Source organism: Anoplopoma fimbria, chromosome 20, assembly GCF_027596085.1.
Source record: "Anoplopoma fimbria isolate UVic2021 breed Golden Eagle Sablefish chromosome 20, Afim_UVic_2022, whole genome shotgun sequence".
Classification (NCBI taxonomy): domain Eukaryota; kingdom Metazoa; phylum Chordata; class Actinopteri; order Perciformes; family Anoplopomatidae; genus Anoplopoma; species Anoplopoma fimbria.
Window position 1 is genome coordinate 22,834,653 of NC_072468.1, and position 144,179 is coordinate 22,978,831.

At 39.7% G+C, this 144,179-nt stretch overlaps 4 protein-coding genes across 6 annotated transcripts in view; 1 reads left to right on the forward strand and 3 right to left on the reverse strand.

Moving 5' to 3' along the window:
- Positions 1-7,887: 7,887 nt before the first annotated feature.
- On the forward strand, positions 7,888-52,756 carry ntrk1 (neurotrophic tyrosine kinase, receptor, type 1). 2 transcript variants are annotated; one of them, XM_054621150.1, is made up of 18 exons: positions 7,888-8,036; positions 20,495-21,043; positions 26,428-26,502; positions 27,507-27,578; positions 30,904-30,972; positions 32,740-32,894; positions 33,567-33,712; positions 34,055-34,193; positions 36,492-36,824; positions 38,613-38,630; positions 38,743-38,801; positions 38,875-38,998; positions 40,923-41,078; positions 41,685-41,815; positions 43,062-43,234; positions 47,021-47,261; positions 48,084-48,242; positions 51,415-52,756. In XM_054621150.1, exons 2-18 carry the CDS (start codon positions 20,847-20,849, stop codon positions 51,598-51,600), a joined length of 2,433 nt encoding a protein of 810 aa, XP_054477125.1. In that variant the 5' UTR covers positions 7,888-8,036; positions 20,495-20,846; the 3' UTR covers positions 51,601-52,756. The 2 variants fall into 2 exon arrangements, with proteins under 2 accessions (XP_054477125.1, XP_054477126.1); XM_054621151.1 differs by having other exon boundaries at positions 38,896-38,998.
- Positions 52,757-55,024: 2,268 nt separating this feature from the next.
- paqr6 (progestin and adipoQ receptor family member VI) lies at positions 55,025-78,995 on the reverse strand. 2 transcript variants are annotated; one of them, XM_054621153.1, is made up of 8 exons: positions 78,835-78,995; positions 68,874-69,145; positions 66,674-66,801; positions 65,795-65,883; positions 62,404-62,530; positions 61,149-61,245; positions 60,524-60,668; positions 55,025-58,626 (listed from the first exon to the last, which is right to left on the reverse strand). In XM_054621153.1, exons 1-8 carry the CDS (start codon positions 78,848-78,850, stop codon positions 58,361-58,363), a joined length of 1,140 nt encoding a protein of 379 aa, XP_054477128.1. In that variant the 5' UTR covers positions 78,851-78,995; the 3' UTR covers positions 55,025-58,360. The 2 variants fall into 2 exon arrangements, with proteins under 2 accessions (XP_054477128.1, XP_054477127.1); XM_054621152.1 differs by having other exon boundaries at positions 65,795-66,000.
- Positions 78,996-83,265: 4,270 nt separating this feature from the next.
- Positions 83,266-102,825, reverse strand: smg5 (SMG5 nonsense mediated mRNA decay factor). The gene is given in 23 exon segments (XM_054622087.1): positions 83,266-84,693; positions 85,822-85,960; positions 86,051-86,125; positions 86,275-86,365; positions 86,593-86,752; positions 87,224-87,283; positions 87,541-87,699; positions 88,593-88,768; positions 89,449-89,524; positions 89,607-89,776; positions 89,891-89,968; positions 89,971-90,813; positions 91,143-91,280; positions 92,284-92,519; positions 92,998-93,066; positions 94,251-94,376; positions 94,467-94,545; positions 95,807-95,896; positions 96,237-96,326; positions 97,693-97,849; positions 99,304-99,427; positions 102,218-102,316; positions 102,447-102,825. Coding segments are annotated over 23 exon segments (3,384 nt in total). The 5' UTR covers positions 102,512-102,825; the 3' UTR covers positions 83,266-84,609.
- A 9,354-nt stretch (positions 102,826-112,179) lies between these two features.
- The window catches only part of syngap1b (synaptic Ras GTPase activating protein 1b), a gene marked incomplete at its 5' end in the record, with an annotated part of 129,281 nt that continues 97,281 nt past the window's right edge, over positions 112,180-144,179 (reverse strand). The window contains 17 exon segments of the mRNA XM_054621394.1: positions 112,180-112,539; positions 124,261-124,333; positions 130,839-131,050; positions 131,420-131,593; positions 131,887-132,330; positions 133,302-133,895; positions 134,272-134,473; positions 134,709-134,911; positions 135,430-135,631; positions 136,479-136,715; positions 136,872-137,016; positions 137,981-138,125; positions 138,256-138,466; positions 138,468-138,589; positions 140,029-140,268; positions 143,577-143,675; positions 144,048-144,179. The exon segment at positions 144,048-144,179 is cut by the window's right edge and continues 22 nt beyond it. Coding sequence (XP_054477369.1) covers positions 112,180-112,539; positions 124,261-124,333; positions 130,839-131,050; positions 131,420-131,593; positions 131,887-132,330; positions 133,302-133,895; positions 134,272-134,473; positions 134,709-134,911; positions 135,430-135,631; positions 136,479-136,715; positions 136,872-137,016; positions 137,981-138,125; positions 138,256-138,466; positions 138,468-138,589; positions 140,029-140,268; positions 143,577-143,675; positions 144,048-144,179 — 3,795 coding nt within the window.

The following is a 144,179-nucleotide window of genomic DNA, read 5'->3' on the forward strand; positions in this document are numbered from 1 at the left end:
AGGATGAACAAAAAACAAAGTTAACACAATGCAGAGATGCAGTCTAAAAAGGTTGAGAAAAAGCGTGGCATTCACTAGCTGATTTCTGGTAATTACATATTGGCAGATATTACACCCCTGAAGGCCATTTATAATTATAGATTGAACCTTTTGGCTAATATTTGGCACAGCAGGGGTTCTGTACAAATGTCTTCGAACCTTTTAAAATAAAGTGAGAGGCTTGCCATTTGGAAAAGACTTGTTGAAAGGAATCATAGTGGTGCAACAGCTGACAGAAGTGCTGTGTGGAGCTCAATCAGATGTGATGATGCAATCATGTTCATGAAAAAGCAATTGATTAAGTGTTAGTTAAAGTTAATTACAGACAGAAAAAAAAAAGACTCTCAGCCATTAAAACATTTCTCTAGAGGCATTGTTGTATATTACAGATGTAGTCTATGGATATAATGGCCAGTAAACCAATTGTGTCCACATAAGCCAATGGCTGACCAGTGCAACATGCAGCATCACCAGCAGCATTAAGTCATCGTCATGAAACAAAAGAGCCGCGGGGTTGCAAGTGGGATCATCGCTACTACAAAATATTGATGCCCCGGCTGCCTCGTATCATTTTTTATTTTTTTTTCTCCTGAGTGGAGTCCAGGCGCTGAAATGTAAATAAATCTATCAGGGCAAGGAGCTGGGGGCTCCAGTTACCACTCCTAACAATCAAGAGGCTTTTCATGCTGCCCTGGAGGGCCATTCCTGTAACGCTAGCACACTGGAGAGAGCCACAAATCATCATCTCTCCCTCCCTCTGCTGCTCTCTCCTCCTCCTCTTCTTGGACTTCTTTCTCTCCTGATTTTTCTTTCACTCACACAAACACACCACTGTCCTCATTTTCCCCTCTTCAACGTTCCCTTTCCCCCCCCCCAGCACCTCTCTTTTATTCCTAATGCTCTTCATCACAATCCCCTCATGCTTTCTGCTCTCCCACAGCTCCGTCTTTTATATTCTCACTCCTACTCTTTGGTTCTTCACAGCTCCCAAACGCTCTTCAGTGAAGCCCGTGCTGCAGTAAAATGAAAGACTAGAGTGATTCTTACAACCACATTTATCAAGACCTCAAACATCATGTCAGTTTTTTTTAGAAAACCATCCATCGTGTTGCTTATCTGTATATTTCACCTTCTTACTTTCATATTTTGCTCTCTGCAGTTGTTGATTTTTGTACAATCAAGACAACTTTCGTTATCTTAATGACAAGAATATCCCAAATGTCCACCAAATTAAAAAGGACAAAAATCTATTGTATTTTAACCATCCTTTAGAAAATAAACCAAGAAGTTTCTACGTTTCTAAGGTTTGACTGTAGGTTTAGACAAAAATCTAAATGATTTGGTAAGAGTAAGGGAAACGTGGTTTTATTAAGGTTAGGGGATCTCTGTTGTCATGGTTACAGTTATAATCACATGGTTATGGTAAGGGAATGATTTTGGTCATGGTTACAAGAAACCAGTGTTAACCGTCCGAGGGAAACAGGAAGTGAACATTTGACTCCCATAACAGAGTACATTTTGTAGTAACCATTCAGAGGACATTGTGAATTGAACATGAACATAAACATATTCAATATTCATATTAAATTTAAATATCACTGGCCGGTTGTTGTATATACCAGAAGTCATGAAGTCTAATGTTTAGACTGTAGCAGAGACTGTAAATAAGAAGTAGACATATTCACTGTCCTGTCACACGCAGGGTTTGTTACTACAGTTTTGAAGAATTGAATATGGCATTTAGGCAGTCGCCATCTTGTTTTTTGCAACAGACATTTAGACAAAAGCATACCCCTCTTTATGGTCCATTTTACTCTAAATGGGACAGTAATTTACTAAATGAACATAATTCTGTATTGGAGAAGACTTGAAACAATAAACTCATGTCTACAATGTAAATAAACTGAAAAGTATATATATATATATATATATTATATATATATATTTTTTTTTTTTTTTTTTCCTCATTTACAAAGACTTCTTTTTGCAACCAGAGGTGTCATCCCCTGCTGGCCATTAGGAAGAATGCAAGTTTAAACATTTCCCCATTGGCTTCCCTTTTCAGAATTCTGAATAAATGCAGCTCAAGTAGATTTATCTTGCAGATGTAGAGACCGCCACACATTTCCAGTGGGAAATGTAAAAAGAAAAACAACCTCACACTGTATTAAAATGAATAAAGACAAAGGTAAAATGGAAAGTTGCTTGCCAGTGTTCTGAAAACAACTGGAAGTTAGTTTTTGTAGCTTGGCCCACTTATCGAAACGGTCAGCATCACAATCTCAGGAATGTAGGTTTGGACCAAACACAGAAAAAATGATGGGGAGGCGGCAGGCAGAGTTCAATGATGAAAAATAACTTACAGCCGAGAGTCCATGAACAAGCCAGAAATAAGAAGACAATCCACATTCACTTGGAACCATAGCTGAACGACAGACACAAGGAACCAAGACGACCTGTCAACTGTAACAAGGATAACACACACAGCTTCAATACTCAAGGAGAGGAGGTTGAAAACGAGGGACAGGTGAGATTAGGGCTGATTAGGAACAGGTGAAAACAATCAGGGAGGAGCAGACAATCACAAGGGCTGGAATACACACAAAAGCAGGAAGTGAAGTAGTCTGCAACGAATGAGAAAGTGAGTTTCAAAATAAAACAGTTAAAAACTAAAAATAAATTAAAAACATGAAACAAAAAAAAAAGGAAAACATAATATCCAGAAAAGGAAATCCTCTTGATATCTGACAGTCAAGTGTCCAGTTCAGTGTCACACTTTGGAAAGTAAATGATTTGGAGTTAAGAAACCCAAACTAGCAAAATCACGAGTCAAGTTACATCAATATAGCCCAATGTAATAAATCACAAATTTGCCTCAAGGATCTGTAAAATCTGTACGGTACACAACATCCTTTGTCCTTAGTTGAATTGGAAAAAGGACAATGCCCCCCCGAAAAAACGTGAACAGGTAGGTTTCAGGAAAAGCCACAGAGTAAACATGCAATAGATCGTGTGTAGAATAGACCAAACAGCAATATTACAATTTGATCATTTGGATTGTAAACATACCATAAAAATATATGAAGAATATGAGCAACGTACAGCTGCCACCAAACATGATCACCAGACACAACATGACCAAATGTGCCAAAGTTGCAAGAAAACCAAAAATCTGTTAGAAAGAAAAAAAGGCTTTGCGCATGCAAGATGCAAGCAATTACTAAAAAAGCAAAGCTGTTGTTACATAGACATGAGGACAAAGATTATTGCTCTTCATATCAGAATGATCATGTGTCAGTTGCAGGAATCCAGCAGATATAAAGTAGCGATTTGACTTGAAATAATGCAGAAATACACAAAATGTCCACATTCTGGATACAGGATGAGTTGCACAAACATAGAGGGCAGATTTATTTGCTCATCCATCAGCTCAACCCTCACACCACGATAGTTTAGTGCCAGCTGTCTGCTTTGTGCTGTTTACCCTACACGACTCTTTTGTGGGACAGAAATGGATTTGCTTTTAAAGACAGCAAGCTCTTTTGAGGAAATTTGAGGGAGATGTAGGTGAGGGTGAGGAGGTTTTTGTTCGGAGGTGAGAAAGGAGTTTTTTTTCGCAGCCATTGAGTCGTATTGATCGGAAAAAAACTTTACAAACCTCCTTGCACACATCTTGTCATCAATTAGGACACTAAAAGTCTTACTCGCTACACATTTAAGCATTATGAAGACATAGGTGTTAGACGTGGATGCCATCTCTCACAAATAACGTGTAGCTGCTCCTTGTTGAGTGGTGATGCTATCTTCGTCTCCTTGATCAATGATGGCCTGAGCTTGTCATTGATCCGTCTGGTTGAGGCTCTCGGACTCTGTTCTGTTCTGACCCACAGAGGCAGGCCGGGTCACACAGGTCACCACCAGAGTTTGGACTGACAGCGCCAGAGGTTAATATGTAGTCGGGTAAACATGAAAATGTGACACCCAGGAGAGATAAGGCATGGCGCTGCTCGATGATTTTTTTCTGAAAAGCTATTCTGACTGTCATTAGACACGATATTAATTATATTTCAAAGCATTCATTATATGATGTTATTTAGATTTGTATGCTTTTTAAGCTGATCAACAGAGTGATTTTGTCTTTTAGAGCCGTAAAACAGAGAATATGTTAACAGAAGTGAGTCTCATGCCCATGGTTATGATTTCATCCTTATGTAGAGTGTAAATTCTCACTTTTCCCCTTCGAGGGTGAGTAACTAAATCCCCTTTCAGATGTTTACGTTATTCCCAAATGGCCAACTATGGTTCGTGGTGATTTGTTTCAAACAAACTAGAACATTGCTTAAACATATTTCTAATAAATGCCCCTGTATGTAAGTTGCACATCATAGTTTACACTCTAGATGTCATCTTTATATACTGAAATGAGCCCGGTCTTAACCTCTTGCTACAGGAACCAAAACTTTTCCATTTCTCTCTGCTCTTTAAATTACATCTTAATATCAACATGAACAATATTTGGCAATTTCTGCCTGTTTTAACTTGACTTTTTTACAGATTTACAAATAACATCATAATATATAAGTGGGCACTTGGGCCACTGTATTAGAGTTTAAAATGTATTCAAATTGAGTACAAGGAGATTAAGACTTTTTTTTATGTGGGCACACCAAGAAACAACAGTAATGTCTATTTAGTAGTGTCATTTTGATTGAAAATGCATTTTCTATGGCACATGTGGGTTTTTTTTTAAAACGTTGATTTTCTGGCACTGTATTTGGATGAAAACTGTGCTTTAGCTATTGTGCGACCTGTTACTCCTTATATTTCACTGTAAATGGACCACAATCAACAAGCAATTCAACATGTTGGTCTCATGTCTGAATAAGCACTTTGGTCACTTTAACATTAAAGTCACTAGCAAGTACCGGAACGTATAATGAAGAGGGAGCTGAGACGGAAGGCAAAGCTATTGATTAACCAGTCCATCTACGTTCTGACCCTCACCTATGGTCGTAAGCTTTGGGTAGAGACCAACACAATGAGATGGTGAATACAAGTGGCCAAAATGAGCTTCCTTTGTAGGCCGGCTGCGCTCAGCCTTAGAGGTAGGGTGAGGAGCTCAGACATCCGGATGGAGGTTGGAGTAGAGCGGTTGCTCCTTCGTGTCGAAAGGGTCCAGCAGAGGTGGTTTGGACATTTAAACACGGGAGGCCTCATGGAAGTCTCCCTTTAGAGGTTTTCCGGGCACGTCCAACTGATTAAGAGGCATGAGGTAGACCCAGAACATGCTGGAGGTTATATATATATATATACACACACACCTCGGTGTTCCCCAGGAAGAGGTGTTAAACGTTGGTGTGGAGAGGGATGTCTGTAACACCCTGCTCAGCAACCCAGTCCCAGATAAGAGGAAGATAATGGATGGATGTATGAAAACATACATGACACAAAATACACGAGATGGGCTAAAGAAAGCCGAGAGTTGATAAATTACATGTGACAGACAGGGGACAGAGACTCTCCAGGTTGAGGCCAGGATCTTGTGGTGATTGGCTTCTGTCCAAACCACTTGACAGCACCTTGCACCACTTTGCGGATCAATGTCCAACTGAGTTTATACCTGTGTCACATGAAACAGCCTTACATCCACTAATCCTTAGATTTGGCCAAACGTTATGTGCCAAGTTTGTGAACATGGGATTTAATAGTTTTATGATTCCATGAGTGTTCCTGATCCTTTGACACAGAAACCATCCACCGTCAATTTACTGTAATTACTGGCAGACCTCTGTTGGGCCACCTCTCCCATCTTGGTGACCGATCCCCATCCATCCTGCCAAAATGGCAGCTTTACAGCCTCCTTCCAGGACTGTCCTCTATCATCCAATGGGATGGGGCAAGACCCTGCCTGAACAGGGGGCAAACAAAAGGATTCATCTGGTTGATGAATTAAGATGTTGCCCAAGGGTTGTTGGTAGTGTTCTTGGTCAGTACACTCACTTATTAAATCATTATCCAGCAGTCATTCATGCTCCTCAGGGTCTGTCTCTCTCCAATCACGCTAGTCAGGATATTACTAATTACTGTGCTGATAAGGCTGTTTAAAAGCTGTAGTTGGAAATACAGTTCTTACCGCTTACAAGTCTTACTACGGTGATGATACTTAACATTCTGTCAGTTTGGTATGGAGAAACTATGACTAAGAGATTATGAGCTGACTGAAATTTGTAAAATCAAATTATACTCTCACTGTGGCAGGCCGCAGTAATTTGTTTTCTTGCAATTTTCGTATTGACTGTAAGGATGGCAATGCTTCTGATCCATGGACTGCCAATATGCACAGATTTTCATGGTCCCAAGAGGATGAATTCTACTGACTTTGCTATAGGCGTATATGTGTGGTGCCGAGGGTGCTGCAGCACCCCTTGCTCCAGTGCGGATGATAGAAGTATTAGATTGTTTTGTTTAAACCTCTCAATTCTTGACGTTTTTATCATGCTAAATACATCCCAAAACAACAACATTTCTGTTCTGAACAACAATTTAATTAACGTAATCAAAATGAAAAATTTCAGACAAATATCACATGGGACCAACGGCTGAAGTTGGTGTTACTGTGTAGCCTTACCGTCTTCCACCTACAAAGAAAATGTTTTGATGATGTTCTGATTGAGATTGCCACCTCTGTAAAATCTTTTCACATGCAAATCAAAAGTGGAACCTTCTGTTGCCTTGTACATGTTAATGGACCACTGCTCCTGCAAGAGTCAAAACGGCTGACAAAAATGCTATGAAATTGCAAGTCACATTTTCATTAATTGAATAAAAAGCAGTTTATATGACACTAACTGCCTTGTTTCCTTTATCATTATCCTCATCACACACACACTCGCATAGGAGAGTGAAGCTGTGCAAACATCCAAGAACATGTGCTATATATATATTCACCCTGAATGATGCACACATGCAGATATGCACACACTCTCAGGTATGGTTGGTCCCTGGTGCTTCACTCTGCAGGGATCTGTGTGACTTGGAAAGAGCTCCACTGACTTGACAAGGTGTCGCTAACAGCTGATCTGACATTCAGATCACAGAGCAGCAGTCGATCCTGCCAAGTCGACACTCAGCGGTCTCCCGGCAGCTTTTTGTTCCCACGGCAGCTCAACCGTCAAGTGACAGAATGAAAATGAGCAAGCTGTGTACTGCTGTGTACTGACTGTTACTGTTGTTAAAGTGATACATTGCACAAAAACACTTCTTAAATATATATTCAAGGGATAGCATAGAATTTTATAGCACACATTAACAGTAACTTTAGTAGTAGCTGCAAACCTAGACGTGCTTTTAAAAGCTTTAAACTAAATCACAAAACTTTACTTTGATGAAACACATCCATGCTGGTGTAACTATTGGCATTTATTAACAATTAAGTAACTGTTTATGTAGTTTACTTACTCAAAACAAGAGGATTAAGTACTAAATAAGTCTTTAAAAATGTGATAATAATAACTGCAAACTACCCAATTCCTGTTTATATTCCACAGTAACTGCTGCAGCTCATATATGCTGACTGTGAAAGCCCATCTGCACATTTGCTCATAGAACCGGGGTTACAGTGGTACAATTATATTTGTGGGTTCCTATTATACAGGAAGTGGTATATAAGGGTGCAGTAAAAACTGGAAAAGGGATTGGCCTCAAGAGGATGATAGTACAATACCATGTAAAGATATGTTTACATAGTCCAAATAAAGCAAGGTCCAAGGTCCAGCAGGCAGGGAGCGGGCAAACAGGCAACACGCAGCAGAACGGCTTACAGCAAAGACGACAAAAAGACGAGGGGGGCAAAGTGACCAAGTACACAAGAGAGAGAGGGTGATAACGAGGGACAGGTGACAGCAGGGCTGATAAGGAACAGGTGAAACTTATCAGGGTGGTTTTGAAAATGTGGGAATCACGGGGCAGGACGTCAAGCTGACTGAAACAAGAGAAAGGTCAGTATTTCAAAGTAAAACAGGAAACTGAATACATAGCAAGAAACCAAGAAACATAACGTTATTGTTTGAAAAATGACGATATCAGTACCAATATCAGCACCCTTAAAGTGATACTGATACCAATAGAGTGCTTCATTTGTTACCCATTATGTGTGTGTGTTCCACAGGCTAGATAATCTCTGCGGTGCAGCGCTCAAACAGCGCTCAAACAGCGTCTACGCTAATAACGCTGACCCCGTCCCACAGCAGCAGGACATTCGTTGGTGTGGAAGCGTAACGTCCAACCTCTGTTTTCCCCTTCATGTAAACAGTGTTAGCTCTGTCAGCACTGATGCCATTGATAGTGGTGTTCACACTGTTCTCACTGTTAGCACTGTTAGCTGCTAGCAACCGGCCTGGTCTTTTTTTCCCTTCTAGATTGTGGTACTAAACAGATCGATTGCAGCTGTGGTTTGACTGGAGGAGTTCCAATACTACTTGGTATTGTTTTGTTATTCTGGTCGATACCCGATTCCCAGTAAACAGTGAGTCCAAGTACAGGTGCATATAGTGTCCTAGAAAAACACGTTGTTATTACTGTACACATCAATACATGTCACGGATTGTGTGCTTTTTTCTTGTTAAATCTATATACAGTAACTCCGGAGTGCTGGTACCACCTCAGAGGGATGTTGTTTTTCTCCATCACTTGTACCGTTGTGCTCGATGTTATGTCGTATTTGTACTCTATTTTCCACTAATAACTCGCGGCATAACAGAATGAGAGCAGTACACGTTTATAATGTTTCCGCTGTGTGTTTCACTAGATTATTGACTATTCCTAGAGCTGCAGAAAGCGTATGCCATAAAACTCTTTATCATGAGTGGACCTAGATGTAGAACATGTATGAGTCACAAAATGACTCCAATGTTAATGGTACAAACAATTCTGTCCATTCTGGGAAGTTTTTCTTAGTGTGTGTGATTGAGTGATGATTTTTATCAGATGAATCATCTTGAATTCACTTGCCTAAATGTGTGTTTGAGTGTGTGTTGTTGTCCTGCATGTGTTTTCTGGGAGGTTTTGCATGAGTGTGTTGTCTGATTTTGTCTCACTAATTTAATAAAACTGCTAAAAACATGAAAATAGATTGCAATCTATTTAATATAGACTTTTCAGTTTACTTTGTCATCTCTTAGCAGCAATACTGAAGTGATGTATTTGCTGCCTCGGGTGAACTGTAGTGCATGAGATGAATAGAAGGGGGTTATGGCTGTGTATTGTGAATAAAGTGGCACTTTACTCTCATTTTTCAATTAGGATAATGGAGAGCGGCTTTTTATAAACATGGATATGAGCTGGAGACATGGCTGCTTGGAGGGAGGGAGGGAGGGAGGGGGAGACAGAGTGAGAAAGGGACAAACAAAGAGAGAAACTTCTACAATCTGTAATCTTTTTATTTTTATTCTTACATTCTTTGTTTTTATTCATGTGTTAAACTTGCATTTTGTTTGAGATTAGAGGAAAATCCCTCATCTATTTTATTTAGAAAAATTGTTGACTTGGCCTGTCACATGGTCACTAATGGCTAATCTTATTTTCTTATAAACAATAAAAATCCAATGAGAACATTCAGTCAATCATTCAATCCTTTAGTTTAAGCTTATATATATATATATATATATATATATATATATATATATATATATATATATATATATAGAGAGAGAGAGAGAGAGAGAGAGAGAGAGAGAGAGACCTTTATATATTTATATACTTTTTTGCTTTTATTTTGAATATTAAGCAGATAAAAAATTGATATAAACTTAAGACATTAAAAAAAAGTGTAATTCACATTTTTAGCAAACGTTTTGTGTGTAATTTAACAATATCTTGTTTTTTTCTTACCTAAAAGGGAGTTTCTTTGCTTATTTGTGCTTTCTCCCATTTTTTCTTACCAAGAGCTGATTTTGATTTAAGTTTAATAAATCAAGTTGTTGTCAGGGCCAGGGGGAATAGGTTAAGACAGAAACAGCTGTACCTGTTATATCAGCATCACAGAGTGTGCCATGTGCATTTTGCTGACATGATATTACAGGATGTTTCTGGGGGTTTGTTTTTTTATTCAGAAAGCACATGCTGTACTCATAAAAAAATCTCTTTTACTATCTGTAAATGTTTTGTATCTGGTATCATTGCCTGCCAGGTCTACTGCACTCTTGACCTGATACGGAGACTACTTCTTTACACCGTGGTGAGAATAAAACGATTGACATTGAGACTGCTGTAGAGTCACATCCAACATGAACTTTAACCAAGCCCACAAAGGTCTTTGTTGACATGCTTTTCAACAAGGCAACATAAGTTTCCTTTATTTCGTGTGTAGCGGCTAACTTGAATTTTGATAATGATGTAATTAGAGCAACAGTCAAACCTCTAAACGAATGAAAAAAATGTAGAAAACGTGATGGAAATATGGCATTTATTTGGTTTCATGTATTCAATTGAGGTACGTTACAGATCTGTTTGGTTCTGCCGCCATTCTTCGTCTCTCCGTTGAACGGTTAAGTCGCATGCATGGTGTTCTCCATTAATTATTCACCAAGTCTGTTACAAAGTTTGTCATATTTTGTTTTTATCAATACAGCAACTTTTCCATCTCAGCCAATCAATAAACACTTTTTTTTTATTATTATCTGCTAAGGTTATTTATGTACAAACTAAGAATATGTAATAGACAGGTAGATGGAAACACAATTATTATGAACTGTAGTTCTGTGCGAGAAGAAAGAGTTTGACTGGAAAGGCTAACAACAACAATTAAATGGGTGAGGCCTAGCGAATGGGCTTTGGGTAAAGCACCGAAAAAAAAAAGAAAAAAAGGGTCACCATGAGGCATTTATTGAGAAGAGAAAAAAGGAGGGAGAGAGAACAAAGGACACCAAATAAAAGACGGTCTGTAGCAACGGGGACAGAATGACAGAAGAGGACAGAGAGACAGAGAGGAGAGACGTTGTTGTCGTTCATTAGCTCCTGAGCTAACTGCTGCTGTCTCGCCCAGCGGCTCCCACCACAGCTCCTCGGGTTTCTGCTCATCTGCATGAGCCTCTCGGAGGCCTCTGGTGTCCACAGCCCGGCTGCTAATGAGGGGCTGAGACGGGCCGATCCGGTTACCCACACGCACACACACACTCACAGAAAACTTCTTCAACCCATTGATTCTGCGTTTACCCCAGTGATCTGCACACACACACACACACACACACACACAGCACATTTCCACATTTCCAAGCAAAGATCACTCACACACACACACACACACACACACACACACACACACACACACACACACACACACACACACACACACACACACACACACACACACAAACACACACAAGCTGGACAATAAGGGCTGAAATAAGCTTTCATACAGTAGTTTAGAAAATATTAAGGCACACATCAGTGCATGCACACACACACACACACACACACACACACACACACACACACACACACACACACACACACACACACACACACACACACAGGGCTGAATGTGAGCATGCTCTCCCCCCCAAAAAATCCACAATCACACACACACAAACATACACACACTGGTCTGGGCTTTACTGGCCGCGTGTTGATGATCCAGCCACAGATGCAAATGGAAAATGAGATAAGGGGGAAGGGTTGGGTGATATAAAAAAAAAGAAAAAGGAAAAAGGAGAGGAATAGTGATGAAGAATTTGAGACGGCTACACCCAACACCGTTGTTTTGCTTGGTGGTGTATCGATCAGGGAGGAGAGGATTTTGTCTGACGAGGGGTTTGGGGCTGTGATGTCCAGATCTGCAGATAAAGACACTGTAGTATGTGCTGGCTTACACACAGTCCCCTCTCTGTATCTTGTTCCATCAGCTTGTCCTGAACGGCACCTCATCTGATATGAGACGGAGGACATGTGCCTCCGTAGAGCTCCGTGGATAAACGTATGGCCTTAACATGACCGGGGGCTCAGTCTCTGATTCCGGTTTTCTTAGGTTTGAGAAATTTGAAATCTCACTGCGCTTGTCTGATGGTTGACGGTTCACTCAGTTATGCTCAAACTAAAAGAAAATTAACAAATGCATCTATTTTACGAGTTCATTGTGGGTTTTTTTTTTTTTTTTTTTTTTACTGCTTTGGCGTTCCCTTGACCCTAGTCTTTGGCTCTGCGGTCTTTCAAACTCTCTGTGTGGCTTGAATCAACAAAAAGACCAAAGACTTAGAAAAAAGTTTTGTTGTCAACAACTTTTTTTTTCACAAGCTTGTCGATGTTCACATCATTGCAAGTTCTCTTGTTTGTTCATCTTTTCAGGAGATAAATGGACCCCAAGTGGCTTGTTTATTACATGTACCATTACTTTCCTGCATTTGTGGAACATTCCTAATGAAAGAAAATACATGGTTTTAAAGCCTGTGGATGCTAAAAATCCCTGTGACAGGAACTGGTCAGGTTGAAGTGGGATGGCTGCTACTTATAGTAATGCTATGTTTAAACTGTGAACAACAAAACCAACAAAAAGGCCACACTACATTATCGGTAAATAGCATTGCAAACTCACTAACAGCATTTTTTGGGGAAGGAAAGGAACAGGGTGATACAAAAAAACATATCATTGGTTGACACTTAAAAACCTCTAATGGTCAAATCAACTTACAGTAAAATCAGGTTCTGTGAGTGATTAGTTTCACCAGAAAAACAAGTAATTGACTTATCATTAAATTGGCTCATTGTAGAACTGAAAAAAGTTGAAAACAGCTCAACTTTTAAGGTAATTAAGTTTAGAAACATTATGATTATTGTATTCTTATGGTTATGTTTAGGCAACTCAAAGCACTAAAGTCAAGGTTATGGAGAAAATCACCGTGGTTGGTTAACTCCAAAAACACAGAAAAGTTTGGCCTGCAGCGAGCTGCCATGCAATGTCTATAGAGAGCTTTGGCAAAACTAAAACTTGATGATAGTTTTACTTTTTGCGGTCAGAGAAAACCTGCAACCAATCAGTAACAGAGTTCTGTGACATGTTGACCTATTTTACCAAGGATGTCTTCCCGCCTGAAACACTTGAACACAAATCCAGGATAGGCACAAAATGTATTTTTGTGTTTCCAGAGTAAAAGTGCAGTGTGAGGTTTTCTTGTAAGCAAGCAAAAGTTATGTTAACATTCAGTGTTACTCACCAAAAGTGCATTGCGTGTATCCTTGAGGCCAAGTAAAAATGTCCTATATCTTAAAACATTCGCAGAATGGATTTTTTAAAAACATTTTAAACCTGCATTGTTTACACAGTTTTTTTCTTCTTCTCTGCATTTGCTGCCGCGTTTCATTTGACATTAGCTCCACCTGTAGGTCAGTGGATTAAGGTACGAAACACAATGTGTTTATTTTAATATTTAGACGAAACCACAATCATATGCGAACACAATTGTAAAAAAAACAAAACTCTTTTGGTTCTAAAGCAATTAATGCATACAGAGGTAGCAGAATTACAATATGGTGAAACAAAATGTCCCTACATTATTAATTACATGAAGAGTAAAGTATAATATAAAGTGCACATGTGGAATAATTGAAAGAGTTTCAGGCACAATTAACTTCCTTACCTATTCAGAGTAATATTTAAAGGAGCTGTATTCAACATTTTAAACATTAATTTAGTATTATGTAAATAGATAATGGAGTAATGACTACCTGAGCTGAGAATGAAGTAACACTCCCTCTGTGTGTGTTGTTATCCGAGCTACTCCTTGCTTTGTTGACACAGCCGGTCTGGCCATGCGTGCTCATGCCTGCTTTTAGCGCTCCTTAATTCAGAGCCGTTCTGTGCTGCGCTGCTCTGCGCTGCGCTGTTATACTTTGGTTACAGCTGATAACACCTTCCGGAATGACACTTTCATTGGCAAAATGGAGGGGTACCACCCACACTCCAGTTCCCACTTTAAGCTCCCTCAGCATTTCTCGCCATAGTTTGCACTGTTAGCGCTGATAGCACTGTTAGCTATGAGCCGCAGTTTCTTGTTTCTTGCACCTTTTATTGCTGAAAGTGTTTACAATAAAAGCTCAGCTCCTTAATTCAACATACAAATGTAATATTTTTCCCCCCTTTGCATTTCATACGAATTTGTTGCAAATTTCCCCGCTGCGTGACTAATAAAGAATTATCTTATCTTATCTTTCATAGGAAGGAGTTTGAAAAGAGGATTTCTGTATTTCACTAAAGTAAATCATATTAATTTGGAATGAGATGTACTTCAGCCCTGGTGAAATGAGGAGGTTATAGACAGAAACACTTGAGTACTCTTCTACAAAGAAATGTTCTACAAAAGAAGACTGAGGACAAACGATCCTTTTCAAGATATAAGTAGACATTATTTATCAGGGCTACAGGCTTTTTCAATGCAGCTACAATTGAAAAAATAAATAATAAAGACCACCTAAAACAGGGTCATTACTTCGAATAATGTACTCATGAGAGTTTAGAAATTGCGAACTCAACATCCTGTCGATCCAACCAAGGCTTCCACTTCCCTGAAGATAACAGAGAGGACAAGCTTTTAAAACAAGGGAATTGTGAAATGATTTTATATATAGAGGTACTCCAGTGATTTAGTTTTACACTTCCATCAAGTTGGGGGACTCAAAAGAGGTCGATTCAAATTACAGGATTGTCAAAAGCAGCATCAGAGGTTGAAATATGCTGTGTTCTTGTCCAAAGTATGGTTTTAACCCCCAAAAAAACAACACAGGAGCCTTGACACAGGGTCAGGGTAATTTATTCAAACCTTTAATTAGATCACATGACCTTCATCAGCCGATGATGTTGCCCAATTATCACAGCATTCTAAATGTTCAAATTTGCATTTTTTTTCACGAGTAATGTATTCTTTTGAAAGGCCCTTGAAGTGCTCAGAAAATGTACATTTGAACCTCTGTAATTCCATAACAACTGGGGAAAACTCCACCTGCTGACGAAGGTCATGTGATATAATCAAAAGCTCCAGAACAGCTGCTAAATGGACGTTAAGATGAGATAGGGAAATTTGCAAATATGCATGAAAGTTTACACTGTGAATGATCCACTTGAAAGTTTTTTTTGTATTTCTAAATCTGTTGTTTTTCTTTGATAGCTGAAAATACCAACATACCAATACGTAACATAAGCCACCATACCAGAGTTCTGTACGCGAGTCGATGTACAGCGAGTAAATGGCAGCCAGAGGCAACACAACCGACATACAAACATGGCAGCTACGTGCATTTACCACTTAAAGTGTAAAAGCCTTTCCTTGTACTTCGTCCAAAAGAGCTTTTACTCACCCGCTCATTCTCTTGTTACTCTCTCTCTCTCTTTCTGTGTCCCCCGCTCTCTCTCTCTCTCTCTCTCTCTCTCTCTCTCTCTCTCTCTGTCTGATGCTGGACGTAAATATGAAATTGATTGATTATTGTTTAAGGGTCTAACAGAAGTGCAGCCTCTCTCTATCCCCCCTGGTTTTCACAGACATCACTCTAACGGGAGAAAATCGCAGGGACTATTTTCAGTAGCGGATTAATACACATTTGGTGTTTAGTGAGTATTTACAGCTGCAGGACAGTGTAAATTGGGATTGACTGAAAAAGCTACAGTGCCCATGTTCATGATATTGAGGGAACATGTCACCCAGTGCAATGATGTGGCTCACTGAGGGGTTCAAATCATTTTTGGACAAAAATGTAGCTCTATGGTACAGAGGAAAAAGATATACACGACTTTGTTTTCATGGGATTTGTTGCCTTATCATTTCATCTCATTGTATGGATTGATTGATTTCATGCACTGTGCACATGCATGTGGTTGTGTGTGTGTGTGTGTGTGTGTGTTCCAGAGAGATATAGAGAGGAAGTTATGGACACATGGTGGAGATACGGCTGGTAACATGGTCAAGTCTATAACACAGGATGCAACAGTGACTGTGTCTGTTCCCTGTGAGTCCTAACCAGTGCATTTATCTTTGGCGAGATTGGTTCAAAAGCCAAGTGTCGCAATTAACCCCTTCTATGACCATCAATCACCATAAGGCATTAAAACGGTAATCTAATTAAATATCCACAGAGAAATTATGCCATTATTATCCGTCAAAAGGCCAACCATACTATATGATGGGGGGGCTCAAAATTGTGGTATGGCTCGGGGGAAATTAGATTGTCTGTCAATTAATTGTGCGGATTGAAATATGGAAAGCGAAAGGCAGAAATGAGCATGATTTTGGAATAATAGTCATGTTTGAATAGTCTGCCTTTCTTGGAAATCAGGAGAAAAAAAGACACCCAACAATAAAACATAAAAGTTTGGAGAAATATCCACCATAGAATGAAAAGACAAAACATTTTAGTTTACTGTTATTCATCATCATTTCAGAACAGGCTGATGGATATCTCATAAATAAAACTCTTCATATCATCTCGTCTCATATTCATTTATTGTTTAGAACAGATGTATTTTAATGGATGTTTCATTCTCGTCCACAACTTTGTAAAGTTAAGAAGGACCTCTAGAGGAACGCTGTTTAGATGATGTGTCTGTTAGGTATATGCAAATCTCCTGATTGGTTATTGTTTTATCAGGACGTGTTGTGTGTCCCATCTAACTGGAGATGTATGATGGAGAGACTCCTTATAGCAAATTATCGTGCTGCAGGTTAGAAAGTTTTCTAGAATACAAATATAAATTGATTTAATTGAGAAAAAAACATTTATCTCTAATCTTTCATTCATATGCAAGGCAGGCGACAACACTTTGGGAAAATAAGATTTACAATAGAGCAAATACAATGATTTTAGCAGGTATTCACATTCTACAAGATATACTGAGAGGGTGTGTGAAATGTCTGCTGTTGACTCTCCACATTAAGTATATATATCACATGTGTGCAACTCTCATTGTTGACATAGAAACTCATGGACATAAACTGTTATATGCAATATGTACAGTAAAGCTGGACAGTTAAAGGAAGCAGTTGTAGGAACATGAATACGGTTCAGATTCAGATCTTACATGATCTTAATTTACCTCCCAGCTAATGCTTCCCATTGACTTTTACATCTTTTAACTGGTCTGCCTGAGCTCTTAAACACTGTCCCTGCAAAATAGGCATCTTGTCCCTTCACAGTATTTGCTGAGCTAAGACCGAGAAAAAAGGGGGCGTAAAAGGAAGAAGTAATTAGGCCACCAGATAATCCTGACGACGGCAGCAAAAAATGGGCTATTCAGCTTCTGGTCAGTAATTGTGGTCGGGACACTATGACCTTACTCATGTGCAGAGTGACTGGGAGGAATGGAGGAGGGGCACATATATGTCCCATGGGAAGAAACCGGCTCCACTCATGTAAATAACATATAGCAACATAATGTCAGCAGGTAGAGGATTAGAGGCACTGTCAGTGATGCTATGTAGAGTTTACTTATGGTTTCACTTTGCTTAGGAGCTTGCAAAGTTCTCTAATGTGGAAGGTGGTTAGGAAGTATTGTTTCAATTTACATTTAGTCACACTGACATCCAGATATTATTTTATTTCTAAAGCCTTTCCCATTAGCCGTTGTTAACTTTTGTGTGAAAACACAAAAGTTAACAACGGCTAGCTCCTTAATTGCAACAGTTGTAACGTATAGTTTTACATCAGACTTCGTCAAAAATATGCATGCTCATGCAACTGAAGTGGTATTTTGCCCCAGCCATCCATTCAAGTTATCAAGCTTTAAACATTGAATTAAAACAGTTAACAGCATCAAAATGTCTGGTTCTTGCATGTTCAGTCAGAATCGATATTCAACAGCGGACTCAAGTCCTACAGAACACCGACCGGATCACGACTGTATTAGAGCAACAGGTGTTTCAGTTTAACGAGTGACCGTGTTAATTGGTGACTCAGCCGAATGCGTCCAGGGTTGCTCAAAGTAACTTACATAAATGGTTGGTGCAGATAATAAACGCAGATGAGTATGAATTCAAAATTGAGTGAAGGCTTTCAGGAGGACACCCACATGTTCTGTTCATGTTTTCAACAGCCGCCGTCACTATGAGCAACCATGACGCATTCGGCCGAGAATCACCAGTTAACACAGTAACTCAGATTATAATGAATATGAAGAAGCTCTTAGAAGATATGGGAACTGTATGTAGAAGCGGCAGTAAATCAGGAATATTAATCCAATGTTCTACAAATTCAATTGAACAAGGCTTGAAGTGAGAATGCAAAAATGACCAACCATCACTGAATGCACACCTTATTCTAGGCCTGATTTTACAAAAGTTTCTAGGAGGAATTTTTTAATCAGACAATTTTCAAGTTTTGTTTTCACCTTCTCAAAAGCGAGGATTTTATGTGCCCTTGAGTTTATGACTGTATGGCAGACAAAAAAAGCAATTTGAATTGATAAAACTGTAATCCAGAATTTTATTTTAAAATCAAATCTGATCTACAAGAATTTCTGTTTTTGTTCATTTTCATGAAGGTGTAATGGTGAACTGGATGGCAAGTGACCTGCTGCTAGTCTCGATTGATTACATTGATTGATTGCATTAGACGGTGTTTAAGTACTGCTTTGTCAAAAGTAATAGAGGTGAAAGAATACAGAAAGAGCAGATTGATTAACAAGCTTCACTGAATGTTTCCCTAAATTTTCCCAACAGTAACAAACACTAGCCTACCGCGTCTTTGACTCTCTTCATTTGTCAATTGACAGGTCCTAGCGGTCCCTCAAAGCTCTTCCAGGTGTTGAAATTGGTGACATCTCTGCCTCATACACATTTTAAACTGCCTGAACCTTGACTCTGCAACTGCTTTGCAAATTTCTCATCAACTCAAACTTCCCTTTAACAAGCCGTGTTTCCCTTTACTTGTTAAGCAAACTTTTTTGCAAAAAAAAAAATGCCAAAAATGCGTGTTCCCATCACCTGGGTTGGGCGGCTGTGGCACATGAGGTAGAGCACTTGTCCCGTAACCACAAGGTTGGTGGTTCAAACCCCTCTACCGGCAACATGCCGAGGTGTCCTTGAGCAAGACACCTAACCCCAAGTTGCTCCCCGGGCGCTTCATTGCAGCCCACTGCTCCTCCGGGATGGGTTAAATGCAAAGAAATAATTTCCCCATTGTGGGACTAATAAAGGCTTAATTATTATTATTAAATAAACTAGACTACAGAGTAGTGTTGGCAAAACGCGCTAAAGGCTACATATGGCTGTAATCCACCAGTAAACAGAGTAGAAGAAGCCAAAGTAGAGAACTGGACCCAAAACAAAATCGCTTGGCCATCTAACCCATGTAGAGTAGAAAAATGGAGAAATGTTTTTCGGGAATTGTTTCATTGGGCAAGTTTTAATTGTTCTCTAATGTCATTAGCCATGTTTCATGCTGTGTGGAGACAAAGACGAGCATTGTCATGTTACGGGAAAAAACATCCAGGAAGACGCAGACGGCAAAAAACCAATCACGTGAGTTAAATGTTACCTTCGTCAGAACTTTTTCGGCAACGGCATTTCCACACCTTAATTAGCGCATTGACTCTAAAAAAAACACCTCAACCGATCGCAAAAACTTTTTTGCACAAGTGAGTAAGTTTTATAAAATGTCGCCAATTCAATACAGCTTTTCTAATGTGATACTTCAAAATGCAAGTAAAAATATGTGAGTGGAAACACGAATACCGTGACTTTAAAAGAGCTGTTCCACCGATTTAGCATCAAACTTCTATAACATTGTTGACATTGATTCGTAATAAAGAGCTTTAAATCTAAAGTGTATAAAATATGTAATAATGTCTTTTAATCTTCACATTTTTCTTCCTTGTCAAAACCTAGTGCCTGCATTACCCAGAATGCAACTTGATGCATCGTGTCAACTCAAATTCACTCTGAGGCAGTTCTGAGTGGAATTTTTAGTTCTGAAATCTATAAAATATATTTTAGCTTGAAAGTCCTTTATTTGAGCGGAATGCATATTGTGTGAAAGCCTTCCCGAGGCTTCTAACTCTTTATGTTCCAGTGATGTAAAGCAACATACCGAGAGAGTTATTTACTTTCATTTCCTATTATGAAATCCTGCTGGGAGTTGAAAAAACGCCTCCCCACCCCTCCCCACGGCCATTAAATTCTCTCTGACCTCCTAAGTCTCAACAATCACGAACCTTCACAATCAATTCTCCAAGAACAGAGAGCTCCATCCATCCGTACGGCAGGATGTTGCTACAGTGTTAGTGCCAGAGTGCTGCTGCAACCATCCAGGCACCCAAGAGCCCTGACTTCTTGGCTCTGCTTGGACCTCGAAGCTGCTGGCAGGACGGCAAGGGGTGGAGCAGATGAGATCTCCATCACCATATCCCATCTCTTCCTCTTGTCATCATCAACCCACACCCTTCACCCCCCCCCCCCTCTTCCCCCGCTCTCGCTTTTCGAAGGTGTCTGGTGACTCTGGGCCCTTGTTTTCTCGCCCCTCCCTTCATCGTGGAGGAGAGGAAGAGAGAGGGAGAAAGAGAGAGGCTGCAGCCCACTACCACCGTGTCCCCAGAGGCCCCTTGCCTGCCTGCCTGCCTGCCTGCCCCTCCTGCTGCTCAGTACAGCTGTGGCTCAGCACCAGACCCCTGACCAGCTGGAGATCTCAACCCCTGCAAAGAGGAGCCACGCGAAGAGCCTCAGTGTGTGAAAGCTCCTCACCTCTTCATTAAGGGTGAAGCACACACAAACACTGAGTCCCAACTACAGCTGCCAAGCCTCTCCGCTGAGTGCTGAGAAGATCCCCCCTTTTGGAGCATGGCTGTGGCACCGCGGGCCCTGGCGCTCGGCTTGCCCCTGGTGCTCGCCCTGCTCAGCGTGGCGCCGGCGCCCACCTTGGGAGGCTGCCCGGCGGCTTGCCGGTGCTCTTTCGCCATGCTTCAGTGCCTGGAGCCCAATGGCATCGCCAGCATCCCGGCACTGGCCCCGCAAGAGAGCGAGAACGTGACAGAGATGTGAGTATGATGTGTCACCTGCTCTGCATGCGTCCTCTGAATCAGCATGTGTTTATCAGATGCCTCGATGTTGGTGGTTATCCAAGTTTGATTTTTTTTGCTTGTGTTCATGTTATCACTCTTTGGTTGGCTTTGAATTTGTTTGTGAGTGTCTCAATGGCAGAGTTTTGGTTTCAATGGGACCCTTTGCCAATGGTTTCATATCAGATATGCAGTTTAGGGTGATAATTGCTTATCTTTCTTGGTCCTTGTCCAATTGAGTTTGTTTATCTAGTCCAGGTGTAGTGATCGTAAACATCACCCTGCAATCTTTGGTAAGGTTTTCTGATTGAGTGATACAGAAGCAGATGTTTCATTCAAGGTTGTGCAACAAAGTTGTTTTCCTTTGCTTTGACTCGGAACAAGTGCTTTTCTGCATGCTAATGGGTGTTAGGATTAGAATTTGTGCGGATATGCATTTGTTTATTTATTATTCGCAGTAATTTGTTGCATCAATTGGTGTTTTCATACCACGAGTAGAGTTCGTTCTCAGCGTTGTGTTTATCCAGTTGTGTTTAGCAAGAGATAATGATGATGCCCCACCAAAGTACAACAGCAAAGTATTGGAGAGCATCTGTCAAGTGTCCCTCAAGACCACAGTGAGCGAAAAATGCTAATTGTCTGCCAGGCTCGCAATGCTTCATTTGTTTCTTATTAAGTCAGATTTCTGCTCTGTTGAGAGTAGAAATAAGTTGTTCTTTGCGTTAGCCAAGTCCAGAGGCTGCTTGATGGAGAGTAAATTTACTGCTTCTTGAGATGCATTAGCATGGCAGTAATTTTGTCACTCTGTTTATGGGAAATCAATTATGGATTGCTACTGACAATAACTGGCATAGAGTGACGGGAACTGATGTCCTATTATCCATTGTGCCTCAACATGTGGCCTCGGGGTCTTTAAAGGATCTCAGCACTTGAGTAATGTGGAAAAACTCATCAACCAAACTCCAGTTTTGCTGTGTTTTTTCATGTTATGATAAAAACACAGCAAAGTTTAGGAGATGGAAAATCTGTCCTAAATGTGTGGAAATATAAACTTTTGGTATGAAAACGTTATCAGAGTTCATAAATTCTGCGACTTTAGCCGTCTGCAGTGGTGCTGTTTTTTGTGTTTTAACTTGATTTCAAAATCATACTTTTCTTCAAAACATTAAGTATTCATAACTTATAACGGTTAAGTTAAAAAAAAAAGCATCTTTATATGTCCTTTAATACGTTTTTAACACTCAAAAGATCAGCTTCATCAAGAATGTGTGGTTTGAACAGGCTTAAGTACTGAAACTTTGGGAAAATCCAATTTTTCAAAGTTATCTTATGATACGCTATTATGGAGAGGTCAAGCAACACTTATAGAAGAACTTTATTGTTTAGGTCAACACGTTTCGGCTTGTGGTCTTCATCAGAGTCATCCAAATACAGCAAATACATGTACGGATACAAAGTTGTAATCAAAGCAGAGTTCCATAAACTCTGACTTCAAATTCTACTAAAGGACAAGATACATGTGGAATAGTTCTGAAGGATAACAAATAATTATTTAATGTACAAATACCATGATGTTATTCATGGTGGTGACCCGCATGCTGTTAATCTAAGATACACGCGGCTGGACTGGAGAAATTATTTTTCATTTTTTGAGGCGCTAATGTAAATTCCACCTGTGTTTACCACCAAGGTCGTTCTGACCCAATTCATGTCCTGTGGTTCAAATTATGCTCGATAGCAGAAGTACATTTTCACTTGTTGCTGAGGTCTGGAGGCTGGTTTGATGAAAGTCTTTACAGGCATACATGCCACACGTTTGATTGTCACATATTTATGGAAAGGCAGTCACTGTGGGGAATGTCTTTGAATAAAACTCCTCCAAGTTATTGCTCGGAAGAACTGCGACTTCTCACTCAGCTGTGGCACGTTTACAGCAGATGACTGTCATTTAACATTGGCTTTTGAAAACTTTGTATGAGAAAGGAAGCAAAAACTGACCACCTGTGATTTAAAAGACGGCTGCTGTATTATTATGCAACCCACCATCAGCTCCGGCGTGGAAAACTAAATGTCACTCACTGCACCACCACGCTGTTCTCTCTTTGTTCCTGTCCACAGTTCTGAGCAATTAGCACTTGCTAAGAAGGGACTGCATTTGTGAAAAGCTATTTCGGGGGAGCTAGTCAATTTTCTGCTGCTTTATGCCTCTATTCACCTATACCCCTCTCTCCTTTCCCCCCTCTCTCTCTTATCTCAGAGGTATTTCCTTGTACCTGCAGCTAAACATGTTTCGTAGAGCTCAGGGTGAGGCTTGACATTCTCTCTGAACCAGTTCGATCAATAAGTGAGCGGACCCTTTCTCCGGCTCCTGTTTACCGCGGTGCTCTACATGCCAGCAAACAACAACACTTCGCCGTATTGGCAGTGCGAGGGGAATACAGCCGATACGCGGAACAAACGAGGGGCCATTAACCGTGGAACCGGGGCCAAGATTCATCATACGCCGAGTTATAAATTCAATTTTGCGAATTGCCAGTCAATGCCTCCACCCAGGAACAATAGATGATATACAACCCACTTGGCTCAATCCAATAAGTAAGGGCGATGGGTGATCCTGGGGCCCACCTGCCCTGTAATCACATTATTGCTGTGCGGGTCAATCAGACATGAATAAAAAAGGTTTGTGTGCTGCAGCTGACAAACAGAGAACTGGAGGGTTGAAACAATGCCACATGCTGAAAGTGGCTGTCATCAACTGGAAATTACTGCAGATATTATTATTTCTTTTTTTGGCATATTCACTAAACACTAGAATACCAATGAGGAAAAAATCTATATTCAGTTAACTGCATGACAAAGAGCTGTCCCCATGGATTATTTAAGTACTGTATCTATCTATATATCTATCTATCATCCATGCATCTTTATTCTTCTACTTCACTTCATTTCAGACGACATTTTTTTTTACTTCTTTTTCACAGCATTCAAGTAACTTGTCATTTTGCACAAAAAAAACATTCAAGAAAATATGTATTCATATAATCATTAATCAATTCCCTGTAACCAGAAACGGCAGCTACAGTACCAGGAGCAACAGCTGATGCGTTTTCCAGAGCCCAGCGACCACAGAAACCATTAAAAGTGCTGTATAGTCTTGATAGGTCACATGACCCGCTAGAAACCAGTCTGCCGTCATCGGCACTGTCTCAACAAAATGTACTTTAAAAGCCCTTTTTCCATTTTATTTAACCCCCAAAAACTTCCAATATTTGGCTATAAATATTCATGACTAAACCAGCAATAATCAAAGTTTTTCTAAAAACATGCTTAGACATCATTTATTGAAAATGAAATACTCTGAATCTCAGCTAGTCTGCTTCATTAGGACTGTTTGGGTGTGGTTTAAACGCAAACAAAACCACATGAAGCACAGAAACAAGGCTGGTCATTACCCGTTGACCATGCTAACGTTGACCATGCTAACCTAACAGCAGAGCGCTGTGTTTCTGAGACCCTAAACTAAAGTGTCCCAGAGAGCTCAACACGTTGGGGCTGTTGTTAAGCAGCACAGGCATGAAGGACCCAGATGCAGACTTGCTAACATAATGAAGATACTTAAAAATACATTAAAAATAATGCAAAACCTAATGAGGGACAGGTGAAACTAATCAGGGCGGAGCAAACAATCAAAGCTGAATAAGATGTTGCCCTGAGGTTAGATTCCAACAAACTAACCTTAAAAGGTTCTCTATAAAGTATTCAGAGCATTAATATAACAGCAAGCAACTATTTGCAAAGGGAAGATATATTGGTGTAATGTCTAAATGTGCAGAGAATGAAGTTGCTCTCCCTCATTTAGTGCATGTGAGCGTGCCCTACTGGCTAGCTCATGGTCGCCATTCTGCACTTCTTTCATACATCCCAACAGTCGGCGTCACCTCTGAAGCGTAGCACCCATCCTCCTACTGTTAGCTCTGTCCGTACTGCTGCTGTTGTTTGTACTGTTAGTGCTGTTAGCAACGTTAGCTATAAGCCAGTGGCTCAGCTGTAGCCATGTTGAGAACTGTTAAGAGACAACAGATATGCTTTTTATTTTGCTTAATGCACCTTTAAGTACTTCCTGCTTAGTTCATTTGCCTTACAGATATGGTAATCATCAATTGTTAATATTTAAAGTTGATTATTTTTCCAATCGTCCTCCCTTGGGGGTCGTCTCAAAATAACGTTATTTTTTGTCATTTTCTTTTTATTACACTTTCCCAAGGATGTGTGTTCAAGAGAGGGCTGAAGACATTCACATATCCTTCATCATTCATTTGAAACGACTAAATAAAGAGTCCTCCTGGGCTAAATGGACAACGTACACATAAGAGGGTGGAGTGAGGAGGCGGAGGAGAATGGGGCGGACAGTTTGACAGTTTTAGCTGGCGAGATCCTTGGTGGGTCCGATCAAACCGTCTATTCAAACTTCCCATGAAAAGAGCTGTCTGTCCTTGCGTTGAGTGCTGAATTGATCCACAGCTCAGTAGTTATTCTGAGGTATAGGAGCTGTGTCTGGAAAAGTGGAAAATGACTAACAGAGAAGAATTTCCCATCAGCCCCGTCTACCCGGCGTCTCTTAAGGCATTATGCTTCTTTTTTTTCCACATGAACAGTAGATTAAGTTCTGATTTGAGCTTTGCGGTTTGCGGGCCTCTGGACATCTCGGTTGGTTTTATTATCCGTTTGTTTGTTGGATGTCATGTAGGTCAGACAGATGTCAGTGGGGGTTAAATTTGGATTCTGCCCTCCTTCTTTGATTCATTTCTTTTTTGCTCTCAATCAACTCACATGAGCATTGTTTCAAATCCCCACTCACTCCCAGTCTTTTCCTGTTCTTTCTCCCAACTCTCAATAATAATACCTTTTAACAGAGGTTAATGGTTTAAAGTAATTGGCCGCTGCATATTGACACAAAGGTTACACAGGTGACTCAATTCAGACTCTTTTGTTGCATTCAGTGTTTTTTGGATTACTCACTAGATTTTTTTGGTTTACTCTCCTGGGTACAAAATTGCCTATTTAAAAAAAAAAAATGGCAAATCAGTATTGTTGTTGTCATCTGCCTGTTTGGAACACCCTAAATGATGAACATGAATGATGATAAGCTCATCTTCTTCATTCTTTTGTGTGTCCCTAAAGAAGGAACTCATTCACTTGTCTTTGTAGTTTTGTGTCTTTTATTTTCATTCAGCGTGGGCTTAATTGATTATCTACACAACCAAAGGCTGAAGGTCACAGCAAAATGTATGTATTTACCATGGAACTCTCTCTCTCTCTCTCTCTCTCTCTCTCTCTCTCTCTCTCTCTCCCTTGTTAACCAGTTACATAGAAAACCAAGCAGCCCTGGAGAATATAACAGAAATTGATCTTGTCTACTACAGAGAGCTGAAGAACCTGTAAGTAACGCTTTTCTCACAATGTGGACAACTTACCTAAAGATGAAGACAAATGTTTAACACTATGCTTTTACATGTTGTAATACTGCACTGTTCTGAGAACTGTTTGTTGGGTCCGTGCAATTCTCAGTACAATATGTAACTCCATACAATTGACCACTCAATAACCCCCCCCCCCCCCCCCCCTTACTTGTTGTTGCTATGCCGATCAAGCTTTCTGCTCTGTCACAGCACATACAGTATGTGTCAAAGCTCTTATTCATTTTTTAAACGATGGGTCCTTTTAATTTCAGGCGGAAGGTAGAGAAAAGTTGAAACCATTCATCACCCTTTTACTTGTAATTTCCTTTTATATTCATTCCAAACTCTCTGGCTTATTGGGTAGCTAAGCTTGGATTGAACTAACAGTTTGCTGAAAGGGTTCCATTAAAGTTGTAGCAAACTAGAAAAAACAGCCCAGCACAAAAGGTCCACAAAAGTATGAGTATAGGTCATAGACATATCTGAAAAAGAATCTGAAGGTAGTTCAATAAAAAAAAAAATTCTAATGACCTCAGTCAAAAAAATTTGTTTGTCTGAGAAAGATAGAAGTCAGTTAGATAGAGCTGAAGAATATATTTTATTGATCTACCAGTTGAATCGACAAAAAATGTATAGGCAAATTCTTTAATGATGAATTAATAATTTAACAAGTTTTTCAAAGAAAAAGAGCTTTAAATCTTTCAAGTATCTCTACAAAAAGCTCATTGTAGATCACAAAACAAGCATTGCAAAAAACTTTCCATTTTGGGTTTGGGCATTTTCAGTGTTTTCTGACACTTCACAGAGCGAACAATTAATTTGAGTATTTGAAAAAGAAACCAGGATTAATGAATAATGACAATAATGCAACTCCTGCATTTATTTATCTCACACTCTCTATTTGATAACCTGAGTAGTAGTTCTTTATTCCAGTCTAAACAAGCCGTGTTCCTGTGTTTACTGTGCTTTCTCCTTCTCTCCAGCACGGTCACATCGTGTAAGCTGAGGCTCATCTCTGCCACTGCCTTCAAGCACAACCTCAAGCTCCAGTATGTGTAAGTGTCCTTGTCAATACAAAAGGATTGTCATCCCCGTGTCATGTTTTGACCTGTATGTGGGTCAGCCTATTTGTCACTGTCAGTCAGTGCTTTAATACTGAACGTCACATGAAGTGATGAGCTGCATTTCTCAAAATCACTGTGACTCAGTCGCTCGGTCGAATGTTTGTTAATCATCCACAGATCTGGTAAATGTGTGAGCTCATTTTAAACCACAAATTGCATTTATAAGAAGTAGTCTTTCTCGATGGAAATCATGTAAAACATAACATCCAGCTGTTTGTAACAAACACAAGAAAGACTAATTAGTATACATCAGTATTGGTTCCAGTTACTCTTATATGAGTATTTGGTAATTTAATATTTTTCATATGTAAGACATTACAATGGAGTCTGGGAAATAGTGATTTGTATTTTTCACTATTTTCAGTTTTTTTGTGGACTTAACGGTCATTGATTAATCAATAAACTAACCTGAAGATTAAAGCAGATTAATCAATAATGAAAGTAATCATTAGTTGCAGGTGAAACATCAATTAATTTAGCTGTTACTGACAAAGAAAACTGATTTGTTTCCTTATTTGCTAAAAATATGCCAGTTACTGTAACATAGAAACATATCTTATTGTGTAATAGTAAATATATTTGCATTAATAACCACTTCAATCAGTTTGGCTTCTCAATCCAGGCCCAACAATAAATAATAAAATGAAGTCTTATCGAGTTAAACCATCATATCTGTCTATTCAGCAGCAGCTGACCCTTATCTCCTCCATCTTGTCCTCATCGTTTTGCTGAGCGTGTGCGACATGTCCCGCATTGCTTATCTGAAATACAGGCGGGTTTTGGAGGAGGGGGGGATGGTGGTGGTGGAGGAGGCAGGCGGGGTGGGCTCGAGAAATTGGAGAAGAGATCCACCAGTCACCCTTTACTCGCTCACTTTGCCGGATTATCGACAACTGATGCATAATAAATACACTCCACTAAGGGTCCATTATCACTTAATCAATATTTCACTGTGGAGGGAGAGGGTGGGCTGGGGTTGGGTGGAGTAAAGGGGCTTCTGTGTGACAGATGTGTTTCTGAGATTAAGATGGACAGACTATGACCAAACCTAGCAGGGGACATGGAGACTTGGACCACCCGTCCTTTCCTTCATTCTGCTCACGTCTTCACCCACAACCCTCCTGGACCTCCATCGTCTTTTATAAAAGTCAGTACTTGAGAATGGCCAAAAGAAAACGAGCTGCTATTCCCGGCTCTGCCCTCCCCCTGTGGGCCCGGGGAGGAATCGAGCTGGTAATGGATAAGCCCCAATGGCTAACCCATCTGACATGAACTTTTGGGAGCAAGGAAAACAAATAATTGAACCCTTGGCCCTGCCAGAGTGAATATGTATTGGCTTCCATGTGGGCGCTCCCCAGTGTGGCTTTTTGTCATCTTCTGGGGGAGCTTTATTTACAGCCTGGTTCTTCGGCTGTCTGAGGATCATTTGAGGGCCACTGTGATGATATTTTAGAGCCCTGTGAGGATTGAGAAAGAGATACGTAGCATTCATTCCATGACAGGATCACAATGATGTTTTATAATGACAAATTATACACAGCTATTTTAGTGTAGCCAAACACAATGGGGCTTCAAGCTAAATGCTAACACCTGCATGCTAACATGCTCGTACTGACAATGCTAACATGTCTATGTAGTATTTACAATGGGCCAATAAGCATGAACACATAGTAGAACTGAGGATGATGGGATTGGCATCAGTTTTGCCAACTAGTCAAATGCCAACGGTTGGTCAGTGTCCAACGGCGTTTCAATGAACTCCAATGTAAACCAACCTGCGTCATAATTATACAGTCTGAGCAGCAGACATAGTGAAAAGGAGGTGGTGGAAGTGGAGGTGGATGGGTCAAACAAACACCAAACTTTTGTCCAGGAGAACGCTGTTTGTTTCCCACGTAAAACTAAAAGTAAACGTTGACACGTTAGTAAGTCATGTTAGCGTCAAGCACGCTCTTTTCATAAATCTAACAAAAGGGTTTTTGTAACCTAAACCTTATTTCCTATTAAGATGGACGTTTATTTTGAAAAGACGCCATGCAGGTGGAACTGACACGCTGTCCCAGACACGTCCAAAACTGAGGCTTGAGGAGTACCTATAGAGCACCATAGCACTTTCTTAAGAGCACGGACAAATCGTCAGTATTTGACAAATTGTAGTAAGAATGTAATAATGTGTTGGTTTTGGATGTATTTCGTTGCAAACCAAACTAGAAGTAATGGCGCTAGATGAAAACACAGGGGATCACCAAAGTGATAACAATCTATCCTGAGGGGGGCATGACTATGTGTACCAAGTTTTGCATTCCTACCATCATTTTTTTTTCAACCTCATAGTGGCGCTAGAGAAAATGTCAGGGATCACCAAAGTCATGAGGATTCATCCTCTGGGGACCTTGAATGTTCATAAAAGAAATCCATGTCAAACCATCTATTAGTTGTCAAGATATTTAAGTCTGGACCAAAGTGATGGACGGACCGACTGACATTGCCACCCTTAGAGCCAAGAAGCTAACATGGCTAAAATCTACTTTACTACTACACTGTATAAAAAAAGTACAATTTTCTAGAAAAATGGGAAACTTTTTCCCCCCTAAATGCAGGTATATGGTTTGTCAGTCTGTGTAGCCGAGCTGCGTCCTTCCTCCGAGAAGTGTTTGTGACTCCGAACTAATCACCTAATGTACTGGACACTGAGCAAACACAGAGAGAGGTGTGCTGGATGTGTTTGTGAATGTGGCCCCCGAGCTGGTGTGAAATACTTGCCAAAGGTAATTGATCAGAACCCATTTGGGTGCATTAACGTTTTCCACTGAGAGTAATTCAAGGCAGGTAAGCTTCGCTCTGAGAGTGAGCAATCAAATCACAGTGTGACTCAACTGCAGAGCAATCAAAATAGCATTTTTACTATTTTCTTTTTCTTTTATTTAGCCAGAGAAAAGTTCAATTTATTTTTCAAAAGATGTATTCATGTTCTCGATGCGACACTTGAGCAGATTGCGTGATTACAAAACCAATTTCAAATACACTGTCAAGGTATTGTTAACTTATTGATTATGTCCAGACTTCTTTATCTGGTCATGAGGTTCTTTCCTCTCATGCTAACTAATTAGCACAATATGTTTTGTTCAGCTTTCCTGAACAAGGTACATCCATAGATTGTATAAAATAGTGTACACCATAGGTTGACTACTGTATAGAGACAGAACAGCAAAACAAATGTTGGTAATATCATGTGTCTTCTCTCACTGTTTCATAGGAACCTGGCATCAAACTCTCTGGAACACATCTCCTGGAAGGTGTTTCATTTTCTGCCACAGCTCAACCTGTGAGTCCCTTTAAACTCTCTCATTCATTCAAATGAGTGTCATTTTCCAGGGGGTCAAGTTTGCTGCGAAGGAGGAATTGATCTTACTGATTGGGCTGCACATAAACAGTAAGAGAGACAATAAAAAACAAATCCAAAACAATCCAAGACCAACATGAACGGTCTCTGCCCAGTTCTCTCATTTCAGTACCCAGATGTTAGCAACACACTTGTTCCCTCGACAAACAGCCAATGGGATTATTTTTCCATTGGATTAATATGGGAAATAAACTCTGTTTCAAACAAAAGTTTATTATACTTCGACATATTTTGTTCAGCAAGATAATCTTCAAAAATGAACACTATTTTTATGATTTTCACAACAACAGGTAAAAATCTCTTTGAGCTTGTGTTAACCACAGACCTTATTTCAGGCATTTTATAAAAAAACACATTCAAAATAACCCATTGACTTTGACACAAGTGAGCCTGATTAGCAAAAATGCTAACTAATCTACAGGTTTTAGGACTCTTTCCTGCAGCACTCTGGTCTCGGAGGCCGATTATTTTCATACAGTCCATAAGTCAAAAGCTAGCTAAGTGACAAACTTAAACAACTAGCTCTGCAGCTTGAAGACGGCCATCAGTGCCAGACATGCCTACACACAGCGGCTCAGGACAAAGCACTTTACACATACATTTGATTAGGATTAAGGTGAGACACTAAAAGCAAAAACATTTGCATGCACTGGTCAATTTTGAGAGTGTGTGCTATTTTTCTTCCAAATGTCTTCTCTTAAACTAATGGAAAGAAAACATCCAAAAAATGTATTTAAGTGTTTATTTTACTACTTTGTTTATTTGTACCTGTAGATCTCTTCTAAATTCACTAAAGTAAGCTTTAGATGATGCCTCATTTGCATGCTTTAACATAACATTTAGGAGTTCCATGATGATTGATTTTTTAACCCTGTTCAGCTGTAGAGCCTCCTCTTAACTTTTCTCTGTTACAAGCTGCAGATAGATTCTTCTCACCTTTAATGGCAGAGCAACAAGCTACCACACCTGTACAGCCATAGGGGAGTGTGACTGACTTGAACTTGAAAGGTCAGGTCTAATATCAAACCTGCATCTCCGTCTGACTGAAGTTACTGAACACAGTTTGGTAATCAACAAATCCTGCTGCGGTTTTTCAATTCGCCAAGGCCAACCCTGTTTTTTTAGTTCTTAAACAAGACAAACAGTGAGAACGAGGCTTTTGTTTCTCTCAGTTGAGTTGATTATGATGTGCACATATTTTTAAAGTACAAGATACTTAGGTATTGTAAAAGAAACAACTGCTGCCTTTTACAAAGTGTTTGACTTTTTTCAACAGTTACTGCTAACTCGCAGGGTTTTTGAAAGCTGAAGAAAAATTATAATCATAATGAAGAATTTAAAATAAGAGGGAACGAAAGGTTATTTTCTATCTACAGGTTAAATACTTCAAGGATTCATCAAAATTGCATATGTTTCATATAATATCAATTGTTAGTGGTTTTAAAAGGAGTCCGTATATGCTCGGTATCTATTAATACAATATAGTAAGCCAATACTGTTATGGTTATACATAAAGAGAGCATGTCTGGGATAAATAAATAAAGTCATTCACCTCTTGATCTTTTTCATGTTTTACGGTTGAAGTTCTTGTCTTCATTGTGCGATTTTGACAGGAAAATCGAATCAGAATTAAATAGGAATAGAATTTCTAGCCAGCAGAGATGATTTTCCCTCTGTTTTTTTCCTCAGGGTTCTGAGGGACAACCCTCTCGTCTGCTCCTGTGACCTCCACTGGCTCCAGCAGTGGCAGCAGAATGACCGCGGTGACGTGGACAACCAAATGTTGTCTTGTTTCTCCGATGATCAAGAAGAACCGCTCAACTCTTTGGTACTAGATAACTGCAGTGAGTGATACCTGTGCTTCATTTTTGCACTGTATTGTGATGTTATATAATGTTATCATTAATAATGCATGTTAACAGTAAGTATGCAAAATGTTAAAACCAGAAATCAAGTCTCAAAAATATTTGGATGTTCATATATTCTGGATTTTTTATGAGATTTCAATTTCAATGATTTTAAGAATTTTTTATTATCAAAATTGTGTTGTTCTTTTTGTAGAAAAACATATCAGACACAGTTTTATTCTGTATTTTTATACATCCTAAAACATATCTGATGGGGATTTTTAGCTATATTTCATTGTAAAGTTCATGAAAGTTATTAATCTTCATAAGTCTCCCTCTCATGTGTTGTCATGTGGAATATTTGAAAACAATGCAGCTTCATACAAATTGGCTTTAAAAGATAAAAAACAATAACCATGTATGGCTCCACTTCTGCATATCAATGCCTTCAACAAGCAGGTGCAGTGAAATGCAGGAAAGAAATTGGTTTCACCAGCATTGTCGTTTTAATAGAGCGGGAACATCTTGTTGCCAGGAAACATATGAGAGAGTTTTTGGCCCTGCAGTGTCGTTTCTCTGAACTGCTAAAAGAAAGAATAAATAAAATAAAAAGAAGCTTGGCTGTCGTTAGCGACCCGTGCTCATTGCTGTCTCCTCTGCTGCTCTCAGGTCTGCCTCAGGTGACCATTGTCTCCTTCAAAGATCCAAAGATTCAAGAAGGAGGCAACCTGACATTTGCTTGTCAAGTGACAGGAAGTCCGACTCCCACTGTGAGATGGCGAACTGATGAGCTCCAATCCAACTTCTTAACCCAGGTAGTAAAGTATTTTCAGTACACGTACACAGATATTAACAAAGTATAATTTGCTTGCTGTATTTGTCTGAGGCCACGTGTCTTCGTGTAGATTTTCTAAAAGTTATTATTTTATTTAATTTCACACTTTTCTCACTGTGCTGTAAAGCACTTTAGACAAATTGTAGATAACAGCCGTTTAAATAAAGTTCCGTTGGGTTCTTTCATCTATTGATCTACAGTATAGTAAATTGGATCCCATTTCAGCCCTCTAACCTGCATCCCTCTAAGTGATCTATATGTAGTTGTGACCGGGCTGCATTAACCTCCTCTGCTCTTTGTCTGCACTGTTGACTGCTGACAGGACAGAATCTGGGGCTCCACATTAGAGCTGGTCCTTTTCCTCACCAACGTCTCATCCAGCGACAACCTGCACAACCTAACCTGTGAGGCCGAGAACCAAGCTGGGCCCAGGGAGGAGGTGGTGCAATTGGACATCGAGTGTAAGTGCCTGCAAAATAATAAAAAAAACACACTCCTGAGAGCTCACAGGCTCAAGGCAAGTCGTCGGGGCTTAATGGAGGTGAGGGCGAGAGCACACTGGGGCCGTTTTTCTAGTGCAGGCAGGGTGGACCGCCGGAGAAAAGAAAAATGCACTGTACTGATTTCTTCTAAATGCCCCACTCCACAAATACGAGCATGCACCCGCCACGCTTCTAATGGAGCTCTTTGTCATCTGCCACTCACTCTGACGACTGGCGAAAAGTGTTAAAATAATATGAGTGAAGTGTTGCAGGTATGGCTAGTCATTTAATGCAAGGATACAATGAGAGGACAAAAAGAGAGAGTGAGCTTACCTCTCCTTGCTCTTGAAAGAACTCCTCCACCTCTCACACAGTGCACTTCTAAACTACAGTTGCAGCTTGACCCAGGAGGTTTACTGTTGTTTTTGTCTTTCGGATGCATTAGCGCATCCGCGAGTCGAGGAACACTGAGGAATGACAGCACCCAGCGGTCCCACAGAAAACACAGTCGGATGCATTAGCGATACATTACTGAGAAGAAATACTGCCCAAACAATATCGTATATCACCAACTCTGTGACACTCATTAGAAAATAAAGCCAAAAAGAGCGGGGGCGCCAATCAGCTGAGGCCAAATGCACGAGCATCGAGGGACAGATAATGAACGTCAGGAAAATGGGGCTGATAACCTGGCGCTGAGATCTGATTTGAGCCTGTGCTAATGGACTTTTCCCCTCCTACTCCGGAAAACCGCTTCATCCGCAGTGATTGGCAGTCTGTAAATGCGTTAGTGCGGCTAATCTATCAACATCAGCCCCCCTGGTGGACGGACACTCGTTAACCGCCAGCCCTTTAATTACTCTTAATTACCTCCCTGAACAGTGGGTGTTTACTGCTGAGTGGCTCTCTGTGCCATTGATTCATGGCGCTCGTGTGGCTTTCCTTTCATAAAAGAGCATGTGTTGTTGTTTTTTTTGCAATGTCATTTAAAGCTAAAAGGTGGATTCAAAGCACAAGTTTTATTAATATTCACCATCAAGAAAAAGTTGATATTTTGTATGCAAAAGGTTCAGGTTAACTGTGAATCATTTTGTGTATTTATTGAAAATGTTCATTGTCTAATATTCTTCTGTGAGAGCTGGCAAACATAATTCTAGCACTTCTTTTATCCCCTGCAGTTAAATATCTCATTATATCTATGATAAGTTAAATGTAAATCACGCTGCTAATTTCCACCCAGTGCAACGGACTTCTACGAGCTCTGGAGAAAAGACCTCAGTATCCCCTTAGCACAGCACTTTCTGAGGCTGGGTCATGGGTTAAGAGCAGCAGACTTGTAAGCGCACTATGAGGGGGGTCTCTGCACTTGAGAGTCGTGTTTCGATCCAGACGAGGCCATTTCCTGTAACCTCACGTCCTGCAGAGCTTCCAGGTAGCTTTTGTGGTCGGGGGGTGGGGGGCGGGGGGTCATGACGACGACCAGGATCCATTATTCATAGCAGGTCAGCACAGGTTTGATGTTCAGATGGAGAACATTGATTCATGGAAACTCAGAGAGGAACCTATAGGACGCTTCGCCAACCGTCGACCCTTTATGTTGCACATGATGAAGGTGCACATTCTACATTATGCATTTAAATGAGCATCTCCGTGATCATTATATGATTTATGAGCAATGACCCATGCAAAGTACTTTATTATGATTATTACTATTATTATTATTATTCGTGGCAGTAGTAGTAGTAGTACTATTCATCCATGATTTGCTACTTTGTACCTCCATTTAACTACATTTCAGAGGCAAACATGGTACTTTTTACTTAAATTATCAATTAATCTGCAGATTATTTTCTCAATAAATTGATCAATCATTTGGTTTTTGAAATCTCAATATATAGTGGGAGAAATAATTCTCATGACAATTTCCTCAAGCCCAACGTGACTTCATTAAGACTGTAGACTAAATCTACAGTGATATAAAAGCAGCAAACCGACACACATTATGCTAAACTACGCTAAACTGGCTGCTGGCTGTATAGCTTCATATTCCCCATACAGACATGAGTGTGGTATTAAGTATCATCTAACTCCAGGTAAGAAAGCTAATAACCGTATTTCCCAACACGTCCAACCATTCCTTTAAGTCTTCACTTTCCTAGTTGACATTCCAAATAAGAAACACAAAGTCAGGAGCAAAGGAAACACTTTCTCTTTCCAAATCTCCTACTTCTCTTCTCTCGCTGCCCCTGAACTCTCAAATCCGTCATCTCCCAACAGTTCCAGTCAGAATCATCTACCTGAAGGACGCCGTGCAGCAGCACCACTGGTGTTTCCCCTTCGTTGTGGACGGCAACCCTGAACCAACCATCACCTGGCGCTACAATGGCAAAGAGCTCAACGAGAGCGCCTACAGATACACCCAGCTCATCCCCGACTCGGGTGACGGATCGGTGAAACACGGATGTCTCTTCCTCAACAAGCCCACCCACATCAACAACGGCCGCTACACTCTGATCGTGCAGAACAAACTGGGAAGAGATGAGGCCACGGCCAACGGGATGTTTATGGACAACCCGTTCGACCCACAGGATCCAGAGGGGATATTTCCAGGTGAGTTTCCTGAAACTGTTTTTGGAGCTGCAGAAGGTTTTTTATTATTCCGAGCAGCATCCCATAATGAGCCATTAGGGAGGCTAAAAGAGGGATCTATCTGAATATCTTATTCAACACGGCTTGCTCCAGTATTGAAACACTCATTAATCTGCAACATCTTTCAACAAGGTCCTCAAAATAGTCTTTACAAAGCAATGAATGAGAAATAAATCAGAAACATTCCTGAAAAAGTCTGCATTGAGGACTATAAAGTAGATATTTATAAGTTTATGAAACATTATTTAAGTATTAGCTCTTAGTGGTCTGGGAATAAACATACTTATTTCACGAGTCATTCCTGATTAACATTAGTTTTTCTATTTACCCCTAAAGTAAAGTATATAAATAAAAATAAATGAATATTCATCACACCAAATGTCATATTCTGCCTTAAAGATCAATTGTATAGATAAGTGTATGGGCTAGTTATTTAGTAGAATAGATTTATTTAAATACCTCTGTACATTTCTAGATGTAACTATGGAGTTATGGTACCGCAATAAAACCAAACACAAACAGCCATAGATACTAATTAACTGGAACCAAAAAGGTCCCAAAAGCTAATCAACTCCCAGTGCCTCCTCTATAAGTAACGCACAGACATATTGATCCTCTCATCCAACGCTCTGCAATGAAGCAAACAAGTATTTCTAAATATGTCACCTCATCTTGCATTGACTCTTAAAAGCATTTAAATTATTGTACATTTGCACAGAGTCACTATTAATCCTTCCCCTGTTTGAAAGTTTCCCCTGTGGCATCAAAGTTTCTTTGAGAGACATTAGCATAATGTTTTACAGATAAATGGGGACCTGAAAGGTTGATGTACTGACCATAGTTACAGCAGCCAAGTCACATAAATCAAAAGAACAATGAGGCGGATAGAAAGAAACACAATTATAAAGCCAAATGAATACATTGTGCCTTATATAAACTGAAATAAACACAGAGCTACTAGTAGAATTGAGTTAAGGAGAGTCACTCCAGGGGATTAGGGTAAAAAAAAAAAAAAAAAGGTTTCTGTAATGTATGTTTAAATATGCAAATGAGGAATTATTTTATCATGTATCATTTTGTTGACGAATTAGAGTCAAAGGTTTTTACTGCGGTAATATATGATATCTAGTTACTGTATATCGCTCCTTGAAACATAAAATACTGTGAACAGCCATTCAAAATAAAAATTTAATAATTGACATGTTTTAAAAAAATAAAATGTTGTATAAATCAGGCTATCAATTTTATATGAACAAACCCCTTTGTTTGAACATTCAAAATAAACATAGGAATGAAACTGGAAAGTTTGGTGTATATTAGTGCTACTGAAGTGTAGATTTCTGTCTCAGAGTCTGAGAAAAAACCAAGAAAATGGCCTTTAAAGATATGTTTTGTTAAATTACATACATTTTGAACACATTAAAGGGGAATAGCGTAAACAAAACTAAAGATATCACCATTAAACTTCCCCAGTTGATTATTTACATTAATTAATTAATTAATGATTATTCTTGTTTTTTTCCAAAATGTTATCTTTAAACATGCAAATGAGGTAATATCTTTTGCTAACTTTTGGTGAATTTTGGAGAATTCTACAGAAGAAAATAAATGCCCAACTAAATTTCTGATACTTTGTTTGATAAGTCCCTAAGTTTTTTTTGTGCACCCTTTAATATCACTGTTTGTTTCTTTGGTTCTCTTTAATGTGTGTCCATAACTGTGTTTGTGTTCTTGCTTCCCTCATGCCAGTCCCTGATCCGAACCCAAGTAAGTCTTGGATTTACATTTTTACTTTTCCTAAAAATCCCAGCATGTCTCCTCAACGCTGCATAGACCTGATGAGAAGTCTGTCTAAACAAATCTTCTTCCTGCCCCTCAGCTCCTACAAACAAATCAATCATGAACATCACAGAGAACCCGGAGAGTCGAATGTTTGTGGTACGTCTGTGTGTCGACATTCACAATACAAATATGTCACAATGATCAGTTATTAGACTATCAGTGATGTTAGAATCTGTCTTTGTTTGAACAGGTGTCTGTGGCTGTGGGTCTTGCTCTGTTTGCCTGCACTTTCCTCCTCATCATGGTTCTGGTTATAAACAAGTGTGGCCAGAATTCCAAGTTTGGTATTCACCGTAAGTTGAAACACATTATTTAATTCAAGGCACTCATAATTTAGCCGCTAGTTGATGAAAGGAATAGTTTGGCATAATTAAAATGCTTATTCTCATCTCATTCAAGGAAGCAAATGTTTCCCAAAATGTTTAACTATTCCTTTAAGAAATTGTGTGGACAGGTGGACTTTAACATCGTTATCGGATTATTTTACCATAGATAACTATGGAGCTGTAGACGGTAAAACATCCGCCCACCAGCACCCCAAATGCTCACTAATAAACAAGTTACATCAGAAATATTTAGTTAAGAGTTACTTGCTGTAACTATATTTAAAATGTTCTTTTGTTTTTTTTAACTTTGTATGGAGCCAGGCTAGAAGTTTCCCCCTACTTCAAGTTTTTGTGCTAAGCTAAGCAAATCAACCCCCCAGTTCTAGCTCCTCCCATCATTAACGCACAGACATTAGAGTGCAATGCTAAATCGAGGACTCTTTTTTTATGATGGAACAAATCCTTAGCAAGTCAAACTGCATCGGGAACCACGGAGAGTTCCACCAGTGGCATCAAGACTTCTTTCCAACAACCGGTTTGGAGTAAAGATATCATTGCAGTAGATATCCCTTATGTAGCTCCCTGTTACTTTGCCACGCTGTACTACCGTAATAAAGGGAATCAAGACGAGTAGTAAGTCTGGACCCAAATATTGAACTATTTGTTTGTTGGGTTATTTGCTTTTTAATTTTGGGATTCAGATATCAACCCTTTGGGAATACAAACATGCATAAAACGAACCACACCTTTTGGAAAATGCGTTTCTTTTCATAACAAAGACGAATACAAATAACAATACTGTAGAATAACAGATTCCTTAAAATGTAATGACTTTAATTAAACCGAAAGACAGGTGTTGCGAGATTGTGCCGTTCATCTCAGCCGAGAACATAGAAATGTCTGGCTGAGTCCTTCCCCAGTGATGTCATTGCTTGTTTCTGAGCGTTCTCAGATGCGATCGTATTCTGGAGGGCCTTACCGAGTAGGTGGTATTGTCTCAGCCCAGAACCCCGAACTGAAATGAGGCCATAATCAAAACGTTCTGCCAAATTATTGTTTCAAATCGCAGATGGTTCTGTCAGGCTCTCAGAAGGTAATGCGCAGCAGAGACTGACATAGGATTTCCACTGAGCTGTAACTTTGCCCACAGGCAGCCGCTGTGTCGGCCGGGCTAAAGTGCCTTAATTACTGCATGAGAATGGCGGCAGAAACCTCCCTTGGCCACTGCCACGTGGTGAGGGCCATTAAAGAAGATGGATGGACGGATGGATGGATGGATGGATGGATGGATGGATGGAGGAACAGCTAGACGTGATATAGCTCCACTCGGACCCCACCATCCCCCCAACACACACACACAAACGTACACACATACGTACACACATCCACCCTTCTCACTCTCAAAGTGCCTAAGTGGGCCTGATTGCCTAAGTGGACCCTGCTCCCTCTTTCCTTTCCTCCATCGCTTCTGTGCTCTCTCTTTGTTGTTCCATTTTCTACCGTGTTGGACTCTAGGGGTTCTGTGGTTTGCCTTTCTGAGTGGGGTTTTACAATTTGGGCCCCACTTGTTTGGCTTTTAATACACACTGTAGTCGGGGGTTGCTAGCCATTCAGGCTTCCTTCCCCCTTTTTTCTTTTTTGTTCAATGTCTCCTGATTGCTGCATGGTTGATGATGGTGATTATTAGAGCTTGTCATCATCTGTCACCATGGCACCAACAAACGCGCAAACGGCCGAGCTGGTGGCGGAAATTGGTGATTCGTCGATTGGGGGAAAAAATGAGTTCTGAATTCTCTTCTGATGGTCGATGCAATCACAAGTAGTTGAAAGCTGATTAGGTGTTACGCATCGCTCAATTCCGCTTGTTTGCATCCTTTCCCCGTGTCATTAGGGTCATCAGTTTTGGGAACTGAGGATGAACTGGCTGTTTCGCTTCGTTTCATGAACTTCGGAACCAGCCCGCCTTCCTCAGATGAAGACTCTGGTTTATCCAGCTTCGTAGAGAATCCTCAATACTTCTGCGGCATCATCAAGGAGAAAGACATGTGTGAGTGTTTCTGCTGAACTTCTTTCCACTCTGATGATGTTTGATGGTTTGTTACTAAATCCATACCAATGCTTATTCCCCAAATACGATGACATTTCAGTGTTGTTGTTATTTATGACACTTACTGACATCTGCTGGATAATTACTTACAGCTACACGCCCTTGCAAAACTATTCTCTTTAAATATTCGCATGACACTTTAATAACATAAGTGTTTGAACATACTCTCAATTTGTTTGTTCATTTATCCCATTTTATTTCAAATGTTCCGTTTTTTTAATTATGTCTTTTATTATTAAACTGTGTTTATCATAACGCCCCAATCATCAAGCCAAATTCCTTGTATGTGTAACGTACCTTGCCATGAACCATTTCGGATTCTGATTCAAACACTTTTAAACATCGTTTTTTTGGTCATTGTCCATCAAATTTTTTTTTTATGTCTGTAATAGTTGTTGTTTTTGTCCACTAATTAAAATAAACTCAAGAGGGGGTTGATAAGGGACAACAAAGTAAACTAAAGGGGTGAAATCTTTAGCCAGTTTGTTGCAAACAGAAAGTCATTCCACCCACATTTTTAAAACTTTTCCATATTTTAATGTTTAGGTGTCCAGCATATTAAACGGCAGGACATTGTGTTGAAGTGGGAGCTGGGTGAAGGAGCGTTTGGAAAAGTCTACCTGGCAGATTGTGCCAACCTCAGCCCCGACAGCGACAAGATGCTGGTCGCCATCAAGGTGAGTGAATGTACATCATTCTTCACTATGTCAACAGAACTTTAACTATTACAGCTGAGGACCCAAACATTGGAGAAACACTCTTTACAATGAAAGAAGCCAGAAGCACTAGATAAAAAAAAGTAGCTAAATAGCAAAGAAAGTCTGCAACACAGACAGTTTGTCCCTTCAGGCCTCCTTCCAAGGCCACTCCCCACAAAAGATTATCATTATGAACGTAAACAAGGAACATGGTGTTCTTAGTTGCCACAGCTGTCAAGCTAGCAGCATGTGGAAGACCCTGGTGACGTGAAATAAGGATGACCCTTATTACAGCCCTGTGATGGCCAAAGATACTGGATTTTTTCCTTTTTTGTCAAAGAATTAGATTTACTAATGTATTTACTACTAAAGCAGTCCATAGGTTCCCCAGCAATACACCCACCAAGTAAGAAGTAGATTGGATGAGCACTTCTTGAGATATGCAAAGAACACACAGACAGAGATTTGTGCTTTAAAGTTAGATTGATTGCTAACAGGCTTTAAACAAAAGCGGACTCTAAAATAAATTACCTACCCTAGCTTTAAACTGGTTTTATTCCCTCTTTTTTATAAAAAAAAATGCTATATTTAAGCAGCAACCAGTTATTTTTTGATCTATATGAACTGCAACACTCTCAGTACTTAAAACAAGTACAATTTTGGAGAGTCCAGTTGCGACCTTTGTTACATACCCCCATCTTTCTCCACTCTTTCCACTTAGATCTCCGATGTCCACTATCTAATAAAGGCAAAAATGAATTCTCAAAAAAACTTAAAGTACTCAGAAAATGCTTCTCGATACCACACCAACAATAAAGTTAAAGTAAATACCCTGCACTTACTCTTAAATCCTCAGTGCACTGAAATAACATCCTGCGGTTTCAGAGTGAGACGTCTTTGTGGAGGACAGTCAGGTGGTTTTATACACAGCTCATGTTACAACAGGTTAATGAAAACCACAGCGAATAAAAAAACAAGACGGTCAATCTTACTCTGCTCAAATGTATCTCCCCATTAATCTATGCTTTTATGGCAACACATCATCACTCATAAGGAGGGGCGTAGCAAGGAATTCTGGGCCCTGTGCTACACACCGATCCCCCAGCAGCTCTGTTAGCACTGTTGATAGCTTTTAATGCAGTCGATTTAAGATGCTTACTTTTTTATTTATAAGCCCAGTAACCAGCAACTTCATGTAAATGCAACCCCCCTTGTGTGGTCACAGACTCTAAAAGATGCCAACGAGTCCACCCGGCAGGACTTCCAGAGGGAGGCGGAGCTGCTGACGGTGCTCCAACACCAGCACATTGTGCGTTTCTACGGCGTCTGTACGGACGGAGAGCCTCTGGCCATGGTGTTTGAATACATGAGGCACGGAGACCTCAACAGATTTCTCAGGTAAGCAGACCGGCTCATGATGGCGAGGTCAAGTTCAGTTCAATTATATTTCTTTGAACCAATCACAATCGTGTTGGGCGGCGCTGAGCACAGGATGCAGCGACGGTGTCATGCAGGCTTGTGCATCCTGTGAGTCAAAACTACAAACTGTATTGCATGCTGAATGTGAGCCAGCAGCTCCATCATTAAGTTTATTCTTTCCACTAGTCCAGAAACAATTAATTGATCAATGAAGAAAGAATCCTTAACTTTTTATAAATTGCCAAAATGGGTATCTATGAGAACTTACAAGTCCTCTCTGATATTACACAAAATATCTTTGGATTTTAAACTATTGGTCTTGCAAAAAAAACAATACAAATATGTTTACTTGGGCTTCAGGATATGGACATTTCTTGCTATTTCATAACATGATTCATATACCTACCAATTCATCAGTTATTAAGGAATGAATCAGCATATTAGGCAAGGCAAGCTCATTTATATAGCACTTTTCAACAACAAGGTCATTTAAAGTATATTACTTAAGACATTAGGACACGATATTAAAGAAACAAGAAAATACTAAAAGACAACAAACTAAAAAAGAAAGATAAGAGTAATAATAATGATCCCAAATTTAACTGGAGGGATAATAAAGATAGCCGACAGTGGCAGCCCCTAAAAAGGCCAGTTAACTCATTGTCCTTTTGGGACCATGGATTTACATCTTTCTCCCTTCCTTCAACAACAGCTCTTAGTGTCTTTGAGCAAGGCGTTTAACCCCCAAATGTTAAAAGTCTGAATCTGTTCTCTGACACACCGATAAGTGACTCTGGTTATTTAAAGACACTGTGAGCTCCAGCGATACTTCACTATCAATCAATCCTGACGTGTGCTTAAAGGATAAACCCACTGAGATGACCTCGGTGGAGTGTGTGGGTCCAGTGGTCACTCAGCGTATCTGTGTATTCTGTGTGTTCAAGTACATATGTACATGGAAGTGGTTACTAATAGTTTGATGCTGCTGCTTTTCCTCCATCTCTTTAGGTCTCTAAAGTCCTATTTACTAGAGCTTTAGATGATATGTGGACCTCAAGATAGTCATTAGTTTAAATATCTTGTAAATTTGACATGTCTTTGTTGATACATTTCCCACTTTCTTTTGCTAAAGTGACTCAAACACATCTTAACATCAGATATGATTTACTTTTCCACCATAATTCCTCCTCCTTTTTTTCTTCACTTACAGTTTAAATCACCTGTCTGTCACAGAAAACGGAGGCTGCAGTGAATTGTATAGAAAGAAATGAGAATAATCTTGTCGCATCCCATGCACATCTCTCGTTTGGTGCAAATGTGATTCACAACATGTCAAGGCGCTTGTGGCAAATATACAATTTACAAGATGTCCTCCCTTGATAGTGGCAGATAGTGAATTGCAGGATTTCATTTGAATGCTGATGGACGCAGTAAATAATCAGATCCGGCACTTATAGAAATAGACTAGGCGTGATGACAAGTAGAGCTTCATAGCAACACTTGAGTTGTTTTGTAACGTGGTGACGGACAGGTTTTGAAACGTTTCAATCTCATCGACACACTAAGTTTAGGAACCTCTGGAGGGAGCTGAAGGAGTCTGAGGACTGAGAACATATTGACCTATTAGAGCTCTCTTGGCACCTGGGAAACCATCTGACAAAACTGTTAGAGCAGACGCAGTTGATGCTGTCTGCCAGGTGTCCTCCACAGGAGACAGATTGGGAATGAAACACACACACACACACACAAGCATGCACACAGACTTTGCCTGAGATATATGTTCACCAATGGATGGAAATCGCATTTCCAGCAGACAGAATGGGTGAAACGACTGAGGGCCCCCACAATGCAGCTGCTTTCCCACCCTGCCACCTGCCTTTTAAACTAATAGTGATTGTATAGACAACTTCCTTTGTAAGGAGGGGACAAAGTGGAGAGGAGAGATATTAGGATGGATGGAGACACATCATCTGTGATTTGCTCATTTAGGCTGGAGTTGGACGTGAGAGTGGGTGTTTATGATCCACGAGAACAACCCAGAGTCAATGTGCTCCACATCTCCGAATTGCATTATTGCAAATCGATTGTAGGCGTATTACAAGCCTTATGTTTTCTATTAAGCGCCACTGTTAAACGGCTTTATTATGGCGTGGTCAAGCCGGCCGCGTCTGTAAGGCTCTCATGAGCTCGTGTATGTCAGAAATGTTTCAATCTGCAGATTGAACGCTGGGGTCATTGTCCTTCAGGTCACTCCATGTTGATGCCATAGTTACCAACATACTGGGAGCCCAATCCCAGCATTTGATTAATGTGAACAGCCAATAGAGGCAGAGAGAAGAATAGCAGAGGCCAGCATGTCCTGTTCTTTACAAATGGAAATATGTGTGTTCGTAACGTCCCCTTTACAGTGTGCAGCAGACGGGAGTTCAGCTCCAGTGCAGGAAGGAACACCAATAAGGGAAATATTTTGGCATCTACCAATCAAACATTTATAACATTTCTTGAAATTGGCATAAAAATCGAACCACTATAAAAACATATCTTACCTCCAAAATGTTTTTTTTAAAAAGCAAAGAAACTCCAAAAATTACTAATAGTACATTATATACAAGCTGAGTCCTCATTACAAAGGGCACACTCAATTGGTTTCGAGAATTTTCAAGATTTTAGAATCTTTTTTCGACTGTTTCATTAGGTACAATTAGGTTTAACATGTAATTAAAAAGACGACACTGCTAAGATATATAGTTGGGGTTTTTTCAGTGACAAATATGCCTTTAGCCAATTCAGCTATAGAAAAAAGACCAAAAAAAAGATATTGGTAATGTTATATTTGTAGTCTCGCTGAAAAATTGAGTGATTAACTTTTATAATCTAATGCTATTGGTGTTTGACAAGATAATTCTTATGGCAGTTAAGTGGTGGGAATAAAACTGTCAGGATGCAACTGGTGGAAATTAAGTACATTTACTCAAGTGCTGTACAATTTTGAGGTTCTTTGAGGTACTTTACTTTGAGTATTTCAATTCCAGGCTACTTTATACTACTCCACTAAATTTCAGAGCAAGATATTGTACTTTATACCTTATCATTTTTACCTGACAACTGATACATTTGAGATTATGATTCCACATTAAAAACATAACAAAGGAAAACTTAAAAAATAATATTATATTGTTATAGATTAAACTAGTGGTTTGTAAGATCCTTATCAGTTGCAATAAAAAAACGTCTAATTTGAGCCTCTTGTCATGTTTCAAATATCTGAGTTGTTATCAGTTCCAACAAAGAGACTTCTCAGATTTTTTCATTTACATAACAAAGAGGTCAAATTACCCATCATTTTACAAAAAGTCAAGATTGTAAAATAATAACATGATGGGGCCCGACCCCGAGGTCTGAATACTTCAAACATGCTCCATATCTACCAGCTTCAAAGTAAAACGCTGCTTATATATTCATCTTTCAGAGATTATCTAATAATGTCATAATCATTTATGACTCAATGGGGCCCTTTTTCTGCAGATTATGTACTTTACTTTGTGACTTTAAGGACATTTTGCTGATAATGCTTGTGTACGTTTACGTCGGTAGGATTGTGAATACAGGACTCTTAATTTGTAGATTTTGACATTGTCGTATTTACTTTCACTTAAGTAAAGGATCTAAATAAACCTCCATTTAAATATCTGGAATAAAATCAGATGCAGAATCAAGCAGCTTTGATCCACAATCACTCACATGTTCCTGGTGTGTTTCCTGTAGAGCTCACGGCCCCGACGCTCGTATCCTGGAGGAGACGAAGATGCCCCCGCTGGGTCAGCTGACTCTGCCTCAGATGCTGCACATCGCCGCCCAGATCGCCTCAGGCATGGTCTACCTGGCATCGCTGCACTTTGTGCACCGCGACCTGGCAACCCGCAACTGTCTGGTGGGGGAGGGCCTGGTGGTCAAAATCGGAGACTTTGGCATGTCCCGAGACATCTACAGCACGGATTACTATCGGGTAAGTGGCTAAGAAAAAGATAAAAGACAAGACTGTTATGTTTTATGCTGTTTATCTTTAAGTGTTGGTTCAGCCAAAGTATAAAAAAAGTTCCCCTGAGCTATTGCAGATGTTAAAGAACTGGATGTCCAGATTGTCTGCTTTATTTATATATAGTTTAAGGCTGAATAAGAATATATGGAAGCCCATTTACGGCACTGTGGTGAAAAAAAAACCTGTGAGTCATTGTAATTAGAAACTATCCCAAAACACTGAGTTAACATCTCAAAATAATGACTGACTAACTCAAAATTATGCAAAAACTTTTTCAAAATTTTACAAAGCATCTTAAAATAATGACGCATCGCAAATAAATGCTTAGTAGGAGATACTCAGTCAAAATATCTAAAAAGTATCTCAAAATTTAGACACAATTTCTCAATATTATGAGATACTACTATTATATTGTTCGAGATACTAAGCCATAATATTGAGAGTTTCTCATTATTTTGAGATGCTAACTTATTATTTTGAGATGCAAAATCATTTTCTTGGAATTCTGAGTCAACATTTTTGCGATACGTACTAATTATTTTAAAACATTAAATCATTATTTTAGACATACAAAGTTCTTTTGTGAGATATGAACTCATTACTTTGAGATAGTTTCTCATTATAATGACTTAAAAGAAACTTTTTTTCTCATCACAGTGGCGTCAATGGGCTTCCATAGAAATAAGAAATTGCTTAATTTAATCAACAAAGTAAAGTGGTTAAATGTTGAGACTTCCATGATGCAATAACAATGAAACATCACATACATCGCCTCGTCTTCCTCCTCAGGTGGGCGGACGTACGATGCTGCCGATCCGCTGGATGCCCCCGGAGAGCATCATGTACAGGAAGTTCACCACGGAGAGCGACATCTGGAGCTTCGGCGTGGTCCTCTGGGAGATCTTCACCTACGGCAAACAGCCCTGGTACCAGCTGTCCAACAGTGAGGTGGGTTGGAACGGAACGTTTATCACCAACTTTGATCTGCTTTCTTGTTGCCAGGAAACATTTTAATAGATCTTTTTATCACTAAAGGACAAACATGTCTCATTTAAAGGGTCAATTAAACAACTTACTATAAAAATACATACTTCTTACTTACCTTTTGGGGTATCTAGATAAGGAATAAGTGTTTTATTTGCTAAGTTTTTGAGATATTTGACATCTGAAACTGTCCCAGTCACCTGCGCCGTGGCTGGAGGTTTATGTTTATGGGTTTTCCGTCTCTCCGTACCATTCTTGTGAACCCAATATCTCAGTAACCCCTTGAGGGAAATTCTTCAAACTGTCTACCTGGACTCAAGGATAAACTGATTGAAATGTTGTGGTCAAAAGTCACTGTGATCTCGCAAAACACGTGTTTGGCCATAACTCAAGAATACATATCCTAATTAGCACACATTCACACAAATGTCTAATAGGATGACATTTTGGACAGACATGGATGAAAGCAGCAACTGACTGGAGGCAAACAACCTTGAGGCAGTTTTTTTTTCATTAATCGTCCTGATCTAGACCTATTTGTTTGGAGACTCTGTTCTAAGGATGGATTTTTTAGTAATTAGCAGAGTTGCATAGGTCAATGGTAGCCTACTTTTAAACCCAAAAGACATCAATAAACTACATTTCTTATTCTGTGTGCCCAATGGGATTGTTGCTCCATCCAGTGAAAGTCTGCTCCGGATAGTGTTTTCTCTCTGCTGTTTAGTATTTCACTTCTAGGACTTAACTTGGCACCGTGTGCTCAGATTTCCGATCAGACATCAGAATTTATTTTGGCATGGAGTAATTTAATTTCATCTCCAAACCTCAACAAATGAAACTGGAACTATCATAACATTTTTGTGTGATGTCGGTGAACTGTCCTTTTAAAGTGGACGGATGAAACTAAAAGGGAATATCTCATGTGATTGTTTCTCTTTTAGCACTATTACTAATTCACCTGCAGAATTTGTAACTGTTTTTCCAATCACTGTCCAACTGCTGTTGACCTTCTACAGCGATAGACAAGCCAGCAAAGTTAAACTAGAAAACAGATTAAACTGATGGATACAAGTTGTTTATTAAGTGAACTTTAGCTGCATTGGTAGGCAAACATTTCTACTTCGGTTTATTGGTTAAATTAACTAAGCTCATCGTTTCACTGCGACAGCTACATATTGAACTTACTGATATAAGGGTGGTATCTATGTTGTCATCTATCTCTCTACAATAAACTGAATAACTGTATTTCCCAAAATGTCAAAATATTCCTTTGAATTGTTTTGTGTTCCCCTGTGTTTCAGGGGGTGTTTTCTTTCTAGTTTTAGTTTACACAGCAACGTTAACATTTAAATAAGTTTGGAAAGTGTAGAGAGCTTTTCACTGAAAACAGCTGCCAAACGCTGTGAGATTTAGTCAAAACTGTGCAGCTGTAGGTCCAACAGCTAAACAATGAGCCAAAATATAGCTATAAAGCCGAGGGTAGCTGCAGATTGATAATTGTATGTAGGTTCATCACTATGAGTGAGCCCTTCCACATTGTCACATTGTTAAAACATTGTCATTTGATACATAATTGGTATAAAAAAATATTGATTATAGCCACTTTAAATCTACTAAAATATGTTAAATTAACTATATGAATCTTTTAAACCATACTTGTGCAGTCACATTTGTAAACGGCATCCTTAAATGTTTTAGTGCTTCCACAAAATTCAGATCTACAGAACAAAACATTTTCAGTAAAGTCGTGGATACTTCAGAGTATATGTTCGCTGCAGTTCTTTACGACTCCACGCTCTTAAACCAATCAATAAATTCATAGTAATTAAGGGCGGTCCAGTCTAGCCTTTTCAGCGCGAGCACCAAGAAGTGGGACTCCATTGCGACCACAGCGGTGCTATTACAGGCCCAAACCCTCTCTCCTTTCCAGAGAAGGGTAGATCACTTTCCCCCGGCACTCAATTCTAATCTCATTGGCTCTCATTTTTGCCCAGGGCCAATGAGCTTTAACCTTGTTACCTTAATCTGTCTCGCCAAATGAGGGACAGGTGAAATTATCATGTTGCCTAAACACGCAGTGGCGGAGATAAATCATCCCTAAAATACTGACTCCTAAGTGGCGTCAGCGGCCATTTTGGGGCGTCCGTCGTGAGTCTTTGTTTTGAGCTGCGCGGCTGAGAGACGGGGCCATTTGGGTGTGAATTGTCTGAGCGCTGACAGGCCTCTTCTGTTCATTGGATCGGGCCAAGGTTAACAACGGGGAAGAGATTGAGTCGGTAACCCTTCAAATGGAGAGTGCAGTGAAATGCTCTCTCTCAACCTCGACAGTGATTTATTCACCGAGCGGCGGGAGCGTGTGAACTCGGCCATCAAAGCCATTAGTGACTGAGCGGGAGGTTATTCAGATTTTGGCTGCTCTCTTTTGTCCCCAAGGTCTCCGCTAATGGACACCTATCTGTGAATCTGTAAAGGTTATCGGGCCAAAAAGTACGTTTGTTAGAAACAAATTCATCCTTGATGATCCTTTGTCTCTCTGAATTCATTTTAGCAAACGGAGAATTTGCCAACATGTGGCTGACATTTTTGTTTTTTATTTTTTACGTACAACTACTTCATTGATTGCTATGAAATTTGGCCCCGACGTTCATGGTCCCCAGAGGATAAATATTAAAACATGAATCCCCTGATATTTAATCTAGCGCCATCATCAGGTCTACATTTTTGTTTGTCCAATTATTTCATTAATGACTAAATACCCGCAAAACAAATGACATTTCCATCAGCCTCAACTGTACTTGATGCTAAGCGCTAATGTTTGCATACCGACACGCTAAACATTATATACTTACTGTAGTTTACCATATTAGCATTATCGTTGTGAGCATCTTAACACGCTGAGAGTTCAATGATCATATAAATATAAAGTAACACGTCACTTGGCTGATGGTTTGTCTGTAGACTCTTGGTCTTGTTTAAAAGCTCAAATATCTATATTGTTTATAAGTTAATTGCCGGAGAGCTGAGATATATAAGGTTTAACTGACGCAATGTCTCTTGTTTGTCCTGGACAGCTACACAATACTGTACATTCTGTCAATTTAACGTTATTTTTATGAATTCCCCCCCTCCCCAACAGGCCATCGAATGCATCACGCAGGGAAGGGAACTGGAAAGGCCACGCACCTGCCCGAAGGAGGTGCACCTGCTGATGCAGGGCTGCTGGCAGAGGGAGCCCCAGCAGAGGATGGTCATCAAGGACATCCACAGCCGCCTGCTGGCCCTGGTCAAGAACCCGCCCGTCTACCTGGATATCCTGGGCTAAGGAGGCCTTGAACCATCTGGGGAGCGGAGGCTGGGGAATGCGTTCCTTTAATTCCTTTTTCTCTTTTAAACAGTTGCTGCTTTTCCAGCCTCGATGCCTGATGGATGCACAATCCGCTTTACGTTTTTTCCTCATCCCCGTTCGACCCAGACCCCTGTTTACGGCCCCGTCCTGCTCTGGAAACCCTGTCAAATGTTTACCAAAGTGTTTAATGTTTATCTGAAGTGGGATCAGCCAGATGGAGGGACATGCATGGATAAGTGTTGAAGTAACTGTATATGGGCTTTACGTTGCTGGGAGCGCGATGATGGGCTTGTCGGGGGATTTTTGGCTCTGAGCTGTGGTACATTTTATACGACTCTACAGCCGACACTTGTGATGAAAGGCAATTAGAAAATGAAACGGATGATTACAAGAGAGGGCACTTCACATCGTTGGAGTCGGAAGTGGAAACCAATTTTTTCAGATTTGGGCGCTTGTAGTATAGTCACTGATTTTGGGTAAGTTTTGATATGGGAGGTTAATTAAAGGCTTTCAGTAAATGTATATAAGAAATCAAAGTTGTACAATCAAAACCTTAAGCTTGTTTGTTTTTCTGAAATACAGTGTATCATATGAGTATTTTTCAAGAACACGAACAAAATGTCATATAAGTGTGTGTTTACATTTAACGCTGTCAGTTTCGCTGTCGAATATGAACAGAGAGATACTTCCAGTTTGACCCGCGGCCGGCCGTCGACACTCAGGAGTGGGCTTTTGTACAAATTAGCGATGTTCAACATGCTACTGTTACGACCTTCAAAAAAATCAAAGCACTGCAGTGAAATTCGGTAAGGGGGCAAGATGGTGGGGAGGTGACATACTGAGATGTTTTTTAGAGGTAACAGATGGATTAAAGTGAGTGAAACTCCAGGAGGAGAGGGACAGATGGCGGTGAAACAGACACTGGAGGTGAGGCCACCTCCATGGGAAAAAAAAAAAAAAAACAGACGTTTAAAAATTCAACCAAATTAAGAGAGTCCTTTAACAGAGTGTACAAACCGGTGTGATGCCTTTAAGTGTAGATACTAAATGTACATACTCTGTATTAATGTCTAAAAAATATATATCTTCATGTATTGTTACTCCAGCACTTTGTATATTGTCTGCCCTTAAAAATAAACAAACTTGAGTAAAAAAAAATGTAAAAAATGGCTGCAGCCTGCATCCCTCTGCATCAGTCAATCCATCATTATGTTCTGCTTCAGAGCGAACAATGATTTGGGGGGAGGGGGGCGGGGCGCTGTCTGTTCTTAAAGTTAGACATCTTTACAAGGCCATTCAAAAGCCTTTCTATTATTTTTGACGAACTAATCAGCATCCTGCGACGTCTCAGCGGGATCCTCAGCAGATGGTTATTGAAAAGGAATAATCAAGTTTTTCATATTGCCTTACCGCCGAGGCCTCCAGCAAACAAACACCAACCAAACCCTTCTCTCTACCTCACACTACCAACCCCACCTCCTCCTCCTCATCGTCACCCTCCCTCCATCACTCTGTATGCAGAGCGTCTCCTGGGAGTGGTAATGGATTGTGAGTAATGCTATCATCCCTTTCTCTGTCTCTTTCTTTCCCTCCACCTCCTCTGGTGTACCGGGCGGATGAAAACACTTGGAGGACTCGTGTCTGGCTTATTGTTTCTTCTAGTGTCTACAAGCAGATTCTGGGCCCAGATAGGATTAGTACACTCTGTAGTGTTTGTCCCCGTTATCCTTAAGGGGCTCCATTTGTGTCTTCAGAATGAACCCTTTTTTTTAATAAGCACTCGAGTCTCCGGCCTGGTTAGATATATGGGATATGACTATAATAAGAGCTGGAAATGAGGCCATTTTTTAAAAATGGAATCCCTTTTAGAGCTTTGCAGGGGGAAACTTTCCTTTTTAATCTTCCACCTCCCATGCTTGTATGGAGGATATTGATTTTTTTTTTATGGTAATTATTCCTTCTATGATAATGCCAGTGCACATTCATTATGTGACTGCTCAACTGCTAATAATAGACCACTCTGTATGCTCTACTATAAACCATGGAAGGCATTAAAGACGGTTACTGAGTAGGAAGAGAATTCCAGCGTAAAATGCTGAAAGTATTTTATTAAAATCATAGCGTACCAATCAATACAACCTGATTAGACAAAACAGGTGCAACAATGGATCAATTTTAAAGGGACGGTTAACACCAAAATCAAAAATACATATTCTTTTATCTTATCTGTGGTGTTATTTTTAAAAGCGAGATTGTTTTTGGTGTGAGTCGCCTAGTTTTCGGGATATCAGCCGTAGAAATTGAAGCCTTCTCTTGAATATGATAGGACTGTAAGGCACAAAAAACTTTGAAAAACTCAAAAGCAATGTCTCTTTCCAGAAACCATGACCCAGTTAATCAGAATGATCCTCAGTCTTGAGGAGTTTCATATCGGAACTATGGTTGAAAGAAAATAGATCCTGCTAATAAAAATGGAAATGCATTGAAAAGAAATCCAGATTTTAAAAAGTGCTTTAATCCACAGGTTTTCCTGCATCCTAAAGTTTTAAGGGCGGAGTAAGAGATTATTTCACATCAGTTTGTCAAACGTTATAGATTGAAATGGAGTTTTTTTTCTGCAGTTTCTTATTTTTTGTTTTAAACTGAGGATATTCATTCTCTGCCTCAAATAAAAAAGCCTTTTCACTGGTGACACATGGAAGTATTTCACACGGTTTAAGAAAAATCTGGTTTGAAGGCTGAATAGGTCTAAAGTTCTTGTTACACTGACCATTTCTGTAACGTGATTTTTTTCATCTGCAGATAAATCTTTGGGGATTCAAACACCCTTGCAACACTGCAGCTCGTTTTTTAATAAAGGCTTTTCTTAGGGGCAATGGGCTGCTCAACCTGAAGGACACACTCTTATTGTTGTGTTCTGCCCTCTGCTGGTCACTCACACACACTGCTCCGACTCAGACTGGTGTTACAACGAAGGATCTGCATTTAATGTTGTTTTTTTTTTTTTTTCATTAATCAGAGTATAATTAAGCATTTGGTATGGTTGTAGATATCGACATGAGGACAAGTTTAATATCTGTATGTATACAAAAGTAAAGCCGAACCGATTAATCAACGGTAAGAAAATCTGATATTTTATGATTTTATTTTGATAATGGAATGATTTGTTTTGGTAGTTTTTAAAAAGGTTTAAATGAAGCATTTTCTTCGTCATACTTGACAGTTAATTTAATATATTTGTGTTCTGGAAATGAAACTGGAATTTCTCACATTTTAATATTTGTGAGTGATTAGTAAAACCTTTAGAACACATGGTACAAGTGTAGAAAAACATCCAGTCTGTTTTAAGACACTTAAAATGATTCCAGGTACAATCGTTACACTTATAAAAGGCTTAATTTATTACACGTGTCTAGTAGAACAAAGTAGCAAATTACAAATTATACACAGCAAAGGACAAATATGTATTTATACATTTTAAGAGTGGTTTTTAAATCACACAAGGAACAAAGAGCATTATATAAAAAGAAAGGTTGTATAAAACATTATTTTCTTTTTCTTTTAAAAAGGCACCAATGACTCTTTCAAACCCAGATTTGAATTCTTGTTGCACCAAATGTTTCATCCTACACTCATCTTTTTTCTCTCTATTTCACATTTTCAAACATCCTTCAATAAGCTGTGTTCTGTTTACCAGGTTTCCTGATAATTTAAACCTGAATCTGCTTGAGGAGTAAACCAAGAAAAGGTTTACATGACAAGTAGCCCTCAAAGTAACAGTGATCTGGTCTGAAGAAATGTCTGGGCTTTGAATCGATAATTTGGTCAACAATAAACGTAAATATGCAACTCAGTAATCGACCACATTTGATGTAGAAGCCTTCATAACCGTCAAACTGCTGAGACACAGTGCAGGCACCGAACGGCTGAGGATGAGTGAGATGACGGCAACATAAAAAAACAACAACAACAACAACAACTCAGAAATAAATGAGTTCCAACTAGTTTGGGTCGATACCAAAGAACCACAAGAGAAGCCAGTAATGATGCAATTCCAAGAATCAACAGGGTCAAACAGAGGAACGCTGTAAGATAATGACTGGAGAGAAAATAAAAAAATAAGAAAATCGATCAATGCTCGGCCAGGATGGAAATAAAAACAGAGACAGGGTCGTTGGAAACCACATTGAAGGCAAATACTACTCCATATTGTCTGATACTTTTATACTCTGCACACTAACCTTGAAAACATCTTAAACAACTCCCCTGTTGTGATATAAAAGTGTGTGTGTGCTCTTTGTGAATCTACACATTCACCATGCGTCCGACCTTCCTACGTCAGCGTCCAACATGGACCTGTGACACCCCACATTCCCATAATAACAACGTACATTTTCCCCCCTTATCAAACTGTCTAACAACAGCCCTTTTGTGTGTGAGTATGTGTGTGTGTGTGTGTGTGTGTGTGTGTTAGCATGCTTCCTGTGCGTTGTGTGTTCAAACTACTGGTGTTAACGGTGGATAAAGTGTACATTTGTGCAAAACATGCTTTAAAACCTATTTTATACAAATGAGCCTTCCGAACAGTTTGTCAAGTACAATGAGCATTAATGAACTCTGTACCTGCAGTGTGTTAGAGCTACAACAGAGATGTCCCGTCTCCCATTAGAAACCTATTAAACAATACTTCTTCACCAGTCTCTGAAGCATAGGCTGTATATACAGTACTGATATGGCTGCTTTGATGAGGTTATTAACAAATATGCAGTTTATGCATCTTATCAGGTTATTTTTGTCCATTATTAAGTCCTTAGAATTTAGATTTTCTTAAAACAAGTTAAAAAAAATCGGAGATAATTTGAACCAGTTTTTCATTTAATAATCAACTATTTATTTCTCGATCAAATGTTTTGTCTATAAAACATCTAAAAAAAAATAATAATAATAATAAAAGGAAAAACTGGCAAATTGCAGATCACAATTTCCATATTTTTGTCCAAAAAAGGCAAAACCCCAAAAGTATTCAATTTATAATGAAGTAGAATAAGAAGCTGGAACATACGGAGCAAATGTTTGGCATTTTGGGCTGAAAAGTGATTAAATTGATTTATATCAAAAATAGTTCTGTCAGTCTAATAATATATTTATTACTTAACTAAACAAAAAATTTCAGCTCTTCTACAGAGCTGAAATTATTCAGCTTCAATCTGCCTGAACTCTTTTCTCGTGTTTTAAGGAAACAAAGCTCAATAACAGTCACAGATTACAGCCTATGAATCTTTAATTTATTAAGAACTATAGTTACTTAATCTATCTATTCCCAAAAAGAGAAAAACATACCTTATCCCCCTTTATGCAACTGAATAAAATGATAAATATAATACAATTCTATAAATATATAATTATTATTTCAGTGCTAAATGAAGCTTATACAAACAGTCTCATGGCACAAGATAACCACAGTATTGAAGGAGGGGGACTGGTTTGTAATAAAGTGTATGCACCACAATACAGCAACACCACAATACTTCCATGTTATTAATACAAACCATACTATGACTAAATTTACTTTTTTCTCACTCATCACTTTATTCTTAATTTTTCTTAGTAATAAACCAAACGTGTTGGAAAATTGACGGGACTGGAAACATTCAAAAGCTTATAAATTAGGAAAATACAACCACTGAGTTGAAGTTTTTTTGTAATTGATAAATGTTCAGAACAGATTTTATGATATGTGATGGAAGAACAAGAGAGAATGGTGCCGTTTGCTAAGAACATTAAAAAAAAAGGAGAAATGTTCCAAGACCTTCAGGGGGCATGAGGGCACTGTAGGGTTGTCATGGAAACATACGGTTATAAAAAAAAAAAAAAAAAGAAGAAAAATGGTACCTGTATTTTAATCACCAATGCATGCGCTGTAATTTTCCCCCTTCTGCTGAGGGCCGATTGGGGGGTTCATCACAAGGCAGGCAATCAGGAAAAATGAACCACATGACCTGCAAATCAATTCCAGTCCCTGTTGAGTGGAATCAATATGTGGATGTATACTGTATAAGAGCTGCATTATATTATGTAGAACTGAATGAGGTTCGTCTACGCTGAAGACTGTTTAGACATACAACAACCACACTAACCAAGTCGTCCAGTTACATGGAACATGTTCAATAAATCCTTAATAAAGTAGAGGAGTTTCTGGCCTAGCTTATGCAAAAAAACACACATCCGTAATTGCAAATGTAATCCCTGCAAACTGCGACATTAGACGTTTCCAGTTTTAGATTTTAATTTGTAGTGGTCCACTGTAAACATCGTAAATGCAGTGTGGGTCTACAATAAGGCACTTGTGTTGCAACAGCATGCGTCCTTCAACCCAGAGCCTTTTTCAAAAATGCACATTGAGAAACCTTAAAAATAAATTAAACAGACATTTTGTACACAGTAGACAAACAAGCTCAATGTGACATCAGATAGAAAGAAAGAAAGAAAGAAAGAAAGGCTTCAATGAAAGCGACTGGGTCCTCAGCTGCTGAGTGAACACACGAACAGATGTATCAGGTGTGTTAGAGAAATGCTTTAGCACGGAACAGGATGCATGACAATCTTTCTCTCTAAACGATAAAACTATTGGCATTAATAGGCATCTTACTTACACACACACACACACACACACACTTACACACTTACACACTTACACACACACACACTTTAGTGGCCGTTGGTGGGACGTTCGCCCTCACTGCTCCTTGCACTCGCACGCTGACGTGTGCGGCTGCTTGGAGCTGCAGCAGGGCTTCCACAGCAGCGGGGCGCTGAAGATGCCGATGATGCCCAGGTTGAGGACCAGGCTGGCCACCAGCATGCCGATGGTCCCCAGGAAGGAGGGCGTCGCCCCGTGGGCCAGCAGCCACGCCCGCCGCGACGTCATGTCGGCCATCACGCCCTCCATCTGGAAGTGGGTCCCCACCACGGCGCAGACGTGGAAGAGCTGGTGGCTGTGGCCTGTGTGAGGAGAGAGGGCGAGATTCAGTGGAGGAAACGAGGAGTTAAGGGATCAGAAACTGTGAAAACGTGCACAACCGAGTCTCACCTTTGCATTATGTGCAAACTCTGTTTTCAGTTATAGCTGAAATGATTTCAAATGTGCAAATCTACAGAAATGAAAGCTGGGGTAGGAAACTTTGGAGACACCAGTAAAAAAAAGATTTTCAAAGCATCCAACTGAAAAAAACAGCCCCTCCCTCCAGACCTCCTTCAAAAGCCACATCTACAAAACACGAGTGTTCACATCTGGACTTCTGCTGTGTGACAAGTCCATGAGAGAGCTTTGGGGAGAGAATGCATCATTGTTGTCACCCCAATACGTGTACGGGAAGAGTGAGCGTTTTACGCGGGCCAAATGATATGATTGGACGGGTTTATTTACTGTCCTGCAACAGCCGCAGACACTTTACTTTCTTGCTTTTCTTTTGTTAGAGCGTTTGATTTAAGGATTGCTGTTAGTAAGTAGAGTTTCAACAAATACAACAAAAAATGCTTCCAAAACAAACTGCCTGCCCTTGAATTAATCAGCAACAATGTTAACCGATGAATCTTTTAAATTATTATTATAGTTCCCATTTGCGGCTTTATCTCTGTTTTATAACATTGTAAACTTTAAAGTCTTCAGGCCTGTTTGGACAATACAAGACTTAAAGACACATTGTACACATTGTCACAATCATTTTTCACCATTTCCTGACATTCATAGCCTTAATGATAAACCTTAGGCTGTAAAAATAAAAGGGTTGGATAAATTAATTAAAATAAATGTGTCCATTATCTACCTCGTATTGCAGCTAGAGCTGCAGCAATTAGTCAAAAAATCCAAAAGTCAATCGACAATCAATAACTTTGATAATTCATCCTTTTTGTAATTCTTCAAGTAAAAATGCACAACATTACTTAAATTATTAGAGGATTTGATGCTTTTCTTTGTTAATTAAATTAGACTGAATCTCTTTTGGTTTTAGACTGTTGTTCAAATCAAACAAGCTATTTGAAAATATCACATAATGAGATCATTATGACGACAGATTATTAGAGCTTTAATTATGAAACAGAATGCACATACTGTAGAGTAGTCCGATCACTTACAGATCAAACCATTAATAATTCATACATTTGTTGATTTAATTATTAATGTCAGGTTTTGTTAATCAATGCAGTATATTAAAGAGCAACTTATTATTGAGGTTCACAAACACTGATGCTTCTCAAAAAACCACAGAGACAGAATCCTGTGAGACTGAGATGGCCGTTTATGAAAAGAGACTTTAAGTAAATAACAATTAAGTGCCTTATTTTGTGTTACATTTTTTTGTGTTTCCATTTCTACCAGCATTAGCAAACCATCTCCTCTTTCTCTTCTTTTCATTATCAGTAACAAACACAGCAGCTCTTCCTTTGCACTTGAAGTGTGTCAACCACAAGTTCAGCACATTATAAGACAAAAAAAAACAACCTGTTTGTAACCTAACCAGTGCAGACGACTACATAAAGCAAAGAAACAAGCAGAAAGGTTTGTTTGTGTCAGACGTGTCCAGTAATCAGAAGGTAAAAACAGTAAAGAACAAACAAAAGACAGCAAATATAAAAGATAGAGCCTAATATGGAGAGTAAAGCCGCTCTAACTTTAATGCTGGGAGCACATTTTTAACAGCAAATGGTGCTCAGTATATTATTTGGACATTTTATACCTTTATATGCCTGATCTTTTACAAACTTCAAAAAAAGCACCTTACATAAGTTCTTACACGTACTTGCCTTTATTTCCTCAGTAAAGGCATCAAGATGTAAAGTACTTATCAGTATGTGCCAGTTACAACAACCTCTAACAAAAATCCACAAAAGGACATACCAAAGTAGTCGAAGCGTCCGGGGGCCAACCTCTCCGGGAGGTGGGAGGTGAACAGGAAACAGGTGAGGAAGGCGAAGAGGAGGTGGTAACAGTGACTGGACATGGCGTCGCTCGGGCTGCAGCTCCCGCCGCAGCAGAGAAGGATCTACACGCAGAAGCAAACAGATTTTTATAGACAAATACATTCAGAAAAAATCTATTTATCTCAAAGAAAATGAATAATTTAAGATATCTTTATTCATGTGGACATTACTGTTATCAACACTGAGGTCTGCAGCATTGTTAACAGCATTTCTGACCTAGTTAGAGACAAAGAAGTACTCCAACAGATGACTTGTGTTTTGCACAAACTAATCATCGCAGTGATTAGAGGGATTAGTTGATGGCAGCGATACATTTGTATTGAGGTTATGAGCCAAAGTCCTGCGTGTTGCACAAACAGCTCTGCGCGCTTACATAATGAGACAAACACAAAACAATGTGTGTGTGTGTGTGTGTGTGTGTGTGTGTGTGTGTGTGTGTGTGTGTGTGTGTGTGTGTGTGTGTGTGTGTGTGTGTGTGTGTAATATGCACATTGTTTAAATATGTAACTGAAAGCAGACCTTGAGATAACACAGACACTCACCCTGTAAACTAGAGGAACCGTGTCAAATATAAAAGGAAGGACGAACGCTCCCGTCCTCAGAGCTTTACTTCTCTGAGGGAACTGCAGCTCCAGGAACCTGAGGAGACAGACTGGTGTTATTAGCAAAAAGGACAAATATACATACAGAAACAAAAATATACAACACTTAGAATTATCCCTGTGGTGACCTCCCTCACCACCACAACAAACCAAACCCCATAAAGGATCTCATTGATTGATAACATAATAATAAAAGAGCAGTTCAGCACTATGTATAAACTAAAATAAGAAAGGTGTTGATTTATTTAGGATAATACTAGCTTATTGCACATATTTTGGTATTAGTACCATACTCAACTTTACACAGTTTGTATATTGGTCATAATTAAAGAGTAAAAGTAAAACTCCCAAACAAGGTTATTATTGTAAACTACAAAAGGGACTATGACATTTTATTTCACGGCTTTTTAAAATATAAACTGAAACAAAAAAAAAAAACGATATCCTTTCAGAAAAACTAAGATGAAAGTTTAAGTTAAAATATGAATTAAAATAAAAATGAACATAACTTCATTTGAGTTTCCTCAGCTATAATATATCTCACAAGGATGAATATCCCTAAGAAATTGAACAGACTGGACACTCCAGGAGGTGGCGCTATACTACAATTTCTTCACAATTAACCCCTGTGATTTTTTTACATGCCTTCTAGTCTTGTAGTATTAAATAACAAGAGCATTATCTGATTTTTTTTGTTATGAAATGCCATCAAACCAAGCTATTCAGCTCAGGCCTAATGTAAACTGACTAGGGTCAGAATGAAATGCAGTTTTCATCACAGTATTCATCAATGTCACATTAGTTTTATACATTTATATAAAAATGTATTGAGGACAAAATACTTTCTACACAGATAAATCTACTTTAAGATGCTTTAAGTGCACGTTTAAGTGCACAGACTGAGGTCAGACTGATGCATCACTTCACTGCTGATTAATTATGTCAGTAAAATAAGTCTTCACAAGCTTCTGAGCCCAAAATAATTTCATTTGTCTGGGTTTCAGTGGAGAGTTTAAGTGTCACATGACGGCGTAAAATGTGGTTTCAGCAGAGTTTCAATCCTGGCAACACAAGTCTTATTGACCATTTGTCCTAACATTTGTTTTCAGTCAATGCATAACTTAAATATTGGAATATGTATTGTACATTCTTGGCCAGAGGCAGAGGGGATGCTCTGTGTGCAGCAGCCTCTCACCTGGAGTAGCAGGACAGACTGGTACAGAAAAGTGTGTTTCCAATGGCGATGGGGACAAAATGTTGATGGAGCCAGCTGTTCACCAAGCAGTCCGGCATGACGTAGTACCCGTAGCTTATGGCACAACCTGAGCACAAACACAGGAAAATCAAAAAATTAAAATTAGTTGATTTTATCTCAGAGGTTAACGTCATTATATGAGGTTTTTGTCCAGACATTTAGCTTCCTTCCTCCCCTGCATGAGCTTTTGTATAAATCCATGTATATCTGAGTTTTTGGATACATGTAGATGTATTTCATATCTTTTATAATTACTGTATTTTAATATGCAAAGACACTTATCAAATCTGTTACACAAACCAACACAGAGCAAACATTCACTGACAAGAGTGAGGATTGGACAGGAGGGAAAAAGCATCGTATCATTTATAAACTACAATAAAAATGCATAAAACAAACATTTCATATACAATTAAAGAACAACAAAATATGAATACTCCATTTGAGTATTTAAAGCCACAACACTTCTTGTGGAAGAGAAAATGTAACCACATTAGAAATATGAGTGTGTTTTCTGATACAACCACTAGGTGTCACTAAAGTAAGAAGTAAGAAGTTCAAATTCTACATGACTGGAAAGACCATGATACAGCAGATGAAGTAGAATTTTTTTTTGACATTTCAAAATCTTAAAATGACAATGTGTCGTCTTTTATCATAATCAAATAGATTACGTTTTTTTCAGCTGAGACACATCTAACAAACACAACGCTCTACTTCTTAACACACACTTGTTAGTTCATAAAGTCAAAGCTTGATCAGTAAAGTGATTTTGGTGTGTGTCGTTTTGTGACAAAACATGGTGTTAATAAATATCTGCATTCAGACAAACTGACCAGTGTTTGATTGAAAAACACTGATTATAATCTCATCTTGATTTAACATGTTACAGCATCCGGAATCAGGCTGTGCTTCCTGGCATGGTTAAAGCATACTGATATTATCAAGCATGCAAAAGACAAAAAAACGCAGCAGCACATTTATTCACTGATGTCAACAGTTTTTTGTGGTGTTGTAACCAAAAAGGACACAACATTAAGCTTTATAAAACCAAGGTAAAGGACTAAATCGACCAAAAGAAAATGCACTCAGGGACCTTATAAAAATTGAGTTACGGTTGACAGAATAATGATAAAAACTAAAAATGTGTTAATAACAACAATGACAACATCTAAACTAATACTCTTCTTCCAGAAACTGCTCTCAGGACCCATAGGTCACCAAGTGGTTGGTCTCTCAATTTACCATGTACCTGGATAGACTCTCAGGAGATAAGACACAACAACTGGGGGTCAATCATGACGTTAAATAACATCTACCTTAATTGATTTGTTATGCTCAGCTAGTTATAGTAAGAGTGTTTCGAAATGTAGGTTTTGCCTAATACTATGACTTCTTGTGATATAATCAACATCAGTGATAAAGGTAGTTTTCTATTGTACATAATAAATGTGTTATTTCTCAGTTTGTTTTTAACTCCAATCAATGATCTGCCCACTTGAAAGCTTTCAGTGTGCAGAAAAAACACACAAGACTTGTAATCAAAGAGAAGCAGTGTAGCAGCCACCTTCTTTCCTAGAGAGCATCTGCTGTCCTGTGTGTAAAGACAAGGTTGTTTGGTTGTTTTTTTGTCCTGCAGTGAGAAAACCTTTCTGCAGCTCCTATCCCTGAGGCGGACTTTAGACGTTTAAAACTGGGCAAATCTTGGCACTAAGAGGCTTTATGGTGGATTAAGGATCAGTCTGCAAGGGACCACCACACCGTTTGTGACGGGAACTGAAGAGGCCCTCAGTTAATGTTCGACTGCTGGTCTTGCAGTCTTATACATGCTGTGAGGATAACAAACCCACCCACAAAGACAAATAAACGACTGGGTTATCTGAAATGCACACACTGACAATACAGAGCGCTCGCCTTAAAACACACAATTCTGTCTGATTATAAAAAAGGTGGAGCGCAGACTAAATTAATCGGTCTTGCACGTACGTACTCGCCTGCAAGACAGGCAGACAGACAGACAGACAGACGGTGAAAGCAGATGCTGCAGGAACCGGTTTCCAAACGACCACTGTGCAATAAGATCTGAGATACTTTGTTCATATTCCTCTGTAAAGGCTGGTAAGTGATAGGGAAATACTATTCATAGGAGAAATGGCTGTCAGGTCAAACACACCCTGCCCTGTCTGCCGATAGACAATGATACAGATCTTTTATCAGGAGGGACACAGAAAGGAGATACTAGTGCATGAGCTTTGGGAGGATATGGAAATCAGACATGCCTCGATCACATCCAGCCGACACACACACACACACACACGCACACGCACACATCTGTGTTCAAAAGGCAAATACTACATATATACAAATAGGCAACAGTGCTTTGAATGTTCTGAAATGTCATTCACCAGGTAAATAACATGTTGTACTTCTCTTAAAAGATGATGTGTCAGCATTCTGGGGAGCTGATGATAATACGCCATCTTAGAGTTTTTTTCCCAACGTGCTGGTATCAAATAGTAATGACAGTAATGTTCACGAGATATTTGCGGGTCAATTCACCTGCCAGTAGCGTTAAGGTGTAAAACCAAACTATCCACCGTTACTGACAGGAAGAGCACCAAACCTACTCTGCATGTTGTGTTCTTCGGATTATCACTAATTCAGTAATTGTGACCCGACGAACATGAAATCCAGACAACTTTGAGATTTTCACCTGTCAGTTTAAACAAGAGGCAGAAGGTGAACTGCTGTGCCATCTACAACATTATACAGTTACATCCTGGACATTAGGTAGTTTCCTTTTTTACATTATTTAGATTATACAGTATAAGTGAGATCCCGTTTTTCAAAAGACAGCTGATCTTGAGGTCTATTTTGTTCAAAAGAAAATCTTCCATGTGGCTTTTATTGTTAAACCTTTCCCACTTAAAATGTAGTTAAAATGCAACAAGAAGTTTATCTTAAAATAAAGAGATTTTAAATTGTGCAAAATGGTTTAAACAGATTTTAGGCCCTTAGATATGAATGTGACAGAAGAAAATCTCAAAGTAATAGGTAGCAAAGTGAAGAATGGGGAGAAAATGCAAATAAGTTGCTGACAGTGCACCAAAGTTCTTCAAAATAAATAAGAGTTTAGAGTGTTTGCACTGTAAATATAGTTTATTACTCTGATGTTCATCCAACTTTTTGTTGGATGAACAACTAACTTTTTTTTTAAATATTCAAAATAAACACTGATAACTGAAGCCAATGTATGAAACGCTTCCCTTGTTCAAAACGACGACAGCTTTTTTTGAATTTTAAGATTCCATCACAGTGTCTTATGTCTTACCCAGACTGTAGAGGCTGAGCGCTCCGTAGTCAAAGAAGTAGCAGATGTGGCGGGACTCTGGGGACATGGTGCTGAAGGTGTGCGCACAGCTGGAGGTGAAGGGGTAAATGCAGATGAGCAGCATGTACACCAGGAGGGGCCAGGTGTAGCTGTCAGTCAGGAAGTTCATGGTGGAGCAGAGGACACAGAAACGCCACAGGAAGTACCTGAAGAACACCGAGTTTGTCTTATTTCACTACATTTATAGCAATCAACTCAGCTCCTAACTGATTCTGTCTGACTCTGTCCCATACTTGACTTATCAAGGCTGTTGTACTTTGACTTATCTTCCATCCTGGTCTCAGTCTCCTGTTTGTTGTAAGTCAGGCTTTATGGGATTTTTGATGATCCTGCGTCAACTTTTTCCCACCTTTCTGAAAATCTTGATACAGTAAATATTGGCCAGCTGTTTGTTGTCATTGCTTTATTTTTTTCTCACATGTTCATTTAATGCGTCCTATTTTGTTCCATGAGTTATTGCCTTATTGCACCAAAACATCTAATATGTGACAATGACGACAAGCTCAACATGTGCAGCTTAGTTCCAAATTATCTTTTTATATTTCAAGTAGCATAAAAAAAACCAAAACACAATCAGGATTAAACGTAACCCTATCGTCACACTTTTCCCCAAACAAAAGATATGGAATGTTTTTTATCAGACTGAGGCTTAAGCAGGGCTAGCTTTATTCAAGATGAACACACTTTAACCTTCCAGCTGTGAACACTTGACAGAGTTTGTAAGGATCAGTAGAAGTATGAGGGTCTTTGTTTACTATCTGAGATTAATCCTTTAAATCCATCATAATGCTGGAGAGGAAACCATGTTGTTGCACTCACCATGTTGGCAGGAAGTGGGTCCAGATGTTGATGGTCTCGTTGTTCATCTGGAAGCTGCTGAGGACGCAGTCCAGCGCCGAGCTCCGTGGGTGACGGTACCCAGAGATGATGCTATCCTCCCTGAACACCTGAGGACCAAGCAGACAGTCCAGGGAATCTCGTTACACAAAAAATCTTATCTCATCTTTATGGTGACATTTACAGAAACTTGTTTCCCCAACTGAATTTAGGAAAAAAAATCCTATTTTATCTTAGAATAGAAATTAAGCGATTACAGAACCATAACTTTAGTTAGAAATCCTGAGTTAGTGTGATAGAGCCTTTCCTAAATTCAAAATAACTTTAAATATTGCAGCAGCACTGTTGTTCGTTCTGTATGACAATCGAATTACACTAAATGTGATTATTGAAAGACCGTATGATGACACTTTAAATTTCAAGGACCATGTATTAATGGGTATATATTGACTGCTAAGACAATCGTATATTTTCTGAAAGTGTGGTTTCCTCTCTTCCATCAACAAGATAAGTGCCTCTGACTCCTCGTAGTTAAAATTGAACATCAGTCTCTTGTTGTTGTCTATGAAACAAGCTAGCTAGCGAGCCAGTGGTAAGTGAGATTATGGCTTATTGATGTGCTGTAGCATACCAGTACATTCTAACCAAAGATATCTGTTAAGTTAAGAGAAGATGGGAGTGGGAATGGACACAGCCATGAGGTAAGGAATTGCTTCTGTAATAGGAAAGTGGGAAACTTAAGTTAATATAAGATAAGCAGTTTTCAGTAATGATGCCCCAGGTGATCAATTACACAGTACAAAACTTCTCCTGATCCTTGCGGGCTGAATTTCCCTCCTCACTGGACCATACCTTTTGAACTTCTGACCTCTCACTATTACTGGAGATTTTTTAAACTAATTTTCTGTGCATATATTGAATGCTTTAGTGTAGTAGTTTCTCCCCTTTTTTGGCTTTTGACCATTTAAACAAAGCGGTAACTTCTTGCAGCCACTTGTCTCAGTTTGCATATGTGAATTTTGATAAATAACTGTTAAAGCAAAAAAATATTTCACAAGAAAATAGATGATAGTTTAGAAAAACCCTCAAACAAATGTGTGTTGCAGAACTGGTTGGACGTGCGAAGAAGAGAGATAAACAAACAATATATTCTCCCATGCCGTGGGTAATCTGATAACACTTTGATAACCAAATTGAATATTCTCTTGTAGAACATTCCAGTAACTTAAACTATGCCTTGCGACCTTTAAGTCAAATAATTGTATAATAGAGTTGTGAGTTTTTTTCAAAGCTTCATATTTAAAAACATGAATGAGATCAAGTGCATTAAGATTAAATCTATATTCATGTTAAATAAATAATCATGTTCGTTTCTTTGTCAACGACTGATGCATTAAATCTGTTATTAAGCTTATTCTGTTGGTGCAGTTGGTCTCTCCAGGAAAAAGTCCTTCATGGGAACTGATGTTTTTTAAAACAGCAACAGTTTGTTTTATTCTTAACAGATACAGACCTGGATCACAAACCAGACCAGGAGGAAAAAGACAAAAAACGAACTCCATGAACACAAGATCAAGAACACATAGTTTAGTCCTCGACATTGAAGCCGTTGCCTGGAAATTGTGATGTAAAACCACTTCAACAATGACTGCTTATCAGAGAAGATAAGGTCACAACAGCCGGGTGGACGCCGGATGCTTGAATTGCAGGACCTCCTGTTGAAGGACGGACTCTCTGCCACAATCAGCTGCCATAAATCTCTCCTACTGAAGTATGATTATTTAATATAATTTACTGTGCTGGGATTTGACGGAGAGAACATTGTTTGTTTACAGTCTATAAATACTGGGACGTAAGCAGTTTAAGTGTGATGAAGATGCAGAGTTAGAACAGAAGATGCTTCCTGTCAAAAACATAATCGGAAGTGCCAGTTTAAAGTTTTTACGAATACTGTAAACTGTTTTATCACGATATTAATCAAACCTTTCTGAAAAGACTTTGGTTATAATAGTAGTCTTGTACATATTTTATACAATCAGTGATTGTAGAGGATCTGCCTCAAGATGGTGACAGGTTAGGTTACTTCCTAAACTGACAATCCCGTCACAACAGGACATTTAATATTTATAACGGTTAAAAACTGTTAGACCGAGTTCAGAGAAAGGCCTCCTTCCGTCCATACCTTGGGGACCTGGTGGATGTCAAAGAGTTGGGGCAGCTTGATGCTGAGCATGTCTGCGGGCAGTCGGATGGCACCCCTCCCTCGCTGACAAACCTCCCAGAGTCTGGCGCGTCCCCCACGGCAGAGGACAACCCAGACAGGGTAGTCAAACACCGGTACCCGGGCCCCTTGTCCGGGACTGTCAGGATCCCATTGCAGACAGCGTCCCCAGCCCTGGCTCCACCCGCCTCTGACGCCAGCACCGACCCCGATCCCCCGCCACACTGGAAACACTGCAGAGACGAAGAACAAAACACACACAATGAGAAACACACCCTAACAGTAGTTTATGACTTTGAGATCTACAGCAGCGCTATGTCTCCAGCTGGCCCAAACCAAAAGGGAGTAAACATTGCTTTTTTTTTTAAAGGTTCTAGCTCCTAAAATTTGGAACCCCTTTCATTTAGACTTTGGAAGTGGGGTAAAAAGTATTATCATTAAAGTTACTACAAGGAACTTTCATTGTGTTCTGTTTTTGGTGGTCCCCATGGATGAAAGTGGCAGTGTTTTCAGAGAACCAAACCCCTCATTTTACTGCTGCAGGGCTGACAGTCTGCCCAACGCAGTGCTTGTTCTGGTTCTCCCGTGCCTCCGTTACCTCCAGTACGCCCAGCAATACGGTCTGGGTCTCCAGAAGTGGGCCAAAGCACCGAGGCCATCTCAACTTCTGGAGCCAGATCTGGGTCTGTCCATGGTGGGTTGTTTGCTGTCGGAGGCCCCGCTGGAGTCTGAGCTAAAGGAGTTTCTGGTAAGCCTGAATGATTTGATCTGATGTGTACAGAATCCAACCCAATCAATGACAAGCTTTAAGAATAACTATATAGAAATGGACATCTTCTCACTGATAGTCTCATTTACTTATGTTGTTCATTTATTGGCATCGGTATTAAAATGAGACTCTTTTATAAGCAGTTAAAAGCTCCTCACAGTAATTTTAGGCAAAAAAAACCTTGAATTTAAGTCGCAATTCCACAATGTAAAAAAAATACTCCACAATAAGTCAAAGTCACACTGTTGCAACAAATTGGATTTCTGAAACTTTCAGGTTCATCTTCGCAACATTGGTCGCTTGACAAATATTACATCAGCATTTAAGTATATATGACAAGAGTCCTCGAATGTGGTGTCGTTGTTGACTGAAGCCGACACGGGGAACAATCCCTTATTGTGGCGTCTCTTGAGACATTGCCAGACATCAATTTGAAGAATGCCTGGCATTGTCGAATTGCAGTGCTGTGACTGAAGGCAAGCACGAAATAACGGCATGTATGTGAGGTGAGACGATATTACACGGTACATTCCAACAGAAGCGGAACGTAATCAGATAACCGTTTCTTACACCACAACATGTTTTTGCAGACAAGCTGTACCGTGACAATATCTGGATGTCAAAACTCAGCAGGTATTGACATTTGCAGTTGATTGAGTAGCAGACTGTCACCAGGTTTTAGTTACATTTTACTATCTTTAACTGTATGAAAGATTTAAAATACATTTCAAATCAATTTAATTTGATAAATCTGTAACAACAAATTGCGTTACAGAAAGGCAACAGATATAAAGGAGGTGTTTACACAATATGACAAAACCCAAACTGGCCAACCTTACCATTGCTCTTCTTAATTCTTATGCATTAATCTCTTTATAGTCACCCGTCTCGTTCTATTTTATATCATTAAACTGCTAAGTTGATGTGCTTGGAAAAATATGGGGAAAATATAGCATTGAACAGGGTGAAAAAATAAAAGAGAAGAAAGGCCCCAGGTAATGTAGTAGTCTGTCTGTCCACCAGAGCTAACAAGTTAATAATAAACTGTAAAATGTAAAATGTATACTTTTTGTTTTAAAATTCTTCAATACATAGATGCAAGGGATCCTTCATATTATGAGTTAACATTAAAACAAACAAAAAAAATCATCAGCCTCAAATATTCAGTATGGGGCTCTAATGCTCAAAAACTACTAATAAAATAAGCTAAAATTATTTCCTATACTAACAAAACCCAACATTTTCAGATGGTAGTTGGGGACACACAGTCTTGTTTTGATGTAATGAAATGGTTTAGTTCTGTAGCAGAAATTAGTCCAGAAAATAAATACTTCAAAACATACATATTGGACATAACTATAGGAGTAATCCCAGACTGGAAAAAGTCACTTCACCTTCTTAAAATCAACTAAGTCAATTTCTCAAACTGAAAGGCAGAGCTCTAACCAGTCTTTAGTCATCGTCCTGCCTGTGTCTCACCAGAGTTTAGGTATGTTCCCCCAGACCTGACAGGCGTCTCTCCGGTCATTACAGCTTGCATGTCTAGATGCTCCTCTCTTGTAGTGAGGGAGCAACAAGAGGGGGCCTCCGCTCACTGCGACCCAGCTGCAGGCCCCGGTCTGTTAGCTGTGACAAAGTGAGCTTTGTGGCGGCCAAAGCCTTGGGACTACAGGGGCCAAAGGATGACTGTTACACGCTGCGCTGGATGGAAATGAGGCTGCTCACACTCTCACACACACACACACACAAACACACACAAACACAGAATCCTGTCAATTCCTGGAGAACATGCAGAAATACTCTGAGCACTGACATGCGTGCACGCTGGTACAAATCCTGCATTCATCACGGCTGGATAACATCTGAGCAGCACACAACACAACACAACACAACACAAAACACACACAGCTTGTGTGAGGATGACAATAGCAGCGAAAAGCCACTGGGTTCACTGCAGTGTGAAAAAAAAAAAAAAAGCTCATTAGAATTCAGATCCTCAGCATCGTGAGCTGCCAATGATTTCAATAGCCGTTTTAAAATCTGTGTGACGGATTTGAATGGTAACATCTATGCATGCAAAATCAATGTAGTTTAGATTATAACTCTATATAATAAATATATATTATGAGTTGTTTAGCTTCTTTTTTTTGTTGTTTTGGGTTTCTTCGTGGTCATTTTGAGTCTCTTTGAGGAACAAAGACCTGAATCTTCATACCTGATCACTTGAAAGTTGCTGCAAACCTGAACTCATGTCTAGCTCTTAAATGTAGTGTTTTTAACGTTAGCTTAACTGTTTCTTGCTGTACACATAGTTCCATAAAAGCTTTCTAGGGACAGGTGTTGCAAATTAGCATCAGCTATAAACACTACGATACTTGCATTGGACAGCTGTTTTCGGTTTGTCTAGTATGTGTATTATATCTGTTCCCAACAAATAAACCACAAACAAATAAAATTTGAATCTTTTGTAATTGTTTTGTTTCTTTTTGTAGTTGTTTCGTTTCTTTTTGTAGTCATCGTGAGTCTCTGTCTGGTTGCGCTCGTGTCTCTGTCTGGTCGTTTTGTTTTTCTGTGTTTTCATTTTGTGTCTCTTTATGGTTGTTTTGCCCCTTTGCGTAGTCAATGCGAGTCTTTGTGTCTCTTTGCAGCTATTTTGCAGCTATATTTATTGTCGATTTGTGTCTCCATGTAGTCGATTTGTGTCTCCGTGTAGTCATTTTGTGTCTCTGTGTAGTCATTTTGTGTCTCTGTGTAGTCATTTTGTTTCATTTTGTGTCTCTGTGTAGTTGTAGTTGTTTTGTGTCTCCGTGTGGTCGTTTTGTGTCTCTGTGTAGTTGTAGTTGTTTTGTGTCTCCGTGTGGTCGTTTTGTGTCTCTTTGCAGTCGTTTTGTGTCTCTATATGGTTGTTTTGCCCCTTTACGTAGTCCATGTGAGTCTCTGTGTCCCTTTGCAGCTATATTGCATCTCTTTGTAGCCGTTTTATGTTTCTTTGTTCTGTAGATGAAGGCCCCTGGCACTTTGGGCCCCTAGGCTCTAGGCCGGTAGGACCGTTCAGTTATCCGTCCATGATTATAACTGGCTATGAGAGATGGAAGATGGAAGCGGTAAACTTTTTAAAAGCAGAATAAATAATTTAAGAATGTAATGGTTAAAATACATTTTGGAAATTTGACTCAATTAATGTGGACATGAACCAGAAAAACTCTACATAGTCATTAGGAGAAATTCATGCACCGTATTTTCTTAGAGCTTATTGACCCTGTGAGTGTGTCCTGACATGCTGTCCAACAAGTCATGTGACAAAGTTGTACACGCTTTACATTTGTACACAACCTCTAATCCCCTGCATAAACAACATGCACGTACAGAAGTGTTTAGAGCACAGCAGAAGTCGGACAGGGTAAGATTGTTGTTCTTAACTTCATACACAAGATGCAAAAACACCATTTCATCAGAATTTCAAGCTCAAAAGGGACCGGAGCAGAAACTTCAGCCGATCCTTCTATAAACAACAAGAATGGATTGATACACTTTTGAACCAGACAATGCAAAAACAGACTCAACTCTCCACGATCCCAAGACCAAAACACACAAGATCAGTCCCTATGGATTAACAAAACCCATTATTTGATGGATTATGTTGACGGGAAACATCACCCAAACATGCAGAAGCCAAGAACATACTCCTCTTCACCCCCAACCTTCTTTCCAAGTTCATCCCTCGAACTTGAGGGAATAACTGAGTCAGCCAGTAAGCCTTCTGCTCCACTTTATATTATATAAAACACATGGATCTGTGCAGAGGAAGAAAGGAAACACTTTTAGTCTGTCTGATACAGAACTATAAGACAAGGTTCAAAATCTCTGCTTGCTTTCCATTTGGAGAGCCGTTCTTAAAACTTGCATGCATCCTCCCAAAAAAAAGATAACATCCACCTTTAAAAGTTGACTGTGGCTCCTCCTGTAAAGTCTCTTATGTCATAGTGAAACAAAAAGGTGTTTTGAGGGAGTCATATTTGTAGAGATGATTATACATCTGTACAACTGTTAAGCTCTCCATAACGTTTTAGCAAAGCATTCCTGTTCAAAGCGTGTGTTTTTATTCTGCTCTGTTTTGACGGACATTGATTACTCTTAAATTATTCTAACCTCTCTACTATCCGTGAGATAAAAACCCAAAAGGGAAATTGTCCATCCCCTGAACATACTCTCTACTTCAGACTTGTTCTTTTTTTTTTTTAAACACAATAACTATGTGTTGACTTGGTAAAAGTGAATATGTATTTAAATGGTGACAGTTTTTTTCTCAACTGGAAAGGGAACATTGAATAAGACGTGAAGGTAGACGTAAGAATTCACATCAGATGAACGAGTAGGAAGGGTAGGAACCCCCCAACACTCAGCAGGAACACAAATAAGTGTCTAACTTTCCCTTTAGAGCTGAAAGTCAGCCCCTTGAACCTCGTGAAAATGTTATATCAATCCAGTGTACTAGAGTAGAATGAAAAAAACACATGATTGTCTTAAAAGAGTGCTCCACTGATTTAGCATCGCAGTCTAGTTTAAAAAAAAGAAGGATCAAAATCGATGTAGCAGAATCAGATTTTTTTTTATTCCACAAATTGTTATTCCTTGTTCTTGCTATGTTACCCAGAATGCAACTCAACTGCTGACAGTTTAGTCAGAATCACCAGAGTCATATCATTGGGGTACAACCTCAAACATCCCATAGCTCAAGACCGTGTCCCAGCCTTCATTCAGTAGCCTCGATTCAGGTGTTTATTGCTAGCAGTGGCTAATGTAGCCCATAGGTGCTAGTTTCAAGATTAAATGAGGAGCAGACTACAGAGATCACTTCATTCTATATTCAAACCCAAAGATTTTTTGATCAACCAATTTATCCGACTTCAAACAGTTCCCTCTGGAGCCACAACACATGCAACTATCTTTCCACACATGCAGAAGTGTTCTCCAAGACTTGTAAACAGAGTTCCCCTAAAATACTTTGACTGAAAAGTGACCTATTGGGTTTTCAGTGTGTAGTTTAATGACATACAAGATATTATCTCTGACTGCTCACGAGGAAATGCGACCCTGAAAACATCTGCATGCCCCTTTAACCTCCAGACTCATGTTGTTACCTTCCTAGAAATTCTGAACTGACCCAAACAACACTTCCTTCCTTTTTTTGTTCTTCTCTTGACATCCCAAATTCTTTCCCACTCACTCGTGACGTCGTCACGTGACCCTTCTCAATGGCCGTCTTTATTGACCAGAGGCTGACAATAAGAGAGCTATACAAGAGAACATGTTGTCCAAACAGATGAACACACGTGCCTTGTACTGCAGCACAAGCTTGAGGACATTCCACTGTCCTGCTGAAACGCATTCAGCCTCCTAAAAAACCCACATATACGTAACTGACCGATGGTTGGCTTCACTGATCGTTAAAGCAGCATTTTTTTTTACGAAAAAATAGGTTTATTTGGTACTTTAACTGCTGTATTCCCCCCCCCCAAACAAATTATCATAATTGACTGTCACATTGTGATTATTCATTATGATTCACTTCCATCAGCTTAACCTGTGATTCACTGCAGCATTTTTCCCCAGACTCTCTTTCAGCCGCCACCCACAGAACATGCCTAAACATGCTACATTTATTTGCTTTTCACACTGGTGAAGAAAACAAAACAATTAAGACCTTTTTAAGTTAGGAGAATGGAAGTATTACTCAGTGCTTAACAATGTCCCTGGCTGAGCTGCATGGTGCATTGAGACTACAGTCAGTGGAGTTTGTTTTTTTCTTCCATAAATCAATAAAGATAATCTTGATCTTGTGTTTGGGGAGACAGACAGCAAAACCTGAAGTCTGCTGCCAAGTCATTAAAATATCTTAATGTGACATAATCCGACGGTTATCCATTACAAGAACAACACCTAACAAACAACTAAACAAGTCCACACTAGAGTCATCGATTTTCAACAGACATAAAAGTTTCCGTTGGATTGTGCTTTTTAACTTCATTAAAGCTGAAATGCTTAGCCAATCACAACTGATGTTGTTAAAAGTAATTTACCATGCAAAAACTCACGCTTACAAATGTGAGTATTTTAGGACTAACTTAAATCAATTTGATTAATCGGTTTGTTTCAAAGCCAGATGAAGCAAAAAAAATAGATAGATAGATAGATAGATAGATAGATAGATAGATAGATAGATAGATAGATAGATAGATAGATAGATAGATAGATAGATAGATAGATAGATAGCCAGCCTTTTTCTTAAAAAAACAAGTCAATCAATTATTAAAATTGCTGCTGATAAGTTTCCTGTCAATCGACCATTTCTTTCTGCTTCACTCTGTCTGTTCTATGAAATATGAACATCTTGATGTTTTGGACAAAGAAAACCAAGCCAATCTTGGACATTTTTTCTATAGAATAAATCAGTGGTTTACAACCTCCATCAATTCTTGGATTCCAATGTGATCATGATTATGCCATTTCATCCCAACTTCAAGCAAAGATTGCCTAATAATGCTGTGTGACATAACTTCAGACTACACCAAATACATAAAAGAAAAGGTTTGTGCAAAGGCATTTATCAGTTACATAATATTGGAAAGTGTCAGAAACAGTAAAATTCCCTCTCTCTTTTCACAGATCACACACACAGAGGCTTCTCTGTGTGATCCTGTTCTGATAACTAATGTAAAACACATGTTTTTACTCCCATTCGCTGAGCCCACCCCCGTGGATGGCCTCCTACTTTGAAGACCTCGGTATTAAAGTATAAATCACTCTTAAGATAAACAAGCTTTGCATCTGCATCCATCACTTCTCCTCCTGAAGCACAACTCAACTGCTTCCCTCTGACCAAGTGGCAGAGGTCAGTTTGGTATTTGACACCTAACGGGGTAACCCTGCACACGGGAACATGTGCCGAAGCTTGTCATGAGAGGGGTTTATTGACTTCCCTCTTTTGGTTTCAAGTCTGAAGTCATGCTGGAATGTGTTTTTGTTGGGGGATTTTTTTCCCCCCAAAAAGGTGTTCCTCATTGGTCCCCCCCTCCCCTTCCTGTAAGCGTTTACATTTCACATGAACAGGACTTCTTATGTAACACTGTGTTCTTACAGATCACGTTGGATATCTGCAGGAACAAAAGAGGTTACCCTCGCTTCCCATGCATCTTCAAAACAGTTCATTTCTATTAAAGTATCTTCATTTATTATTGCACTATTCAACCAAGTAGTTCATCCAAAACCCAAATCTCTTTTTTTTGTGTTTTGTGTAAAGAAGAAGAAAATTTAACAATCCTGACAAACTGTCAAGTATCAGCATGTTCCTTTGCCTTGCACGGGACGTTTTTTTTTTTTACAAACACAAGGAACACAAATGTCAAATAGAAACCAGTCTTTCCAGTCATTGCTGATCAAATATGAGGTAACACATTCAAGCAGGAGAGAAAAGACTCAACTGGCTGAGGAGACATGAGCGTGTTATACCCCCACCCCCGCCTGCTGCTGCATTCCTCTACTGCAGTACTATATAGTACCTGCACACTATCACTACAACCATCAGAACAGGAATTTTCTGTTTTGCCAAATTGTTATACTTTTTTATTCAGATGCAGTTAAAGTAAACAACCAAATAAACAGGCCTGGCTTCAAATTTAGATTGGGCTGCAGCAAACGATTACTCTATTAGTCAATTAACCTGCAGATTATTTGTCAGATTTAACGATTAATCGACAAAATGATAACCTCCATTTCCCAGAAAACAAGGACACGTCTTAAAATGTCTTGTTTTGTCCAACCAACAGTCCTAGAAACCAAAAAGATATTCAGTTTACAACAGAGAAAGCAGCAAATCCTCATATTGGAGAAGCTGGAATTACGGACTTTGGGTATTTCATGCAACTTTTTTTTATCAATTCATTGATAATCAAAATAGTTGTATGGTTGTTTTCTTGATCTAATAAGAGCTGCAACTCAAAATTGAGATGTGTCCACAATCCATAAAAATGGATGCAACTCTGGAAGGTGACAAAAAAAAAAAAAAAGGTAAATAAATGAGTCAAACCACACAACACTGACGCCCTGTGGGAGCTGTGACAGAGGAGCACGAGTCCATGTGGCAACTGCTTAGAATATGGAAACATCCTAAACATCTCCAGGTTAAGAGAGGACACACACACACACACACACACACACACACACACACACACACACACACACACACACACACACACACACACACACACACACACACACACACACACACACACACACACACACACACACACACACACACACACACACACATACATATATATGTTGCATGGACACATCTCTAGAGCAACCATTTAAGAAAAGCATGCCAGTCACATGGAGCTCACAACCATGTGTGTTTTATTACATTTCCTCTTCTTTATTGCACATTATTGAATCAGGACTTGCTTTGAAACCATCTTTAGAAATAGAAATAGAAATAGAGACAGAGATAGAGACAGAGACAGAGACAGAGATAGAGACAGAGACAGAGATAGAGACAGAGATAGAGACAGAGACAGAGATAGAGATAGAGAGAGACAGAGACAGAGACAGAGATAGAGACGGAGACAGAGATATAGATAGAGACAGAGATAGAGACAGAGACAGAGACAGAGATAGAGACAGAGATAGAGACAGAGATAGAGATAGAGACAGAGACAGAGACAGAGACAGAGATAGAGACAGAGACAGAGATAGAGACAGAGACAGAGATAGAGACAGAGATAGAGACAGAGACAGAGACAGAGACAGAGACAGAGATAGAGATAGAGACAGAGACAGAGACAGAGACAGAGAGACAGAGACAGAGATAGAGACAGAGACAGAGACAGAGACAGAGACAGAGACAGAGATAGAGATAGAGACAGAGACAGAGATAGAGACAGAGACAGAGACAGAGACACAGAGACAGAGACAGAGATAGAGACAGAGATAGAGACAGAGACAGAGATAGAGACAGAGACAGAGACAGAGACAGAGACAGAGACACAGAGACACAGTGATCAGTGATGCAGACAAACAGCAGCTTCTACTGAAAACACGCGAAACTTCTCCTCAACAATTCCTCCAAGTTATTTTATTCTTTTATTTACTCACCGCGACCCTCTGGCATGCGGAGGTTGTAGTGTGTATCCCTCCTGCTGCTGCTGCTGAACACAAACCCACCAACAAGCTCTACCTCAGTCTACCTCAGTCTATCTCAGTCTATGGCGTGCTTGTCAGCAGCGGCTGGGCGTCTTTCTCTCTCTCTCTCTCTCTCTCTCTCTCTCTCTCTCTCTCTCTCTCTCTCTCTCTCTCTCTCCCTCTCTTTCTCCTCTCTCTTTTGTAACAGAGCCAGATCCACAGCCTCCTTCTTCTCCTCTCGAGCCAGTAAGAAGCGCTCCTCGGCGCTCACGTGGATCACTGGAGCAACAACAACAAGAGGAGCCATGTGTGTCCCTCAGGTGAAGGGAGTGTGTGTGTGTGTGTGTGTGGGTGTGTGTGTGTGTGTGTGTGTGTGTGTGTGTGTGTGTGTGTGTGTGTGTGTGTGTGTGTGTGTGTGTGTGTGTGTGTGTGTGAAGAATTTGGAAAGATGTTAAAAAAAAAAAGAAAACAGGTGAATATGGTCAAAACTGAGCAAAATCTGTGCATTGAACACTGCATTTTTATTCATATTTCTTGTTGTCACTGCATATAATAACAACAGATTGTATTGTTATTGATATTGTGATATTGGTTTGATCCTCCTAGGCCTTCCTGATTTATTTATTTACCATTAGTGCTAATGGTGCAAGATATTAATATGATAATAATAATAATAATAATAATAATAATAATAATAATAATAATAATAAAGAAAATAGTTGCAATACCACAGGGTGGAAATACTGTTATGTTACTGTAAATGTTACTTGAGTGGTTCCCTTAGACCTAAAGAGTGTATAAAGAACTGTTAAGAATGTAAAGTAAAGAATGGAGTACCAGGGCATCCCCCCCCCCCCCTTTTTTTTTTTTAATTTATTTTTAATTTTTAATTTTCTTGATTGATGTCAAATATTTATTGCTCCAATTATTTAATTTTTGCATCCAAAACATAAACTTAAAGTACCAAAAGTTAAAGGTGCAAGATCCGAACATTGGAGCGTTTAAACTCCCTCTCAACAGTATAAAGAGTTTAAGTTGTCCCAATTTAACATTCAACATTAAATTGAACACATTAATGCATCACTATTTATATTACAGTGATATATTATACTTATTAATCTGAATGGCACATTCTAAATAATGGGTAGTTTACCTTTACGTTTTGTACATTAAGTATATATGTATGTACTTTAACTTAAAGCTACTACATGGAACTTTCATTTTGGGATGAATTTATTTCTCCCTGTGGACCAATCCGCTAGTGTCTCCAAACACCAGACTCCCTTCAGAAATCCTCTCATTTTACTAACTATGTCGAAAGTCACGTTAGCGCTACAGCTAACAGTGACAGCAGTGATGGAAGAAGTACTTTTACTTTCATAAAAATAGCAATCCTGTTGGAACCATGAATGTCTGTAAAATACTTCATGGCAATCCACGACGAAATCAGTCTGGACGAAAGTGGAGGACAGACCACTATGCAGCTAGCCTGGCTAAACACATACTGTAATGCACTCCTGACAGTGATGACCTCAGTGACCCAGTCAGTGCTTAAATACAGGATGTTACTCCACATCATTCAGCTCTGATTGAACCCCTCTGATGACTCAACGTCCTCAAGGTCTCATACGTCCAGTTGCCTTTGACTTATCATCATTTGACTAGATCACATGACTCTGAGGAATGGGCCTGTGGGGATACTCCTTTGTCCAAACTCTGACCAGGGAGGACATCCTGTTTTAAACTGCACCGAGAAAACATCCAGCTTTCTATCGAATCATGATTTCTGCGAAGGTCTCGTTTGAGTCTGCCAAAACAAAGAGCATGTGTGACGTCAAACACCTGAGGGACACAAACAATATTGTTCACCCCTCATAACTCCAACCATATTAACAATATTCTAGTAGAGCAAAAGTAAGTGATACACCTCACCATGCAGTTACCACCCATGAATACATTTGTTATTGGCTGAATAAGTCAACAAGTTCAAGTGTCACGTTTCAAAAAAGCAAATGAAAACATCTATAGGAAATTGTGTGTTCCAAACAAAGACACACACTAATAACCTCCAGATCAAATCCATATGCAGAGTGTAGTACTCCAGAGTATTGCAGGATGTATCCAATACAACTTCATTTTGTGTTACATCAGTTTAAAAAACCAAACACCTCTTATGTGTACAACAATTCAGCTGCTCTACCTCCAAGACTCTGGAATAACTCGTGTGGAGCAAGAAAACATTTTAAAAGTTGCCTTTTCAGTCATTTATTTATAATAATATTGTTTTAGCTTACTTCATTTTATCTGATCGTCTTCTATATGTCATTGTATTGTGAGGGACTTTGTAGCTGTAAAGTTGATATTATTTCAATAATATTTATCACCTGGATTCACACTTTGTTGCTCAAGTAAAAGTCAAGTACAATGTACATAAAGTATCCATAAAAGTATTCACAATGCAGAGCTGCTCCTCAGATTGTTATTCTAATGGTATTGTTGGTCAGTGTGGTTCAATTTTTAGAAACACATAAAATGTATAAGCCAATCATCATCACAGCAACCAGAAACTGTAACTTTCATTTCCTCTCTGTATTGCGTGGGGTAGAAGTACTAGCAGCAGAAAATGGAAATACTTGAATAAAGTAAAAAGTACACAAAGTCCTCAAGTCAATGTCATTTGCTACTTTGCCCAATAGGTTTACAAAAAAAACATGTTAAGAGGAAGACCAAGCTAAAAAACACTTGAAAGCATGAAAATGAATAAAAACATGTTCCCAATACAAATATTATCATATTTAAACCCTCAAGAAAGGACATGCGTAAACAAAGTAAACATGTTTACAGCCAATGACCTGCACCAGAGCTCATGAGAGGTTCAATACCCGACTACATAAGTGTGTTTATCATTTTGCAGTGAGAAAACATTGATGTAATATCCCCGAATTATTAGTAAAGTACTATTTGGCAAAAGCTGCGTTCAGTTCCTATAAATGGGAGTGACTTACTAGTGAAATCCTCTGAGGTCTCTGTACGAACGGAAAGGGAGTGAGTTTACTGAAACAATAGTTTTTTTTAGGGAGAAATTGAAACACTCAGTCACAGTTAGAGTGATGATGTAATACTACAGCCGAATACTATGGATGCAAGCACAGTGACTGGTCTGACCTTTCAGCCTTACGTGTCCGATGAGCTCATTGTTGGCTCAGATGAAAGGATTCTGCAGCGTGGATTGGGAAAAGTAAGTTATGAAGTCATAAATCCATATTTATTCCAGATTCGCGCACTTTCCCCATTGCATCAAACATCCCCCTCCTCTTCTCCTCTGCACATTCCTACAGTAACCGAATGAAAACACCGTTGCATCCCCCCAGTGTTGAAATCCCACCCTCAGGGCAGAGGCTTTTTTTCCCATTGGATGTGGCAAAGACAAAAAAAAAGCAAAAAAGAAAAAACCTTGTTCACTGTCAGGAGACCAGGCAGAGAGGAGAAGAGCCCCAGCATCATTAACATAAGAGCAAACATGGCTTACTTCAGTTCTGAATTAAATGCATGAGCACTTTGAAGAGATTCTCTGCAAGAAAATGATTATTGAGGTTCACATGTGAAGTCCAAACTTGTCCAAAAGACTAAAGTTACTTACGCATAAACTCCAAGCAGGCGAGGCATTTCCCCACAGCGAGCAGAGACCCCTGCATGGACATCTCTCAGACAGATCACAGCTGCTTTTTAACCAAGTTATGAATCTAACTAATGGGCTCTTTGTGTGTTTAAACCTCTCATCCTGTCCCAGCAGCCACGCAGCCTCATGGGCTCACTGAAAGAGGATTGCCTTGGGTCAGTGAGGTTTCCCCAACCCCCTTACCCAGCAAAAAAAAAGAAAAAGGGGGCCAGGAACCAGTGCCAGCCGTCTTCTGTCGGAGTGGCACTGACCCTGCTGCAAGGGGATTGGTTGTTCAGTGTGCTCCGGTCAGTGGTGGGCATGGGGCCCGGGGACAGAGAACACACAACAAAAAAAAAAAAACCCAGAAAGAATGGCACACAGAGACCTAGTTTGAGAGGAGAGGCAGCGTCCCCAGAAAGACTTTAGACCAGTTTAGAGGATTCAGGACTCTCGAGTGTTGGGACTTCCTACTACTTGCATTTTTTTATGTCTTACCGGCACTTGAAGCACCACAACTGCAACAACGAAGCCCCATGTGTTGTTATACAAACATTTTACTCCTCCCTTAGAGGCACAGAAGAAATCATAGAACTGTTTTCAGAGGCTGAGCAGAACTATTCACAACAAGAAAGCTCAACTTTATGTGTAAAGCTGGTGGAATGTTGATTAAATAGATTTCTGGAGGATTCATTTTCTGGCACAGAGTAAAAAGAAGAAAAAAAGAAGTCATCATCTTATACGAGTTTCTTTTTATTGTTCAATGCATGGCCACACACGTATACTGGTTTTTCTTTTGCACTGTGCATGATGGGACAGTCACTATGGAAACGGTGATGTAGATGGGACACATTTTTAGGAGTTTACAGGAGTCCAAACACAACCCACATTCCCCCCCCGGGGGAGTCAGCCGGCCCCCTTCTCCTTTGAGCCTCCTTGACGACTGGCTACAAACGTGAGGCTAATCAGCTTCTAGCTCCCCGCTAACATGACACCTTGATAAATAAATTCTGGATTATAAGTCGTTTATTTTTACTTTCAGACATGAAGGATTTGTTCAGTGGATCAACGCACGGCAACGACCCCTTCCCTTTCCCTTAAACATTCTTGCATATCTCATTCAGATTTAGCTTACAAAAAAAAAGCAAAATAAACAACATCATTTGGGTACAAAAATAAAATCCAAATTAAAACCTTTTTAAACAGGACAACACCTGTTTTTTGTATTTTTTTTTCCTTTTTCCTCTTCTCATACAGAATAGCACAATACAAGTCACTGTTCACAAAAAGTACACCGCAAAATAAGGAGAAACGAAAACAGAAAGAACCACATAGGAAAAGAAAACCGATCCCGGAGAAGTTTACATTATGTCTTCCTCAACCTTTCCTCGAGGCCGATGAGCGACGAGGCGCCTGGTTTTATTTTGAAGGGCTGGAAGCCTCAGGTGTCAGGTGGACAGAGTGGGTTTTCTCCATCCTAAAAGTTGTCGTCATACACCCTCGACTTCCCCCCAAAAAACGCAGTCCTATGTGACTCGCACATTCTTTACCCTCTTTTCTCAAATACACACTGAAGAGAAAGGGAAGGAGGGAACGGAAATCCAAACCACTGCTCTAAACATCTACATGGATTCATCTGAGCGTGAATGTGTTAAATGTGTGTGTGCGGTTTCTCTCTCGACACGTATGTACTCGTTTGCTAACATATACAGTGTATTCCTGGTTAGGGTGTGAACCAGGGGCACTTAAAAAGTTGTGTAGCGTTCCCCCACCGTTTTCCGCGCTCCGACCACTAGGGGTCACTCTTTATGTTTAGGATTGGGAGGTGGGAGATCTGCTCTTTCTTACAGCGCCGTTTCGCTCGCATTTCTCTTTTTAATCGTTTTTTTATTTTACTCCACTGTCTTAACTTTACCACTCCTCTAAGCTTTGCACTCTTTCCCTTCGATTCAGCTTTCTTTTGAGTTGTTTTTTTGCCTTTTGAAGACGCAGATACACACAGAGCAAAAGAGTGGGAGAGAGAGAGAGGGAGCGAGTGTTGTGATCGATCAGCTGTTCGCAGCGCCGACAGCTGCCCCCCGTTGGACCTCTCAGCCAATCTCCTTCCACTGCCGGTAGAACTCCACGATGTTCTTCAGCTCCATGCCCGCCGAGCCCGCCGCCTGGACCGCCGACTGACGGGGAGGAAAAAAGACAGACATGAAATAAGGGTAAAGTGATATTAAAACTCCCCAATAACATTAGATAAATGACAGAGATAGCAGATCAAATGAATTTGCTCATATGTAAGCCTATAAACAAATTCATAAATAAAGACTGTAACCAATAACATATAAAAAAAAAAACCTGGCTTTGTCTAACGATCTCCTCTGCTGCGGTTCAGATCCTGTGACACAAAACACACCCTCTGCACACAACACACACACCCTCTGCACACAACAAACAGCACAATCTGTCTGAGAATAACTCTTACTAATTCATTTTGATGCATAATGAGTAATGTGAGATAACCATTACTCATTATGCATGAGCTATTTAGGATTTTTGGTGTAGGCCGATGCATATATATATTAAAAAAAACAAAAAACTATCCAAAACAACCTATCGAATGATGATTGTGATATCTATTACCATGGCAACGGTTGAAGCTTCGAAGCATTCAGGTCAGCCTTAGTAATTATGTACAGCGACAGAAGTATGCTAGCATATTGTTACTTTTTTATGATACTACAAAGATGCGGTGATGGATAGAAAAAGCAAGAGAAAAGGTGAAAGAAAATGACTGAAAATAGCAGAAAAATCATAACAGCTGTGCATTATTGAATATCTTTCTGATATTGTGGAGATGTGAGGAGCATTACAGTGGCCAACCAAAAAGGCAATAATAGTGTCATATTGCCCAAGCCTATATGCAATACATGAAAAAATTGGCCTTCATTATTTTACACAATGCTTTTAAGTATATTTCTTATTCATTACAGCAAATGCAAATGTTTTCCTAACACGCTGCTATTGAGAAGAAAGAAATAGGGATTCAAAATGTTTGTTTAATCTAATGGCTAAACTCTAACAACAATAATGGTGTTGCTGTGCTTCCAGAGAAGTGCTTGTTGGATCGTCCAACAGCATCTTCACGCCCACTGCCCAAAATCACCAGATGGCTGTGGGATCCGTATGAGAACCGATAGGACAGCACTGTAGCAAAAATAGAGCTGAAACTGGACTTGTCATGGTGGAAAATGTCATCTCCCCGAGTGTTTTGTTCTGGTCTGTAGCGTAACAAAATAACGAGAGTGACTGACCTTCATAGCTGCTGACCGAGTGCAAAGCTCCTCCACCTGATGGTCGGTAAGAATGGTCACCATGCCGGCTGTATCTTCGTCTCCGTTGCTCTGGGAGACCGTTAGCTGACGACAGCTGTCCACCATCTTGTATAAATGCCTTGAAATAAAAAGAAAAAGAGATATAGTCATCCAATGAGGATCTTAGAAAACAAATAGAGGTAACTGTAGAATAGGGAGCAAGGTTTACCAGGCTTCGATGTCCTGACGTTTCAGTTTATCTCTTTCAAAACTTCGACCAGACTCCTTCTGGCAGCGAATGTACCTACAGAAAGATGTGATACAGAATATTTAAATAATCCTCCAAAATAACAGTTTTATGGAGAAAAAGTGAGGTTTGTGTTTAACAAATACCAGGAAACAAAAACTAGTTCACATAAAATCCTAGACAGGTGCAAGCAGAAGAACACCCACCTGTTGCCTTTGCGAAATTCAGACTCCAGAAAGCGGATGCCATCTCTAGCACCGGCATTTTCCTTCTTCAACCTGTCAAGTCCATCAATCACTACGACAAAGAAGAAGGTCAGAGTAAGTATCAGAGCAAACTGTCAGGTCAGCACACAGGACATTTGAATTTTAATCACAAACCGACTTTGTGAAAAACGAGTAAGTAAAGTCAGAGATCATGATAAAACGTCCCTCGAAATCACTGAATCCTCATCATCTACCTTGTTTAATATGCCACACACAAGGGCCCCAGACACAACACACTGCTCCAGACTGTGCACTGACCTGTCCTCGGGATGATGATGATGAAGCAGCCGCTGCCGGCCAGCTGCCGGATGAGGTTCAGATGCTGGCAGAGAGCAGCGGTGTCTGGCACCAGGTATGGAGACATGGACGACTGGGCCTTCGGCTGCTGAAGGCTGCCCTCTAGCTGCGACACCTCCAACTGCAGAACAAGAGGTCCAACAGCAGATCATGTGCTATTATTGTAAAGTGTGTATTATAAGGTTTTATGGTCATAGAAATAAATAAAAACAACTATCTGAAGGTTCCTATAACCTTCACACTACCTACGGCAGATGGTTTGGGTGAGTGTTCAGTGAGATCTAGACTGATGTCAGCTGGTTCATGTTAATGTCAAACCATCTGCCTCCTGGCAAACATTAATCTCCACAAAGTGGATCTTACACCCAATAAAAAGGTAACTATAAAATCCTTCTTTTTCCATACACAAACGCAAGAAAACAACTGTTTTTTTCAACATTTTCTATCAAAAAACACGCCCTGAGCGCTGCTCTTTTGGCAGTGATGACTGAATCAGCACGCAGCTGTGTCTACGCTGTGTCACTGCTCAGATTTCAAAGGGAAACACAGACAGGGTAAACAGCAAGTGGAAAAGGGCGATAAGATTTAAAACCTGTAGTCGAAGCTGAGCCATATCCCTCATTAGGCGATTTCGACGAGCCTCCTCTTCAGCCTGGACAAATACAGATAGAGACAGGGGAGTCAACATCAAAAGGGACAGCTGCTATGCTCCAAAGTAAAAAAAATTAAAATCATTTTGGTTCCAGGTCATTAATTAAACATTCTTCACTCATTTATATAGTTCAACAGTTACACAACGACACCATTTTACACTGGTGTGTAAGCGGCACACAGAATAATGAGACTTGACTGAATGAGGGCCCCCCCGCTGGTTCTTCGTTCACGTTGTTCTGTTCAGATGTCACTCACCATTCGGAACTGGGCCTTGGCCTGCTGCACCAGATTATCCTGCTCCGATTGGCTGATGCTGGTGAAGATGCCCGCCTCCGGGTTGAACTGCAGCACGTTGCCCTGGAGATTCGTCAGGAAGTGGCCAAAACTGCGAATGCAACACACTCGCACGACACACTGGAGGAAAAGAGAGGGAAGAACATGTTAAAAAGGTTTTATGTAATGTTTGATAATTAAATATCATGTTGGATAAATGAACCTCAAAATGACTTTTTACTCCAACTACACCATGTCTTTAGTGTGTGATGAAGGGAACACCTGAGGCTTTACATGTTTCAGTGTCCTGGGAAAGATGGGATTCTAAAAGATATACTTCGATACTACAGATATTTCTAATGGAAATATTTTTTTTTCCACAAAGAAATCACATTTGAGGGAATTTGGGAGAATTGGAACATAAATTTCAAATAGAAGCCCTTCTTTTGTTTAAGTATGTCTATTTTATTTCTTGATCTCATTTTCTATTTTTGTGTTCTGTAATAATATTATAAAAAGCTGAAAAGATTGGTTATTCTGTTCAAATATAAAACTATAAAATTACTGTGTGAACTGCTGCTTTAAAGTGATCCAAAATAAAGTAGAAAAAATAAACATATTCAAGGTTTAAAGCTTCTCTAATCAACCATTTTGTACAAACAAAACATCGTAAACGATGAAATAATCCTCAAAATAGACGCCAATTCATTTCAGCTGCAGTCTTATTTATTTATTAATTTAATTTAATCTGTCATTTTTTTTGTCACATGCAGAACAACAGTGTAAAATACTGTAAAATATATTTAAAATATAATATCTTCCTGAAAGTTCAGTAATTATTTCAATATTGTACACTGAAAATAGTTTTGCCAAAAACAAAAAAATGGCAAAAAACGTGTGCCATGATTCTACAATAATACGTTGGTTATTGGAATGGTGGAGCTGATTCCTTTTGTGTTTTTTTTTTTTTTTTTACATCATTGAACATCTGTAATGTCTGAATCCTGTGTGTATCTGTGTGCTGGTGTGTGTACCTCCTGTAGGGAGCTGAGGGAGGGGTTGCGGCGAGTAAAATCAAGGCGGCGGTGAGCTACGTTGAGAGCCGGCAGGTGACGCAGAGCCACATCCTCAGGCAGCAGCAGACTCTGGACTAAACCGGGCTGCTCGCACTCATTTAACAGCTCCGTCACCTCTGCGTTCAGGCCGAGCTCTGCGGCGCGCACGCACACACACACACACACACACACACACACACACACACACACACACACACACACACACACACACACACACACACACACAGATAAATAAACAAATGAGCTGTAGACTCAGAGAGCACAGTTGTTAAAAGATCACACAGGAAGACAAATGTTCAGTATTAGCACTGTTTGATAAGTTAGTGCACGCAGTACAGGGATGGAAAAAGAGCTCGGGGACATGGACAAAATTATCATAATCATTATACATGAAAAACATTTACAAACATGGAAAACCACATGTTGAATAACCATCACATCAAACTACACTGACAATTTTTTTAAATTCCTTTCAGATCTCATTTCGCACAAACTTGTAATTGATACTTGCTTTTTACCATAACTATACACCTATACACGCCAGACATACTGCTTCCCTGTTAAGCAAAGCTAATCACCTGCTATCTCTAGCTTTATATTTAGCATACAGATATGAGAGTGGCACAAATCCCTCCCTGCAAGACATATAATACAAGAAGGTCGAAAGATGTCTAACTACTCCTGTAAATTAGTGGTTTAGTGTGTGTCTCAAAGGACATTTTAGTATTGTTGTTCCAGTGGGAATGGATTTTGTTGTGCCATCCTGTACCTACTGAGCTATAAAAGGAGTGTAAATCTTGAAGCAATAACTCACCAGCCTCGAGCATCTTGCTGCCATCTGGAAGCAGGTTGAGCAACACAGACAGTCGGTTCCACAGGCTTTGAGAACTCTGCAGAGAGCACCAGTTTGTTAAATATACTCCTAAAAATGTCAGTGTTTCATAGAAAAAGCAGGACATTCAGCGCTCTCACCTGCGCACACATGAGGATGATGTCGGTGTTTGTCCTTAGCCAATCAACAAAGACCTTCACCACCTGGATCAAACCCTGGTTGGTCAGGATCTCCAGCTTCTCTAAGAGGGTTTTCTCACTATGTACTGAGTGAGTACTGTGTTGGCTGCCTTCAGAATCAGAGTCCAAGTCTAGAGGAGGTGACACAATAGTAAAACAAAAAATAGTTTGAGTAAGTGGGGGGGGGGGGGGAAGCAAACAAAAAGGACACATTAGATGTAACTTCGAGGTAAGGAGCACATTACCATTTTCATTGGTTCCGTTGGCAGCACCGGGGTTCAAGTCGCAGGGTGAATCCCCGGGAGGAGGGGGTGTCTCCTGGGAGGGGGAGCAGAGGCCTCGGTCGGGGTGGGGATACCCGAGGAAGACGAGGCTTGAGGCCTCAACAACATGTTGCTGAAGGTGGGCGCCAGGCGGAAGCAGCGCTTTGCCTGGAAGAGCTGCGAGGACATGGCCTGGAGGTTGCTGCTGATGCTGGAGTCGCTGGGCAGGAGAGGCCCGTTGGTGGTCGGAGGCGTATCGCCGTCCCTGTCGCCTCCTTCCTCCTTGGGTTGGTCCTCATCTTCCTCTTCGTCCTTGTCTTCCCGCGCCTGACCCTCCAGGTTGTCCGAGGTCTCCGTGTCCTCTATGTCCTCCAGGTCGGAGCGAGACTCCTGGCTGTTCATGTCCGAGTCGGTCTCCACGTCAAACGCTGTCCCTCCTTCCTCCTCCTCTTCCTCTGAGCCGCTCCCCCAGCTGGCCTCCTCCGCCAGGGGCCCTCTCTTAGCCTCCTTCCTGACAGCTGGTGGATTGGTCGGGGTCGCCGTCGTGGTGGGACCTGTCGAGTCAGCGTGGCCTTTCCTCTCCTCGTCGTCGTCCTCGTCCTCTTCGCTCTCGAAGCCTTCGCTCAGGTCGCTTTCGTCCTCTCCCCGAGTGTCCTTGCGTGCACAGCGGCGTCGGCGGAGTCTGGAGAGACGGGTGTACTTCTTCTTCTGTCTCTGTTTCTCTTCTTCCAACTGCCGCTGTTCTTCCGCACTGCAAGGCTTTTTGGCGGCGACCCTTTCGTGGCCGTCTTCGTCCTTCACCACCTCCTCCTCCTCGTCTTCCTGCTCCAGGGAGCCGTTCTGCAGAGGCTTCTCAACCGGGCGATCCGTCGCTGGAGCTGATAAGTCCCTCATCTCCAGGTCATCTAGATAAGAAAAGAAAAATGTAATGCCTGTTTTTTTTTTTTTTATCCAGGTTTCTTGTCACAGATGACTCTCTGAAATCTCTCACTTCTAACTACATATTTATCATTCAACTTTAAATTGCTCTTGACTTCAAATAACGCTGTGGTTCTCCAAAAAGATTTGATGTTAAATCATAGCAGACAGCTCTTTTAATCCTAAAGGATGAGGATACGCTGGGTATGACACATTTATCTGTGTGGAAGACACTTGCTGGGAGATAAACTCACAAGCAGCTGCATTTGTCTTCCTTTCTCCCTCCATATATGGAGGAAGAGATTTCCTCTCTCACCTGTGGCGTCAGTTGGAAGTGGAGGCACCTGGCTCTCCGCTTCCTCCAGCTCAGCCTGCAGTCGAATGTTGACGTGGTTCACCAGGTGGGAGAACAGCGCCAGAGTGAAAGCTATGGACGCACTGTACTGCTTTGATCCTAAAGACATAGTAAAACATGTATTAGTACTAAAAAAACATTTACATTTTAAATGTGTACTTGGCAGGAAAACACAGGTGTGTTTTTGGATCTCACTTCCCAGAGATCCAAACAGTGTCTAGTAATTCTTTTTTGACTATTTGCCTGCTTCTGAATGTTGAATTTGTTTCTCTGGGTTTTCACTTGTTTTAGAGGTTTCCTCGTCTGTAGTCGTCTCTCTTTTCTTTGATTATTTGGCCACATTAACTGTTAACTCACAGCGCTTGCAGAGACAGAAAAAAACAGTACGCTGCTTCAGAGACATGAGTTGATGATTGAGTCTGTTGCGTAAGCTCCGCCTACCCTCTATGGCGGACCAATCACTGCTCAGTGATGGAAAACGCATCATTGACTGAGCTCCGCTTGTGATTTTTTTCTGTGAATGTCTCCACAGGCAACCATTTGACATTTATATAAATTAAAACTTTTTTTTTTTTTAATTATTTATCAATTACCATCAATCTGCAGATTTATGTATTTCTTTAAATTGCAAGTCGGGATCTGAATTTTAGTTCAATCCATCACACAGATCCTCTAATAGCGGCAAGAAACAAGGACAACTCTTAAGTGGGTGTTTTGGGCAGAAGTGTGTGGCCTTTTTGGCTAGTTAACTGCAGAGCTACAAAAATATAAAAATCTACTTTGTGTGCCACTCAAGATGGTAATAAAACGGCAGTTCGTCTTTTCAAATGACATTACAGGAAAAACAGGCTCTGGCTGCACTCTTTCCATATCCCTTGCACACTTGCGCTTTTGTATGTTAACTTGGTACCAATTTTCATTTAAATTGTGCTGTTGATGTTGTGTTTTGCAAATTTCCCCTGGCGGAACAATAAAGATAACCTAACCTTAACGTTCATTTACCGACTACTCTGTTATAGTTATACATTAGCTATCAAAATGTATTTAAAAAAAAAAAATATGATGACGTACGAAACAGCCTACACAACACACTAACACTAACCTCCTCTCTTCAGGCTGTGCACCACCATCAGACAGGTGACTACCATCTTGAAGACGAGGGTGTCAGGCAGCACGGGGCAGGAGCTGTCAGCGTGCTGCTGCAGCTGCTGCTCCTCCTCTTCCTCGCTGGGGGGGTGGTGAACAGCGCCGTGCGTCGGCGGCGGCAGGTAGAACAGAACCAGGTTGAAGTCCTCCAGCACCGACTGGCAAAGTGACGTCAGCTCCGTCTCCATTAGACTACACAGAGACAGAGGAGGGGAAGCAACACGATGAAAAGATGCACCAAAAGTAGAGTCAATGCAAACTAACAAGGAATAACCAAAGGATAACGCTGAAGCTGGTTTTTTGATAGGTTCATTTTGCTGTCCTTCATATTTGCTCATGAACTACAAGTACATTTTGTTGCTGGTTTCATCAGTTTGAGTGAAGATTTTGACAGGCAGTAAACAGGCAGTAAACGCTGGAGACTTTTAAACTCTGTCCTCACTTCACAAAACCAAACATTTGCCTTTGATGTCACTGGAGCAGGTAGGAGTGTAGATACTAAAGATAGAGCCATTTGACAATGATTCAACATAAACAACAGACTATGTTTAGTCTTGACAAACCAATAAAAAGTACAATAAAAATACAATAAAACCAAAGGCTTGTTACAAAAGTGGACAGTTTCTAAAGCAGTGGAAGACGAGGTTGAGGAGGACAGGAGAGCACTCACCTGTTCTTGGGCTGCAGGAGGCTCTGAAGGTACATGAAGCTCACCAGGAGGTGCTTAATGTCTTTTGATCTGCACAAAACAAGTCAAAGCAAAATTATGGAAATCATAGATTACAGATATTTTATTTTTTTATGAACATTCTCAATGAAATGCAGCATTTTCTTTTCATTTCCACTTAACATTTTCATGTTTTAGAGGCCCCTGTGCATGTGAAACAATGGACACAGTGTGGTGTAGTTGCAAAGTGATGGTGCTCTTTCACTGTCCTTTTATGCTCGCAGAGAAAGAGAAACCGGCCCCTGAGCAAACAACGAGTGAACAACGTACACCAGGCAAGCAGGAGGCTGAAATATGCTTATTAGCTGAGAGTTAAACGAGAAGATCGATACCACTCTCATGTCTGGATGCTAAATATAAAGTTTGAGCCAGCAGCCTTTAGCATAAAGACTGGAAGCAGGGGGAAACAGCTTGGCTGGATCCATCCAAAGGTAACAAGGTTATGTCTTGTTTGTTTAATTCGTACACAAGCACAAAGTGTAGAATCAGTCTCCTCATCTAACTCAATAGAAGCAAAAGAGTTTATGTCCCAAAATCAGGGTTTATTGGTGAGATAAATTTATGGTTGTGCAAAACATTCCGCACATGTCACTATTTCTCTGGGTAAACACAGTACGAACACAACTGCTAAGAGCTTTATTAGTCATTTTAATGTAAATGGAACAAAAAACGGATTGTTTTCAGTCCAGGTGGCAAAAGAATGCTTTTATCTTATTTGCTCGTTGCACAGTGGTGATCCAAATAATCCCATAGTGAACAAACAACACGACTCTTGACCTATATCTATACGATCTAATCCTTTCCAGATTTTTTTGTGGATTTTTTCCATCCACACCAGGCATTATCTCTTGAAACGCTTATTTTACAAGCTTCATTTGTGAGCATATTTGTCTTTTATTCCTACTGATTTCTGTTACTTTTGTTGCTCCAACAACATAATTTCCCCCACAGGGATCAACAATTATCTAATCCTATCTGCAGAGAGATGCTGCAAGCAAAACAGTCATTTAACCCCAGATGTCAATTGGGAGTTGATTAAAGTTACTCTGGGATGTCAGCACAGTGAAGTACAAATATTCTGTTTGTATTTCAGACTGTTTTTTTTTATAGACAAGCCAGAGGAAAACATTATTAATACCACTGCTGTCCAAAGAGGGCTCATAAAGCCTCAGGTGATCTTGTAAATGTGGACTCACCTTTGTCGAGAAGGAGACAGCTTCTTCATTTCCTGCTTCTTCACCTGGTGGTACATCTTGGCAGCTTTGTCAAACAGGCGCTTCAGGTTGCCATAGGCGCCCTCGAAGGGGGCGTCTGATTGGATGCTGGGACGGATAAAAAACATCTGGTAAGACTTACTGGGTTGTGGTTCAGTAGTTAACATCAAACACAAACTGTACATAAGCATTCCTCACCAGCGAAGGTAGTAATAGGTTGCTTCTACGTTGTAGAACTTGCTTCCTGCCAGCGTGCCCAGTTGGTTAAATGGCATTCCTGTAGACAGATGGATGAAGAAATGGGTAAACAAGTTAACCATCATTTTTGGAGTTGTCTGATGTGGACAGAGAATCATTACCTAAAGTTCTGTCTAGTTAACTAATGGAGCGAGGAGTCACAAAATACTTCTAATGAAGTTATTAACAAATAAATCAGTAAACCCACTAAAACATACAGTTCTAATCAAAGCACAAAGACCCAACAGTAAAAACAACATTATTAGTAATATTATATATAGAGATGCATCAATTGATTAGCCACCGGACAAAACGCTCCGGTTGTCAGCTGATCAGTCTCATATAGATCATTTCTTGCCGGTCAAATTTACACACATGTGCCACATGATGGTTTTACGTTGCGTCCACTCACACACACACACACACACACACACGTATGTAGCGCACACAGTGGCAGCTGCGGCATACACACACACACACACACACACACACACACACACACACACACACACACACACACACACACACACACACACACACACACACACACACACACACACACACACACACACACACACACCTGTTGGGCAAGTTAAGAGTTCCTGTAACTTGGTGCAGTTTTGGAGGAAATCCAAGTTATTTATTGGTCAACATTTTATTGTGAACATACAGTTTAATTTAAATTTCCCATCGAAGATAAGTCAAAAGTATAGATATGTTTGTGCTGTCAATTTGAGTTCTTAGAGAGAAAAAAAAAATAGGCAGGTCAGACTATAAAAAAATCTAAATTGACCTAGCAACCGGTGCATCTCTTATTATATACAATACCCAGCCGGGACTGCAGATTAAAGTTACTGCTCCATAATGTTTCAATTAGTGAGCTTTAGAGGTGCTGGTAGATCTTATTACCTTTGGACAGAGCAAGGCTAGCTGTTTCCCACAGTTTCCAGTCTTTATGCTAAGCTAAGCTAACCAGCTGCTGGCTCAAACTGGAAGCAGTATGGATCAAACTATCACAGAGAAAGCCAATAGGAGTATTTCCTTTAACATCGAAACTTTTCTTTTAAGCAGCGTTTGAACACATAACGTATTTGCAATCTCAACATCATTTTCTTCCACAAAAACATCATGAGGAAATTAAATATTTGCTTCCTTTTTCTCTTGACCAATGTGATTTCATATTGTTGTTATTATTCTGGCTACCAAAAGAATCCCATCTGATGAAAGCATTTTCCACAGCTTTTAAGGAAACAAAGCATTCCAGGCTTTCCCAGAAGGAATCTTACATTACATTCACTCACCCACGTGTGGCATGACAGACAGCGCCTGATGGTAAAACCTTTCTGCCAGCTGCTCAGCCTCCACTCCAGCGAGTTCATTCTGATACCGGGCTGCAGACGAAACATTCAAATGACAGAGAAAAAGTTATAAGAAATGTTAACAAGATAGACTTTGGCTTAAATACAACATTTTCACGGATGAATTGGAATTTTATTTTATTTATCAAAGGCGAACTGAAAGTGCTGCTGACATAATTTCCGTTTTCTTGATAATTTCATGTGAAATCAACCCAAATATCTCTGTATCACATAAATCTAAACCAAACAGCCCTACTGCCAATTATTCTCTACAGCTAAGCCAAATTTTCCCACGCTGAATGACACACACATGCTGTCTCACACCTCTGCAAGCTGGGTGAAATATTTGCACATTCTATTAACATGTTATTACCTAGATCTCCAAGGTAGACCAGACAGCGATGACAGGCCATCTGTGCCCACTCCATCTCCTTGGGGGTGGCTGACACCGGTTTCTTTCGGCCTGCGGGGAACAATTACACCATGTTTTTTGTGTTTCTTCATTTCCATCATTTAGCTGATGCACTTATCCAAAATGACTTGGAGTTATGTAACAATAGAAACGAGCTTCAATTCAAGCATAGCAACACTTTGCAAAATAGCAGAGTCTGAATGTTAGAGACAGAGCACACAGATATTATCTCTCCGTCCCTGAGGTGTTAAAGTCCACAGGTGCTTTTGTTTTAGGTGGCCGAGAAGATTAATATTTCTTGATAAGAAAAATGTTAACTTCATGCTGAAGGACTGTAATAAAGTAATGTACTCCTGGTATTCAGCCCCTGTTAATGAGCACAGGGCCGGCTGCATAGTACTACAAACTTGGGTGACCCTGCACCCGTCTCTTTGTCTTCGCCAACAATGCATTGACTTGGCACTTAGCCATACATTTGTCTGCTTTGCATGGTGCAAGGGAACACTGACATCTGATAAGGACTAAATTCAGACAATGACACATAAACAACTGCTCTAAACGCAATGGCGCGATCACACTTTTCATTATCTGTGTTTGTGTGAAAGTCAATTCTAATACCACCTGTAAATGACGTTCAACTTTCCAGTGGAGGCTTTCAGAGAGTTTGAGCAGTTTGAATATTACACAAGTTTCAAAACCCTCATAATACCATGCTTAATGGGATTTACCCCCATTTCATGAGGAAATCTACTCTGACTGTTGCAAAAAATGGCAAAGTAAATAATTATGCGTTTAGGTGAATTTCTCACTATAATAGAGTTCATTGAAATATGTAAACAAACTTGTGAAAATGATCTTTGACAGTATATTGACATCATACCAGCACCGTTACTACAGTTCTGAAGTGTGTATTTGTAGAAGATTCCTGTTTCTGCTTCAAAATAAAAGCCCTCTAGCATCTTTATGTGGACAGAATCCCTTCATTTGTTTACACCAGGCTTTTATTCTGAAATATTTGCAGGACAGTGTTGCAGTGACTTGCGTGGCTCCAAAATTACTATAGTACCGGCATTTAATAGTGTATTGTTAGTATCATTTTCACATATGTACTTTTTTTTGTCTGAAATAAATATAAATGTTGTTTATAATGAAAATAAAAGAAACATTCTGGCCATTATGAAAGGAAAACTGTATAAAGGGCTGTTGTTCACGCCTATGCTTTTTTCACTGTGATTTGTCAAAACGTCTTCAGTAATTTTAAACAAGATTTTGTAATTAAATTATATATATATATATCTTTTTAAATATGGACATGAATATTTACAAGCATGTACATGTGAACGTTACACATTCCTCATTCAGTACGAGGTTTGAATGTTCTGTATCTGTGTGTGAATCTGTGTTTCTGGTGTCTGACCTATCAGCGGGTCTGTGACGTGGGTCCAGTCGATGCAGTCCTGCAGCTCCAGCTGGTAATGGGACTGGATGTACAGCAGCAGGTGCTGGTAGAAACCCACGCCGGCGATCAGGTGCGTACGGTAGGCGCACTCCAGAGCGCTGCGACTGTGGATGTGCTACAAACGAGGAAAAGAGAGGAGCCAATAAGTCAGAGGAGTGTGAGCCAGACCATCTACACAGCATGCGTACTTACTGTAGTTTACGATGAGCATCAAAAAAGCAATAAACGGGAATACTAAAATATATTGTGCGTGTTTAAAAATGACAAGCAATGGGGAAACATTTAATGCAAAGGAAAAAAACTAACTGGCAAACTAATGAATATAATGAGGTAAGTTAAACTTAAGCAACTATAACATCATTTGATTCACAATTGACAGTCAAAAAGAAAGATATAAAAATCGATGCAGCAGAACCAGATAAATCGTCTTTTTTATACCATGTAGTTGATTTTTAACGATGATAGTTTGTCTGCAGATTCTGTAACATTAGCATTGTCTCACTTAGACTAAAGCTGTAAGCCTAAAGCTGAGATGAGGAGCGGGAAACAGGGGTCTGATAAACTCACTTCTTTATAATTTCACACCGCCAGATTTGTTTTAATTTAAAAACTTGTAGTCTGACTTGAAGTTAAGTGACATCACTTAAGTACATTTATCAGAATTTGCTCTTTGTTTATACAACTTTTTTCACGTTCATATTAAGTAGGGAATCACCAATCTGACTATTGCATAACTGGGATTTGGCCGATACCGAGTAACGATTCAATTACAGTGATTAATTAAGATGTCTGCCTCATGGTGTGGGAATGACTGGGAGTGACTGACTTTATGTGTAAGGCAAGATCAGGCTTGACCTCAACATTGGTTCCTAACTTTTAAAACAAAATGCATCAAATAAATATATAGTTATGAATGTAATAAATTGTTATTCATTAAAATAATGCTATCCCGTACTAGATCGGTCTATTGTTCCCGATACATAACACAGCTATCTGAGTCAGTATCTGACTGATGCCGGTATAGGTGCATCTTTAATACGCAGTAGGACCCCCCCCCAAGACCTATTAACACACTTTGATGTGCAAAATCAGAGGAGTTCCCCTTTAAGAAGCGACTTCTTTTATTTACACTTATTTAAAACAAACAAATGACAAAAACTCATCTTTTGATGACAATCAAAATGTTAAAAAAAATTCAAGTTCACAAGCATCTGAATCACATTACACACTATCTGGTACAGAAATCAGTGCGGAAATAATCCAGCTACATTTGATACGGGCAATGATGGTAAACGGTTTTCCCATTTTAGTCCAGCAGCAGAGCCAAAAGTGCCAAAAGTGCCAATTCTAAAGGTTAGATTTTTCCATTGGGACCACCCAAGCATACCATGTACACACTCCTGGGCCTTCTGTGATGTATGTTTCTCACCAGTGACCACAAAGTGGCACATGTCAGAGTAGAGATGACCTTTAAGTGGCAGTCAGCATGTCAAGCCAGCTAACAAAAGAAAAACTGCTTGGCTAAGACATCTAAAGACATTTTCCCCCTCCAGCTGCAGGGCCAGTTACCTTCTTGTTGGTCTTGATGACCTGGATGACCTCATAGTAAACCTTCCTCCAGAGCAGCTCCTCAGCCTTGCGGCCGTAGTCGACAGGGTGGAGAAACATCAGCTTCACACAAAGCTCCCTCAGCCTGCAACACACACACAGAAAGAAAACCCAGATACACACATGCATAAGTTAAGGAGGTAGTTGGGTCACCGGTTTGACAAGCGGACCAATGAGTCAGCATAGCTTTCACATGATCAGGTGAGGCCACGCAGAACAGAAACACTTGACAGGGTACAAACTTCAATGGTGGGCACTAATTCATGATTGAGAAAAAAATCTGCAGATTCATCTAAAGTGAAAATAGCATTAGTTGCATGATACATTATTTATAGACACTAAATCAATGGAAAATAATGATAATAAGCGTTGCCTTTCCCTTTGGTGACTCATAGGATATGTGTAAACTGATTCAGAAGTCAGAGTGGTTCCAGAATATTGTGAAACCTCAGTCCTCGCTTTATGAGTGCCGGCAATGAAACAAATATGTAAATACGTTTGGACAAGAACATGCAGTATTTCTCATTATCTCCTCTTTGACGAGATGGTTGGTTCCTCTTTGCTCCGATTCAAAAGAGGATAGTATAATACTGAACAATAACAGGAGCCTCACTTTGCACAGAGGTGCCAAATTATGCCATTTTGTAAGTGAAATGCAATATATGACCACAGGTCTTACATTAAATGATGTAATGGGGGAAATGATTTCTTTAAATACAGGTGTAAAAATCACCCCTAAATGTGTGCAAATGAATCAGATCAATTGTTCTCCATACACGTGTGGTCGTGGATGTATACAAACGCTTAATCTGACAATTACTTTTCTTGATTAATCCCTTTGTCTACAAAATGTCAGAGAACAGTGAAAAAAGCCCATTATAATTTACTATAGCCAAACCAGCAGTCTAAGTTTATCCAACCATCAGTCCTAAATCCAAAGATGTTCAGTGTACTACCGTACAGACAAAGACAAGAAGCTTATCTTCAGTCAGAATCTGGTATTGGTGAGGTTTTGGCATCTTGACTTGAAAAACGACTGACACAATTACCTGATTATCAAAGCAGTTGCCAATTGTTTTTTTTAACTGATTAATCATCCAATTGCTTAAGCTTTACATGCAACCCCCTGACCACAACGAAAGCACGTCTAGTCAAGTTTTGCAAAGTGCATGTTGGTTCCCAAAGCATTCACTGAGCGAATAAAGACACCATCTGCTCTGTCTCACCATCTGTGGAGACACTCGGTCCACTATCTTTCACTCCCTCTTTCACTTTATGAGCTTCTGGTTGAATGTATGCAGTATAAAAACCAACAACTGCAATTCACAGGTTGTAATACCGAGCCACATTTGTTTTTGGTTTGTTGGTTTACACTTGCAGACTTCATAATTTCCTCACAGATATGATCAAATGATTATAATGAAATATAGGTTGTCAGTTTGTGTGCCGACACCGACTGTTTCCATGAATCGTTGTGGTACCTGGACCCGAGTCGTGCCTCCTGCTGTGACCCCACTGCTACTTCCATTATTATTATTAGTCACATTACTATTACTATTCCCTATTTCATAATTATAATCCTACTATAATAATTGCTGCTGTTATTATAAGTAGTCTTCATTTTTTCCTTCGTTACTCTGCTTACTACTCTTATTATATGAATCATTTATGTCATATACATAGAATGTGTTGTATCTCTGTTAAGCTGTTCATTCTGTACACATGACATCTATTGCATTCTGTCCATCCTGGGAGAAGGATCCCTCCTCTGTCGCTCTCCCAGAGGTTTCTTCCTTTTTTCTCCCTGTTAAAGGGGTTTTAAGGGGAGTTTTTCCTGTGCCGATGTGAGGGTCTAAGGACAGAGGATGTGAGGGTCTAAGGACAGAGGATGTGAGGGTCTAAGGACAGAGGATGTCTCATGTGTACAGATTGTAAAGCCCTCTGAGGCAAATTTGTAATTTGTGATTCTGGGCTATACAAAATAAACTGAATTGAAAAATTGAATTGAATTACAACATTTTTCTAATGCTTAGTGTGAACTGTATTTGAACACAATGTGGATGTAAAATTCCAGGTCTGATCAGGGGTTAAAAAAAAGCTCTGGGTGCAGTTCATCTCAATTGAACAGAGGGGGGTTGTATCATCTATGTGAACTGGAAATGGGCCAAAGGGGAAATGCACGATGCTCAGCACAACTGGCCAGATGTTTTGGTTCCTCTGCTGCCTCCTTTCACACACACACTGCTCTATTATATTAGCACTTATTGTATTCGTATTTTTGCTCTGGTTTCTGCTCTTAGATGCTTGTTTAAGAAAGGAGATGCACTTATGACTTCTGTATTTCTCTTCATACCTATGTTTACACTTAGTTATAACCTGCAGTGATAATGTAATATGTAATTATAGGTTACCCATATAATGTAAAGTAATGTAAAGTAGCATCTTTACTGCAACATTAAGGTCATGTACACATAGTTATAACCCTTGAAGCCAGTGATATAATATGCATAATGGTCATTCTGCACAATAGTTATAACCCAGTGACTAGTAGTTCTCTTGAATACCTATGTTGAATACACTTATTGTAAGTCTCTTTGGATAAAAGCGTCTGCTAAATGACTGTAATGTAATGTAATTATAGGTTACCCATCATAATGTAAAGTAATGTAAAGTAGCCACATCTTTACCAGCTGCAACATTAAGGTAATGTACACATTACAGTGATATAATATGCATAATGGTCATTCTGCACAATAGTTATAACCCAGTGATATAATATGCATAATGGTCATTCTGCACATTGAGTACCTTTGTTCTTCTACTAGTAGTAGGCCTAAGTTACTTATAATAGTAATAGTTATAAAGCTGCACATACTTGTTACGAAGGCTGATGTTCTCCGGCTTGAAGACCTCTCTGTAGGACGCTTTGCTGCCGATGATGACATCCAGCTTGTGCACAGACTCCACCACGGCCCTGGTTGAATATAACACATCATGACAGAGGAAGATCTAAACAATCTCTGCAGGATATTATGCACAAAGCATGGTGACAAATGCATGATGTCGTGCAGCTGACAGGTTGCTCACAGGCCTCTCAAACTCACCTGTAAAGCCTCTTGATGAGAAGCACCTTCGCCTCTGGCTCGCTGTCCTGCACTGGCCCACTCATCTCAGCGTTTGATGCCCAGCTCCAGAGCACTCTTCCGGGGCTACTCTGGCAGTGACAACCGTGTTGATAGCCCAGCTAGCGTTAGCCACCGAGGTTAGCGTTAGCTGTCCTCCCTTTCCCTCTCAAATCTCGTTGGTTTCTTGTGTCCTTTGGCAAGACCCCCTCTGCCCATTCGTTGTGGAAGCCGGGTAGGAGGGGGTGCCCGGTTTGTTAGGCTCTCCCTGGTCAGCTAAAACGCCTCAATGCGCCTCTTGTGTTGTTCCCCATTCCAGCCATTGCTACGAAGGCGGCCATTATTCCTATCAGGCAGCGACCGCCTGGATATCGCGAGAGTTCGGAACAGCGTCAACAGAGGAGCGAGGGTTGCCAGGTTGCCTGCAGATCCCCCGTTTTCGAATACTTGAAAACATATTTTTCCACTAATCCCTGACCATTATGCATATTATATCACTGTAATGTGTACATTACCTTAATGTTGCAGCTGGTAAAGATGTGGCTACTTTACATTACTTTACATTATGATGGGTAACCTATAATTACATTACATTACAGTCATTTAGCAGACGCTTTTATCCAAAGCGACTTACAATAAGTGTATTCAACATAGGTATGAAGAGAACTACTAGTCACCAGAAGTCATAAGTGCATCTCCTTTCTTAAACAAGCATCTAAGAGCATAAACCAGAGCAAAAGTATAGTGCAGAAACAAACTAATACGAATACAATAAGTGCAACAAACTAATACGAATACAATAAGTGCAACAAACTAATACGAATACAATAAGTGCAACAAACTAATACGTACAATAAGTGCAACAGACTAATACGAATACAATAAGTGCAACAAACTAATACGAATACAATAAGTGCAACAAACTAATACGAATACAATAAGTGCTAATATAATAGATTTGGCAGTAGTGCAAGAAGTATTTAGATATTTTAATTAAGTAAAAGTAGCAATACTGCACTATAAAAATACTACAAGTTAAAGTCCTGCATTAAGTACAAAAGTATCATCAAAATGTACTTAATACTACAAGTAGTACTCAAAGTGCAGAATGACCATTATGCATATTATATCACTGGATTATAATGCCTGCAGATCCCCTGTTTTCGAATACTTGAAAACATATTTTTCCACTGGAAATTCGAAATGGGAGGATAATAGATGTTGGCAGTAGTGGAAGAAGTATTCACATATTTTAATTAAGTAAAAGTAGCAGTACTGCAGTACAAATATACTACAAGTTAAAGTCCTGCATTAAAAACAAGTATAAAAGTAACTTAGGCCTACTACTAGTAGAAGAACAAAGGTACTCAATGTGCAGAATGACCATTATGCATATTATATCACTGGGTTATAACTATTGTGCAGAATGACCATTATGCATATTATATCACTGGGTTATAACTATTGTGCAGAATGACCATTATGCATATTATATCACTGGGTTATAACTATTGTGCAGAATGACCATTATGCATATTATATCACTGGATTATAACTATTGTGCAGAATGACCATTATGCATATTATATCACTGGGTTATAACTATTGTGCAGAATGACCATTATGCATATTATATCACTGGGTTATAACTATTGTGCAGAATGACCATTATGCATATTATATCACTGGATTATAACTATTGATGTGTTATGTGTACATTACCTTAATGTTGCAGCTGGTAAAGATGTGGCTACTTTACGTTACTTTACATTATGATGGGTAACCTTTAATTACATTATATTACATTACATTACAGTCATTTAGCAGACGCTTTTATCCAAAGCGACTTACAATAAGTGTATTCATCATAGGTATTCAAGAGGACTACTAGTCACCAGAAGTCATAAGTGCATCTCCTTTCTTAAACAAGCATCTAAGAGCATAAACCAGAGCAAAAGTATAGTGCAGAAACAAACTAATACGATTACAATAAGTGCAACAAACTAATACGTTTACAATAAGTGCAACAAACTAATACGAATACAATAAGTGCAACAGACTAATACAAAAGTATCATCAAAATGTACTTAATACTACAAGTAGTACTCAAAGTGCAGAATGACCATTATGCATATTATATCACTGGATTATAAGTATTGATGTGTTTATGTGTACATGACCTTAATGTTGCAGCTGGTAAATATTCTGATGGGATACCTATAATAATACATCATCATTTGTATTTCATATTAATAATCTAAATCGTCATAGTAACAAGTAAATTTACGTCTCCAACATGTAGTGGATTAAAACTTTACAAAAAGCTAAAAACTGGATTTCAGACACCCAGTGGTTAATTGTTGAGGTACTTTGACGGTAAATACTTTTGTATTTTTACTTAAGTGAAATTTGTGAACTTGTTTATGTATTTGTATGCATAAGACGATGACTTAACCTTTGTGTCGCAAAAAACAGTTATTTCCAGGTTTTTTGCATTCATATTTTTATCATTTGCAGGCCTTTTTTTCCTTACAGGGGACATTAGGTTTGTTAAAGAAATGTTTCACCCCCATGGCACAATAATCATGGTCAGTGTAAACTCTGTTGTTGTAATTGCTCCGGGTTACCAATAGAGGTCTACAAAGATCACATTTTATTTTACAACCTTATAAAAGAAATGGCATTTTGAGGGATGCTTGCATCCTAAACACTTTTTTGTGTATTTCCTGATGGTGGAAACAGATTATTGTTATGACAGATGATGAAGGAAGTCAATGGGATATAAATAAGGGAGAAAAATGTAGTTTTCATCAAGGTGCTGGTTCACTATCTCATGGTTTTGTTGGTTGTATTTATATTAGCATGCAATTATGTTGTAAAAGTGATGTCATTTTGATATTGATGCTCTAGAAAATGCACTTAACGGATTTTGCCAGTTCAACCTGGCAGAATAATTATATGAATGCATGTGATGCTCTGGGCTGAAGCAGGTTGAGGTGGACCTCTCATCTCATGTTTCTTTTGTTTACACAGCATGTCTTGATCCTCCATTGTGCTGATTTTTTTTTTCCTGCTCCGTCTAAACTCAGAAGTAGCCAGCCCTCAAAGGAACTGCAGGCGATTAAATGTGGGAGGATGAGGATAATTACAAGCTTGCTATATTCAGTCCAGTCCCCAGCTCCCAGATCTTGCCTGCCATCCTCGCTCTCAGCACCTCAGCTGAGGAGAGTGTGAGGAAATGATCTGCTCTGCTCACCAAGAGAAGAATCACCGTCCTATGACGCAGGGAAAAAGGAAGCTGACCCAGTTGAGCAAAGCACCATGTGCAACTACAAGCTTTAAAAGTCCAGAAGATGAATCTATATTGCAAACAGTGGAAGAAAGGTGAAATAATCAAAGCAGAGCAATAACCTAACCCTTGTTTCAGATAGTATATTATGACTTAAAGATTTAGTTTCTTTACAATTCATAACCTTGTTAAGAGAGTATGCATGCTGTGAGCTTACAGTATAGTCTAGCTCTGAAACAATGAGTTGATTCATTGTTTAGTTGATTAGTGAAAGTTAACTGACAACCATTTTTGATAAAGATAATTTTGATTAAAATTTATGAAGCAAAAATGCCAAACATTTGCTGGTACCAGCTTCTCGTCTGCTTCTTACCATTTAATATAATTGTAAATTAAATATTTCAGGATTTTGGACCATTTACCAGATAAAACCAGCAATTTAAAGATTTATTTTTAGCTCTGGAGAATTTTGTTGGTATTTTTCTCTATTTTTTTTACCATTTAATCTGCAAATTAATTGGCAGATTAATTGATTATGTTAGTTGTGGGCCTAGTCTACAAGGAAGTGACCAAAAACTACTCCCGGACAAAAAGTACACTTCCTTATTTTCTATATATGTTTTTAAATCTAAAAACAGTTGGGCACTTTAGTTTTCAGCAAATGTTACTCAAACAGAGGAGGTCATGCATTTGCTGGGGACTATTTTCAGCAGTGGATTAATACACACTAGTAAGTGATTATTTACTGCAGCAGGACGGTGAATAATGGATAAGATAACAAGATAAGCTACAGCGATCGATTCATGGAACATGTCAGCTAGTGCAACAGTGGGCCACATTGATGTGTTTCTAATAGTTTTAGGTAAACAATAGTGTTTTTTATATTTGTTTACAATAAAAAGAAATGGACCAAGACCAGCTTTATTTTGACATGGACAGAAACTTTGACTTGAAGTCCAAGTTGGTGCATTAAGAAACAGAACACACACTTCCACAGCAGATTAAGAATTTAATTATTTGTTTATTTATTTATTTATTTACGTATTTCTATCTCCAGATTCACCCACCCGAAAAATATAAATTCCGGTGTATTCCCCCCAAAAAAGGCAAAATGAAAAAAAAAAACAAGTAACAATGGCATCTTCATCAACCGCATCAAAGGAATTCATCAACAAAATCAAAGTGGCAATAATTATTATCATTATTACAATAATAATTCAATGATCAGAATATCCACATTCATAACAAATCCATATACAACTGCAATACACTCTTCAACACCACTCTTCCATTAATATACAACAAAATCCCCAAATGTCTGTCCTGTCAAAACAACGATAGAGGAGTTTTGGGGAGGGGGGGGGGGCTATGGCTTGTCAAGGGGTGTGAAGATGAGTGACCAGAGGAGATAATGGATCTAAGGTTAGTAAGAGTATAAGGAGGGGAGGCACACTTATTTAGTAAGGACCTATACAAAAACAAGCAATGTTAAGTAATGACAGAATACTTTCATGGAAGGATTTGCCAGTCTAACCGCATCTTAACAAAAGGTTAGAAGGCTCCATGAGAGGCAGAATTTGGGGAACAAAATTTCAAGAAATATATAAGGGTTGTCGGAATAAATATATAACTCTGAATGACAACCGTTGCAAACATATACCATAGGAACCTAAAGTGAAAGTCAGATACGCAATAAAACTCAAAACAGGTCGAGAATTTTTCAAAGAAATGCAGATGGAGGTTTCTGGAAAAAAAAAAAAAAATTGTCTTAGTCTATATATGTACAAACATTGCTTGGTCACCCAAATCTACTTAAAAAAGCTTTTGAGTTGGTCAGAAAATGAGTGCAAGCTTAAGATTATGTGAGTAACTTCTTGTATGAGAGCTTCAAGAATGCAGCTATAAGTGACAGACCTTGCTGATATTTCTAAGTCTGCACACAAAGTGCCTCTGACAGCTCAGAACATTTAAAAACCTTCCATGCCTCAGTATTGGTAACTTGAGAAGACCTATTCATAGAAAGAGAGAGAAACATTAGAGGAAAAATAACTGTACACTCTGCATGTACAAACAAACTGTATATACACATAGACATACCATATATACACATTTATCCAGTATGTACACAAAGATTTAGCCGGTACACACACTTATGTACAAACACATTCACTCGTTTCAGCAGGACCTCTAACATATCTCTCTCTCTGTCGTCGTCTCAGTCATCAAGAAATGGCAGGGATTTCAACTCAGACTGGTGTCAGTGGGGTCCATCCATTGAAATGAATGGGGGAGTTTTACAGCAATTTGGCTGCAAAAAAAAAAAAAAAAAAAAAAAAAAAAAGTGGCCACACTGAAACCAAGAGTTCATCCTCCGCTCGGTTAAAACTCTACAGACAGATAGTCGAAAGTGGAGTACAAAACGATAGCTGTAAGGATGTCCTCATCCAAAGACTTTCACATCGTCCGTAAATGGAGAGCTCCATGGCGATTTGCTGGGTGAGAAACATCCGTCCACTTTTTTTTGTTTGTTTGTTTTGAATGATTAGTACCAATAGGAAGGGTGGGCACAGGTCACAGCAACGTGCAAAATGCTGTGGGGGTGGGGGGTGGGGTGGGGTGGGGGGAGGGGGGAGTAGGTAAAACACAAGTTTGTCCCTTTTCGTCACATGTCCTTTAGGGCAATGATTCTCTCCACAAGATTGTCTTAGTAAGAAAACTTGGTTCATATAAAATGGATTATTTATGAACTTCCATTAGATAGAGGCATCTATCTATATCAAGAAATAAATATCTGCTCCGGAAGATTTATGATGAAGAGTTTTTTTTTTTTTTTGTTCTAATACTATTGTAAGAATAAGCAGTATCATAGAAATATAAATAATAACATTCTGTCCGGTTTTTTCAAAGTCTTCATTGAAGCAAAGAGTTTTTGTTTCTGAAGCAGTTTCACTTGTTGTTTTAGGCTGTGCATATTTAGTTTCCTTTAAAATCAAAGTCTGAAAGAGATTCAAACGGAAGGACTAAGACTATAAAACGAGAAAGAGATCAAGTGTGTCTAAATTTCTAGTAAAAATGAAGTGCTTAAATAATGCTTTGAGAATCCTAGATAGATAAAGAGTGAGTAGATGAAGAGGAATCAAAGGGTAATTTAAAAAGACTATAAGAGAGAGAAAGAAAGAGAGAGAAAGAGAGAAGAAGATAAATAAATGCTCTGAAAGTAAATCAGCTTTGACTGAAATTTTAAGAGAAGTCAAGCACCTTTGAAATTCATCTTACCAACAATACTCCTCCCCTCTCTCTCTCATATTGGGCATCACGCCTTCCTTGGCCTTTGTGTCCCTCCGTTCTGCTGATTGATCAGACTGCATAGCTGTTCTTTGCATGCTCGGCAGGCTAACAAAACGCCAATATGTGTCCAGCCTACCTTTTTAAAATTAAAATGTAGATCCAACAACGAAGGCGTCAAACACATAACAAAAATATCTCAAATCAGAGAGAGAGGGCCCAAGTAAAGTTAAAAAAAAAACAAAAAAAAAAAAAAAACACAACCCAGCATTTCCTTACATGGTCCGCTGGGGCTCTGCACCCTCCTTTGAGCAAAGAGAATGGGACCAATGCCCCAAGTTCTCCCTTTGTCAGCCAATCGCGTCACGAGAGAGGGCTCTGGACATTTGGCTGTGCCACCCTGCGGACTGCCGATGGTGCATCAGCCAATTACGTTCCACATTGTCCTCCATGAAGCTTTGAGAGTGGCTAGGGGGGAGAAAAAAAGGGGGAGACAGAGAGAGAGAAGAAACGGGGGAGGGTGCTTGATCAGGTGCTATCGAAGCATAAGCTTGAGACCGAGTATCTGCATGGTGGCAGTCTGTCCAAAGCTGGACTCATCTCTTTTCTATAGGTTTTTTTTTTATTGTATGTGTGTGTGTTCAGCTCTGAGGCAACTGCTTGTTTACCTGAGTCACTGAGGTATTTTCACAGCAATGTTAATTTCTCAATCACGAATCATCTCACATCTCTGGAAAGACACTGATGTTCAAACCTAGACCGCTTTTTCAAATCCGTTATTCTTCACACACAAGTTATTTCACAAGAAAAAAGTAGCCCTACAAGCTGCCTAAGTAGAAGACGATCTTTCCCTGTGTAAGACTGCTAGCATTATTATAACATTTGGTGGTTCAATAGTTAAACATTCATTGATAGTATGACTCAAAGCTAATCCTATAGCACTGGCCTACAAAGTGCTAGTGATGGCCATGTTGACCTTTGACACTGCAAAGTAACTGATTGGTTCACTCTAAATAGAAAAATGGCTGACACGAAGTTGATGTGAAACCCCTTCAACTCCTCTTGGTTCAACCTGCACGTTTCGAACAAGCTGAGTTGTTTCAGAGCGACACCAGTGTGTGTGTGTGGGGGGGGAGGGCTACAGCGACAAAAACAAGTTCACATCCAGACAAACCTTACATAGACAGTTCGTACACAAGATGAAGGAATATGGAAATACATTACAAACATTTCAAAGACCTGTGTTCTCAGCATTTGACAAATGAGAAATGGAAGAGTTCATTTCGAAAACACATCACACAGTATTTCGAAAATGTGCTGTAAATCAAGCCTTTTACTCTTTTAGTTTGTTTTAATGCTTTTTCAGAAACAGTTGCCAGCCTGCTGCTTTTGAAACTAAAGTTCATATTATGAAAACTACAGTATGTTATTACTGATTTTATTTAAAGCAGTAGGGGTGTGATATATTCTTATTGTCTCAAGCAAGGCATTAGAATGTGCATTTGGTCGATGACTAGCTAGTCTACTGGCCAAAGGATGCTCAGTATATTGATCCCAGGCACTTAACGGCAGGCAAACCTATGCAGTTGAAAATTATCTGTTCACACGTTAGATGGTCCTTGATATCGTGTCACACTGGCAATGTTTACTGAAGTAAAATGTGACCTAAACGCCAAACATAAGGGGGCAATCACAAATCTGTCATTCGTATTTTTATGAAATAACAACATTAGTTTTGGTAAGTTAGAAACTGCTTTTTTTTAAACAAATGAAAAACCAAAAAAAAATATTTTGCGCCATTTATCTTCTGTATTTGAAAACAATGAACCAACACTTTAACTTAAAAAAACTCCATTCATCCATTTCATTCAATGTAGCTTCATTCAATATTAAAGTTATTAGTACTCTGTTTAAATTAACACTTTGGGGTTTGGTCTGCACAAATTTGAAATAACCTGTTCAATAGATCATCCTTCAATTTTGGAGTCGGGGAGCTGCTTTTATTAACTGTTGATAAAACCAGAGATTGGAGGAGGGCACTTCTAAAACACAGATATGGAAACCCCATCAACCCTGTTGGACATAAGAACACAACAGGATGCACAAAGAACAAAGACACAGACACGTAGAAAACATACTGGGGGAATACGAGTCCTGTCAAAGACAAATCGCAGGAGAGAGAAAGAGAGAAGAGACAGTGAGTGAATCATGAAAGAGGCAGTGCTATGGCAGACACAGACATTTGACTTGGAAAATGGCACCATTTGTTTCTGTTTAGCACCAGTTTATCACAGATCGGTTCTGAGATTGAGAAGAGAAAATTGCACGAGCTCAGTCCAAAAAACAAGAAGTCCCTTAGTTGGAAAAAAGAAAAAGAAGGTTCCCAAAAATGTCTTCGGTTAGTCAAACCTCTACGACGCTTGATCGTGTGTCTTTGAATCTCTGTTTCCCGCCAACGGATAATTTCTCTTACTAGCAAAGCTAACTTGGATCTCCATCTGTTACTCTCGTATCTCTATAGGAAAACCCTGTTGAAAAACACTCAAAGGCACTAAGACAGCCAGACTACATCACCACATCTCTACCTCGACAAGTTGCAGCCTGGCGTGTTCAGGATAGGTATATTTAACGCACCTACATCCATGGGAGTCAATGGGTTACTACAAGCCAACTTATAGCACTTGCTAATGGCTACTATGAAGTCTTTGGGGTGCAAGACATTCTATAGTGCTTGTCTCTTACGTGTTTTTATTATTTCTCATGAAGCCACAGAAAAGGCAATGAGTGCACGGAGCAGGTGTTCACATATCGGCGTGTACGTCAAATGCTTTGTTTGACTGATTCAAGGAGTATGTGATAAGGTATCATTATCTTGTCCTGCAAGACTGATACTAACTGAAGCTCCATGTGAGCATCAAGAGAACAAGTGTCCATTGAGGAGCCCTTTGTGTTGTGTGTTCATGTGTTATGCACTGTACAGTGGCTGTGTGGTTACTACTCGTCACCCGCACACTTTTTCTTCTCTCTCTTGCCAGGGGGACACGGATACCTACGGCGAATTCTTTTCAAAATATTGTCTCGCTAAATGTTAAAGACGGGGGACAGTGTTTTTTCTTTTGTGTCATCTCTCTCTGATTTGGCTCAGTGTTGTGTTTGACCTACTCCCCCTTCTTCTGCTATGCCTGTAGTTGCTGTTGCCGTGGTTCCTGTTGCCTGTGAGGTTGTCATGGGGGAGGATGTTTGGTTGCCACGGAGCTCTCCATTCTGACTAGGATGTTGATGAGGAGTGGGTAGAGAGGGAGGGTCTACAGTTTGGGGGAGGACTCCATTGTGGGGCGAGCTGTCGGAGGAAATGCCCGAGGAAGGGGCTCTGAGGCCTTGATGGTTGGTTACCGCTCCTCCTCCTTGTCCTCCTCCTCCTCCTCCGCCTCCACCACCTCCCCCTCCACCTTCAGTTTTCACACCGGGGTCTGCAGAACCCAGGGAGGAAAGCTGGGTCTCCTGGCGAGATAGAGAGAGAGGGGAGGGGAAAGAGGAGTGGGAGCGGGGAGAGATGGTCGTAGGAGAGAGGCCATTCAAATGAACGATGGGAGGGATGTGAGGAGTTGTAAAGGAGATGTCCAATCAAGGCAGATAACGTGACATGTAGAGGGAATAAAAAATCACATGTTGAAGAGGTGTGAGAGTGTGGGAGGAAGTAAGAATAGTGAGGTAAAGATGGGAAGAAGGACAAAGGAGGAAAAATCACCAGAGAAGGAATGTGATCGGGTTGTGTGGAAGTGGGTAAACATCAGACATTGACAAACACAAAGATCCGGTTGGAGTGAGTACATATAAAAAGCGATGGCAGAAGCAAAGTGAGGAGGAATTAGAAAAATAAACGACAAGTGATAAAGGATTGGAAGGAACACGCAGAAAAGAAAGAGAGAGACAGACAGACAGAGGAGAGAGAGAGAGAGAGAGAGACAAATGAGTTACGAAGTTGATGCATGACGTACACCAATAGAAATGGCAGCACAGGAAAAGGGACACAGGGAGAGAGGGCATGAAGGGGAGTTAAAACTCTTGGGGTCAAAGGGTCCTGATCCTCTCTGGATGAGCAGCAAGGAGGGTTTATCGAGAGGCACGAAAAGTGTCTTTGCCAACGAGTACAAATCATGTTCAATAACGACTTAAATGTGCGAACTTGAAGTGAGCGAAAGTATTTTAAATTAAAGACTAAAGAACCACTCTACAACTCTTATGGCTTCTATAGACATCTTAAAAGCACATACCGCAGCATCAGCCTGCTACTAAAAAAAACATGCACAAAAAACGTCAAGCCAATAAAAAGAGCTTAGCGCTGAATTTAAAAAGCAAGATAAAGGTGCATCTTATAGCCTGGCAGGAAATCCAAACCTGTCAAAGTCACCAACCAAAATGTCTAACCCAAACCCATTGACGGCATAGCCATGAGCTGACTGCATGGGTGTTAATCCTGGGTCGGAGCTTTTTGATTCGTGATTCAGTCAAAGTTTTGGTTTTTGCCATCTTTTCTTACCTACATTGGTGCAGAATAACAGCAATGCAAGGCTAGTTTGATTATTAGTTTATATCAAAGTCTGTTTGCAAGACTTCACTTCCAGTCCTGTTCCCTGACGTCTGTGTAGGAGCAGTGGGAAGAGAAAACAATTGGGTTATTGTGCCAATAGACAACTATGAGGACTCTATTCAAAAGGGTACTTAACGTATCTAAGAGCTGCTGCAAGATGATTTGAATATAGAAGCATTTAGAAAGCTGAAAATCACCGTTTTACCATCAGACCTCTGATAGAACCTTTCGAAATAATTGCACTTAATTTATCTCGCCTGGCATATTTGCCGTCTAGACGTTATTACTCTGAGTGCAGTCCATCTAAATTAGCGTGGAAATATTTTTCTTTATCAAACATTGGAAAAAATATGTATGACATTAGATACCACTTTAATGCAAGAAGTATGAAATACTGTAACATGGATGGAATGGCGTGCCGTAGAGGGGAGAGACAGGAAGTAGTAGGAGGGATCGTTTGGTCTGCATCCAGTTGTGAATCAAAAAGCAATATTATCACTGGATAAACTGTGTCTGATGGGTGTGTCCATTGTGAATGGAAGGTGTTTCCATTTCACTTAAAAAAAAAAAAAAAAGTGAAAAGAAGAACGAAAAAAGAAAAAAAATTACCCCAAAATTTGGTGTGATTTAACGGGTCTTTTCTCTTCTCAATCAGAACCAAAATGGACGATCACATTGTATAGCTGCTAACTGGTGCTATGAACAGCTACAGTAGACAGTTACAGGATGCCAGTAACATGAATCCGCTAACACTGGTTTCATTACTCTCCAACACGACCAACAGCGTCGTTTAATATCCATGTGTAGACCAAATACACATGTCTATTAAACTCAAGAAATCAAGCAGCTGAACAAAGACATGGCATAAAATGTTTACTGACATCCTTTTTTTTTTTTAAACTTACCAAGCTTGCTTCACTCTCTGTGGGCTGTTTGATTACTTGGTGCATTCAATTATCGCTTGGTGTGAGAGTGTTTTTTTTTCTTTCTTATGTTAATGAAATATTGGGGGTACTAGAGACAGAAACACAAAACACTTAGTGGAGAACTGAAATGTTCGGTGTGTAGTAATGATGCACGTATCGTACACACAGGTTCTTACCCATCTCCTCCAACCTCCAATCAATTTGGTGGATGTCTACAGAGCAAACTGCAAAATCGTTCTCACAGTGTTGGTTTAATTTACTTATATATAGCAGTTTTAAAGTTTAAAGAACCCCCGTATGGATTAAGATGACTAGCTTGCCAGGCGAAGAGCTCTAACTCTGACGCAAACGAACAAAAAACAACCTAGTACGCTTTTCACACATCCTCAGACGCGCCGTAACAACCGGCCAGCGCCACCATTCAACCAAATAATGTGCCCAGGTGCCAAAACACACAGACAAACACATACATATCAGAAACACAGACTCGCTGGAAAGACACAGAAAACACACCAACAAAATAAAACATGTGCACATTAATCAGTGTTCTTCAGGGAAGGATTGGGTCAGATACGGAGATTTCCCATAATTCCCGTTGTTTATCTGAGGGCGTGCTGGGATGGGAGGGATGAAGAACTGAATGGAAATGTAAGTTCAAAAAATATGTTGTGTATGTGAGGAAAAAAAAAAATCTCTAATAAAGAGAATACACACAATATTTCAGAGACTTTCGGACAGATTTATCACCAAGAGTGGAGCTTTCAACCACGTATTTTACATTTCATATCTTATTTCTTGTTTACAAATCTGGACAAAAGTCTATAGAGCCATAAACATGTGGTTGTGTGTGTTCCCTTCAAATTCAGATTTTTTTCCGTTGCTGCTTAGCAGAAAAATAAAAGTTTGCATTGAAAATGGTTTTAAAATAATATCTTGTATCTGTTTATTAATCAACTAATGCATTGTCATTGGACAATTGTAGGAACCAGAGGGAATGTTCATCCTGTTAGTACATATAACAGTAATACTTTTTATTACGACTCAAATGTTTAATATATTCAAAGTTAACCAGGGGCAAAATGAGGTGACAATTAAATGTGAAAAGTGAAAATCTGAGTTGATCATCTGCAAATGACATCAACTTAAAATATCGGAGCTTAAGAATCAATGGTGTTCATTGATTATTTTGTATTTCTCTGCATTTCAACGATCAACCCAATGCAAAGAGTTACAGGAAGGTCTCCGTATATGACATGAAAATAATTTGCGGGCAATAAATGTTGTCATAAATGTCTGTGGATTGCTGGTTATGACTGACTTGCGTTGTCACTTGCAGAGGGCTGCAACAAACACACACAAAACATTTAAATGTTTAATGTTCTGAAAAGACATTAGAAAGGTTGACGCTGCTGTAGTACTTCTATATATTTCTGCCAAGGCGTGTAATGTGCTCATTGGTCAACAGAAAGTGGAAAAAAGCAACCAAATTCATTTCAAGTAATTCAAATAAACTCTTCAAGGTCTGTCGCAGCATATTTTCAGTGAATACAAGAAGGCATGCTTTTGTGTTCGGAGGGTGACAACAAAACCAGAGCAGCTTACCACCTTTTTCCAGTTTGGTCAAACAAAGAAAAATGTCACTTTGTTTGTGTGTGTTGTGAAGCAGAAGGAAGCTTACTGCATACAATGCCACTACTGTGCATAAATTACACATTTTCATCATTTGGGAGAGAAGAAGAGACTTTGCATTGGAGCAAGATGTGTGCATGGAAAAAATAAGGTTAATTGTTATATTCTGCACTGATGACTCAACCAGGAGAGTGTCATGCCTATTAGTTCCATAGAGGAGCTCCAACTGTGAGTCATGTAACATTGTCTATGGTGAAAACAAATGGGACTTTTACTGGAAATAGCTTCTTGCCTTCATATCACCACCTTCAGAAGGTCTTCAATAAAAAACCCACAAGTAAGCTAAAACAGTTATCTGTCTCTTAAAGGAATAACATTTTATACAAACAAAATCTCACACTACACTACGCACTTCATACTCAATATGTGTTCTATCGTTTATGTAAGTCGTATATATCTTTTCAGATGCACTTGTCAACTTGTGTAATTGTCAATTCCCGAGAGCCCTCTTGCCGGTTGGAGAAGAGTAACCATGGTAACCTGTGCCAACCTCAAATGACAAAACGATTATGATTCGTGAGAATCAAAAAGTCTGAACTCATTTAAAAAATAAATAGATATCATTTTTGTGTCGGCCCTGGATCAAGCAGCCAATTGGATTTTTCCATTTTGTCCAGAAAGATAATCTTCCAGAGCTTATTTCTAGCAAAACATTGACTTTGAGATGAGGGAACCGGAAAACAAAAATGCTGACTCATTTAATTATTTTTTAGACTTATTCCTGCAGCACTTTATTAAGCTTAGCAAAGTATTCTTAAACTGAAGCATTATTGACATAACAGAGCTGTCCGCCATTATCTGATATGAAAGTTGTTGTCCCTACCCCATGGCATTGTGGGATATTAATAATAGTGTAGTGTCCAGTGTTTACATACTGTAAAATTTCACCAGAAATAGTATGCAATTTGTGTATTATTGGTTTCATATTACGGTTTCGGACATACTAACTAATCTCACATACTGTTTTAGCGTACTAAAAAGCATGTTAGTATGGAATTTTGGATGCAACCAGTAAGTTGATTTTCCTAAGTTTGTCGTGAGTTAATAAACAGAGCCTCTTTGTTGTTCTTTTTGTCAAGTGATAATGCTCCCTGTCTGGAACGAGACATTGGAAATGACAGTCATTTTCAATCCAAGCTTTTATTCATCTTCATGCAATTTCCAGCCTCTCTCGTACGTTTGCTATCCTTGGATAAGAAGTGATCACTCAGCCTGCTGCTGCGTACTGACATTGCATAACATGATTTATGGTTACTACACTTCAGACATAACATTTTAAGATGAACGTCCCCTCCCTGCCAAGTTTCTGGGTGCAGCTTTAAATCTCTGCAATGTTTTGTTGTCACTCTTTCAACACGGAGGCGTGCCCTTCACGTAACCTCTGTCCAAACACTCTGTGACAGACTAATGGAGAAGCAAGTGAGCCTGTCAGTGTGTTTGACTTGCAGTGAGTTCACAGGATGCTATGCGTATGGACAGGGACGCACATAGAGAACAGTAGAAGTGAAAAAAGAGGCAGCAGGTTATGGATGGAGAGTGAGAGTTTGCCGGTTTGTTTATTACCTGGTTACTCGGGGTGGGACAGGCGCAAGACGGGGCTGCACTAGGATGGACTGACGCCTCCCCTAAGAGAAATCACCGTATCTCATCAACATAAGAGGAGAGGAGAGGAGAAGGAAAGGAAAAGGAGGATTGAAAGCAGGAGGCAGAGGAAGGAGGAAGCTGGAGGAAAAACAACAGCCACCCGAAACAATACATACACGAATGTACAACAAAAAAAAGGAACAGAAAACAAAGGACATAAATATCCCTAAAAATGCCTACTAACGCACATTTACATACACGTACATAATGGCAACCGTTCACGCACAACATCATCAGACAACCCAACAGCCTGAAAGCGTTAAAGCAGCTTGCCATGCGGAGTATCAATAACAGAAATCATGCTCAGGACAAGAAAGGAAATGCTGTTAATTCGTGCACTCCAAAACGCCATCTGCATCTGAAAGCAGCTGATTGATCCAATAGACTTTGAAAAGCTGCATCTTTGCATGTTTCCTAGATCAGAAGCGCCAAAACAACATGCGTAGATATCGAGCATGCAATCATGTACTCTATGGAGATAAATATATACACACTCGTAAAAACCCAGAATTATATTTGCATAAACACACCATATCTAATTAACACAGAGAAACAACAGAGAAAAGGGGATCTCTGCATTCTAATGTAACACACACCACACCCCACACATTCAAAACATGACCAACATTCAAGGAGCTGCAACAATACGCACGGATCAACGAGTGCAAACAAATCTTATATGAATGAAACACTGATATGATTAATGTCGCTGTAAGGAAGCCGTTATATCGTTAACATTCAGGAAAATCTAAAGAACGGCTCTATAAATGATCAATACGACAGTTAAATGTAACAAAAACTGATAGCAAGTGTTTCAGTTTTTACCACTGATAATGTGCAGTAATTAACAGATACTGTAAAAAGTAAAATGATTCAAATAGTTTATCTGGCATTGATTATCTCAAAAGGCTTGTTAATTATAAATTCAAAGTGTATTAACTCACTTATTGTTTAATTTATAAGTAAATGTTATAATGAAAATGCATTTATTTGTTTAGCACAGCCCTATACTAATAAATGTAATATCATTTAAATATATGTCCTTCCAACCTCTCCCGGTAACGAGTCACACTATTACAAAACGTTTCACCATGACTAGCTCCAAATCTAGAAAAATCTGAAACAATTGCATGAGAATTGTCTATCGAGCAGCTGGATAGTTGTTGGCCTCTGATCAGAGCTGATGCTACGCTATGATTGGCTAGTTTGCATTTGAGGGGCGGGATTTAGTTAAGGATTAAATTAACCAATTACCATGGCCTGAACCCAGATAAGTGGCAGAAAATTGATGTATGTATTTAACCAAGTTTTTGATCAAATTGACACTCGAATAAGAGTCAATTAAGTTACTTTCTACTGTTGCTAGTAGTATTAATAGTGTTGTATACGTGTATAATGTCTCTCCTGACATCACGCAACCACATACAAAAAAATATTACTGTCAACAGCAGGCAAAATAAAAACTAAGATTAAATGATATTCAAGACTTTTTGATAGACCTGATTTCAATGTTTTATCGAGGCCTGCAGATACACTGTCACAATAATTTTGGCATTTTTTACCTTATTATTACCTGACTTGCAGATACAGCAGTTACTACGGTAGTCCACTTTTTACAGTGCATGTTTATTTTGCAGGCAACAGGATACTGTTGTATGGCATCAATGCACCTGTGTTATTATGTGAGGTCTAATTAAGTGTGGGGTGTTGTTTTGGAAGCTGGAAGCGGAGGCCTGAGGAAACAATGGCATCAAGCCTCTCCTCTCTCTCTCCATGTTTATTTGATGCTCGCTCTCTCAGCTGCTACAAATCTGTGCACCGGTCTCACACAACAAAGCTGAGCGTCTCCATACTGGACTGAAGTGTCTGCTCGTCTTAAGTGTTGTAGTTTAAGTTTTAACACGAGGCCCCGGAGCTAAGATACTAAACGGGCCTGTAGTTTCTGGTAGAACAGCTTCACAAAATTCACCGTCTGTTTTAGTGACAAGCACTGAGAGCTGCATGTAGCTTAAAGGAGCGTTTTATTTCTTCCTGTGTTTAAACTACTGTTTTTACTTATTTATATGGCAGCAACAGAAACACCTCTACAATAGAATACAATCCAATCCAATAAAACGGTCCTGTGATAAATACTTTGTTATGTACGTGGATTAGATGAGTTGTCATGAAATTTTGTAGAGGCGTTCAATGTCACCAGATGATGTATCCAAATGATTTTGGTGATCCCTTGACTTTTTCCTCTAGCGTTACCATGAGGTAGAGATTTGTGTGAAATATTGGGCAACTATTGGATAAACTTATAGACTGTTAATACGTAGTGGAAGTAGTCAATGTGACGTCACCCATTGGTTTGTGGACTGCCGTTTTGAATCCTCAAATTTGACATTTTGACAATAGCTATCTTGGTTTTTGGCCGTCGCCATCTTGGTTATTTTGCAACCAGAAGTGTCACAGAGGGTGGAGCTATGTAAAACCTAATGCTGAATAAGGCATTTTTAGACGACCCAAATTTTGTTCATCAACTAAATACACACTATGAAAGGGTTAAAGTTCTAAGAAGAAGAAGGGGACAACACGTAGACCGGACAATGTTATAGTCGTGACCTGTTCATCACAATGTAGCCACGCCCTAAAGCATACCCTGCTCTATGGTCTATTTGACTCTAAATGGGACCAGAATTTACTAAATGAACATCATGATGTATTGAAGAAGACTTGAAACTAGAGATTGAGACCATAAACTCATGTTTACGATGTTTACTGAGGTAATAAATCAAGAGAGAAGTAGTGTCATTTTTTATTAGACTTCTATTTAATCTGACCTCTTTCTGCAACCAGAGGACCAGACTTCAGCAATTAGGTTTTCTATTGTTATTAAATGCAGTAGCCATACTTTTATTAGCTTTTAGTCAACTCTTCAATCAAATTTTCTCACCACTGACTTGTGTCTCTGTGCTCTGATTAAGGTTTTCATATCCTGAAAACAATACCTGAAAGATTTTTCAATCCATCTCGTCTTTAAGATTTTTTTTAGCTTCGTCAACATTAGAATGAAACTTCTTCCTTTCAAAAGAATCATATTGTATTTAAGTATCTTAAATATGGTATAAACATGGTACAGTTAGAGTAAAGTAACAATTCTACTTTTACTAAGGACTCCATAAATGTAGGAGTCGTACAATCCTTGGCGAACACCACACTGAAGGTGCCCTGTAGCTTGCAGATAACCTCCAGCACAGTCTGAATGTTAAGCAGGATGCTGCCTTCAGTGTGCTGCTCTATAATCCAATAAACATTTTTGTCAAGGCAGTATTGGAGCTTAAATTGTCACTGGTAGATATAAAGCCATGTGTGGCTGCTAAATGCTAGTGTAACCCTTTAACCATTCTCTTAATGCTTCTTCAAGGACTGCAGCCCTGTTTCTTGAAAATTACATTCCAATACACCAAAACAGCATTGTGAAATACATTTCGAGGGAAATTCGAGTTTCAAATGAGTCCGCAGAAGTCTGTAAGGAGGAGATTTTGGTGGTGGATGGGTCAAAATGCACGGGGCTTCCACCTGGGAGACTGCTGTTCATGTCCTGTGTAAATCAAGTAGTTTTGTTGTGTTTTGTGTTACGTTATTTAGGTTAACTATGTATTTTAAACTGTTTAAAACTGCCACCGAATATATGTTTCCCTCGAAACGTGATTTGGAGCGTTTTTTGTTGTTGTATGGGATTAAATATTTGACTTGTCTTATTCTAAAAAATCATGGGTTATTTTTTATACACACAAAGATTAAGGAACCGATCTTCACCTCCAATTGATTGTTTTACTTGTTAATAGAGAGAGAATAGAGTTTGCTATCAGTAATTCAATGTAATAATTAGCTTTAATTCTATTTTGGCCTTGTACTAGAAAATGCTTGAAGCTTCCTTTAAAAAAAATTTTTTTACATCTTTTAAAACAGAATACTCATATTCAGTAAAACACCTTTTTAGCTGACAATGAACAAGACTCAAAATGAGCCATTGGGCTGCAAAGGTCAAGTTTTTTTTTCTTTTATAGTAAATGTGAAACTTTTAACTTTTTATTGTTGTTATATTCTGCAGTAGATCAAATCCCACACACTTTTTTCCTTAGTGCATACATTTTATGGCACTCAAATCATTGCCCTTCGCTGTAAACTTTACCTGCACAATGAAACGATTACTCATTGGTCAGTCGAGAGAAAAATTAAAGCAACTATTCTGATCAATGATTAACTCATTTTTAATGCAAAAACGCAAAATGTTCTATGAGTTTTAGGTTCTCAAATATGAGAATTAGCTGATTATCTTTGTCTTACATGATATTAAATTGAGGATTTTTGGTTTTTGGATAGTTGGTTGGACAAAACAAGCATTTGATGATGTCAATTGGTAACCATAACGGAATCCTAGTAACTCTGTAATAGTGAGGACTTGTGTTCATATCTTTAATGCTGAATATATATTCATACATTTTTCTATGTGTAGCCTTGTGGGATTTCTCTATGTAATTGTCACATTAGATGTAATAATGACCATCAGTGTGAGGCTCTGTCAGCTCTTCCCTCTTGGCATGTTTCATTATTTTTTCGCTCCCTTTTGATGAGTGACTATAAATCTGCCATGAGGCATTTCTTTGGTTTTTCATGCAGTTAATTGACAAAAATCCATAATTACCACCAAATGAAAGAAGGAACATATCAAGTGGGGATAAAGAAAGGAGCTTTTTTAAAGGCTAAGATGAGAAATATAACTCACATCAATAGATTTATGAGAAATCCCAACATTTGGTACCGGTTAGGGATAATTCCTGTATGTTTTATAACCAAACCTTAATGAAAAATGACCATCACCTCTTCTAGATAACGTAACATTTAACTTAGAAAGTACTCAAATAGATAGATTGAGATATAGATAAATATAGTTACAGTTTTATCTGATCCAACAGCTGAAGCAAAGAATGGGGCAACTTGTATAATGATTGGGCTACTTGGTTTCAGTCAAATCTGGCAACACAAGTTACCAGTGGTGGGAAGTAACTGAGTACATTTACTTGAGTACAAGTACTTACAATTAGCATACAATTACACTTCTACTCTACAACAATTTAAAGGCACATATTGTTCCTTTTTCCTTCACTACATGTATTTTATGTCTTTTGTTACTATTTACTTTGTCCATTAAAATTAATAATGCAAAATATAATCAACAAATAGAATATGATTTATTACTATTAGGTTAAGATAAGACTTTATTGATCCCTGTAGTTGAATTCCCAAACCTTCAAACTGTATATAAAGCCATTCAAAGTAGTCCCACCTTTACTACTGCAATGGGAATTTTTCAGTAATTATAATCCAATAATATACTATACGTTATTTTCAAATGGGCCATTCTGCATGATGACTACTTTTATTTTTGTTTCTTTAAATATATATCGATGCTAATAGCGTTACTTGAGCAAACGTTTTGAGAGCATGACTTTTACCTGAAACTTGTATTTCTACCCTGTGGTACTGCTACTTTTACTTAGTTAAAGTTCTGAGTACTTCCTCAACCATTACTGGTGAAAACCATCAAGAGAAAAAAAGTATTTATTTCTGTCTGGGTTGTCATTAAAATAAACTGATATGTATAAATGTCCAAGTCTCTGTGCATGAGCAGTTGCCTTTCATTAACTTCCATTCTTAGCATTATTCCTCAAAACCTAATACATATATAAATAAATCTATATGTATATATATGTTCACACGCACACACTATATTTAAAGCATGAGTCATGCCTGGAGGTGGGCTAGTTCTCTTTGACAGGATAAGAAATGAGCGGGCTGAGAGCATGAAATGAAAACCACCGAGGAGGGAAGACACAACGACAGCAGCATCACCACGCAGCGTTTTGGGGCTCAGCTGTTCAATAACTTGAGTGAAACATCTGGTTCTACATCATGTGTGAAACAGGTTTAAGGAGTTTTTTGTTTTTTTTTACCCCCGACATGCTCGGCAGAAACATTCGACAGAAACAATCACCACAGACCGAGAAAATGCTCACAGACCCAGCTGGAATCAGACATCTCCATCGCTTTTTAGAGCTGAATGCAAACAGCAACAACACTCTCTGATCTTCAAAGCTCCCAGGTATGTTGGCAGACAGATGGCAGTCAAAAAACCCAAACACAGGGGGGGACAGGGGGGACCAGGGGGACAGGGCAAGACAATCAGAGGGCCCGCAGACACACAGCAGACGAAATAATAACAGCAGGAGGTGGGGGAGGAAAAAAAGAGAGGTAGAGGGGGATAGCAGAGGAGACAGCACGGGCCATCGTACGGACTTCGACGAGAGAGGAAGCAGTCTCACAGACCTGATCAGGGAAAATCCTGGTTTTTGGCTCAATCACGGGTCCTCCCCTTAACTCATCCTCCACAGCCATGAGTCTTGGAAGCAGAGAGAGAGAGAGAGAGAGAGAGAGGGGGGGGGGGTGGGGTAGGGAAGGGAAAGGAAGGAAGGGGGGGGGGACAGAAAGAGAGGGAGTATTATGAATCCAAGATGATACTTAACAAGAAGTTGAGCAGTTGCATCTCCCAACATCTTGCCCAACAACAACACAAAGCACCACAGTGATAACAATGTTGGTTACCTGTATCTCAAATCTGATTGGCCGCTCAATCTTTTTAAGCCTCCTTTTTTTGCAAATGTTGGGCGGCAGAAACCCAAGCCATGCTTTCTGAGGCACTGCCAATTTTCTCCGGTGGAGCCTCTTTTATTTTTTTTATTCTCGCACCACCCCCCCAACCCATGGGATTCATCAAAGCATTTTTGCTTCGATTTAAGGTGTTTTCAAAGCGCAATTAAGGGGGGGCCAAACTGTGGACAATCCCGCTCGGTTATGTGAAGTGAACGGTTCAGTAACAGACCCGGATCATCCCCAGGGAATTGCCCATCTTATGTAATATGGACTGACCGAGGCACTGGTGGAAAATCCTTTGACTAATCATTTCAGAGGCTCCGCTCGCAGATATGAGCGAGCTTACTGATGGGAGTTTTTCATCAGCCAATCAGGACAATGCAGGTTTTTTTCACAGCTCTCATGGTTATCCAAGTACTCCAAACAGGGTCGTTCAAGGATTTTTCTCATTCATGGAGTATCTTGCAGTCACACGGCCAACTGGCTAAACTGTGAATATTGTTGTGTTGGTGATAAATCCCAAATAGAAGTTAGTGTGAATAAAAGAACCGCACTTCGCATCATTTCATTGGGTTGCCTTCATGACTTTCCATCTGTTTTACACGATTTTACAGCAGCAGAATAAACATCCTTCCAATGTGTTGACATGAAATAAGCTTGTGGTATATTATCCCTTTATAATAGTGCACAAAGGAGTAATGTTTTGTCAGTTTGTGTTGGTAAAATGACCAGAGAGATTGTCACTCGAGGGTTCATTAAAGCCACCAAGTCAATCAAATAGTTGACATTGAATTGCCACCATGTTTCCATGCAGAGTAAATATAACACCAATCAAGTCACGTTGTGTGACCTGATGCTCTTCTCAGCACATTCATATAGGTTTATTCAGAACACAGAGAAGCACATGTGTGACAATAAAGAACGAAAATCCACAGGTGAAGTTTCAAACATAAGTGTTTGGATGTTTTATTCCATAAATAATGTACAGTGTTGAGAGTTATTTATTTATTTTATTATATATATATTATTTTTTTTTACAAAAGAAGAGAATAGGAAAAGAAAATAATCAATCATACTGTAAGCACACACAGAGATATAAGCACTGTCCCAAAAAACAATGGAATGTAACATGGGTATACAGCATTAAGATTCTGACATGACTTCAAGAGGCAGACAATGATTCATGTGGGTGATATGTTACAAAAAAAAAATAGTTAAGCTTTTTAGATCCAGTTGTACTTCAAGTAGTGTGCTTTTTTTGAGGTCAAGTCGTACATGTAGTCAAAAACAATGTGTGTATCTACCAACATGAGGTCACAATGTCTGAATATTTTGCTACAGAGAAAAAAGGCAAGAGAGACAAAGGTGTCAAAAAGGATGTAAAGTTGATGGAGAGAAACAACAGACCTGGATCAAACAGCAGCTGCAAATACTTTCTTTTTTTTTTCTTTGCCAACAAGTGCGACATAAAGTACGTTTCTTTGACTGAAAACTTACCTCTCAACACGTGAGTGGTGCTCATGCAGCAGACCCCCACCCGTCTGGTTAAAAAACAAACTGAAGAATTACTTGCAACTATTTGACACAGGTCTGTAGAAAGGTGTCTATAAACCCTTGGCCGTTGCTACAAGCCATGTCAATCAGACCGATATTGATCACACACACATCAAGCCAAAACTCATCACCACTATGAATTCATTTGCAAGATTTAAAAACACAAGTTTTGCCGTAGTACAATCTATACAGCCTACCAATATATTCTTGCTACAAAAGAGAGGCGGATATACTGACACCAGAATATTATCTATATCTTCTGGAGAGGGAAAAATAATATATTATGCGGTTGCCCTTTGTAATAATAATATTGAAATCATACTGTAACTGCATAAGTTAAAATGACAGTACTGTCTAAACTTTTCTTAAACAGCTACTCTGATCACCATGTCACTGGACACCACCAATGACGGACTGCAGGTCAAAAGGCATACCAAGCATATACAGCAAAATCATACAGATAGAAGAAAGTCTTTTTCGCTTTAATTAATAAATAATATCCATTGCACTCTTTCATTTTAAATGCAGATAAATTCACAAACACCGTACAGATAAGCCAAAAAACAAGTTGAGAACTTAAGAACACACTTTGCAGAACACACTGTTGTCAAAGAGTCACGTCATTGTTGTCATGTTGTCTCTGTGGTATTTTGCACTTTACAGTATTCCAGGTCTTTGTTTTTTTAGATACTGTGGATGGCACCTGGTAGAAGGTTTTGGCAGGAAGTTACTGTTTCTTATGGAAGCCCTAAACGGACATTATTCAAACATTTTTTGTTTTTAATACCGTTATCTCGAGATCACAAGTTAATTATGCCGTCATCACTAGAAAACAAAATGTTGTTTCTTCTTATTACTTATAATGTTCGGGGTCAAATAAGGCAACGAATGTATTCAGGCTGTTGATCTGACAGCGACAGACTTGGCAAAGTTGGCTGATACACGTACATTCAAAATAAAGTGTTAACGAGGGTACATGTAAAATACATCTATGGGAATAAGACTAAATAGTTTAGATTTACAAGCACTGTTAAATGTTTCTCTGTGTCTTTTAGACATTTTTAAGAAAATACCACTAAAATGCGAAGGAAATGTCTTCATTCTTGGTTACGGGAAAAAAAAAATGATATGATAAATTCCTGATAATGACTAAAACATTTGAGTCAAGACATCTCTGACTGCATACAGAAAAGAAAAAAAAAATCATTACTGTATCAATTATGAGATTTACAAAGTAAAAGTCAGATATTTCCACTGTGGTCAGGAATATTCTGAAGTCTAATATATCAATCATTATCAGGAATTATGGGGTCATGTGTTTTTACAACATCTCAAGTACTCAAAGATGTCTGTCATCTCAAATTTATAAGTCACTGTCAGAAATTATTCATTTATTGTTTTTTCCGGCAACCAATTGATTCTCTGATCATTTTATGTTATTTTCTTTTTTCATTTATAAGGGACACAGACAACATGTTTTATACTTCTTCTGATTAGAATCCATTTAATCTCGTATATACCCTTATTAACACCTTCTTTTGAAAAACGGTTGCATGTGTATCACACGTATATCCTTCTGCCCTCTCCACCTAGTCCATCCTTTTCAGCTGGATCTGTTGTGTTTGAATGCATTTCCGTTCGGTTGATTTGACTCAAACATTGTGAGTAATCAGAGAAAACGATCTTTTGTTTTTCTTGTGATAACGAGTTAATTACATTGTCATCTCGAAATTACAAAACTGGTTTTCTTGCGATAACAACATAATTAACTTGTGATCTCTTGTGATATCTGGCATAAAAAAAAAAGAAAAAAGTCTGAATTATGTCGGTTTAGGGCTTCCGTAGTTTCTTTATGTACACACGATGCATACGATATACCTCTGCAGGATCCTGCATGTGCATTTGCACAGACAGCACATGTAGACATATTGTATCTATTATTGCGCTTCTCCTGCTAAAAAGTTAGCTATTGCAAGGTTAAAATAATTATAATCTCACTCTCTATAGAATTCATATATATTTCATATATCATTATTGTTATGGCTCTTGCATCACAGACTTTAATATTTTATGGAGTATAGTTAAAAATAGATTATTACTATGACAGGTGCAATTAAGACCATTGATCCTTTTCCCCAACTGTAAACTCACAGTAAATCTGTTGTTCAGTTCACAGCAAACAGCTGGGGGAAGATAAATACTTTCTATTTATAATAACCATAATGCATTAGAATACTTTAAACAAAAATAATAAATAATTTCAGAGCCTGTAGCCAACTAATGGGATCAATAGCCTAAATAAAATATAGATATAAGTGCTACAGGTAAAGTGGATTCAGTGTATTTAACCTAGCATGACCTTAAAATCAATATTTGGCTTTGGTTTAAATTAGATTGTTGAAGAACAAAAAGCGTATCTGGTCTAATGACAGATATGGGATTTGCTCTGAGCTGAAAGTAAAGTTAATGCACAGAACATTAAGGCTTCTCTCAAAGTAAACCTCTGACACCTGAAACACAACGCTAAGTGTTTTAGTTCTGCAGATAAAGAGATCTTCTCAAGCCTACATAGGAGCCATGAACTCAGGATCACTTGTGCTTCTTTTTGCAGAACCTGGGCTTTCATTTGCATCGACGTAATGTATTTGAAAGTGAAAATCTAACATACAAGTCAATTAAAAATGAAATATGACATAAGTCTATGGTTACACTTGTCATTTCACTAAGATTTTTTTGCTCATGCATGCGTTCAAATTAAAAATCCAGACGATGCATGTCTTGCTATGCGTTCGATGATATGGCCTGGCTCAGTGACGTGTGAGAAAAAAGTGACTTGGAAGCATCCAGATCTGCTACTTAATTCATCCGTGTGTGGTCAGATGATAACAGTCACACAGGATACAAGTGTACGCCTCGGAGATATCAGTTTCCTGCGCACTTTGCTGTATGTGTGCAGCAGATTTACTATATTCGTTTCGAGCTTGTACTCCAGGGGAGCAATCATCAATGGTCTGGCTGTAAGTGCTCTGATAAAGTTTTTCTATCATGTGGCATATTTCCTATATCATGCCTTCATGATTCAATCTTCGTTTGTGACTTTCTCCCCTCGTATAACACCATAGCTTTGTGTGACTGTCAGGAGGAAAAAAAGGAGAGAGGTGTCGTTCCACATGTAGAGCGCTACGTCAGCAGTCCTTCAGTGAACATGGTTCACCTTGATTTTAAAATGGAAGAGCTAATATTTAAACCACGGTCTTCCATAGTCCTGTGCCCTGAAGGTCCAAAACAATGTGTCGCTTAAAAAAAGTGCAGACATGTTTTCTGAAGTTATCAAATTTCCAATCCTCTTGTGCTTTTACAGTGCTATCTCTGCAGGAGAGTCAATTGAAAATGAAGCTAAGTGGAATCATCTGAAGTGAGCCAGAGATCCACTTAAAAGCTGCGTTTCATAAAGATGGATGATGATAAGTGCAGCAGCACAAGGATAATGGGAGAGTGTTTTAAGGGGTGGTTTTATATACAAGGTTAGGGCGCTAAAGATGTTTCCCCCTTAAAAGACGAGCAGGACTGTCTCTGTCTTCATTCCATGTCTTCTTTCCTGGAGTGGATTAGAAGTGGCAATATTCTCTGTCACAGATTACCACCCTTCAGTTGCAAACCACAGACTTTCATAAGATGTGAACAAGAAAATATTGTACTCTTTTCCTCACAGAGCCTTTTTTTAAAAATCTGAACTCTTTCCACAATAAAAAGTAAATAAAACTAATATGCACTCACACTTCAAATGCTCAAGGAATCCTTAGAACACAGCGAACATTTGGTTTTTGTGCCTGAACACAACTGAGATGCGATCAATATTCCACTCTTTACTCACCAACTACTTCATTTTGTGGTCACTCAATAAAAACTTAAGACTGCGCTCCGAAATTGCACCATTACCATCCCACACAAGCACTCAGTAATATTAGGACTCAGTTGGAGCTCTCAACACAGTCACCCAAATATGAGGCTCTTGAATAACAAGTAAACCGTGTTATGATGGCAGATTTGCTGCAACAAGAGCTTAGAGGACAACTAAAGACTCCTTTGTCCAGCTTTCCTCCGCTGCAAAGAACCAACCACCAAGGGAACATGCCCTGCACGCTTATCAAAGACGATATAGATCTTTGTCCCTTGTATTAGGCTCTCATTTAATTTGTCACTCATTACTTGTCTGCAGCTTTGGCTTTCAATATACAGAACATCTCCCTGCCTTGCTCCCAGAGCTGTAGTACTTAATGAAACTGAAACAACCTCCTACTCTCCAATATTCTTTGCAAGATAACAACCCCTTGTAAATAGAGTTCTATTCCAATATGCAATATATGTATTTTTAGGAAAAAAACATTGCGGCTTCAAGTCCGTGTTTCACTCTCGTTAAATAGAATCCAATATGCTAAAGTTGTAGTGTGTCAGCCAAAGATTGCTGCTCCCACTTATTCCTGAGAAGCATGCACTTTAATTAACGCTAGCAATCTTTATCTGAGAGAATATGTCACTTTTTCACATTTGTTGGAAGAAAACTCATTTAGTCTATTCAGCAAAGACGTCACAATATACAAAGATAAAGTCAATGCGGCCCGCCAGTGGCCTCCCTGTAAAAGACCACATGACGTCTGAGCTGTCTTTTGCCCTCCATCCCAACAACAGCCTCCATTTACCTGCTAATTATTCCTTTAATTTGGGAGTCTTTCTCCACTTGCTGTAGCCGTAGCTTCCTCTCGCTGTCGTCGAGTCGATTCTGGTACTGAAGGAGGATCTTATTGGTCTGCTGCTCCTGCGTGAGGAGCCTCCGCTCGTACTCCTCCAGCTTTTTGTGGGACATCACCAGGCGGTCCTTCAGGGAGTTGATCTCCTCCTCGTACTCCTTTACCTAAAGGCAGAGATATGAAGAGGATGCTGTATTAGGAGGGTTTAAATCAGGGTAAGTCTTGATTTCTCAGTAGCTAATGGATTTGAAGGTCTTTATGCACGTTTGTGAATTCAAGAGACACACTAAAAAGAAGAAAAACCCCCTCCAAATATTCAAATTAAGAAAGTTGATGCACAGTGAATATACCAAACACTGATAAACATTTCAACACTTGGCCGATTGCTGTTGATTCCCACACTGGTGGAGACCTGTGGACTTGGGTTAAGACCAGATCTGAGTGCCATCTGCTCAGCAGTGATGGACATGACTCAATGTTCCTCTAAGCAGGAATACAAGTTTTTCTTTCTGAAACTTCTAACTGATACCTACCCTGTCCATGCGTGACTCATCCATGCTCTTTGAGTACTCCTTCAGTTTGAACTCCTCCCGGTCGATCCGAGAACTTTCAATGTCGGCCGACAGATGAGGCATGTTGGAGACCCAGGCCACTGTTCGCTCATTGGCTGGGGTTGGAGGGTTGAGGGTAGATGGAGTCTGGGAGCCCTGAGGAAGAAAGGCCAGCACACTGAATATGAGAACATGAGTTCTAACGTGGATGAGAGTCACTTTCATAAAGGACAGGCTTTTATTCCGAGGGCCTCAGAGTTCATTCATTTTGAGCTGGACCCTGGTGGGACTCAAGCCCTCATTCCTCACAATGTCAGAGCCGTTCTAAAAGTCGAATACACTAACTGACATCTTGCACATATTGTTGAGAAATAGTCATGAGCACAGGAACTGATAGAAAACTGTAAAAGAGAAGAATAAAGAGAATAAAATGAGCTTGCAGCCGTTACCTGTTTGCTCATGGTGGGTTTGAGAAGATGCTGCTGCTGTTGCGGCGCCTGTTGCTGTGGTGACTGTTGATTGCTCTGACTGGTGGTTCCCTGTGGACTCTGGCTTTCCCTGACAGAGCTCTGCTGGTGGGGCAGGCCCGGGGCAGTGTTGTCTTTGACGGACAGCTGCCGGGGCCCATGCTGCCTGCCGCCGTAGCCGGACTCCGGCGACTGGAGGAGATTCCCACTAGGCGGTCGCGTTTTAGCCAGAGCAGCAGGTGCAGCGGCCGCACTGACGGACAGCTGATGGGAGGTCTGGGACTTGACACGCTGGGAGGGAGGCGGGGCAACTGAGCTCTGGCGCACGGGTTGGACTGTGGTGGGAGGGGTGGTGGCCAGAGAGGAGTGGGAGGTTCCTGTCTGCGAGGTCAAGCCCATCATTTGTTGTTGCTGTTGGAGGTTATCCTATGGAAGAAAAATAGTAAATAATTACTAAATATTTTACCTTGTATTTCAGTTCTTTTTGGGGAAGACGATGCTACTTTTAACTTGGTGGTCAGTCAGATTGAAAAAGCCCTGTGTTAGTCTCTCAATTAATCTTTTAAATTATTTCTTTAAGGGTCTATGAAATGTTGGATGAATAGTAAAAAAACATCTATCACAACTTTCCAAGGACCAAGGTGACATCTTTTTTGATTGTTCGGTCAAACCAACAGCCAAAGACCCAACTAGATTCAGTTTACTATCACATTAGACAAAAAAAACCAGAAAATCCTCACAACTGTGGAGCTGGAACTAGAGAATGTTAAAGTCATTTTGATTCATTGCTTAACAAATGACAATTAATTGACTATCAAAATAGTTAAACTGATATTCTGTTGATCAACTGATAAATAAATTGGCTTATCAGTTCAATTTATCTGTCAAATGAAGGCAAAATGCCCCCCCCAAAAAGTTGACCTTCCCTTTGTTATGTTACATATTTATCATTGATCTACTATAGCAACTGCTTTGTGTGTGCCATTACGTTTGTATGTATTAAAAAGTTAATACAAAAAATTGTAATTACAACTTTGGCCAGTAATAGCATCAAAAAACACAATGAGGCAAATACTCCAACATACAAACTATTATACATGTAACTATAAAAAGGTAAAATACCAAACATGGTCTGGCTCCAGTTTCTCAAATGTGAGGAATTGCTGTTTTTGTTTTAAATTACATTGTCGTATATTGAACATCTTTGGTTTTTGGACCAATGGTAGGACAAAACAAACCACCTAAAGTTGTAATTTCTCACTATTTTCAATAGTTTTATTCCCTAAATAATGAAAACAATAGTCACTTGAAGCCCCGAAGCATTCAGAATAATTAAAAAGAGACATAAAAATATACACAAAGTTGCTTAAAGACGAGCACAATGAACATACATGTACCTGCACATGCATGGACATCTGCCTGCGTCCATATTCAGCCCTGCTGTAGTCGTCGCTGTAGCTGTGAGAGTGGATGATGCTGGGTTGGCCCAGGTGACCGTCCCTGGTCCTGAGGGTGGACAGGTCCTCACTGCGAGAGAACCCCCCGTGGGCGAACTGTGGCATGTAGGTCGGGTGAGAGGGATCGGGCTCTGGGGTCAGGAGCAGGGGTGCTGGAGGTTGGGCCCGGCTGTGCTGGTGGTGGAGCTGTTGCTGTTGAGGCCCATCAGCGGTCGCCAGATGAAAGAGGGGATTCTGGAAGGAAAGCGGGTAGCGCATGGCGGCGGCCTGCTGTTGCTGCTGCTGGGATAGCGAGTCGGTGGTGGTGCCCATCTGGCTCAGCTGGCTCAGCCGAAGGCCGCCCGACATGCTGGAGCCGCCAGAGCCAGCTGACAACCTCCCACCGGCCCGCAGCTGGCTGCTCAGGCCCGACCCCAGGCCGCCACCGCCTCCGCTGCTCAGCCCTCCGAAGCTGCCCATGCCGGCGATGGAGGCCTGGGAGGAGTTGAGCATGTCCACCGACTGCAGGTTAGACACGCTGTTCATTCGGGAATCCTGGAGGTCCATCATAGATACGCTTTTATTGACACTGAGCATCTAAGTATTAAGGGATGTGAGAGGCTTTTGTGCCCCCTGATATTATGTATGTTACGTGGCCACGGATGACATGGGTGAGGGTGGTGCGGGTGTTTTTACCGCGAGGCCTGGATATCGGTTTGCCTCAAAGTATTTCCCAGGAAATACCGCTAGGATGAGTTGCGTGGTGAATCAGTGGAAAAAAAGCAGATGTCATGATAAACTACAGCCCCGGTCACACGATGGCAGATTCTATTACGTATGGCGAGCATGCATCTCTTACTAACCTCACTTTGGTAAAGACAGACCTAGTGGATGGGATGATGATTCCCCGAGTCAGTGTGATTAAACTCACCTTAGGGTCTGGTTCCGTGATGTCCGAGCTGCTTGTGCAGTATGCCGGGCTGGATCGGGCCAAGGGAGGGCGCGATACGTAAAACATTTCTTTGGAGGACGCTCGATGGGGGTGGTCACGGTCCTGGAAACTCAACTGGGCGCGGGATGGCATGACCCCTCCGGTGGAGGTGGGGGAAGGCAAGCGAGTGATATCTATAGAGCTGGAGAACGGCAGTGAGTAAGGCCTACAATAGCTGCAGAAGTAATTAGAGCTGGTTGATTATCGGCTTTTTGATCACCAATAATGGCCAAATGCGGTTTCTCAAATGTGAGTATTTACTGGGTTCCTTCATCTTGTACAATACCAACAGAGAAAACAAAGCTTCACAATTTGACAATCAAGTTATTTGAGGCAGAAAACTAAACATCATCTGTTTAGAGTTTAACGTGGCCTACCTATTAAGATCCCTCATCATGAGATTTTGGAACTCGGACGAGATTCCCCTGTTGAAGCTCGGCCGCAACAGCAGCCTGTCTGTCTGCCTCTCCTGCACCCTGTCTGTCTGATGGCTGGGCTGCCTCTGGAGGTGGGGGTTACGCAAGGCCATACTGATGTCATTCAGGAGGCGAGGCAAAGGACCCAGTTTGATGATGGCATCCTGTGGTTCAAAGAAAACCAGTTTTGCTGAGTTTGGCTGCGGAATTCAAAAAATAATTTAGTTTTGAGTTACCTTATGAAAGTTCATATAAATGACATATATCCATCTCCAGTAAAGTAAATGACAACTCAAGCCTAATTAAAAGACTTAAAGCCTCATTTAGCAAGAAATTTGAGGTGTACAGCTCTGAATAAAATATGACTTTTGTTGTCAGAAAGATGTTCACTCATCTACGGAGATTTTATCTAATTTAAACCATAATTAAAAGTAGTTTTGTACTGGACTGCATTATATTTTCATGTGTGGCTATTGTTTATTTCCCTTTACATTAGAGTATAAGGTGATCCTGTATGGTGATAAAAATACAGCAATATTACCAAATAAGAGCAGAAGATAATTTAATAATTGCCATACATATTACTATTGTCTAGAAAATTTGTACCAATAACTATTTTGAAATAATGAGTGTAAAAGTGTAGTTTATAATGGCAGCGATGATGAGTCATGTTTGAGTTTACCTTGCTGAGCTGAGCAATGACCTCCCAGAGGAGGCTGTGGAGTATGGACAGCTCCCTGCCCAGGTCGATGTATCCCTCGAAGCCACCTGCATTGCTGACACTATCAAGGTTGGAGATCTCGTACAGGAACTGCTGCATGGAGCCCCACTCCATCTCTAAAAACTCATTCATGAAACACATGTACTCCTCTTTATTGCCAAACCTGCAGGTAGGAAAGGAAGGAAAGGTCAGTGAGGAGATAAGCCGGTGAGAAGAGAAAAGAAAGTTACAGAGAAAACATTGAAAAACGTATGGCAGGAAAATTAAATGTCAACTGGAGTCACAACGTATGATAACTCTTACACTGAGGTTCTGTTTATGGTGACTGTAAAAAATGAAAGTTGCACTTTAACAAATCCCTTATTATTTGGTCATGAGTCAAATAAATTTGTGTTTGTGGTCAAACTGACAAAAACATTTGTGTTTCTAGCACATCATGATGGGAAATTATGGAACATTTATCACTTATTGTCAAAATAGCGTTATAATGAAAATTATTCAGTCATAATATTCACCATTTCCATCAATAGAGTTGTGTACAAATGGTCCAAATGTTAGAGTTCTGCCTATATGCAGATGACACTGATGTAATTTACTATTGTGTCTATTGTCTCAATTAAGTTTGCACCTAACATTTTTATTATTATTTTGATCTAAATATAGTTTTGAATGCAGGTTAACTAAGCTTATGCTGCTGTATTCCAAGATGACTCCAGATATCATTATTATAAGCAGTTTAGGCACTGCAGGGAAAGAAGACTAAACACATTTAAATGCTAAAATATTATTTGATGTATTTCAACTTCACAAAGTGTTACATCAATATTATAGTTAAATTGTTAATAATCATAGTTATATTACAATCTATTGTACTCCAAGAAAAGACTGGAGTAATTATCGATTATGGGTTTTGAATGAATTCCTGCCGTCTAAGCATATTAGAAACTGTGTACTGCTTAGTGACTGAATGCAAAGTGTAAAGGCTGTAAATACAATGAAATAAAACTGACTTGGAGAAGTTAGCCAGGTTTTGCACTACTTTGGCGATGAGGGTCAGTGTGCGTGACGTCTGCTCATCAGGATACTCCTGGGTGAGGTTGAAGAGCGATGGGGACATGATGGCAGGACACAGGAAGCGCAGGAAGAGGGAACCGCTGATGAGACGGTCGGCGATGTCTTCTCGACCTCTCTCAGCACAGCGCACTCTCCAGGAGGCAAAGACTTCCTTTAGCTCTCGAGGGAAAACACTGTGAAGGGGATGTAAACTACACGTCAGGATAGGAAACAAACTGTGGAGATTTGGAGTTTCTTCGGTTCCCTGTGAAAGAACCTGAAGTACAATGTATCTTTAAAATAGCGGAGAGGAATACAACCTCAAAATGAAACACTGCATGGCTACTCACCAATGGGAGTTAACGATCTTGCAGAGTGCTAGTTCACAGCACATTCGGAGATTGGCTTGGTGGTCTGGGAGCACAGAGGGGGGTGTTCTCATGGGGTCCACTTCGCAATTTTCCTCTGACTCATACAAGGCCCTTATGAACTCCCCTACAAATGGCATTTCATTAGTAACAGCAAAATGGTAGAACCTTTCACCAAAGTCAGTTCAGTGTTGTTAATACAGAAAGCAGCAGCGGCAACAACAAGAACCAATAGTGGGGAAAAAGGAATCCATTATGGGAAAGTTGAAAGCAGAAAATTCAATAGATCAAATGCAGTGTTGCTGCAAGACATGTTGCAGTTATGGTCGTGATTTAAACCTTAGTCAGCATATTGACAAGACGAGTTAAGACTGCATTTTTCCATCTTATTCTAAAGTTTCTTCTTATCTCTCTTCCTGTTTGATATTTATTTATTAATAATACTATCTATTACATTTTAAAGTTTCTTTGCCACATTTTAATTTAGTTTAACATGTTTCAAATATATAGAATTTGATATTTTGCATGGAAAGTGCTACACAAAGTGTATTATATATTTATTTCTAAATCACTCTCACAATACAAAAATTACACTTCCTGTTTACAAGTTTCCAGACTAAATGTGGTTGAATATTCTATATAAACCAAAGTAATTCCAAACTACAATGCAATTGATTTTGTATGAAAACATTCCTTAATGCCCTGCTCTTACTTTAAGGAAGCTGTGTCACTCTTATTTTAAGAAGAACAGCGTCTTGATCCATCAGACTTGAGAAACTGGAACTGTACTTGGCTTATCACATAATTCAATATATCATCAAACTCAACATAAGTTTGACTCTGGGTAATGTAGAAAATAATCAAATCCCCCCCACAAAACCAAACTATGAATTCAGACTGATAAAAAGTAGGAAACTTTTTCATCAAGCAGGACTTTTTTCTTTTAATAAAAGTCTTATCATTCCAACACTTCCAACGGTTTATCTCCTGAATTGAAAAAAAAAATTCATATTGGTTCTGATTATTGCACAGTTGCTTTAATTCACACAGTGACAAAATCAAACATTAAGTGACCCACTGTTCCGGCTCACCTATAGCATCCTTGAGGTACTTATGTCCGATCAGTTTGAGGTACTCTTCTATGGCTTTGGTGGCCAGAGTGTTCTCTCTGAATATAAGGTGTTCTCGGTCGATGAATCTGTCTACCTCGCACATCGCCATGTCTGACAGGAAGTCCTGGAGAAAAGGGAGGATAAAATAATTGTTCTTTAATATACACTTGGTTTGCATGGAAAAGAAATACTGGAAATGCTTTGTTTTTGATCATTTTCACATTCTGATAAGTCACATAGAGATGTCCCCCTACCTTAGCTTTCCCAGTGCTCTGCAGTATATGCACCAGTGCACAGGCCACTTCCTCTTTGCTCTTGACACTCAGCACGGGCTCCAGCACAGCACACAGGGTGCGGTAGTTATTGGTGACGTACTCTGCAAACTCCTTGTACAGCTCCATGGGCAGGATGTTCATGGTCTGGAAGCGGGATTTGAGGCGTAGGGATGCGTTGATGATCTTCCCCTCCACCACCAGCTCCCTTGGTGAGGACGCTGGGCTGGATGACCGGGTACCACTGCTCCACAAACTGACGTCCAGTGATGCTCGAGATGGGGATGCTCACAAGCCCTAAGTATGTGCTCTTTTCCTTAGAGAGAGAAACAATAAAGTAGATATTAGAGGAGATACGCATGTGTCGAGGAAAAGTTTTAATAAAAATGAATCTGAAATGTCAGAAAAAGTTCATTTAAAGCTTCAGCACTGAATAAATAATGAGGAGCAAGACTAACACTGGATTTGAAGATGGAAATGAGTCGCTTTGCTATGATGGTGCTACTCTTTTAAAATAAATAATCAGATTTGTGACTCACTGTTGTACAGTCCTGCATAAGAAATATTTTTTCTACAAGTGACAAACCCTAAAGGTGCAAAAAAACAAGATACACAAACACAAAATGGCCATAATGCTGGGCATCCTCCGGGGGCTGAGAGGGTTGGTGATCCATGGCAATGACTCAATGATTACGTCATTAACTACAAAATGTTTCTGGATTTTGTTTTTGAGCCTCTACTCTGTTTGTGAACAGACTCGATGCAGTTCTCCCGTTTCCCCTCCAACCCAAGTTTTGGACGTTGCATAACCCTAAGCATTTTGTTACAAAGCCATTAATGCAAATGACAAAGACAAAAAACATTGCCACCGCAGACAAGACCCCATTTTGCTGTTGGCTATTTTATTATAAAGCCACTGAATGAAAAAGCAGCTATTTTGCATAATATTACCTCCTGACAGTTTGTTATTTTCTCATCTTTATGTTTTTGTTCAACTGATGCTCTAATAAGCCAAATTGCTCATTTCTGTTGTGAAAATGTTGCAGAAAGGGGTACTGATAAAGACGTTCTTAACTTTTAACTTTAAAATGAACTTTCAAGACTATTATCATCTTATACCTTCATTTGGGGGAAATTGTTAGAAAAACAGTTTCTTATTTACACACCCAGCAGTTACGGATCAACATTATCATTCATTTAGCCACCTGAGTAATGAAAGTCCAATATTCTCTCTCGTTTAACTTTGTTTTTTGGTCTCTAGCAGCTCCTGAGGGAAATATCCAGCTCCTTCGCTGCTAAATGCTCCACCAGTTAGTTTCCAACTGTGTCTGTATGCTGTCTGGTGCTGAGAAGGTACTGTCAAGTGTTTGTTTGTTTCTCACACTGAAAACAGCTGCCTGCTGTGGCGGAGAACAATGCTATGAGAGCAGAGAGAGTGAACCAAAAGAGAAGCTTTGAAATGGACAGTTAAACAATGAGCTACAACTATAAAGCTGAGGGGATCTTCAGATTAAGGTGATCATTCTCTGAATGTTCATCATTATGAGTGTGACCCCTTTCACATTGTCATATTATTCAATTTATTATAATATATAATAATAATATATATTTTAGTGATTGAGTCATTTTACTTTGATAAAATCAGAGCACATCTTTAAGCAACAAAATGCTAAAATAAACCAAATATTACTACATTGATCCTGTCCAACTAGCCTCTATCAGACCTCCTTGTTACCCCACAGATCTCTCTGTCACCTTGCGTCTCTTCTTGTCCGTCTCCTTGTATAGATGAAGGCGTAGGTTGCGGACGGCTGGCAGGTTGTTGAATTCAAAGTGCTCGCCCCAGAAAACGGTGTCTGTGCGGGGCTTGCTGGTGGTGCGTGCGTACAGCATGTCGTCCAGACAGAGTTCGCAGTAGTAGCGCTTCTTGGCTGGAAGCTCACGGGCCTCGATGATCCACAGTTTGAGCACATTGTCCACCCTCCGGCTGTTGTCCTGCGTGGAGATGGAGTTACGGTCAAATAAGGTCAAATGCATCTACTGTGATGAAACGCTTTACAAGAGAAGATGGGAAAGCATGGCAAACAGCAAAGGAAAAAAGTTCTGAGATATGGAAACCGAGACAGTGTGTGTGCGTGTGTGTGTGTGTGTTTGAATAGAAAGGCGACAGCTGGTCAGCCTGCAGGAGTAAATGAAAAGAAATAGCTGGTGACATGGCGTTTGTGCTGCTGGGGACTGTAGGCTGTACTTTATAAAGTGCTCTCAACTCTCGACTTGAATACAGAAACAGAAGACAGCGTGACAGGGACACAGAGAAACACAGATAACAAAAAAGTGTGAGCAATAACAGTAGGTGAGTGGTTTCACTGGCTGAAACGTAGAAAGACACAAATGACACAATGCACGTGTGCTGCAAAGACGAGGGACAAACAATGGTGGTAATGTTTTCTGCAGACAGCTACACTTCCTAATCGTGATCACAAAGCCCAAGCTATATTTGACATGCCCCATGGGAGGAGAGAGTGCCGTGTTTAGAGTGATGTTTCAGCGAATGGGAGGGCTGACTCATTTCAATTGGGCCCAAATGCCACTGTTGTTAGCCCCCTGTTTGTTTCAGACTATTTAAGTCCTAATTTAGACGAGTCAATATGCGAGCACCAGCTAGATTCACGGCTCTTAAGTTCTCCATTTGTATGCTCTTTGATAACCGCCGCCAAACACAAGGCATAATTAATTCCAAACGTCTTGAGTTTGAATGCGTTGGGCATCTGGTGGCTCAGTTTGCAAGAGCACATACAGTGCAGCAGCAGCAGCATGGGCTCGAGTGCTCCACGTCGATATCATGTTGCATCTTTCCTAGTCTCACTCAGATCTCGATTTCACGACCAGAAAAAACGGTAAAAAAACATGAAAGCGGGGTTTGAAAGTGACTGCTCTCCCTTTTGAAAAAAACAACAAACAAGCGAAGCTCAAAGAGGAATTTAAAAGGCTCCAGAAAGTTAAGAAGCATAATGATTATCTTTGTCTCTGCAGTGGGTCTTATCTCTGTCGATGCATCTGGTCTGAGAGGCACAGTGCATGTTGTTTAGGGGTAGGAGGGGGACGGGGTTCGGAGAGAGCCCCGTGTGGAGTCCTTGGAGCTCCATGACTCAGCCAGGACCCCCGCGGCCCGAGCATCTGGACCAGGCATTCAGCTCGGGCGATGTTTCATCTCAGTCTGGCTTAATAACTCTTAGTCCCTGGTTGCCATCAAAGCGACATATCTCGCATGCCTGTTCACTTTTCTTTAATAACAGCGAGGGGAAATATGGGACAATTTTTTCAGAACTATGAAATCAGCCGATATGAGGGGCTGAGATTTGTTGCTTTTTTAAGCTGTGAGGATGGAAATACAACCACAGTACCTTAAAGCTGCACTAGGAAAGATTTTTGTTATGTGAAAATACACCATAATATCTGCTATACAAAAGAGCTGCATCCCATCTGCAATAAGTAACTGGTGTCATATATGAACATACTGACATTGGGCCACATGCAAGAACGTTTTCTTGTTCTCATCCTAAACCACTTTTATTTTTTTTTGTTTGTAAAAGAAAAAACTCATTTTCCGAATGTTCATGTTAGTGAATCTCTCGTCCATGACTAAAACAATTTTAGAATATTTGAATATAATGTATATATAAGACATTAGTGTAATATTATAGCCTACAGTAGGTGATGTTTCACTGTCAGGTGCAACAGAAGATCCTACTGGACAGCGACCTGCATCACGACCCTGAGGCTGTCAAAGTGAGATCATTTCCCTAATGAACTGCATGTTAGTGGCTTTGCTGAAATATGGCAAATAACACAATAACACTCAACCCTCAAATACATTTGTCTTGGATCTATATTTCATTTTAGGTCATTTTGGAATCATATTTAAACTCCAAAGTCATTCATGTTAAGGTAATAAGTTCAAAGGTCGTAGGAATCTGTACAAGACTCGTCCAACAGGTCCGGACCACACTTTACACACTGTGGCGTGACGAATAAGTAACACAAAAAATGTGTAATGCATGTGAATATTTGCCAATAAAACTATTCATAACGGCAGCAACTTCAATTTGCAACAGTTTCAGCACCTTTTCAATAAAAGGTTAGAATACATTTGCAAAGGCAGAGGACCAACTATAGTGGGATCCTATTGACCCAGAGCAGCGTCTGACAGTCTGTGTTAGGTAAGTTGTTGTTAAGTTTACACTAATGTAAGCTATTTTCTTGAGTTTCCTTAAAGTGAAATGCTCTGAGTGAATTTTAGTTCCCTCCAGTTAACAGATACGCAGTGTAAATGTCTAGGGCTTTTATTGTGAAAGGTAAGAACTTAAAGAGTGGATCTGGTATGTGCTGTCTTTGTCAAGGTTGAGAGGAGTTATAAAGTTTGCCTTCTTCGTTCCGACTCTTTGATGAATAAAGAGAACTGGATGCTGCGTTGGAAGCCAGGTCCAAAAAAAGTTATTGATTTACTTTAAAAAAAAATATCTGCTGAGTTAAAGACGTCCGGTGGCCTTCCCGGGGGCTTGTTGGGACTATGAAGCCTATAAATTGAAGTTTTGAATATGTCCATTCTGCACAACATGATTGGTTGATGCCTTTTTTCTTGGTGCGAAAGCTCAGAAAAAAAAATCGACCTTGTTCCTCATTATTCACGGTATAATTGCCGTGTAAATTCATTGCACAAAATAAATGCCCCCTCCTGTTTAAAAGCCTTTAAAAAAATTGCGTGAAAATCGGTGAACGCCACAAATCTCTTAAATGAATTGTACACGGCGCTTAAGAACAAATCTGTTCATACAAGTTGTTGTTGCATGAGTCCCACAGTGAGAAGTGACATGGACTCATCAGTATTCAATCTGTTGCTCCTCTTGTCCCTTCACTCTCCTTTAGCATCAAGTCTCACAGACATGCTGGGTTGGCAAACATGAGCCTGCTGCGTGCAATTTAATGACATCCCATTTTCTGATTTGTGGATATCAAAGTTTCATGAAACCCCCCCCCTAGCAATTTTGGATCCTCCACCCTGCAACATCACCTTGTGCAGCTTTAATGCCTTTTTGTGTGGAGCGGCGACTTAAGGTTGTTCAACACAGACACACACAGACACGAGGATGGAGTTCACACAGAGAAATGAAGCGGTGCGCTCTCATTGAAAACAGACAACAACAACAACGGGAGACGGGGAGGAGAGAGAGAGACACACAGACAGAGGGATCATCCTTTTTTTTTTTTTTTTACCTCTACCGCATCCCTTTCTCTCCCCTCACCTTGTTGGGCTTGACAGCTCTCTGCAGGTTCTCGATCCATTTGTCTCTCTCTGCAGCTGAGCGACACGCAAAGCACTTGGTTCCCGATGCCGTAGTCACCTGAGGTTATAGCCAACGGTAAATTCAACAACCACAGCCATTAGTTACTATGGAGACTGCAACTAAGGCGCCAAAAACAATGACTTGTATTCACTCTCAACCTCTGTCATGTTCCGCTAATGGAGAGATGGTGGGGGAAAAAAGAAAGCTGACACTCCTGCAGCAAGTTATGTAGGAGGAAAGGGCTCATTTCAGTGTCCTTGTTTCTTTCATTCCTCACATGTACAAAAATAACACTTTCAATTCACAGTCTCTCTCACATCACTGTCAGTTGTCAGGATGGAACAACATTTTCTGGGTGCTTATTTACTGTACGTTGTGTGCGAGCGAGCGTGTCGATGTTTGTCCACACCGTGCACATCAGTTCCTCACCTCAAAGCAGTACTCTTGTCCCAGGATGCTCGAGTGGACAGGTTTGATGATGGCGTCCTCGTCCAGAGTGAGGTCCAGGGCCTCGGCGGCGCTGCTGGGAGACAGCAAGGACTCATGGGAGTGGGACTCTTT

Bases quoted from the DNA above. Each gene is read 5' to 3' on its own strand.
- ntrk1 (XM_054621150.1), top strand. From the start codon at position 20,847: ATGGCTGTGGCACCGCGGGCCCTGGCGCTCGGCTTGCCCCTGGTGCTC. The intron at 41,816-43,061 runs GTGAGTGAATGT...GTGTGGTCACAG, and splicing joins AGATGCTGGTCGCCATCAAG to ACTCTAAAAGATGCCAACGA. The intron at 43,235-47,020 runs GTAAGCAGACCG...TGTTTCCTGTAG, and splicing joins GACCTCAACAGATTTCTCAG to AGCTCACGGCCCCGACGCTC.
- paqr6 (XM_054621152.1), bottom strand. The intron at 66,001-66,673 runs GTGAGTGCAACA...GGTGTTCTTCAG, and splicing joins ACCCACTTCCTGCCAACATG to GTACTTCCTGTGGCGTTTCT. The intron at 58,627-60,523 runs GTATGTCCTTTT...CTCCTCACACAG, and splicing joins CGGACGCTTCGACTACTTTG to GCCACAGCCACCAGCTCTTC.